The sequence below is a fragment of the Lampetra planeri genome, chromosome 33 (assembly GCF_965212315.1).
Source record: "Lampetra planeri chromosome 33, kcLamPlan1.2.h2, whole genome shotgun sequence".
Lineage (NCBI taxonomy): Eukaryota > Metazoa > Chordata > Hyperoartia > Petromyzontiformes > Petromyzontidae > Lampetra > Lampetra planeri.
In genome coordinates, this window is record NC_136139.1 from 9029561 (window position 1) to 9161921 (window position 132361).

The 132361-nt window shown below is 52.9% G+C and overlaps 2 protein-coding genes across 2 annotated transcripts; both read left to right on the forward strand.

Moving 5' to 3' along the window:
- The first annotated feature begins 59153 nt into the window (after positions 1–59153).
- On the forward strand, positions 59154–94182 carry LOC144729760 (cysteine-rich protein 2-like). The gene is made up of 8 exons (XM_078610229.1): positions 59154–59354; positions 66380–66474; positions 70217–70274; positions 73889–74047; positions 78870–78941; positions 84020–84114; positions 92901–92958; positions 94071–94182. The coding sequence occupies exons 1-8, from the start codon at positions 59315–59317 to the stop codon at positions 94136–94138; spliced, it is 645 nt and encodes a 214-aa protein (XP_078466355.1). The 5' UTR covers positions 59154–59314; the 3' UTR covers positions 94139–94182.
- A 14910-nt stretch (positions 94183–109092) lies between these two features.
- Positions 109093–120943, forward strand: CRIP1 (cysteine rich protein 1). Its single transcript, XM_078610230.1, has 5 exons — positions 109093–110146; positions 116220–116314; positions 117761–117818; positions 118539–118639; positions 120818–120943. Exons 1-4 carry the CDS (start codon positions 110107–110109, stop codon positions 118577–118579), a joined length of 234 nt encoding a protein of 77 aa, XP_078466356.1. The 5' UTR covers positions 109093–110106; the 3' UTR covers positions 118580–118639; positions 120818–120943.
- Positions 120944–132361: the final 11418 nt, after the last annotated feature.

Here is a 132361-nt window from a genome sequence, read left to right on the forward strand (position 1 = left end):
CACTCTTTGTCGAAACCAGTCGTTGTCTGTAAGATCAGAAGTTCAGCAGTATTGATGGAAGCAGGCCTGACTCTGCGATGAGGCGCTGAATGTTGAAACTGGTCCAGAGTTTTGCTCGTCTTGAAGTAATGCTGTTGAAATGATGCACTTCTGGAAGGCCGTGCGGCTGATGGGTTGTAAAATAAATACTTACCGTTTATTTTTTTTATGTGGAGAGACAGAGATGTGAAGGACACAATGATTATCTTTTCTGTTACCTATCTTCTCCACAATGACGCAAATGCTTACTTTGAGTCAGTGTTCGTCGCACATTTTCGGAGGGGGCCACTTTCGCTGACAAGACATCACCAGTGTCAGGGCTGTCACACATTTGAAACCATTGGGTTTGGCAGCATGATGGGGCGGTGTTGTCACTCGTTGTGTATTGTCGGGGGCCCCGCGTCAGGGGCTGAGGTCGCAATGAGAGTACCCGATACCCGTACCCTACCCGATACCCGGCTACCCGTACCTGGCCGGGTACGGGTACCCATTTGCGACTATGGTGCGGCCGGGTACGGGTACGGGTAAGGAATCAAAACCCGTTTGCGACCTCTGGTCAGGGGCCGCACTAAAGGCCACCAGGGGTCACCAGTGGCCCGCGGACCTTGCAATGAAGAACGCCGCTTTGAATTAAGTCCTCTTGTAATAATTGTTTTTTTACCATTTTATCTGGCAACAAAACTGACACCTTTTTTTACAAGGAGTCATGTTTGCATTGACCACAATACCTGCAGTCGGAATGCAAACAAAAAACATAACTCTGATCATGTATGCACTGTCATTTGAAGTTGATTGGTCCACACCCGAGACAGCTTTCCTTAGAGCCTAGTCTCACATGGTGTTGGACCAGATGACGCCAAAAGGCGCACAACTCAAAGACAATGCACCATCAGAGTATGAGAGCTCGGGGTAAGCATTTACACCATTGGAACCTTATTTGCCAGTAGCAAAATATGATAATTGTTTTTTTACTCTTTTATCTGGCAACAAAACTGACACATTTTTTACAAGGAGTCATGTTTGCATTGACCACAATACTGCAGTCGGAATGCAAACAACATAACTCTGATAATGTATGCACTGTCCTTGAAATTTCAAAACAGGTGTCAGTTTTGTTGCCAGATAAAAGGGTAAAAAACCAATTATAATATTTTGCTACTGGCAAATGAGGTTCCAATGGTGTAAATCCTCTTGTAATATTTATACATGGGGAGGCCCTCATCCAGCAGTGGATTGACAAGGGCTGCTGCTAGTGATGACGAAATTGAATATTTGTTCACAATCAGCTTCGCGCCTTTAATAGTGTCCGAAAAGCCTCACTGAGACTCAAGATTAGTTTTAGGGAGGGTACTGCTACACGGGAATGTTTCGTCAATTCCATGATAACGGGAAATCGGAATTTCGCGGGAAGCAACCGGAGTTCTCAAAGACAACTTCAGCGCGCAGACGGGGCTGGCGACACTCAAAGCCGATCCGCACAGATGGGCGCAATAATCCGTTGCTGTTCTGCCATCTCCTGGCCACCGAGCGGGACAAGCCGACAATTATCCTCCAACAGGTCCCACACGGCAAGTACTCCAGACTGATTGGGGGGCTCTTCCTAAACCGTGACATACTCCAGACCGAGTGGGGGGCTCCTCCTAAACCGTGACATACTCCAGAATAAATCGGGGGCTCCTTCTAACCTGTGACATACTCCAGACCGAGTGGGGGGCTCCTCCTAACCCGTGACATAATCCAGACCGAGTGGGGGGCTCCTACTAACCCGTGACATACTCCAGACCGAGTGGGGGGCTCCTACTAACCCGTGACATACTCCAGACCGAGTGGGGGGCTCCTACTAGCCCGTGACATACTCCAGACCGAGTGGGGGGCTCCTACTAACCCGTGACATACTCCAGACCGAGTGGGGGGGCTCCTTCTAAACCGTGACATACTCCAGACTGAGTGGGGGGCTACCTCCTAACCCATGACATACTCCAGACTGATTGGGGGGCTCCTCCTAACCCGTGACATACTCCAGACTGAGTGGGGGGCTCCTTCTAAACCGTGACATACTCCAGACTGAGTGGGGGGCTATCTCCTAACCCATGACATACTCCAGACTGATTGGGGGGCTCCTCCTAAACCGTGACATACTCCAGACTGAGTGGGGGGCTCCTTCTAAACCGTGACATACTCCAGACTGAGTGGGGAGCTACCTCTTAACCCGTGACATACTCCAGACCGAGTGGGGGGGCTACCTCCTAACCCGTGACATACTCCAGACCGAGTGGGGGGCTCCTTCTAACCCGTGACATACTCCAGACCGAGTGGGGGGCTCCTCCTAACCCGTGACATACTCCAGATCGAGTGGGGGGCTCCTTCTAACCCGTGACATACTCCAGACCGAGTGGGGGGCTACCTCCTAACCCGTGACATACTCCAGACCGAGTGGGGGGCTCCTTCTAACCCGTGACATACTCCAGACCGAGTGGGGGGCTACCTCCTAACCCGTGACATACTCCAGACCGAGTGGGGGGCTCCTTCTAACCCGTGACATACTCCAGACCGAGTGGGGGGCTCCTCCTAACCCGTGACATACTCCAGATCGAGTGGGGGGCTCCTTCTAACCCGTGACATACTCCAGACCGAGTGGGGGGCTACCTCCTAACCCGTGACATACTCCAGACCGAGTGGGGGGCTCTTTCTAACCCGTGACATACTCCAGACCGAATGGGGGGCTCCTCATAAGCCGTGACATACTCCAGACCGAGTGGGGGGCTCCTCCTAACCCGTGACATACCACAGACCGAGTGGGGGGCTCCACCTAACCCGTGACATACTCCAGACCGAGTGGGGGGCTCCTACTAACCCGTGACATACTCCAGACCAAGTGGGGGGCTCCTTCTAACCCGTGACATACTCCAGACTAAATGGGGGGCTCCTCCTAACCCGTGACATACTCCAGACTGAGTGGGGGGCTACCTCCTAACCCGTGACATCGCACCGCTGATGATTCGTGTGCGACGACCCCGAAGTCGACATTGATTCCCTCGCCCCTCCACTCCTTCCCGTCCCTACCCGACCCCTTTCGTGATCCCTCTATCGTCGCGCTCACTCATTCCTCAACCCTTCCACGCCCCGTGCCTTCTAAATCGTTCGATTGTGTCACCGTTGTTTTGTTCTTATTCAAACTACGTCGAGGGCGGTGAGCGAAGGGGCCTTATTACACTGGTCAACAACAAAAAAAACATTTTTTCTGGCCTGGACTTTTGTAGCTGTTTTAGACTAATTTCAGGGTGCTGATTCCAAATCTGATCGCAGATTTGCTCTATCACATAATTTTTATGCTATCGGCATACCCCATTTTCATTGATTTTCCCCGAAATTAACTCTGTCACTTATGATTGTAAGTTGTTGCGAGTCAGTGACTGTTTTTATGTTAAAATATGGTGCTGTATTTTTAAGATAGTGTGTTTATAATATCATTTTATGTAGATATCCACATTTATTTAATATTTTTCTTCTGCAGTTTTTATTGAAAATGCAATATTTGATATCTCAAAAACCTGATGTGATAGACAAAAACTGATGCCAGATTTGGAATCAGCACCCCAAAATGACCTTAAACCGGTTGGAATAGCTTATGCCAGAAAAAAGTGTGTTGACCAGTGTTATATATAATAAAATATCAAGTGAGATTCGATGCTGAGCTCCCCCATCTCCTGCCCCTCGCGTCTCAACTCTGCAGGAGCTCTTGGCCACACCTCAGAGGTCGCAAACGGGTTTTGATTCCTTACCCGTACCCGTACCCGGCCGCACCAGGGTCGCAAACGGGTACCCGTACCCGGCCGTACACGTACCCTACCCGTACCGGCCGGGTACGGGTAGGGTACGGGTATCGGGTACCTGATTGCGACCTATGGGATGAAGCCATGTTGCAGGCGTGGGTGGGTTGATTCTAGGAACTTGAATTGTGAGAAGAGACAAGACGTTGGGAAATGAGTGACAAACAGTTACTCACCAGTGACTCACGGTCTACCCGTACCCGGCCGCACCAGGGTCGCAAACGGGTAACTGAACCCGGCCGTACCCGTACCCTACCCGTACCGGCTGGGTACGGGTAGGGTACGGGTATCGGGTACCTAATTGCGACCTCTGGAATGAAGCCATGTTGCAGGCGCGGGTGGGTTGATTCTAGGAACTTGAATTGTGAGAAGAGACAAGACGTTGGGAAATGAGTGACAAACGGTGACTCACCAGTGACTCGCAGCCTACCCGTACCCGGCCGCACCAGGGTCGCAAACGGGTACCCGTACCCGGCCGTGTACGGGTAGCCGGGTATCGGGTAGGGTACGGGTATCGGGTACCCGGTTGCGACCTCTGCCGCACCTGCAGGGCATCGACCCGGCGTCCGCCACTTCCTCAGCCCCAAGCCGATGCCGAGCGAGGCCCCTCGTCACCGACTCGACGTCTGCGAAACGTCACGGTTACTCTAATTGGACAATGTTGCGGTTTACTCCCCAACACGTGACAAACCTCACGAGTTTGCTGTGTGGGAGGATGGCGGGGTTCATGACACGTTCATATATTCCACGCGATCTAACCCAAAACAAATCCTTGATTATGAACTCTCTCCACTGTGACCTCCCCCACCCCCCCCAACTACGTGCCCACATCTCTAATCAGGCTAAACTCGAGCACGTGGAGTTCGGCTTTCGCCACGAACGCTACTGTTCACATGCGATGCTGTTTTTTTGGGGGTGGGGGGGGCAGATCTCCGCGTAAGTAACGTGGCAAATCAAGTAAAAGAGTCACTTTTATTATCGCTTACACACGTGGCGTCTTTTTGGCACAAATCTGCCACCCGAAGCGCCATCGTCACATTTAAAGCTCAACATAAAAATTACAAAAATTCTAAACAATGAGACAATATTTATATACTTTTCACAGATGTTTAAAATAGAACAATAAATAAAAGCACGTTGTAGCCGCGAGCTAATTGCTGTATGCAATTGCAAAGCGATGTGTTGTTGTTGCGTTATGACTATCAATGTAGTGATGATGGAGTCAAGCGTGTAGTTTGTATGTTGTATGTACGTACGTATGTTGAAATGTTTTCGGCATCGTACGTAGCCAATCGTTCTAATCGGAAGTGCGGGGAAAGGACAACAAACTAAACATGAAAAGCAGTTCGAAAGAAATGAGTTTTCAATCTGGATTTAAAAGGGCATAGCTCCGGTGGCTTTCTAATATCGGAAGGAAGAGCGTTCCAGACGGCCGCGGAAGCGCATCTGAAAGCGCGCGATGCGGTGGTCTTCTTTGTTCGATGGCCAGCCGAAAGCCGTTGCGAGGATGCCCGGAGTTTGCGTGATGCTTCGGGGAGATTGTTCCAGAGGAGTGGTGCTGCAACTGAGAAAGATCTATCCAACCACGTGGTAAGTATTCTTGGTTATTTCGGTAAAGTCACGTAGAAGGGAAAAAACAATAAAATTATCACGACGTTTCGATTGCAACACAAGCAATCATCATCAGGTGTGAAAACCACAGCAAGACAATTTGAAAACCACAGCAAGAAAATTTGAAAAAAAATTCCTGCTGTGGTTTTCACACCTGATGATGAATGCTTGTGTTGCAATCGAAACGTCGTGATAATTTTATTGTTTCATTTCTTATCATTTTATTATTTCCCTTCTACGTGACTTTACCGAAAGAACCAAGAATATAAATCCCTGCAGTCACGCAATCTTTTAATCGTAATTTGACCACGTGGTAAGTGTTTGGTGGTTTGGAGGAGGAGTGTTTGGGTTGTGGAGCGACGTGATCTGTAGGTATTGCAGTCGCCTGATGAAGCTAGTTGTAATTACTGGCGAAACGTCGTACTCAGATTGTAGATGTTGTGGCTTGGCTCTCCAACACACCGGTTAGTGATGTACTAGTGACGAATTGGCCACGTTCTGTTTCCGTGACAACCCTTACTAGTTGGCTGTGTCGGGTGGTGGCGGGTTTTAACGACACATTTATATTTTTACGCGATCTAACCTAAAAAAAACCTCTCATGGATGACATTGGTCGCGAAAGCCTACGTATTAAACATTGCTTGATCTGTATGAAGTTTCTGGTGTAATGTGGATTGAGCTCGGTTGTGTATTGCTGCGCATGTTAATAGGATGCAGATTTTGAAGTCGAGTCTGTATTTGATGGGTAACCAGTGGAAGTTGTGAGATTATTATTTCTGGAGGTTGCGTCGTAAAAAAACAGCCCTCAGCCACACGACACGGCCGATTAATAAAGTTGTCACGTGAACGAAGGGTGCCAACGCAATGACTGAGTCAGCGGCAGCACCACCGGTAGTGTTGGAAAGTAAAATCTCAGACCATTTCACAAATGGGTCCGGACGTTTTTTTGGCTGATCGTCACAACCGGCATCGTCAGGCTGTTTTCATGAATTGTGAAAGGGGTCCTGCTTTAGCTTCCGCGAGATCTGACGCCACAGGGTGCATAATGACGATTTGTTCGTAAGAAAGAAAAAAAAGATGTCGTAGCTTTAAAAAGGCTGTCGATGCTTGGCTCCTTGGTAACATTTTAGCCATTCGATATTTTCTCAACTAAGGTTCGTACAGTGTAGCATTGCTATTTTTAGCGCATGACCAAATCAGTCCGCAATGCGCCCCGATCGCGTCAAATCTCGAAAGCTAAGCAGGCTTTTTGAAGCCTGGACAGTGCTTGGATGGGCGACCGCCATGCACAACAGGTTTAAGAACGAAACAGGAGGATTTCTCCACAAATCCGGCTGTCTGTCGCCTGATGATGCTAGTTGTAATTACTGGCGAAACGTCGTTAACTCGAATTGTAAATGTTGTGGGTTTACTCTCCAACACACCGGCGCGCTGAATACGTAACGGATCGAATGTTTTTGTTTACGTGACAAACCTCACTAATTGGCTGTCGGGTAGTGACGGGTTTAATGACACATTTATGTAACATAATGATATTTTATATTTCACCCAACAAACCTCGATTATAGATAATATTCCTCGCGAAAGCCCACTAGGGTGTGAAACTGATGTTGCCATCGACTGCTGTTTGCCGCGGTGCAACATTACATTGTTGAACCGTACGGTACTTCTATGACCCCCCCCAACCCCACGTCTATGCTCCATCGCCTTCACCAATCAACCCCGCACTGACCAACGTTGTGAAGTGATGGCTAAAGAGCGCCACATCCAGCAGTGGATTTCACAAAGGGGCTCTACGCTCGCATGCATCGTTGCTCGTGTTCTGCCCGCGCGCATGGCGGTTCAAGAGCTGAATGCCACAATACCAGGGTCTGAGGCTCACGACGAAGAGGGCTTTAGGGGGGAGAGTTCTTTCCATGCCTGGCCACGTGAGGCCACCAGGTGGCGACAAGGCCACGTGTGTGCCCACGTTGCATCAGCTCCTGGCAACCACCACCACCAGTCCATCTTCCCTCCATTTGACACGCGGTCACCACCCCCACGACCATCCATTCCACAAGCACTATCCAGGCTCAGAGCTGCTTAGCTTCTGTAGTTACTCAACAGAAACGTAGAGACATATTTGAAATGTTAATTCAGAATCAGAATCTTTATTTATCCGTGGAGAAATCCTATGAGCTATTAAGCTACATTTTTTTTTAACAAATGTCCACTCGCCCTTGGTCAAGTTTACACCCCCGACTCTTTGAGACCTCGGAAGCTATGCAAGGTTTTTGTTGACCCACCGCGCAAAGACGGTCACCGCAGCCTGCTCCTGCAGAGATTTATCGTGGGCAGCAGAGAGCAGGTGCAGGAAAATGAGTTGTATTGTACTTCTATGCCCCCCCCCCCTGCCAAAATTTGATCCTAGATTTGAATCTTTCGTGACTACAAGGATTCATATTCTTAGGTTTTTTCGGTAAAGTCACGTAGGTAAAACATTAAAATTAATAAAAGTAAAATAAAATAAAAATCACGACGTTTCGGAGGCAACACAAGCCTCCGTCTTCAGGTGGAACCGTCACAGCCCCTTGATACAGCTGTCGTGGCTGTGACGGTTCCACCTGAAGACGGAGGCTTGTGTTGCCTCCGAAACGTCGTGATTTTTATTTTATTTCACTTTTATTAATTTTAATGTTTAACCTACGTGACTTTACCGAAAAAACATAAGAATACAAAATTTGATCCTCGCCTTCAGCGTGTTGGACGTCACGGTTCAACTAACCGCCACGTGACCTGCAATGGTGTGAGGAGGCCCTCATCTAGCAGTGGATTGACAACATTGTGTTGTATAAAGTTCGTGCATTTTATACAAAGACAAAGCTCCCCCGTGTAGCCTTAGCAGTTTGTTGGGGCAAGTGGTGTTAGCAAGTAGCACCTATGAAGGCCGGTTCGGTACACGAGGAGGTGGGTGGCCAGCATCACGCCCGACCGACTTTGTCTCCCCAGTGGCGATGTTTTTTTTTACACACCGCAGCGTGTACTCATTTGAGGTTGAGTCAACCTAGGGGAGGCCCACTGGCGTTGGTGGCCGTGAGCGGGAATCGTTGAACTCTGGTCGTCGGGTTCGTAGCGCAGCGCGCTAACCACTGCACCACCATTCCCCACGGATGACGCGCAAACACACGCACTCTCTCGGGATGTGAATACGGTACAGTGTGTACATGAATAGCCTCGCCGTGTGATGTGTACGACATTAACTCCGCTCTCCCCATCCACTCGTGCTTCTATCGCCACTCGACATCGTGCCTGCCCCATTTTCTCAGAGCAATTAGCGGCGTTCCTTTCGCCAGCGGGCTTTGCAAAGTAAATAAACCATGGCAGGTTCGGTGTAAGAGCCTGGATCTCACGTAGTCCTCGGCAAGGTAAGGTAATTTACCCTTTTTACCGGGTAAAAGGGTAAAGGTAAAGGGTAAAGGTGTCGACATGCCAAGGGGTAAGGGTAAAGGGTAGGGTAAAGGTAGGCTCGTTGTTTTTTAAATCCTTTATATTAAGTTCGCTTGCTTGTTTACGACCGTGCAAATCTTTCGGTCGTTTTTTAACCCACTTCCCGTGATCCAATCGAGCTGACATTTTCCACACAGACTCGTTGTGCGTGACAATTAATGTTCGTGAAATTTTTTTCCCAAAATTTTACACTTTTTGGGACAAAAATATTATATTTAATTACCAATTGCTTAATGGTGCAATGCAATCATCTGACCCATAGGTGGCAGCCATATCAAGCCAGAGGACGAGGGGACTCTAGCCGCCACGCATATAAAGGATTTATAGTGAAAAACTTTGTTTTTACGGGTTAATTTTTACCTTTTACCTTACTTGCTGAAGGCTAAAAGGTAGGGTAGAGTGATTGTATTGTGGTAAGGTAAAAGGTAGGGTAAAGGTGGGCTCGTTGTTTTTACACTTTTACCTTACCTTGCCGAGGCCTAATCTCACGCACCGCTCGGACCACGCATCACCACGATCGTCAGCGCCGTGAGCCATGATCTATCCACTTCTGGATGGAGGCCTCTCCACGCCGTACCAGTCGAGGAGGTTGTCTATCTCACCAGGCTTTAAACTGTCGTCGACCAAGGCAGCGGAGCATAGTGGCAACGTAGAAGTACAGTACAACTATGGGCATATGGCTGCACTGCCCTATGCTGTCCACCACGTGGCATTTGCAATGGATACACTGGATACGGAGACGGATTGCTTTCAAAGATAGTTTATTTATCCAGGTGAGAATTCACGAGTCAAGGATGCCCAGTAAACGTGGATCAGCGTTGGGTCAACGTCAGTCCAACAGCTACAACCACGTGGCAACCTTGCCACGTGTGCCGCGGTAATTGTCCCGTTTACAAAAGTGACTTGGGTCACGGGAAAATGACAAGAAGCAATGAGGTCAAAACAAGTGCCGCCGAAGCAAGCGAAACGCGCGGCTGCAGACGCGCGCACCTCGCATTCGTGTAATGTGCACTGATGCCTACTTTATTCGAGGGCGATATTGGCAAATAAAATAAAGGTTTATTGATTGAGACAATCCCCGAAACGCCTTCACATCCCCACCCTCCGCCCACCTCCTCTCGTCTCGTGGGCTTCGATGAGGTGCCATACCCTGGCTCGCCAGCAGACGGCAGTAGAGCAAGTGGACTCATCTCGCTTCTGCTTTCATCTGTACGATGTAGGGGGGGGGGGATAGAGCGTTTCCCCCTCACGCAAGGCGTGGGTTTTCTCAGTATTCTCCGGTTTCCCCCCGCACCTCCGATTAACACATTCCTGCGGAGGGAGCTGGTAGGAACTTTGGGTTGCTCGGTCAATGGCCAGGGTCAACGGCGGCGTGGTGTGTTCCGCAAATATGGCCGACTGTGAGGGAGGGCACAAGCCGGCGTGAGTAGGTTAAACGTGAGTTTTATAAGGGCACCACGGGGTGACCAGCCCCTCCCCACCCAGCACCACACTCCCCACCCAGCCCCTCCCCACCCTCCCCACCCAGCCCCTCCCCACCCTCCCCTCTCCACCCAGCGCCACCCCTCCCATTTCTGGATGCACGACGGACGGACGGACACAATAATCCCCTGTGGGCTGGTGGAACCAGGTGGTTCCTACCAGTATCACGGTTGGCTACGTATGGTGCGAAAGAAGTTCAACAGACGTAAATCGGCTGAAAACATCTTCAAATAAAATTCCAATGTCGCAGGACCCTCCTGACAACGAATCATTGGACTTCGTGTGACCTTCATGGCGCAATGAGTCATTATTACAGTGAGATATGTTTTCATTTTTCTGCTTGTTTAGTTTGTTACGAATGTTCAGTGCCCACCACTGCAGAAGCCACGTGGCTCTGGGAATGAACTTTGACTTACATCCTCTCTTCCCCACGCGTCCCAAGACGTGGTCTGTCTCTGGGATTCCTCACCCCCCACCCCACCCCGATCTTGAGCCGTCGCCCTCATCCAAACACGGATGAAATGGAAATAAAATATTGACTAAAAATAAAAGAACATACAGACGAGGGGAAAAAAAATAACTCGACCTTGGAAAATGGAAGTAAATCATGAGAATGTTTGGTCCAAAAACGGCTGCGTTTCCGAACGATTCCGCGTGGACCAACCACACTGCGATACAACAAGAGGATGTCCATGACAAATGACGCCTCATTCCTACATCTGTCGCTGCACATACATAATAAATAATAGACATTTGTTTGTATAAATAAATGAATGATATTCTTGTTACACAACCCATCGACGGCATGGCCTTCTGGGAGTGCATGGGCAGGCCGTTTCAAATGAATCCTCGCCCGCTACGTCACGTGAGACGTGTATTAGTAATCATCAGGCGCGAGCCGCTTGGCGAGATTGTAAACACCCTAAATTCTCCGTGACAAAATAAAACGCGCAAACCACACACCTCAGAAAAGTACGTTTCACACTTCCCGTCAGTCGCCCGGTCCTCTGGGAGTGGAAATTCTCATCAGCGTCGGTTCAATACAAGTGGAATGACAATAGAGCCTGCACGCGGTGTGAGTGGACTAGTGGCCACGGGAGGTAATGACGGTTGAGTCAGCCTGCAGTGCGAATGCACTAGTGCCCATGGGTGTAATGACAGGGGAGTCAGTTGTGAGTGCGAAGTGACTGGTGGCCACGGGAGGTAATGACAGGGGAGTCAGTTGTGAGTGTGAAGGGACTGGTGGCCACGGAAGGTAATGACAGGGGAGTCAGTTGTGAGTGCGAAGGGACTGGTGGCCACGGGAGGTAATGACAGGGGAGTCAGCTGTGAGTGCGAAGGGACTGGTGGCTACGAGAATGTTCGAGAAGGGGCGTGGTCAGGTGACGGAAGAGGCAGGTGGAGTCTGCCGGTGGAGCGAGCTTCCAGAGTCAGCGAGAATGATCGACAAGGGGGGCGTGGCCTCGGTCGGTATGAAAGGGAGATGCGTGGGAGACTCGGGGCTGTTGCAGTGGGGGTCTCCGCCTGACGTCAAGGGAACGTGTCTTCAATAAAAGTGCCATCTCAAGAGAAGTGTGTCAAGTTGTCATTACACAAGCAACACTGCACCGGTTTCGACATTCAGTGTCCAGTTAACATCACCGCCACTCAATGTTGCTGTTGCTGCTGCTGTTGATGCCGCTGATGAGACACTGAAAGGCAAAACGCGGTCCAGAGAGTGCTTGTCAAAGATGCACTCCCCAGGAGGCCGTGGGTTGTGTAAAACGTACCTTTAGTATTTATTTATGGAGAGAAACAAATATAGGAAGGAGGTGTATTGTCTGCTCATTTATTTTGTGATAGAGAATGATGTTTATAAACGTTCAAATACAAAGTGGTTACACGCGGCACGCGCCTGATGCTTGCTACACAAGTGTCAAGTGACTTCGGGGAAGCGAATTAATTTGAAACAGCCATGCCTCACGGTAGACAAAGATATCCCGTGTAGCCGACATGGACCGCCGGGGCAAGTATTGTTAGCGAGCACCTATTCCCACATACATAGACAGATTGAAATACAAACATCCCCCATATCACCTCTTAACAGACTGTCGTGGAAAGTGCTGTGAGCGAGCCCCTAAGAAGATGGGCACAGCACACGAGTGGGTGGTCCGCCAACACCACGCCCGGCCGCCTTTATCTCCCCATTGTTGATATTTACACATCCCAGTAGATACTAATTTAAGGCTCGGTCGACCTAGGGGAGGTCAAGTATCGGTTGAGATATTCGTAAACCGATGTTGGCCTTGAGGGTTGAATCGAATTTTGGCTTGATGGGTCCATAGCGCAGTGCGCTAACCACTGCGCCACCGCTCCCCAGACGCCACTGTCGGGCACCCCCACAGAAACACGGAGCTTGCAGCTTTCCCCGTGTTTCCCCCCCCCCACTCTTCCCACGCAAACAAACGACCCCACGCCTCGCACTCTTCGTCGAGCACGCCAGCGTAGATCCACACGATTTCAACCAAGCCCACCAACATCACCCCCGCTAATTGCTCAATTTGAATAGCATCAAATATATCCCATTAATAACGATATGTTAAAAAAACTAAATACCACAGTTGGTGTAATAACGCTCGTGGCTTGCCGGGAAGTTGGAGTTTGGGTTGGGGTGCCTGGGTAACAAATTAAAACCAAAAACTCATGATCAATATTTGACCTGGTTAATCATTTAAAAGTTTGTCTCCCCCACCATCCCCTGTGAGGTCAAGGGCCGCGAAGTCATTGCTACCCCCCACCCTCTCCATAGCCCACCCACCTCCCCTATCAATGAATTATTAATTGACCCGGCCACCCTTGCCGGCGTGGGATTCCGATGTTGTGCCACGGTCGCTTGGATCGGCTGTGTGAATGTCATACCCCCCCCCCACCCCCCAATACAACCGATGAGACCCAGGGAAGTTGCAACCATTGACTTTGCGAACTTGCGGTGTTGTCCGCGACCGGGGGGAGTCGAATCCGTGTCGCCGCTGGGGATTGCGAGCGGCATCGGAGTGAGTTAACCGCTGCGCCTCGACTCCCCCCCGCATTGACAACTCAAATGATGAGTACATTTCGCATTCGTGCCGGACTTACAGTGCAATGCTACCGCGAAGGAATGAACCGCTGTGTGTAGCAGACGGGTATAGTCTGTAGTAGTTTAGGAGTAAGTATGTATGTTGAACTTCTTTCGCACCGTACGTTAGCCAACCCTGCTAATCGGAGGTGTGGCGGATGGAGGAGGGTGGAGGCAACAACCGACCGAAAGACACACACCAAAACAAACTTGAGTTTCATTGATTTTTCGATTTAAAGCTTTCGTGACTGCATGGATTCATATTCTTGGTTCTTTCGGTAAAGTCACGTAGAAGGGATTTAATAAAATAATAAAACAATAAAACTCTCACGACGTTTCGATCGCAACACAAGCAATCGTCATCAGGCGTGAAAACCACGGGAATAAATGTTTTGTTGTTGATTTGTTTACACGGATGATTGTCCCGTGTAGCCAAGTCGCCCCGGGGCTCTCTTGCACGGGAGATCCGTGGTGCTACCCGAGCCCAACAGCAGCAGCGACACAACAAAGCAGAGGTGTGGACTCGAGTCATGTGACTTGGACTCGAGTCAGACTCGAGTCATGAATTTGATGACTTGCGACTCGACTTGGACTTGCATAACAATGACTTTGTCCCACCTCTGCAACAAAGACACGGACATCGACATGGCAGAGGACGAGTAGACCAGGCTCCTCCTTAAACAAACTTCTCGCAACTTAACAAGCGGGGCGTCGAAACGGTCGCGCACGGAACGCACGCGAACGAAAAAAAGAAGCAACTAAAATCCCGTTGCGAACATAATAATGTTGAGAGCAAAATGCGCTGGAAAAAAAGTTGGCCGCACTTTCAAGTAAACTCCGCGTCCTGGTCTAACAGAGACATTGTCGCGTTGAGCGCCGTGCGGTTTTAATAGGTGCTCGCTAATAGCACTTGCCCCGCCTCCCCTCCCACAGTCTATAACGGCGACACGGGGGACCTTTGTCTTTGTGTGTGGTTTAACGGGAGGTCGGTACGGCGTGGTGTGCGGTGTGTGCGTAAGCGATTTGGTTATCCCACGAATGCGACCCCCCCACCTCCATGTCCCCCCCCCTCTAGCTCCCTCCTCCCCCTCTCACGCTACCCACACCCCCCACCCCCCTATCTCCAATATCCCCACCCATACCCCCCGCCGCCGCCACCCTACGCCGGCTGAAAGGGGCTTATTCATGGACATGCTTTGGGGAAATGAAGTTGATCCGCATACAGAGGGGGTATGAGGGGGCGGGGGGGGGGTATGAGGGGGCGGGGGGGGTATGAGGGGGAGGGGTGTAGAGGGAGGCGGGGGGCGGGGCGAGAGATAGGGGGGGCACTCGCCGGGCGCCGCTCAATCCGGTCGAATCTTCTACTGGAGTTTAGATGATTATGAAGATCGTGAAGATCGTGATGATGATGATGATGAACGCGATGATGATGATAATTGTGATGATCATCTTGGTGATAGTGATCGTGATCACTACGATGATCGTCATAATGATGATATTGATGACAATGATCGTGGTGGTGATGATGATCGTCATGATCGTGATGATGATGATGATGATAATGATATTAATGCGTTTGTCGTGACGATTGTGCTGTATATCTCTCACACGTGTTCCCGGGTTGTATCGCGTGTTGTTCGGCACGATGTCCGACGTTCAGAGCTGAAGAAGCTCCTAGCACGTGGGGCGAAACGTCGGACACATTGGGCCGGGGGGGGGTGGATTCCGCCGCACCTAATTCATCATGGAATGAATGACTTCACTCTCCGAGCCAACCTTCTTCTCTCGCGGTTTGCAGGGCCGTGTTGATCATAGAAACCGAGTCATTTTATTGCGTGGAATAAAATAACGAATAGAATGTGGGGGGAAAAATAATTAATCAAAGTAACTTTTCCACACGCACACACATATATACAAACATACAAAAGCAGGCATTGTGTCACGGCCTGTCTTAATTATTTATTTTTTGTATGTGTGTGTGTGTTTGTGTTCACGGATATTTTTAGAGTCGGTATATAAAACGTTACACCCGATCCAGAATCTCGCTCCACTCTCCTCCTCCGCTCGGGCTGGCCTCTCCCATACACCCCACGCGCCTTCCTGTGGAGGGCTTCCGTGGTGACAGCCGTGTCCGTGGATGGACCGACGCAGGTTCCATCGCGGGCTGGTGGTTGTCGGCTGCCTGTAATCGCGCACTGCGGAGGAGTTGTTGGGTCACCACAGCGCGGATGATTTTGAGAAACTTCCTTCCCGTATGGGCGTCGGGGAGGTGCCTTACCCTGGCTCGCCAGGAGTAAGGTGGACTAATCTCCATCTGTGTCCATCTGTACGGGGATAGGGTGTTGCCCCCTCGCGCAAGGCGTGGGTTTCGTGCGGGTGCTCCGGTTTCCTCCCCACGTGAATAATAATAATCATACTAAACACAACTTATCATCAATTAGCTGAAAACATCTTAAAATAAAATCCAATGCAACTGCAAAAATGGTCCTACGGCTCAGTGTGGCTATACGCTTGGAACTAATGTGTTGTGAGCGAAGACCAAGTAAGGCCGGAACGGTGCATGAGAGGGGGCTGCATGTGGCCCGGACCACGCACAGCCGCCTTTGTCTTTCTAGTGCTGATGGTTACACACCGCAGCAAGCACGCGGTTGAGGCTGAGTCGACCTCGGGCAGGCCCAAGACCGGTTCAGAGTCGCCCTAGTAGACACCTATATCATGGTATCATTACTACCAGTGAGTTCTGAGCCTCACTGAGTCTCAGAACTCTTTTGCAGGAGGGTCCTGCCAAGTTTTAGAGGTAGGGAGGGATTATGCTGCACGCTGCGTGTAACCCCGATTGAGTAAATTACGGGCAACTGTTCAGCATTGGGATGTTGTGGCCAATACCAGGAACGTTGTGCGTGTTGTATTACCTAAGGCAGGGGTGGGGAACCTTTTTATGCCAAGGGCCATTTGGATATTTATAACATCATTCGCGGGCCATAAAAAAATTATCATACTTAAAAATTAGCCCGTTAGATTTGGTAAAACATTTAATTAACTCACCCCTAATGTGATGGGCTGGAACTGCTTCTCTTTGCTGAGGCGTGTGTGATGTTAGCTGGTATTGATGATGTTGTTGCTACTCGCAACTGCTTTTCCAGGTTTGCTCCTAGATTTATTGAATTTCGAGTCCCGCCTGCGGTTGCCTTGGCAGGGCCACACCAAATGATTTCGTGGGCCTCACGCGGCCCGCGGGCCGGATGTTCCCCACCCCTGCTCTATAGGAAGGCACCGTAAAAAAAAAACGAGAAAACCCGTGCAGCACAGAGGGAATACGTACAAACTCCACACATAGATGCGCCTGAGACCCCGGGTTCGAACCCAGGCTCTTCCTCGCTGCGAAGGTAACGAGCGTCATCACCACGCTGCCACCCGTTGTGAGGGTATCACAATCGGAATCTGGATGTATACTCGGAGAAATCCGATGAGCCTTTTCACAGATGTCCAGCTATAGCTGCTTCATTCCTCGCACTGTTGAACACCGCGCGGGGGCGAACCCCCGATTAACCCCCCTCCCCCCTACCCCGATTAAACCCTCAATGGCCCCCTTTGTGCGTCATACAAAGTCCAGGGCTCACGCTCGCCGCGCGAACCGGCCCAGGTAAATGCTTGACGAGAAGGCTGGAGGCACCCGCGCCTTCAGCCCGAGTCCGTGCAAGTGTCCAACGCTCCCCTCCTGACCGATGAATACAAATGAGTCGTCACGTTCATCTTCTTGGTTCTTTCGGTAAAGTCGCGTAGAATGGAAATAATAAAATAATAAAAATAAAACATAATTAAATTATTCTCACGACGTTTCGGCCACAACGCAAGCAGCCGTCCTCAGGTGAAGAACAGGTCTGTCGATAAGACAGAGTCTGAATGACACGTCCTAGGCTTGGAGTGTCTATTTTTAAGCTGGGAGGGAGGAGGAAGAGCGCCTTGACAAAATAATTCGCATATCAAGAGGAAAACATGACTTTAAAACCCCCCGCAAAACCTCCTACGCATTTCACAAGTAGTACTAGTCGCGAAAGCTTTAAATTGAAATTTAGTCGTCACGTTTTTAGGTTTTTTTTGGCAGTCCACCACCGGTCCCTCCCGTGAAGGTTGTCGCTGCCTTGGCTGGGAAGCCGTGGTGTGGGACGTCATCCCACGGTCGACAGTATTTTATTTTGTTTGGTTAACTTTTGTTTGCTGTTCTTTTTGGTTTGTTGCGATTGCTTAATTTGTTTTTATTCATTTTGTTTTTCATTTGCTCGGTGGTAGGGTTTTTCATTTGCTCGGTATGTGTGTTTGTGTGTGTGTGTTGGGGTTCTTTCACGCCGTGCATAGCCAAACACGTGTATGGGATTTGGTCCTTATATGTAATTAATATACAGCGTTGTGGGATGCTGTTGGCGTGAATGACGCTATATGAAATGAAGGTATTGTTATTATATCCAGAGGAGAGGCTCGCCGAGTCGCAAGGCTCGTTTTCAAGAGGGTCCTGCCACATTAGCCGATTAGGCTTTTTTTATAAACAACGTGCAATTGATGTCTTTGTGTGTGTTGGTTTAATTCTCAAATATGTTGTGTGACTCGGTGCACCATGGGCCTATGAGTAGAGATAAATGCCCAGCCCTGCAATTGCTTTGTTCACGCCCCTGCTGGCAGAAGGGCCTCCACTAGAGGGAGCTCTAGAGAGTCCTGCTCGGGGGGTATTTGGCCTACTCTTCCTCGCTGGGAGAGGTGGTCATTATCTACACGTCACTCCATGGCACAGTCTTGCTGTGTCCATTATATAACTGACACGTGTATTGACTACCCTTTTTCGATTTAAAGCTTTCGTGACTGCAGGGATTCATCTTATTGGTTCTTTCGGGAAAGTCACGTAGAATGGAAATAATAAAATAATAAAAATAAAACATTATAAAATAATTCTCACGACGTTTCGGCCACAACGCAAGCAGCCGTCCTCAGGTGAAGAACAGGTCTGTCGAGAAGACAGAGTCTGAATGAGACACCCCAGGCTTGGAGCGTTGTGGCCGAAACGTCGTGAGAATTATTTTATTATGTTTTATTTTTATTATTTTATTATTTCCATTCTACGTGACTTTACCGAAAGTACCAAGAAGATGACTACCCTTTATTTGATCCAAGACAGTCTCAAGGCTCGTTCTCAGAAGGGTCCTGCCACATTGGGGTTGATGGCCAATCCGGGCGTCTGCCGCCCAGCCGCGATTAGTCCCGCTTCTTAAGCGGAGTCGGCTGATGGTCTGGTGCCCCCGGTCACCAGTGACTCAGCGAGTGCGTAACGAAACACGGACAGAAACACGACTTGTTCAATGTGGGGGGTTTTTCACTGAAATTTGGCTTAACTCCAACTCCGAAAGTGAGACGAATCTCTGAGTGGCTGCCACACGAACCAGCGTCTCGATCAGCAGCAAGCAGACGCCTTAGACACACGAGCACCGCTGGTGTGTCTGTGTGTGAAAAGATGGAACTCTCTGGGGAGTGGTGGCGAAGCAGTTAAACGCACTGCTCTACGAACCCGGCGACCCGAGGTCGAATTCCGTTCACGGCTACCAACACCATTGATGATTTTTTTAACCGGTGCTGGGCCTCCCCTAAGTGGACTCAAATGAGTACCTGGTGCGGTGTGTAAACGTCGCTACAATGGAGACAAAGGCGGCCAGGCGTGGTGCTGGCCACCCACCCCCTCGTGTGCCACAGTGCCGGCCTTCATAGGTGCTCGCTAACAGCACTTGCTCCCAACAGTTTGTTAAGGTCGAACGGGGGATCTTTGTCCTTGCGGTAACTCTCAGGACTAAGGATTCTCCCCACGTGCTTCTGTAATATCTTCTCCGGCGATGCGAGGGTTTCCAGTGGACGCGTGCTATCGCACGACACGATGCGTCCAGCACAATTGGACTACATCGACAAATGTTCTTTAAAAACGAATACACGCCCAATGCTCAGTCGAGCATTGGGCCGGCGCTTATTTCAATGGGCGATGGAAATTCCACATTAGCATGGCGAGGCTTTTATAAATTTTCATAGAGCAACGGCTCCGAGATGTGGGAGGGTGGTGGGGTGGGGTGGTTGGCAGAGCCGCTGACTTTAATTTTTTTAAATTCGCAAAAATTACCGCAGCTGCGCATGGGTGGCGGCAGCAGTTTTAAGAAGCGACAGCTGCTTCAAACTGCTGCTGCTGCTCCTGTTGCTGCTGCTGATGCTATTGCTGCTACTCATGCTACTCCTCCTGCCGCTGCTGCTACTCCTGCCGCTGCTGCTACTCCTGCTGCTACTCTTCCTGCTGCTGCTCCTGCTGCTGCTACTCCTGCTGCTGCTCCTGCTGCTGCTACTCCTGCTACTCCTGCTGCTGCTACTCCTGCTGCTGCTACTCCTGCTACTCCTGCTGCTCCTGTTGCTGCTCCTGCTGCTGCTACTCCTGCTGCTGCTGCTACTGCTGCTGCTACTCCTGCTACTCCTGCTGCTGCTACTCCTGCTGCTGCTACTCCTGCTACTCCTGCTACTCCTGCTGCTGCTGCTCCTGCTGCTGCTACTCCTGCTGCTGCTGCTACTGCTGCTGCTACTCCTGCTGCTGCTGCTACTCCTGCTACTCCTGTTGCTGTTCCTGTTGCTGCTACTCCTGCTGCTGCTACTGCTGCTGATGTCCCTGCTGCCGGCCGGTGCCGTCACCGGCGCGTGGACACGGGGTCCTTGAGCTCGCATCGCAGTTCGCGGCAGAGCTGAGGGCCCCCCCCTCCCCCCACCGCGTGGTGAATTCGCGACGTTCGCACGTGTTGCGTACAGGTTATGTTTACATTGTGTATGTGTTGTGTGTGTGTGTGTGGTGTGCATGTGTTGCGTACAGGTTATGTTTACATTGTGTATGTGTTGTGTGTGTGTGTGTGGTGTGCATGTGTTGCGTACAGGTTATGTTTACATTGTGTATGTGTTGTGTGTGTGTGTGTGGTGTGTGTGTGGTGTGCATGTGTTGCGTACAGGTTATGTTTACATTGTGTATGTGTTGTGTGTGTGTGTGTGGTGTGCATGTGTTGCGTACAGGTTATGCTTACATTGTGTATGTGTTGTGTGTGTGTGTGTGGTGTGCATGTGTTGCGTACAGGTTATGTATACATTGTGTATGTGTTGTGTGTGTGTGTGGTGTGCATGTGTTGCGTACAGGTTATGTTTACATTGTGTATGTGTTGTGTGTGTGTGTGTGGTGTGCATGTGTTGCGTACAGGTTATGTTTACATTGTGTATGTGTTGTGTGTGTGTGTGTGGTGTGCATGTGTTGCGTACAGGTTATGTATACATTGTGTATGTGTTGTGTGTGTGGTGTGCATGTGTTGCGTACAGGTTATGTTTACATTGTGTATGTGTTGTGTGTGTGTGTGTGGTGTGCATGTGTTGCGTACAGGTTATGTTTACATTGTGTATGTGTTGTGTGTCTGTTGTGTATATGTTGTGAAGATGTTGAGCGCACGTGTGCATGTGTTTATATTTGGGGAGCGGTGGCGCGGCGGTTACAAACCTGGCGAGCACGAGCTGCATTTTTCGGCTCACAGCCAGCATCGGTGACGGTTATCTGAACCGGTCCTGGGCTTCCCCTAGGTCGACTCAGCCTTAAATGAGTACCTGTTACAGTGTGGAAAACATCAGAATTGGGGAGCCAATGCTCGCTAGAAGCATTTGTCCCAACAGTCTGTTCAAGGTTATAGAGGGGATCTTTGTCGTTGTTACGTGTGAAACGTAGACCCCTTTAAAGGAGCATCTGCGCCGTTGTGAAATAGTCAGGCTGACCTGCTTACCATGCAGCCTGGGTCTAACCAGGCCGGATTGTATGGATCTTTGTAAGATCAGAACACGGTCCCATCGGTGAGCTCCTCCGGCAGTCGAGGCTGCGTTGGCTGGCTCATGTAGCCCGCATGCAGAAGCAGCTTCTGTTTGGGCGGGGTGGATGGGGCACATCTTAGAGATGGGGTACAGGAGGATGCGGTGCTGAATGGATTTGTCGGTGACCGGTACCAACGGTCTCAAGATCGTCCTCTGCGGAGGAGACTCGTGAAGGACGCTCCTACTGGTCAGCTGGAAGCAGTCGTTCTCCAACAACAGCAACTCACCACCACTACACGTGGGAGCCCAGCTTAATCAGAGTGTGGGCGACTGAACTCACGGATCTTAACCCAGCAATCTCAGGGGTGCCCGCTCAGTGTCTCTGACCTCTGAACCATCCGGCCATCTCGCTCCATCGCCGAATTGATTTTCCCAATTCCACCTCTCAGGCTCTGCCACAAAGTGTCTGCAGTGTGGTGTGTGGTGAGACCACGCCGTATCATCCATACAATTCGTGAAGAAGACGAGCAGAGTTTCCCAGCCAGACCCCCCCCCCCCATGATTTCTTTCCGGCAAGAGACCGCATGAACCACAGAGCACTTTGCATTAAACTTCCACATTCCTGGAAGGCTCAACGGAGGACACGCGGTCAGCCTCGCAGCCCCTCCCTCCGTATACCCCGCCCGCTACACATGTAGCCCCGCCCACCACTTCAGGTAGCCCCGCCCACCACCCAGGTAGCCCCGCCCACCACCCAGGTAGCCCCGCCCACCACTCTAGGTAGCCCCGCCCACCACTCCAGGTAGCCCCGCCCACCACTCCAGGTAGCCCCGCCCTCTACCTGGGTAGCCCCGCCCTCTATCTGGGTAGCCCCGCCCTCTACCTGGGTAGCCCCGCCCACCACCCAGGTAGCCCCGCCCTCTACCTGGGTAGCCCCGCCCACCACCCAGGTAGCCCCGCCCACTACCATGATAACCCCGCCCACAAGGACTGTTGGAAGGTCACGTGTGTGTGTGTTTTACGAGCCAGGCGTGGTGGCTGTGCACGCATGTGACCGGCGACGCTTTCGAGGCGAGGATTGGCGGTTCACGCAGAGATTTATGACATTACAAAGGGCCCCATGGCCAGGAGATGGCAGGGCAGCGAGCTGGAGCGCCTGCTCAGCTGTCTCCAACTATTCTTCCAGCACGAAGCAACGTGCTGCTTCTTTAAATGAGATTCAACGATTTAAAAAAAATAAACTTTTACCAGGTAAGGCCAACTGAGCTATCAGAAGCGACCTGGTCACAAATCATAGCTCAACGAAGTGGATCATCACGTACAAAATGTATAGCAGCCAAATACTCTGAACGCACGCTCCTAAATGTGCAAACTCCAAATATACAGCAGCAGGCGTCAGGGTCGGGATCGAACCCACGACCTCCTGTATACCAGGCGAGGTAGTTGACATCTCGCCACTAATTAACAAGACATTGGTCAAACATCTCCATGCACCAGGACCCACTTGAAAAGGAGTCTTACGTGTTACAAGAGGATGTGGGCCTGAGTGGACTTGCCGATGACTGGTAGCAGCGGTGTCAAGATTGGCCTCTGCGGAGGAGGCTCGTAAAGGACGCTGCTGGGCAGTTGGAGGCAGTCGTCCTCCAGCAACAACGGAGGGCGGAGGAGCGACGCTCACAACAACGAGCAGAGCGCTGTTAGAAAGCAGCAAGTTTGGCACAGTCGGGAACACAGGTAGAGGAACTGCCGGTCATCTCAGTCAGTCAACCCATGGCCCGCACCTGGGTCTGTCCTGAGACCTCCTGCCCAGCGAGCTTTCGACACTTCACGTGGCCTCAAAGTGGACCCAGCCTGGCACAGTCGCAGTGGTGAATGTATGCGTGTGTGTGTTTTACTTTGTTTTGTGTGCAGACACAACAAAATCCCCGCTGACGGCCAAAATTGGTGAGGAATATCTGAACCGGTCTTGCGTCTCTCCTAGGTCGACTCAGCCTTACATGCATACCCGGTGCAGTGTGTAAACATCATCACTGGACAGACAAAGGCAGCCGGGCGTGGCGTTAGCCACCCACTCTCTCGTGCACTGTGCCGGCCTCAATAGGTGCTCGCTAAAAGCACTTGCCCCAACGGTCCGTTAAGCTTACACGGGTGACCTTTGTCTTTGTTTGCGTGCGCAGCCGAACGCTCAAGCTAGTAAGTCACCGCATGGAAGTGGCGCATTGATGCGGATGCGGACAGCCGCTGGGTCTGTGTGCTTTGATTTAAGAGCCCTCTTTTGCAGAAGCCAAACCTCGCATTCAACGTTCAACTCTCTCACTCTTTCACTCTCTCTATACTGCCTAATATGGGCCTTGAGCCGTTGGCTCAAACATGCGCTTAGCGGTACCGCGTAGGGTGGCAAAGGCTAGTAAGGCTTCCTTTAAAGAATGTAATCTCTAGATCTCACGCATGTGTGATAGCATTGGTAGCGTGGTAGCTTTTGTATGATAATAAATATCATTAAATAAGGAAATAATATGGGTTGGAAAAACGACGAACTGTAATGTGAAACACCCACCACCCTTGGTGGACACTGCCCGCGGTGGACACTGCTCGTGGTGGACACTGCCCGCGGTGGACACTGCTCGTGGTGGACACTGCTCATGGTGGACACTGCTCGTGGTGGACACTGCTCATGGTGGACACCGCCCTTGGTGGACACTGCCCATGGTGGACACTGCTCATGGTGGACACTGCACGTGGTGGACACTGCTCGTGGTGGACACTGCTCGTGGTGGACACCGCCCTTGGTGGACACTGCCCATGGTGGACACTGCTCATGGTGGACACTGCACGTGGTGGACACTGCTCGTGGTGGACACTGCTCGTGGTGGACACTGCTCATGGTGAACACTGCTCATGGTGGACACTGCTCGTGGTGGACACTACCCATGGTGGACACTGCTCATGGTGGACACTGCTCATGGTGGACACTGCTCGTGGTGGACACTGCTCATGGTGGACACTGCTCATGGTGGACACTACCCATGGTGGACACTGCTCATGGTGGACACTGCTCATGGTGGACACTACCCATGGTGGACACTGCTCATGGTGGACACTGCTCATGGTGGACACTGCTCATGGTGGACACTACCCATGGTGGACACTGCTCGTGGTGGACATTGCTCATGGTGGACACTACCCATGGTGGACACTGCCCACGGTGGACTCTTAGTAACATTCTCCACCGCATGTGGTACCGACGCAGAGCTTGTGTCGAACCAACGCGGCTGCAAGGATGCGCCGACACGCACGTGGCCGCGTTTGCCGAGGGGGCCGTGCACAAAACACTTCGCAGCGCTCCACCGTATCAGCCCTCGGCGCCGTTGTGCCCGACGCTTCCCGCTATTGTGCGGAGCGCTCGCCTCGCTGATTGATTTCGTTTCGGGATTATTTTGGGGTTTTATTCTTCTTCTTCTGTTGCACGCGCGCACGCGGCGCTTGGGAGGAGAGAGAGAGAGAGAAAAAGCAGTCAACAAAAATTAGCAAAGTCTCGACCTTGGCACAGAAACGCGGACGGGAAACGGCGACAAACAGAATGAGAGGAAGGAAACAGGGAGGGAGGGGGTGGGGGTCACGTCCTGGGCTCGCAGGGGGCCCAGGCGACCTCCCCGATGGGTCCAGAGACCCCTAAGGTCAAGTCTCACGGGGACAAGAGATGCCCAGAAGTCAAACCTGACGGTGCTCCCAGATAACCCCCCACCACACTCCGTCCCCTAAAAACTAAACAGACAAGACAAACGAGACGGACAACACAAACGAAACGGACAATACAAACGAGACAGGCAATGTAAATTTGACTAACAATACAAACGAGACAGACAAATATTAACGAGACGGAACAACATATTCATGGGTCGTTCGGTAAAGTCACGTAGATAGGTTCAAAGAAAATAACAAAAAAAGAACAAAAACTACGACGTTTCGATCGCAACACAAGTAATCGTCCTGATGTTATTTTTTTTGTTATTTTCTTTGAACCGATCTACGTGACTTTACCGAAAGACACAAGAAAATGAATTCCTGCAGTCACGAAAGCTTGAAGTCGAGACGGAACAAGTTCAGACAATACATTTTTTTGTGACTCGAATCGTTGCCGCGTATATCGACATCGCGCGGCTGATTGATGGGCATCCGTGGTGGAGCCGTGAATCACCAACCCCGACGCCTCTACAACAGCGGCGTGGCGACACCGGCGAGTCGTGTTGGCTGCTCGCAGTGTGAGCGGGGAAGAGGCGGGGTGGGTGGGTGGGTGGTTGGGGTGGAGGCGGGGGCGGACTTGGTATTTAGCGGACAGCTGAGCGATGTCAAACGCGCCGAGTCAGGTGCCGAGGGTTCCATAAACACTCCGCGCGTCGCGAAGCTCTCACGGGGTGCGGTCTCGTGGAGTGAAGGAGTCCGTGGCCTCGGCTCACGCGTCTCGATTCACACATCTCTCTTGCCTCCCTCCCGCCCTTGCTCCCCCCACTCTCTCTCTCTCTGTGTGTGTGTGCGTGCGTGGGACGCCATGTGGCGGAGATGACAGCCGGCCCCCGACCGGGTGTGACCCCGTCTCCCTCTGAGTGGTTCCACCGATGAAGCTGATTGTAATTATCAGCTGAACGTCGTACTACTCAAATTTTTAAAATGATGTTCATTCTCTCTACAGCACACCGGTGGGCTAAAGAAGTGAATGATTTCGTCCTTTGAAAAACGTGACACATTTTTTACTGTTTGGCCGTGTCGGGTGGTGGAGGGTTACGACACATTTATAAATAACGCGATCTGACCCAAAAAACTATATTATGAATAATATTGGTCACGAAAGCCTACGTGTTAAATTGGTTCCACCAAGACGCCGGAGAAATGTAATCTCCCCTCTCTGCTCGGTGGCAGGGCTGCGTAGTCATTCACAGCCCCCCCCCCTCGCCTTCATTTACCTAATCCGCGCACCTCATCCTCCACTTTCTCCTCACTCCTCTTCTTCAGCTCTCATCTCCTCTTCCTCGTCCCTGCTCCCCACTACTCTCCCTCCTCCAGCCGCTCCATCTCCCCTCCCTACTCCTCCTCCCTCCTCTTCCTCCTCCTCCCTCCTCTTTATCTTTACCCCCCCCCTCTTCCTGCTCTCCCTGTTTCTACCTCTTCATATATCCCCTCCTCTCCCTCCTCTTTCTTATCTCCCCCCCCCCTCTTCCTCCTGCTCCCTGATCTGCCCCCTCCTCTCCCTCCTGCTGCCCCCCCCCTCCTCCTCGTAGATCCACCACGATGATGAATATTCTAGATTGAAGGTTTCGTGACTGCAAAAAACCCTTTGGTTTTTTCGGTAAAGTCACGTAGGTAATTTTTTAAAAGAAATTAAATCACGACGTTTCGGGCGCAACACAAGCGTGGGGACCACTTAGCGAAAGCATACCGCTTAAGCGGTTGGTCCCCTACGCTTGTGTTGCGCCCGAAACGTCCGTGATTTAATTTTTTTAAATTTCACCTACGTGACTTTACCGAAAAAACCAAAGGTAGAGTACGACTTCATAGATATTAATGTGGTCGAGATTACGAGGTGGGATCGCGGGGGGGGCCTGGAGGTGGCGAGAGGCAGGGGGCAGACTCAGGCAGAGCAGGAGGAAGAGGGGGGGGGGGAGATCATGTATAGGGAGAGGCGGGGGGGTAGCTGCGAGGATGGTGTTGCGGGTTATGCAGAGAGAGAGTGTGTGTGAGTGTGTAAACACGGGGAGAGCTCCGAGGGCTGGGGTGAAGCATGTGTCCTTCGTAAGGCGGTCTTATCGTTATGCCGCGTTTTGGAACTGATTGGACCCCGCGCAAGGGACGTCCTCATTTGTGGCATTGTTCCCAGCAGTGCTGTGTAGACCAAAGGCCGTCAAAAGGCGAAGCAGTACAAGGACGATGCCACCACCACACCATTAATAGCTCTGACTCGGCAGATGTAACTTTTTAGCACCAGCACGTCTGGTTACGCAGACATGCTGCCATATACCGTAATTGGTTTCCAATTGAATATATGTAACACGATTTGTGTTCCTGGGTAGTAAGTGTTATTTTTTCTAATTGCGTATGCCTCAACGTATAGAAAATGGCTATTATTATTCCCCAAAAACTTTGCTTTTGTGACCAAGACTTTACGTGATGGAATGACACAAATGCACACCGCGTTTTCTCATTGAAAATAGGTACAATTCAAAATATCACTGTCGTGATCACAAAAGCAAAGTTTGTGGGGAATAACAATTTTTTCTGTACTTTCATTAGGAAATAACCCTTACTACCCAGGACCAAACAATGAATATGTTTTTGTTGCACATTCGACTTGAGCGTATTGAACTTCTGTCGCACCGTACGCAGCCACAATCGTGGCTAATCGGAGGTTTGACGATCTGAAACGTCAGTCATCTACGACAGAAATGGGCAAAGCCTCGTTCACAAGCTTGACTCGGCCGATAAAGTCCCAGAGTTACGTGGGGGTGGGTAGAAGGGTGTGGTGCAGGGTGGAGAGTAACCCAGGGGAGTTGAGGGGCGGCGGTAATTGTGGGTCACCGCGGTGGTGGCTACGAGATGTTAACTACCTCGCCTGGTATACGGGAGGTCGTGGGTTCGGTCCCGACCCTGACGACGCCTGCTGCATGTTTGGAGTTGGCGGTGTCTCTCTCCCTGCGGTCGCGAGGATTTTTCCCTCCGATTCCCCCACCCCCCCCACGTTGAGAATCATCGTGGGCCGAGATGATTTTGACCGCTGTAAATTTCCACGCGAATGAGTCACTTCGTTGCGCTGTCATTTGTGATAGCAGAGCTCAGTGGGCTTTACCTGGCGAAATCAATACAAATAGTAACAACGAAAAGTTGCAGGTAGAGGATCTGAAGGGCGAAGAGGCGTGAGTCGGAGCCGGGGATCGGTGGCGGCAGGAAGGGAGCGATGAACATTTGGAGGAGGCTGTGGGAAAGGAAGTGCCCTGGGCAGGTGCTAAGGGGAGGCGGGATGTGTTAGGGAGGAGGTGCAGGGGGCAGGTGCGAGGGGGAGAGGTGGGGGGAGTAAGGGAGGGGGAGGGGGGAATAAGGGGGGGAGCAAGTGGGGAGTAAGGGGGGGGAATTCAAATGCTCGTCGGGGTCACGTGTCCCTTCTCCCGGAATGCCGCTGCTCGAGGCAGTGACCAGCGACGCGGGGGGGGGGGGGCGCATTCCGCCCCCCCTTCCCCTATCCTGAGACCCCCGTCATCAGTAACCGAAAGGGGGACCAGACTAACCGCTGCCCCCCCCCCCGCTACTCCCATCCCATCCGCTCGCCCCTCCTCCCTCCGCCTTCTCCTCTCCGTCCCACCGCGCCAGCTCCCGATGAGAGTGGCTTCTTTGTCCGGGCGGGGCGGGGAGGGAAAGGGGTTGGGGGAGAAAAAAAATCGCCAAAATGTGGCCCCCCGTTTTCGCCGATGACGCAAACCCAAAACAATGACATCCACAGTTTAGGCCGCACGCCTAATGACGTTCAAAACCGCCCGCCCTGCTGCTGCTGCTGCCGCAGATGTTTCACGGTCGACGCGGGGAGAGAGCGCGTGGCCGCGCGTCACATACACAGGGGTTGGTGGGTTGGGAGATGAGCGGTGGCACAACGGTTAGCGCGCTGCGATGATGCGAACCCCTCTGCCTACCCCCCTCCACCCCCCCCTTCCCCCCGTTGTGGTTTGATCCCAAGCCGTGGCTAACATGGGAGCACGCGTGTGCGCGCGTGAACGTGAGAGTCGGCGATTTCAAGGAGCGGTGGTGCAGCGGTTAGCGCGCTGCCGTTGCAAAAACCCGCCGGCAACTGTCAATGATTCTCGGTCGCGGCTAACTTTCAGCTCCCGGCCACACCACATCCAGTATACCTCTCGATATGGCTGTTACCAACGGTCACGTATCTACGAAGTAATCCGGTGTACCGACGACCCGGCACATACTCAGTGATACATTAAGCCCCGATCTTATCATTGTGTGTATACACACATACATACACACGTGTGTGTGTGTATGTTCGACTTGGCCTCAAATGAGTACCTGGTGCGGTGTGTAAACATCGCCAATAGGGAGACAAAGGCGGCCGGGCGTGCTGCTGGCCACCCACCCCCTCGTGTACCGTTCCGGCCTTCATATGTGTTCGCTGACAGCACTTGCCCTAGCAGTCTGTTACGGGCTATACGGGGATCTTTGTCTTTGTTTCTGCCTTGCCTATGTATGTAACCATGAGCTCACGCTTGTGCGTTATCTCCCCGCGTGAGTTGTCACTCGTGACCCGCGTAGACCCTGATAAAGACTGAATGTGCCACTCAAGTGCCATTAGTTGCCACGTGCAGAGCGGGTATGCAGGCCCTCTGTCACACGAAATACCCCCCCCCCCCCGTGTAGCCTCAACAGACTGTTGGAGTCAAGTGCTGTTTGCGAGTAGCACCTACGAAGGCCGCCACGGCACACGATGGGGTGGGTGGCCATCATCACGCCCGTCCGCCCATTGTCTTCCCATTGCTGCCGCATTACGCGCCAGACATTCATTCCACGTGGCCGGGTTCCACGTGGGGGAGGAGGCCCAGCGCCGTCCACTGACGTTGGCCGTGGCCGGCAATCCAACGTCGACGACGAAGCTCAAGTTGACGGCGAACGGGAGAGCGACGATTGCGTTGATCGCAACTCCAACTCCACAATGCATCGCCCGGGGCGGGGGGGGGGCGGGGGGGAGGGAAGGGGGTGACCTGGTCACGGCAGCGATAGGGGAGAAGCAGCTGTAGTGGTGGTGGTGGTAGTGGTAGAGGTGGTGTTGGAGGTAGTGGTGGTGGTTGTGGTTGTGGTGGTGGTTGTGGTTGTGGTAGTGGTGGTGGTTGTGGTAGTGGTGGTGGTTGTGGTAGTGGTGGTGGTAGTGGTGGTGTTGGTGGTAGTAGTGGTGGTTGTGGTAGTGGTGGTGAAAGCGGGGAGCGGTTAGCGCGCTGCGCTACGAACCCCGGTGACCCGAGTTTCCATTCCCGCTCAAGACCAACGCTAGTGACGATTGTCTGAACCGGTTATGGGCCTCCCCTAGGTTGACTCAGCCTCGAATGAGTACCTGGTGCGAAGTGAAAACATCGCTAACTCGGGAGACAAAGGCAGCCGGGCGTGATGCTGGCCACCCACCCCATCGAGTGTCGTGTCGGTCTTCATAGGTGCTCGCCAACAGCACTTCTCCCAGTTTCTATTAAAGCTATACAGGACATCTTTATGTTTGGTCATGGTATTGGTGGTTATGGTGGTGGTGGTGGTGGTGTTGGTGATGCTAACGTCAACAGAGGCAACCAAGACTGAATTCCCACGAAGAGGTTATTCACTGTCATCATGGATTGAGTCGATTCCCCGACTTTTACTTTAACCTCTGACCCCACACTTGTAAGGTCACGTGCTCTAACCACGCGGCGTCTCAGTGACAGCGGTGGCAACTCTTCGACATCTCATCGTCAACATCGACCATGCTCGAGCCTCTGCTGGATGAAGGCGACCCCTCCATCTCTCGCGATCCTGTGACGTAACAAAGACAAAGACCCCCCGTATAGCCTCAACAGGATGTTGGGGTCAAGTGCTGTGAGTGAGCACATATGAAGACCGGCACGGTACACGAGGGGGTGGGTGGCCAGCACCACGCTGACCACCCACCCCCTGACCGTCTTTGTTTCCCCAGTGGCGATGTTTACACATCGCGCCAGGTACTCATTTGAGGCTGAGTCGATCTAGGGGAGGCCCAGGACGAGTTCAGACAACCGTCACCGGTGTTGGTGACCGTGAGCGAGAATCGAACTGGAGTCGCCGGGTTCCTAACGCACCACGCTGACCGTCGCATCACCGCTCCCCACAACGCGACCTGCACGTGGATCTGATGTCTTTGCTCCATCTCCCCATTGAGACGTCCTCTCAGACGCAGTCCGTTGCTGGAATGCCGCTCCGTTATGCCTCCTGACCATCGGCCGTCGACCCTTCCAGCCGTGGCGAGGCCTGCCCCAGCTCCAACTTCCTTTTGTCAAAAAATCGGAACGATGCCATCAAATCTCCATTTGTAAATCAGTTTAAGCTTCTCCTAAATCACTCGACTTCTGTGTGTTGCCACCACAACTCTCTGTCCTCTCATCTGTATATTTATTTCTGTCTCTAAATCAGTTCAAGCCTCTGGTCAATCACGTGATTTCTGTGGTGCCATCCCCCCTCCCCTCTCCCTGCCCCCGCCCCGCCCCCTATGAAAACAGACGCTCCTCCGTACGGCATCGACCCCCTCGCGTCGCCTCTTACTCTTGCCTCTCCTCCTCCTCTCTCCTCTGACCCTTTGTTCCCTTTCCTCGGTTCATTTTCCATCATTTTCCTGTGATTTTCCATTCTTTCTTTCTTTCTGTCTTCCATTCCCTTTTTTTTTATTGGCCCATGCATCCATTACTTCGTGACTTTAATCCCCTTCCCGTGCCGTGCCACCGGTAAAAAAAAAAAGTTGCAAGTGTTCTCTAATCCACGCGTGCCTCTCTCTCTCTCCCCGTCTGTCAGTGTAAATGCCACCGTCTCGGACGCGACTGATTTGGATGTAGAGGTTGCAGCGTCGCGCCGGGTCGCTTCGTGACACGCGCCGTCACCTCCACTCGAGCGAGCGATAAGTCACGCGGGGCCAGCTCCTCGACTCGCTCGCGGGCCCCGTGGCCCACGGCGGAAATGGGTACAACATTTGTGTGCGTGTGTGTGTGTGCGTGTGTGTGTGTGCGTGTGTGTGTGCGTATGTGTGTGTGCGTGTGCGTATGTGTGTGTGCGTGTGTGTGCGTGTGTGTGTGTGTGCGTGTGTGTGTGTGCGTGTGTGTGTGTGCGTATGTGTGTGTGCGTGTGTGCGTGTGGGGAGCGGTAGTGTAGCGGTTAGCGCGCTGCGCTACGAACCTGCCTATCCGGGTTCGATTTCTACTCACGGCCAACACCCAATGACGATTATCTGAACCAGTCCTGGGCCTCCCCTAGGTTGACTCAGCCTCAAACGAGTACTTGGTGCGATGTGTAAACATCGCCACTGGGGAGACAAAGGCGGTCGGCTGTGGTGTTGGCCACCCACCCCCTCGTGTGCCGTGCCGGCCTTTATGGGTGCTCGATAACGGCACTTGCCCCTACCGTCTGTTAAGGTTATACGGGGGATCTTTGCAGTTGTGTGTGTGCGCCCTTTATTTTGCGTTCTTCGTGAGCACACAGACTAAGCAGCCCGCTGGTGACTGCGAGCCACAATCGCCACAGCCTAAACTAGGCACAATGATAATTCACGTTGATGAGATGGAACTCATCGATGGATCTCAGTGTGCCTTGCACGAAGTGAGAAAATCTAAATACTACCGAGCCCACTGGTCACACATGGGGAGTGTAGGCCAGGCGACGCAGCTGATTAAAGATCTATGCGACAAATCACGAACGCAAAAGCGATGTAGCTCCACCAAATGATCGCCCGAGTGTGGGTGGACCCGGCTATGGGGGGCAGCAGCGGTTGCTTTCACGAATTATTCTGATTCTTTTTTTTTTACGTTTGGCCATGTAGGAAAAGCCTCACTTGAGTCTCTTTCACGATATTTGTCAAGAGGGTCCCTGCCACGTTTCTCGTAGTAAGGTGGGGGGGGGGGGGGATGTTGACGTTACGTGTGTGTGTATGTGTGTGTATGTGTGTATGTGTGTGTATGTGTGTATGTGTGTGTATGTGTGTGTGTGATGTATATTCTTAGGTTTTTTCGGTAAAGTCACGTAGGTAAAACATTAAAATTAATGAAAGTAAAATAAAATAAAAATCACGACGTTTCGGAGGCAACACAAGTCTCCGTCATCAGGTGGGACCGTCACAGCCAGATTTGCTGCATCAAGTGAGGCAATGATTCAAGATGTCATCCCTTAAAAGCAAGTTGAGGGGGGAGGAGAGCTCATCAGAATGTGGTAGCCAATGAATGGAACGAAGGGGGGCGGGGCTCAAAGACGGCACGACGTGCCACGTAGAACGCATCGGGAGGGGGAGAGGGGGCGATGCCAAACAAATGCACGACGTGGTACACGAGAGTCGGCGGCGTGGACGTGGTTGTGCGCAAGCAACTACTGCTGCACACGCCAACGCATTGGACAGAGAGGAGGAGGGGAGGCCAAAAGAGAGTGTGGGGTGCAAGTGTACGTGGACATGTGTGTGTACAAGCACCTGTTGATACACATGATAGAAAAGAACGAAAATGCCCATGTTTATACCAGTGCTGGCTGAACAATGAAGAGAGTACTGTTAAACACTGGGGATGTTAACACTCGGTAAAGTAAAGTAAAATAGTGCCTGTCAGAAAAGATGGTCCAAAAATGTGTAATTAAGTCTTTTTTGCGTGGTTGATAACATCTTTCCAATGATTACTAAGTTTGTACCCATCATCACGGTTGAAATTATGTCTGTGTTTGTATATTTGTATGGCTTCGTGTACAAACCTTTGATGGTAGCCAGGAGGTTTGCAGAGAACCTTGGTCTCGGAAAAGACAATTTCATGAGAGCCCACCGAGTTGTAGCAATGATCGGCAACGGCCGAAAAATCAGTTCTGCCGTGTTTCAGATCTGACTTGTGCTCGCGGACACGATCAGAAACATGACGTTTCGTTTCTCCAATGTAGCAATTACCACAAATGCAACTCAATTTGTAGACTCCAGGATACTGTAAGTCAGGAACGACATCCTTCACAGATGGAATCAGATCACGGATTTTATGCACCGTACTGAATCGGACTTGGATCTTATGTTTGTTTCGAATTTTGGAGATCTTTTTGGTCACGCCTGCTATGTATGGTAACGTGATAGTTTTGGTCGGAGTTTCATGTGGCTGTTTCTGTGTGGTGGGAGGAACAGCTTGGCGGATAGTGCGGTCAGAGTATCCGTTCATCCTGAGGGCCCGATGTACATGTCTTAATTCACCGGTCAGGTGGTGTTGGTCAGAAATGCCATGGGCTCTGAGGTATAGCGTTTTAATGAGATAATTCTTTTGAGATGGGTGGTGGTGGGAATCCGGTTTCAAGTAGGAATCTGTGTGGGTGGCTTTCCTGTAGACAGAATGTCCCTCTTAAGAGGAGGCCTGACGGATCCTTGGGACATTCTCTCTACAGGAAAGCCACCCATGAACGGATACTCTGACCGCACTATCCGCCAAGCTGTTTCTCCCACCACACAGAAACAGCCACATGAAACTCCGACCAAAACTATCACGTTGTGTATGTGTGGGGTGTGTGGTGTGTGTGTGTGTGGTGTATGTGTGTATGTATATGTGTGTATGGTGTATATGTGTGTATGTGTGTTTGTGTGTGTATGTGTGTATGTGGTGTGTGTGGTCTGTGTGGTGTGTGTCTGTGTGTGTGTGTGATCCCAATTGAGTGCCTTCTTCGGCGTTTAGTTTTATGGGCCAGGGACAGACATTGGTACCACCTAAGGCAGCCCACTTTAATTATACGGCCAATACGAGTCTATCGATTGAAAAGAAAAACCCACTCACTCCAAATGGCAATCACTTGTCTCACTGTTATTGGCCACATTAAGACACCGTAAACCACTCAAGCTTTGCCACCCCACGTGGTACCGGCACCTCGACATATCCCCATCTGGGCTGCGGCACCAAACGAGGCTCGCCACCGCGAATCGCGCATTTCAGGCCGAGTCGGCCTAGAGGAGGTCCAGTCCAGGGCCAACTTCCTAAGCTCGGTGCTTGGACAAATTGCAGAGTGAATGGGGCAGTGTGAATGGGGCGGGGTGGATGGGGGGGGTGGATGGGGGGGGGGTGGATGGGGGGGGTGGATGGGTGGAGTGAATGGGGGGGGGTGGATGGGGGGGGGGGTGAATGGGGCGGGGTGGATGGGGCGGAGTGAATGGGGGGGGTGGATGGGGGGGGGGTGGATGGGGGGTGGATGGGGCAGGGTGGATGGTGTGGGGGTGGATGGGGGGGTGGATGGGGGGGTGGATGGGGTGGGGGGTGGATGGGGGGGGTGGATGGGGGGGTGGATGGGGCGGGGTGGATGGGGGGGGTGGATGGGGGGGTGGATGGGGGGGGGGTGGATGGGGGGGGTGGATGGGGGGGAGTGGATGGGGGGGGGGGGGGTGGATGGGGGGGGGTGAATGGGGCGGGGTGGATGGGGCGGAGTGAATGGGGGGGGTGGATGGGGGGGTGGATGGGGGGGGGTGGATGGGGGGGGGTGGATGGGGGGGAGTGAATGGGGGGGGGTGGATGGGGGGGGGGGTGAATGGGGCGGGGTGGATGGGGCGGAGTGAATGGGGGGGGGTGGATGGGGGGGGACGATGGGGGGGGAGTGGATGGGGGGGGGATGGGGGGGCAGAGTGACCGTTGCCGATTGCTGGGAAATTCTAAGTGAGTTGAGTCCCAGTTGCCCCGGGGCCGCTATTTCTGCCCCGGACTAAATCAGGCGCCCCCCCCCCCTCTCTCCCCCCCCCCCTCACCCCCCCCCCCCCCCCCGGGGTCCCCGCAGCTGCTCTCCTCGCCCCGCGGATCACCCGTTCGGGGAGTCGAACCCGGCTGCCGCATCGCCAGCGGGTCTGGCGCATCGCCAGCGGGTCTGGCGCCGCCGCCTTCGCCCGCGCGCCTCTGACACGGCCGGGCGATGCGCGCGGAACGCGCGGAACGGCGGCAGGGAAAAGTTCCTTTATTTATTAATTTAGAAAGTCGAAATGCGCTAAATAGTTGTCGCCTGATCGGAAACGGGAGCTAAAATTAATGCGCTTAGGAGGTGACGGGGGGGTGGCGGGGGGATGGGAGCCACGCGCTCTCACAGTCCGTGCGACGTTTTGTACGAGGATACCCTTGAATATCGCGGGGGTTCATGTGTCTTTGAGAGTTCCGCGAAATCCAAGGGTCTCCTGTACGTGCGTCTTTCCCGACCGCTGTCCAAAATAAAAAATGCCATCTCGATATGCCATGACATTACCCTGGATGTAGGGCATTAGATATAATGACAATTGTTGTTGTTGTTGTTAGTATATTCTGATTCTGTTCAACCACATGCGTATAAACCGTCACTTTTGCATTGTTATTGTATTACTGGACATCAACGCTGACGATTCACCCAACGTATTCTGCTGAACAGGAGCCAGCACGCTTCGTTAGTTGATGTCGCGACAGGGCGGACGCTGGTCGTCTCAACAACAAACAAATCCGCCTCGAGTTGCAGGCGACAAAAGTCGCTCGCAACAGCAGCGACGCCGCGGTCGCGTCAACAGCACCGCGTCAACAAAACGTGACCTCGAACAAAAGACGCCGTGCGTGATTTCAGATTTTTGAGAGAATCAGTTCCAGGAGTGGTTTTTTTTTCTTTCGTTTTAACAAGAGATGAAAAATGTTGGGTTTTTTTCTGTGTAATTGCCTAATACGGAAACGCAAACGAATTCCCTTAAGGATGGAACGCGGGCAGACTGCGCTGGTCACTTTACCGGCAGCTGTCTGTCAACATCGCACGTGGTCTATGCATTCAGAGCAACGCTGGACATACACCCCGTTTGGTAGCTGTACAATATTGCAACGATCATTGTTATTTTTTACCCTTTTATCTGGCAACAAAACTGACACTTTTTTTTACAAGGAGTCATGTTTGCATAGACCACAATACCTGCAGTCATAATGCAAACAAAAAACATAACTCTGATAATGTATGCACTGCGCCTTTTGGCGTCATCTGGTCCAACACCATGTGAGACTAGGCTCTAAGGAAAGCTGTCTCGGGTGTGGACCAATCAACTTCAAGGACAGTGCATACATTATCGGAGTTATGTGTTTTGTTTGCATTATGACTGCAGGTATTGTGGTCTATGCAAACATGACTCCTTGTAAAAAAAGGTGTCAGTTTTGTTGCCAGGTAGAAGGGTAAAAAAACAATTATCATATTTTTTACCGGCAAATGAGGTTCCAATGGAATATTGCAATGTTGACGTCTACGTCTTTGTTTTGTCGCATGCTGCTGCTGCTGTGATAACGCAGCACTCACGGATCTCCCGTGTAAAACAGCCCCGGGGCGACTGGCTAAACGGGACCATCATCCCGTGTGTAACAAATCTACTCCGCTTATTAACGCACAACGCTGACGAGTGTTCTGCGGGCGACGGAACGAATCTGTGGTGGATGGAGTGGGAGGCGGGGAGAGTGGGAGGGTGGGGGAGTTTGCTAATGTCTAATCCAGATGAAGTTGAGAAGTTGAGGTAAGGACGAGTTAAGGAGTGAGAGAGAGGTTTATGTGGAATGATGTCATCGTCATCGCCATGGTCATCATTAACACAACCACCAGCATCACGATAACCACGATCATCATCACCATCATAATAACCAATAAAACAAATACTGAGATGTATTGCTGTCGGGATGAATGTACGCACTCACCTACCCAGTCTCTCTTCATCGTCATCTCCCACTCCCACGCTCTCTCTCTCACCTTTGTGTGTGTGTCTCTCTCCCTGCTTCTCTTCCTCCCTCTCCCCTCCCTCACCTTTCTACTCCCCCCCTCTCCCTTCTCACGCGACCTTCTCTCATCGCTCATTACGTCTCTCTCCTCCTACTTCCCACCTCTCCCCCCTGCCTCTCACCTTAGCTCTCTCCATAACTCGCTCTCCCCCCACCTCCGTCCCTGCCTCTCCACCTTCCCCTACCGATCTCCCCTCTCTCTCTCCCCCTGATCTCTCTTTCCCTCCAGCGCTGTCGGTGATGTGCACGTCTTCTTCGAACGCTGGGGAGCCGGAAAAGCCCCTCTCTGTACCAGCGTGGACGGCACCCTCGTGGTGTTCACCTTCTGAAGCGCTCGCTCGTCACCGTGGCGTGTGCGATGACCACCACCACGTGACTTTTCCTTCGTGTTGTGCGCGGTGTTTTTAGCGCCACAGCGCGTGGATTTGTAGCGTTTATTTTCATTTGTTTGCTGGTGACTTTGTGTATTTGTATCGGAATCGCCTCCAGTGCTGTTGCTGCTGGCGGCAATAAAAGCTGTTTAAAAGTCAAGTCTCTTGTTTCTCACCCCACATCTCTGCCTCTCTCCCCCCCTCTCTCCCCGTGTGAGCAGGAAACGCAATCACGTTTCGCGAAACGGATCCAGACCCTGCGCTCTGCGTTCGCGTGCGGCGCGTTTTATTCAACCGCGAATATAACTCACTCCGTGTCACCCCCCCCAACACCACCACCTCACCCTTCCCCGTGTGCCCACCCCCAACGCACAGACAAAGATCCCCCGTGTAGCCTTAACGTAATTTTGGGGCAAGTGTTGTTTGCGAGACGCGCCCGTGAAGGATGGCACGGCACGCGAGGGGGTGGGTGGCCACCACCACCAGCACCACGCCCGGCCTCCTGTCTCCCGAGCGGCGATATTTGGTACACACCGCACCAGGTACTCATTTGAGGATGAGTATACCTCGGGGGGCGGGGGCCCAGTATGGGTACTTCCGACTCGAAGCAAGTTGCCTGGCCTGAGTAGAATAGTCAGTAGGTCATCACACCCTCTAGAGGGGGGAGGGGGGGGGGGGCTCTCTGGAGCTCCCTCTACTGGAGGCCCTTCCGCCAGCAGGGGCGTGAGCGAGACGTTGCAGGGCCTGCTCCTTCACCCGTCACCATTTGTCGTGTAGCGGTTAGCGCTACGCTGCGCTACGAACCAGGCGACACGGGTTCGATTCCCGCTCACGGCCAACACCAGTGACGATTATCTGAACCGGTCCTGGGCGTCCCCTAGGTCGACTCGGCCTCAAATGAGTACCTGGTGTGATGTGTAGACAAAGGCGGCCGGGCGTGGTGTTGGCCACCAACCCCTTCGTGTCCGGTGCCGGCCTTTATAGGTGCTCGCTAACAGCACTTGCCCCTACAGTCTGTTAAGGCTATAGGGGGGATCTGTGTCTTTGTATGTATAGGTGTGTGTCTATGTGGATGTATGTGGATGTGGATGTATGTGGATATAGATGTGGATGGATGTGTGTATGTGTGTGTATGTGTGTGTATGTGTATGTGTGTATGTGTGTGTATGTGTGTGTATATATGTGCGTGTATGTATGTGTGTTTGTGTATGTGTGTGTATGTGTGTATGTGTGTGTATGAGTGTATGTATGTGTATGTATGTGTGTGTATGTGTGTGTATGTATGTGCGTGTATGTGTGTGTATGTGTATGTATGTGCGTGTGTGTATGTGTGTATGTATGTGTGTGTATGTGTCTGTATGTATGTGTGTGTATGTGTGTATGTGTGTGTATGTGTGTGTGTATGTGTGTGTATGTATGTGTGTGTATGTGTGTATGTGTGTGTATGTGTGTGTATGTATGTGTGTGTATGTGTGTGTATGTGTGTATGTGTGTGTATGTGTGTATGTGTGTGTATGTGTGTGTATGTGTATGTGTGTATGTGTGTGTATGTGTGTGTATGTATGTGCGTGTATGTATGTGTGTTTGTGTATGTGTGTGTATGTGTGTGTATGTGTGTGTATGAGTGTATGTATGTGTATGTATGTGTGTGTATGTCTGTGTATGAGTGTGTGCATGTGTATGTGTGTATGTGTGTGTATGTGTGTATGTATGTGTATGTATGTGTATGTATGTGTGTATGTATGTGTGTATGTATGTGTGTGTATGTGTGTGTATGTATGTGCGTGTATGTGTGTGTATGTGTATGTATGTGCGTGTGTGTATGTGTGTATGTATGTGTGTGTATGTGATCTGACCTCTGACCATCGACTAGTCATCTGTAAGATGCGCCTGCCATTCTTCCACTCCGGTGGTGGGTGTACACCCAGGACCCCATTCCAACCAAAAGTGGCCTGGTCTCAGCTAGCTGATGAAAGTTGCAAGCGAGAATTTCATCATTGCTTGCAGCTGGGGTTGGCATCGTCCCCCACTCCACCTGATGTCGAGGGTAAATGGGCGAGGTTTAAGACTGTGACTCATGCAGCTGCAATGGCTGCTTTGGGTACGCGGTCCAGACCTCCCCAGAAACCCTGGCTGACGGAGGAGGTGTTCAGGTTAATTGAGAAAAAGCGACAGGCCCACTCTCATCGCCTACAGCATCCCACGTCAGAGAATGAGGAGGTTTTCCGCAGCCTTCGCTCGGAGGTTCGGAGAGCCGTAAGGCGCTGTAAGGATGGGTGGTGGTCGCGGGTTGCTGAGGAGATGGAGTCTGCCTCAGTGGCCCGCGATCACAAATCACTATTTAACTCCATCAAAAAAGTAACCTGCAGCGCCACACCTATTACCATCATTAGAGGAAAAAACGGTGATCCAATCTCCGACCCCCAGGAACAGGTTTGCAGATTTGCTGAGCATTTCTGTGAGGTCCTGGGGGAGGGAAAATCTCTCAGCCAGGAAAACATCATGGCACAAAGTGGGGATAACCCTGCTGAGGCTGCGGTGCCTCAAATATTGGAAGAGGTCACCCCCTGTGAGTGGCTGGCTGAGGTACCAGCAGTTGAGGAAGTACTGAGGGCGATCCGGAGTCTGAGACCAGGGAAGGCACCGGGCAGAGATGATCTCCCAAGCGAAATGCTGAGGGAGGGTGGCGTTTGTGCACAGACTGCCCTATATGACATCATAACAACAGTCTGGACCACTGGACGGGTTCCGCAGGACTGGAAGGATGCCCTGGTGGTCCCCCTCTTTAAGAAGGGGGACCGTACCGACTGTAACAACTACAGGGGCATCTCACTCCTCAGTGTGCCGGGAAAGGTCCTGGCAAGGATTATTCAACATCGCCTTGCTAGGCACGCTGAGGAGAGGCTTGCGGAGCCCCAATGCGGTTTCAGGAAAGGGCGGTCCTGCACAGATGCCATATTTTCTGTCCGTCTGCTACAGCAGAGGTGTAGGGAATTCCAAAAAGACCTACATCTCTGCTTTATTGACCTGGTCAAGGCCTATGATACCATCAGTAGGACTGGGCTCTGGGTTGTTCTTCGTGCTTTCGGAGTCCCTGACCCTCTGTTCACGATCATTAAGGACCTTCATGATAGTGAGCAGGCCCGGGTAAAACTACGTGGCCGGGAGTCGGAGCCTTTCCCTGTACACCTTGGGGTGCGACAGGGATGTCCTCTGGCTCCCACATTATTTAACATCTATTTCGACTGCGTAGTTCGTGAAGCCTTCAATAGCTGTACCGGGGGAATTACCATTTGGTACAGATATAATGGGAGGCTGATCGACGCCCGGGTGCGATCAAGGGATGGCTCCCTATTGGTCAACCACGTAATGTATGCCGATGATTTGGTAATAGCTGCTCATTCAGAAGAGGAGTTGGAGACGCTGCTGCTGAGACTGGAGCATGCCACTAAGAGGTGGGGCCTTACCATCAGCCCCACCAAAACTAAGCACCTGCCTGGGTATTTTGTAACATCGGGCACTCCGCCCCCACAACTCCCAATCGGTGATGGGGCAGTTGTGGAGAGAGTGGAGAGTTTCCCATACCTGGGCAGTGTGCTTATGACCGGCTCCAGTTTATCAGCAGAGGTCTCACTCCGAATCAGTCGAGCGGCAATATCTTTTCATCGGTTGCGTAACGCTGTGTGGAAGCTACCTGGTCTGTCGCTCCGCACGAAGCTTCAGGTCTTCTCGGCCACGGTCATTCCCTCCCTTCTCTACGCTTGCGAAACGTGGACCCCCCTAGTGGAACATCTTCGCCGGTTGGAAACATTTAGGCTGGCCTGCCTACGATCCATCCTGGGTTTAACCAGGCTGGATTGTGTGAGGAGCTCACAAGTCCTTGAAAGATCTGGGCAAAGTCCCATCAGAGAGCTCCTCCGGCAGGCAAGGCTGCGTTGGCTGGGTCATGTAGCCCGCATGCCCAGCCACCGCATGCCTAAACAGCTTTTGTTCGGCCGGATCGAGGGGGCTAAACGGGCGCGGCACGGGCTAGAGAAGAGATGGAGTGATGTGGTACAGGAGGACGTGGAGCTGAGTGGACTTGCCGATGACTGGTACCAGCGGTGTCAAGATCGGCCTCAGTGGAGGAGGCTCGTGAAGGACGCTACTGGGCAGTTGGAGGCAGTCGCCCTCCAACAACAACGGAGGGCGGAGGAGCGACGCTCACAACAACGAGCGGAGCGCCGGGTGGCTAAAGCACAGCAAGTTGGCACAGCAGGGGGCACAGGTGGTGCATCAGCCAGTCATCTCGGTCATCTTGGTCAGTCGACCCGTGGCACCTACTGGGTCTGCCCCGTGACCTCCTGCCAGCGGGCGTTCGACACTTCACGTGGCCTCAAGGTGCACATGGCCTGGCACAAGCGTCGTGGTGACGTCACCGCCACTTAGTGGCGAATGGCGGTTGTTGTTGTTGTATGTGTGTGTATGTGTGTGTATGTGTGTATGTGTATGTATGTGCGTGTATGTGTGTGTATGTGTGTGTATGTGTGTGTATGTGTGTGTGTGTATGTGTGTGTGTATGTTTGTGTGTGTGTATGTATGTGCGTGCATGTATGTGCGTGTATGTATGTGTGTGTATGTGTGTGTATGTGTGTGTATGTATGTGTGTGTATGTGTGTGTATGTTGTTGTGTACTAGCCTTCTTCCAAAATTGATATTTTTTTTATATTATCTTTTTACTTGTTATATAATGAATGAAAACACACCAAAGCGCAGCAAACTGCAAAACACCAGGGGTTGTTAAGTAATGAACTGGAGGGAGCAAAGATACCCAAAAAGGCCAAGGAATTAAATTATTAAATAAGTGGGTCAGCTCAAGGCTGTGTGCACAGGGGAGGGAGCTGATTTAAACAACCCTGCACGTCTGAACGTGAGGGGGCCTTTGACCTGAAATTAAGAATAACACTCCCAGAGCAGAAGGTTGGGTGGCCACAGTGAGACGAATAAGAGTGTGGTATATCTCTCAAGGATGCAGACTCAGCAACAACAAGGCTGCGGGGGTCACCAGAAGTTCGCGTTCGCCTAGTTAAGACAAAAAGCTCAATTATTCTGTATTGCTATTAAAGTAACGTTAAAGTCGGAATTTAACAACAGGGTAGGCTAAAGTTATTGATATTCACACCCACTCCAATTAAACCAGGCCACAAGTTACGCCTACTGAACCATCATCATCATTAAGTCAATATGAAATGTTATTTCCATACTTTAATACTTTTTATACAACTCGACCCGAAGCATATGACAATCAGAACCTTCCTAAGTCAAAATTGAATCGCACCCAGACAGGAGCGAATAGTCGATATAAGGTTGAAGAGGGAAGGAAATTAAGAGCACGGCGAACTGCAAACGTAAGCAAAAAGCCGGGAACGACACCAACCCAGCGACCCACCAGCCCAGCAACAGCGAGTCGGGCTTCGACAGGCCATAAAAGTAGAAATAATAACTCCCGGGGTCAGGGGACATCAGAAGAAGCAGGCAGACAAAAACCAGAACTGACTCCAAGGTTCAACCGCCCTCACCTACAAGGAGTGACGGAAATTAATGAGGCCTTGAGTTAACGGCGTCAGCTGGACAGCAACAACAACGGCGAGCAGAGACAGGGTGAGGCAAAGACTGCGGGGCTATGAAATGCAACTTCATGTCAGTAAAGCCCTGATAAACAAGTTAAGTTAAAGACATCACAATACATAATATCGTACATAACATCAATGTTAACGCTATTCACCGTAAACTATATTCCGCTTATATAACCATGCAGACACCAAGGAATACGAATTCCTAGGATCAAGAAACTTACCCCTTAACCTAAGATATCGGAAATAAATTAATAATAATAAGCAGATGCATGAAAAGACAAAAGTACAACTTATGAAAAGCCAGGATAACGGGATGAATCACCACCAGGTCGAATATAAAATACATAATAAAAGAGCGATGTTAAACCCAGGGTCGGAGAGAAAGGGAGATCCCGGCCATCTTTGTATCCCCGCAGCGCGGGATAGGAGTGTGTATGTGCTCGGGGAAACACCTCCACTTGAGTCAAGCACCACGATGGGAAACGACAGACCTTAGGTTACATACAGAATCATAACTGTGAAATGGTAAGGGACAAATGTTAAAACTTTTCAACCATTTCTTTGTGCGTCAGTGAGGGTCGGAGGGAGTGTTGCCCTCCCTCCAGGTGGTGCAACACGGACAAAGATGCCTATGAGACGATTTGTAACGTCTGTGTTTTGGTTCATGAAGAAGGCCAAACAAGAGATAATATCGCACCCAGACGGAGAGACGACCTCGAGGCAATTTGTAACACCTGATTGATTGCTCGTGGATTTTATGGAGGGAGTATGACAACGGAATATACCGTGGGTGATGCACACAAGGACATACGGACGTACGGACACACACATGGACACACCTACCTACGGACAGATCCTGACACAGTAAATCGAAATAAACCCCGCCTTGTGGGCAGGGTCCAAAGGGATTTTTCGGCATAAAAGAAAGGACCCTGAGCATTGGAAATCAGTTCGACCGGGAGGGTCGACTCAGGAGTTCGACCGGGAGGGTCGACTCAGGAGCTCGACCAGGAGGGTCGACTCAGGAGCGAGCTGCGACCAGCGGGTCGGCTCGACTCTTCAGCTCGTCTGGGACTCAGCCGAGTTCGATCGGCTCACCGGAGCCGGCTCTCGGGGCTCGACTCAAGCGGCTCCCCATCTCCTCTGCAGGCGGGCAAGACCCGCTTGACAGCTCAACTCGGCCTGCGTGGGTCAACCTCTGCTGAGTCGGAGGTCTCTGCTGCCGCCAGAGTGGTGACGATCGCGGTTTGGCGACGAGGCTTCGTGCTCACCCTTGGTCGACGACCCAACACTGCACGCTGTGAGCGAGCTGTGGGCGCCACCTACCGACCGGGGTCCGAACGGCGACAGCGTATCAACGGGCACCACGGTGACAGGGGAGCGACTGATACGTATGAAGCGCACCGCCCCCTCACCACACGACCACCAGGCGTCTGTTTGACATAAAGAACCGACTCCGAACACTGACTATTCAAGACAACTCTTACCACTCAAACACACTCGAACCCATAAGCCATCCGTGGCTGTGAAGGCATCACAACGAGACCGAGTGATGGCCATCCGTCGTTTATAAGAGTATTCGTAATTTTTATCTTTAATATTTAGTGGGCTGTACTCTTAATCGCATAAATTCCCAACAGATCCATCAATACGAATTGATTCTTGGCACCTCCTTCCACCGAGCCACGCTCACGTGGGGAGTGGTGGCCCACCAGATCCTTATCAGGTGATCTGGTCCCCAATTAGTAAACTTGGTACAAGATAACGATCTTCGGGAAAGGAGCACCGTCGCAGGCCCTTACTCCGAGCCATTCTGTTGTCAGATAACCTGCCGATGTATCTGTTGAGATTGGTGCCTTTAAGAATAATAACTGTTTTTGATTGTGTTTTTTTATCGCCGTATAATCTTTCAAGAATCTTTCAGTCATAATCGCCGCACGTACTCGCATCCTCTACAGAATATTCAACTGTCCCGTGACCCAAGGTGCTAACAACGTGATAAGGGTTGCGTATGATCAATAAGGAGTACGGTACTGCGTGAACAATATTGAGTAATCATTCATTAACGTTAAGGTTTTTCTTAGCATAGTATTTGCATGTTTTAACGACTCTCTCTCACTAACAACCATCGCGTTATGCGGGATCCATGTGCCGTTGTCAAAGTGAAATCAGACAATCGTTGATGATACTGTATTGATGCCGTGTTAACGTTCCGGGAATGAGAGTTCGCATACTATATCATAGTTGAGGTTGAATTAGTAATAAATTGATTAATACAGAAGTGGTTGTGTGATTCTTTCCTGAAATCTATGCATAAGATCTGCTTCTGCGTTGAGATCTGAACTTGGTGCCCTTAATAAACACACTAATACATACTCAGTAAATGTTAAAGCGATAACGGGGTGAACCGGGGACCTAAAATAAGCGAGAATGAGACGAACCTAGACAACGATGCCGAGTTAATCTAAGTTAATCTTGCATACTTACACCACACCTGCATAACTGCATACGATTAATTGCCTTATTCCGATCGATAACCCACCCTCGTCACCGAGGCGGGGTCTGGTTATCATAACGACTTGCATTATCATAATTACACCCACTCGCATAATTACTACGATTACCTCTCGAATTGGCATAATTAAATGTGCATAATTACATAAATTAACATATTTCCGGATAATTACACATTTGGCCAAATTTCATTTGATTATTATTATTTTCACTGAATATTCATAACCCACATATACAACATAATAATTTCACCCACGCACGCATACAACATAACAAATTTTGATACCCAACATATACAACAATGTGTGTGTGTATGTATGTGTATGTATGTGTGTGTATGTGTGTGTATGTATGTGTGTGTATGTGTGTGTGTATGTTTGTGTATGTGTGTGTATGTGTGTGTAGGTATGTGTGTGTATGTATGTGTGTGTATGCATGTGTGTGTATGTATGTATGTGTGTGTATGTGTGTGTATGTATGTGTGTGTATGTGTGTGTATGTGTGTATGTGTATATGTGTGTATGTGTATATGTGTATATGTATGTGCGTGTATGTATGTGTGTGTATGAATGTGTGTGTATGTGTGTGTATGTGTGTATGTGTGTATGTATGTGTGTGTATGTGTGTGTATGTGTGTATGTGTGTGTATGTGTATGTATGTGCGTGTATGTGTATGTATGTGTGTGTATGTGTGTGTATGTGTATGTATGTGTATGTGCGTGTATGTATGTGTGTGTATGTGTGTGTCCTGTTGACATTCTTTCGCACCGTTACGCAGCCAACCGCGCTCATCGGAGGCGATTTCTTCCCTTCCCGCTCCTCCCCCCGTGCCCGAGTGACTGCCTCTCTCTTTGCAACCTCTGGGGTTTTGCCGAGGGGTCGGGGTCGGGGGGTAGCGGTTGGGTTAAGCGACGTTTCGGACAATGAACCTTCTTCAAAGCACGTGATCTCTTTTTCTTCTCCCTTGTACGGCCGCGCTCGTGACGATTGTTGCGTGTTGCAGTTCTTGCCTAATAAAGTAGCGAATTGTTCAGTCAGCGGGAGGCACGCGTGGACAAATTGCACGATCCCCCGGGAGGGAGGGAGCGAACCCCGGTATGCCCTGGTCTGCCCTGGGCCCGCGATTCGATTTTGTTCAGATCGTCACCGACGCTCATTGCTTCCGTTCGTGTTCCCGTAAGCGAACGCTGCCACGAGGCTTGTTTCACCACCCCCACCCCCCATCCCGCAAAGAGAAATTACAACAACATCACCAACATCACCAACGTCACCAACGTCACCAACATCACCAACGTCACCAACGTCACCAACGTCACCAACATCACCAACGTCACCAACGTCACCAACATCACCAACATCACCAACATCACCAACGTCACCAACGTCACCAACGTCACCAACATCACCAACATCACCAACGTCACCAACGTCACCAACATCACCAACATCACCAACATCACCAACATCACCATCATCACCAACATCACCAACATCACCAACGTCACCAACGTCACCAACATCACCAACATCACCAACATCACCAACGTCACCAACGTCACCAACATCACCAACATCACCAACGTCACCAACGTCACCAACGTCACCAACGTCACCAACATCACCAACATCACCAACATCACCAACATCACCATCATCACCAACATCACCAACATCACCAACATCACCAACGTCACCAACGTCACCAACATCACCAACATCACCAACATCACCAACGTCACCAACGTCACCAACGTCACCAACATCACCAACGTCACCAACGTCACCAACATCACCAACATCACCATCATCACCAACATCACCAACATCACCAACATCACCAACATCACCAACATCACCAACATCACCAACATCACCAACGTCACCAACGTCACCAACATCACCAACATCACCAACATCACCAACGTCACCAACGTCACCAACGTCACCAACATCACCAACGTCACCAACGTCACCAACGTCACCAACATCACCAACATCACCAACGTCACCAACGTCACCAACATCACCAACATCACCAACATCACCAACATCACCATCATCACCAACATCACCAACATCACCAACATCACCAACGTCACCAACGTCACCAACATCACCAACATCACCAACATCACCAACGTCACCAACGTCACCAACGTCACCAACATCACCAACATCACCAACGTCACCAACGTCACCAACATCACCAACATCACCATCATCACCAACATCACCAACATCACCAACATCACCAACATCACCATCATCACCAACATCACCAACATCACCAACATCACCAACGTCACCAACGTCACCAACATCACCAACATCACCAACATCACCAACGTCACCAACGTCACCAACATCACCAACATCACCAACGTCACCAACATCACCAACATCACCATCATCACCAACATCACCATCATCACCAACATCACCAACATCACTAACATCACCAACAACAAAACGTGCCGTCAACCTATTATGTCTGGGCACGCCGAGGGTCTAATTGGGCATTACAACCAAACATGATAATACTAATATTATACTAATAACATACACACACTGGTGGGCTAGGAGCCAGGCTCTATAGTGATAGGGGCTGGGTGGGCTAGGAGCCAGACTAGTTAGTGATAGGGGCTGGTGGGCTAGGAGCCAGACTAGTTAGTGGTAGGGGCTGGTGGGCTAGGAGACTAGTTAGTGATAGGGGCTGGGTGGGCTAGGAGCCAGACTAGTTAGTGATAGGGGCTGGTGGGCTAGGAGACAGACTAGTTAGTGATAGGGGCTGGGTGGGCTAGGAGCCAGACTAGTTAGTGATAGGGGCTGGTGGGCTAGGAGCCAGACTAGTTAGTGGTAGGGGCAGGTGGGCTAGGAGACTAGTTAGTGATAGGGGCTGGGTGGGCTAGGAGCCAGACTAGTTAGTGATAGGGGCTGGTGGGCTAGGAGCCAGACTAGTTAGTGATAGGGGCTGGTGGGCTAGGAGCCAGACTAGTTAGTGGTAGGGGCTGGTGGGCTAGGAGCCAGACTAGTTAGTGATAGGGGCTGGTGGGCTAGGAGCCAGACTAGTTAGTGGTAGGGGCTGGTGGGCTAGGTGCCAGGCTAGTTAGTGGTAGGGGCTGGTGGGCTGGGAGCCAGACTAGTTAGTGATAGGGGCTGGTGGGCTAGGAGCCAGACTAGTTAGTGGTAGGGGCTGGTGGGCTAGGAGCCAGACTAGTTAGTGATAGGGGCTGGTGGGCTAGGAGACAGACTAGTTAGTCCACTCACCATCCACTCACCCATCACTCACCCTCCACTCACTCTCCACTCACTCTCACCATCCACTCACCCACCACTCACCCACCACTCACCCTCCACTCACTCTCCACTCACTCTCACCATCCACTCACCCACCACTCACCCACCAGTCACCCTCCACTCACTCTCCACTCACTCTCACCATCCACTCACCCACCACTCACCCACCACTCACCCTCCACTCACCCTCCACTCACTCTCACCCTCCACTCACCCTCCACTCACCCTCCACTCACCCTCCACTCACTCTCACCATCCACTCACCCTCCACTCACCCTCCACTCACCCTCACCCTCCATTCACACTCACCCTCCACTCACCCTCCACTCACTCTCACCCTCCACTCACCCTCCACTCACCCTCCACTCACTCTCACCCTCCACTCACCCTCCACTCACCCTCCACTCACCCTCACCCTCCACTCACCCTCCACTCACCCTCCACTCACCCTCCACTCACTCTCACCCTCCACTCACCCTCCACTCACCCTCCACTCACTCTCACCCTCCACTCACCCTCCACTCACCCTCACCCTCCACTCACCCTCCACTCACCCTCCACTCACCCTCCACTCACTCTCACCCTCCACTCACCCTCCACTCACCCTCCACTCACTCTCACCCTCCACTCACCCTCCACTCACCCTCCACTCAATCACAGCGGGGCAGACTGTGCCAGGAGGAGGAGCATGTGGGTGGGCGAGGAACGAGAGAGGAGGAAGAGGGAGGTGGATGATGAGGTGGATGATGAGGTAGAGGAGGAGGGAGGAGGACGATGTATGAGGAGGGGGGAGTAGGAGGAGGGAGGAGGGCCGGATTCCGCTGTGATTTCTTTCGGCAGATCCTGACGTAATCCCCACGCGCACGCCGCGTTTTACCTTCAAATGGACATTGTCTTCACCAGCGCGTGTTGCGGCATTTTCTTAACCCCCCTGCCCACGTTACAGCTCCCCCACCTCCACCACCACCACCACCACCACAGGCGAAGCCAAAGCCAGAGCGCATATCATGGACGTAGCGGCGCGCTGAACTGTTTATAATAACCGTGATGTGCCCTGGCAGCGTGTACTTGGGTTGGGATGTGAAGTTATTTGCAGTTTCTCTGAACGGGTTACTTGTGAACCCATTGGCTGCTTGCGCGTGGCCCAAATAACCTTCTCGAATCGGCCCGATTTGGGAAGCTAAGCAGGGCCGAGGCTGGACCGTGCCCCGATGGGTTAAACACCAGACGCAAACAGGTCCAGGTTTATGTTTATGTATAATTTGTTTTGCCACGTGGGAGCTCAAAGGTGACGAGGATACATCTCGGACGCAACAGTGACCTGGGTTGCCCATGGACCGCGTGGATTCTTGTTGAGCAGAGCGGGAAATAATACATCCACGGTTGTATTGTACTCCTATGCTGCCGCGCCTATGCCCCCACCGATAAACAAACTAACGACCGGCTATTCTATTGTGGCAACAGAGCTGCGTTCGGAGCGGCCTTTAAACGAGAGACAAACACGTAACGCCGGCATAGGCACAGTGGCTAGACGGGTGTGTGGGTGTGTGCAGGTCTGTAGGCAGGCAAGGTGGGCAAGCAGAGAGGCACACAAACACTTTGCGAATGTAAACAAAGAACCCTTGTGCATGTACAACCCTGGAAACACGTGGAAATTAGTCCACCTGCTGTAACGCCTTCTCCTAAATTATTCGTATTTTAGTTACAATTATTATTATTTTGCCACACTGAGTGATAGGAGGGTCCTGCTACTACATTGGTTTATTTTATTTTAATATATTTTCAGCCAATTAATCATGAGTTGTGTTTATTATTATGATTATTATACACGTGGGGAGGAAACCGGAGCACACGGAGAAAACCCCACGACTCGCGCGAGGGGGCAACACTCGATCCCCGTACAGATGGACACAGATGGCGATTCGTCCTCTTGCTGTACCGCCTCCTCGCCGCAGCCACGGGAAGGGAGTTTCACCACAACATCTGTGCGGCGGTGATCCACCAACCTTCACTGGATCACAGGCAGCTGCCACGTGCAGCCGCGTAGCCACCATCTGGGTGCCCTCGCATTGATCTATCGGGTCACCGTGGTCAATCCACTGCTGGATGAGGGCCTCCCCACACACGACGCGCTGTCCATCGTGGGCCGGTGTTTGAGCGTATTTCACGGCGCGGCGCGGGAAGCAATGACGTGAGCCATGGCCGCGGATCGAACTGCCGCACCCACTGACAAGGGAGGCAGTTTAGTTATCGGTAATCACGAGTTAGATATTTGTAATCACGAGTTAGTTATTGGTAATCACAAGTTAGTTATCGGTAATCACAAGTGAGTTAGTTATTGGTAATCACAAGTTAGTTATCGATAATCACAAGTTAGTTATCGATAATCACAAGGGCGAGCGGGTGGGCAGGCGTGTGATTAATAACGGTCACACGCCGCCTGTTCGGGTAGAGCAGAGGTGGACGTGGGGAGGTGGATGCGGGGAGGTGGGCACGGGGAGGTGGACACGGGGAGGTGGACACGGAGGTGGACGCGGGGAGGTGGACGCAAGGAGGTGGACACGGGGAGGTGGACACGGGGAGGTGGACGCGGTGAGGTGGGCACGGGGAGGTGGACACGGGGAGGTGGACACGGGGAGGTGGACGCGAGGAGGTGGACGCGGGGAGGTGGACGCGTGGAGGTGGACGCGAGGAGGTGGACGCGGGGAGGTGGACGCGGGGAGGTGGACACGGGGAGGTGGACGCGAGATGGTGGACGTGGGGAGGTGGACACGGGGAGGGTGACGCGGGGAGGTGGACGTGGGGAGGTGGACACGGGGAGGTGAACGCGGGGAGGGAGAGGTGGGCACGACCCCGCGCTGCCGCAGTTGCACGCGCGTTGCTTGGCCCTGGATCGAGTTACGGGAGCACGTGTGAATAATTAACCACTCTCTCTCTCTATTGTCTCTCCTCCCTCTCCCAACAACTCTCTCCTCTAGCCCCCCCCCCATCCTCTCTCTATACATTCCCATACATCTCCCCCTCTCTCATCTCGCTCCATTTGCCTGCACGCACCACCAAATATCTCCACCCCGCCTCACTCCCCCCCCCCCCGTGTGTCTTCTCCCTTAACCCAGCCTCTCACCCGTATCTCTCCCAAATCTCCTCTTGCATTTCTCTCGCACTGCTCTCCCCTCTCTTCTCACTCTCATAACTCTCCCATCTCTCTCCTCTCTCTCTCCTTTTGTTTGCTGGTGACTGTGTATTTCATATTGAAATCGCCTCCAGTGCTTTTTCTGCTGGCGGCAATAAAAGTTGTTTAAAAAGTCTCTCCCTGCCCTATCTCTCCCTTCCCTTCTCTTCTATCGCTCCTACCTATCCCACCTCTCTATACTTTACTCGTCTCTGTCTCTCTCCTTAACTCTGTTAGGGGAATCACGCTTCGTATCCCCCCCCCCATCTGTTTTTCGAGTTGTGACCAGCGTCGTGTCACGATATTGAGAGTTCGTGTCATTCGGAACGCTCTCGCAGGGCTATCTGTGCATCAACGCCGTGCGCTAAAAACGGCCCGCGGAAGGAGACATCGCAAAACTACTCCTGAGATCCCATCGACTCACACGCTGTTACAAATAAGAAGAGAAAATAATCTTCGTCGCATTGTAGACAAACGAACAAACTAAATTATAGACACGTTACGTGAGAGGCATTGCGATGATTAATACGCATCGCAGATCTGGACTCGGAAATAGCTGATTATTATATTCTGAAGGGGGCCACCTTTGCCAAAAATTATTCATAAGAAAAGCTCTCTCGCCTTCCCTTGGCCGTGTTCCCGAGCCACAACCTGCGCCAACGCGCCCCCGGGATTATCGCGCGCGGACCAGAGATTTGCAACAGCGACCATCGTACGGATCGACTCGTCTCCGTCACGAAAACGTGGGATTTCCACCGCGAGCAAGTGACGCAAATAAAAATAAAATCAAGAGTTGTTGTGCTGCACTGCGATCCCGACGTCTATGCTCCCCATCAAACCGGAGTGGTGAAGGATTATTTCTGACCAGCAACGCACGTGTCGTGTTCATCGACGCCCCGGACACCGTTGCCAACGGAATGTTCCATCGTCTCAGGAGATCATCCGGATTAAATATTTTAATGACTTAAATCAATTAAATGTCAGCACAAGTTTCCTCTCGCTTTGAGCGAAATCGCAGACAGTACGCACACCTTACACACGTGGTCACAATTCCGACAGCAAAAAGCCACACAACGAGTGAATTCAAACCGCATATAGCGAATTTTTGGGGAAGAAATATGTTCGCCTGCACGCACGCGAAATCGCACAAACCGAATCCGCGTAGAGGGAGGGAAACGCGTGCAATGTTTGAGCGAAGCGAATCAGCTGACGGGGGGGGCGGCCGGGACTGTCTGAAAGCCGAGACACGTTCAAACATTCCAACTGATATTTATTGTTTTACATTTTACGTTCTGTTATTCTTATTCTAGTTTGGGGGCAGGGGTGGGGGGGGGAGATGGGGGCGGGGGGTCGAGCGGTGGCGCAATGGTTAGCAAACTGCACTTACCAACCCGGCGACCTGAATTATCATCTCGGCGTCGGGGAACATCAGCGGCAAGTGAATTCTGCAACCGTTCCTGCGTGACGCCCCTCCCCTAAAAAAAATCGCACCAAGTTGTGGGGAATTCAACAGGAAGTGTCCTTTGGATATACTCTCCACCGCCACGAGAACGTGGAATTTCCACCAGTGGCTCAGGGCTGTCAGTAGAGGGTGAGAACTCGATGGGGAGACCGGCTGGTTCCAAGCCGACCACTTTCTTTATTTTGGAACTTCTATTGTAGTTGTTGTTGTTATTGTTGTTGTTGTTTGCTGTTGAAACGTTGCTGACCCGCCCACACTGGACATCTGTGAGACGAAAATAGAGCTTCATTGCTCTTCGGATTTCCTCCGGATTCTGATTCTGAGCACGTGGCACTGAGTGACCGGGGTTCGGTTCGCGGGGGGGGGTGGGGGGGGGCAGCGTCGGCGTTTGGGATTTGGGATCAAACAGCTCCGGGAGGTCTCAGGGGATGGGGGGGGGGGCTCAAGGGTGGGGGGGGGGTTCTCGGGATTGTGATCTCCGTGTAATTTGCGGTTGATGAGAACCCGCCACAAGCAAATTGCCCCGCATGGAAATTGTATCCCCAACATCTCACCGTCCCCCTCCCTCCCCACCACCAACCAACCCCCTCTATAGCTTCCTCCCTTTGCACGGACGTTTGGAGCCAACGGGGCCACGGTTTTGTTGTTGGCCACGGTGGCGAGATGTTAACTACCTCGCCCGGTATACGGGAAAGAGGTCGTAGGTTCGATCGCGAACCTGACGCCTGCTGTATATTTGAAGTTTGTATTTTCTCTCTCTCCCCGTGGCCGCGTGGATTTTTGTCCGGGTCCTCCGGAGAATAAACATGCGGTTTAGAGTTTTTGGCTGCTATAAATGTCCATCTTCTTGGTTCTTTCGGTAAAGTCACGTAGAAGGGAAGTAATAAAATAAAAATAAAACATAATAACACTAAACACAAACATAATAAAATAATTCTCACAACGTTTCGGCCACAACGCAAGCAGCCATCCTCAGGTGAAAAATGAAACACCACCATCTTCACCTGAGGACGGCTGCTTGCGTTGTGGCGGAAACGTCGTGAGAATTATTTTATGTTTATTTTTATTATTTTATTACTTCTCTTCTACGTGACTTTACCGAAAGAACCAAGAAGATGAATCCCTGCAGTCACGAAAGCTTTAAATCTAAATTTATAAATGTCCACGCGATGCGCCACTGCGTTGGGCTCTAATTTTCGGCCAGATCCTTCTGATAAACAATTATATCGCTCAGTGGGCCTTACTTGGAAAAATAAAAAATAAATTGTTTTAATAGTTTAGAGAGTTAGCCAGCTTATAATTAGGTGCACGAGGCTATCGATCGGTCTTCGTTCCCTTTGACACACACACACGCGCACGCTCGTGCACACAAGACATCAACCAAAGATCCCCCATATAGGCCTAACAGAATGTTGGGTCAAGTGCTGTTAGCGAGCACCTATGAAGGCCGGCACAGCAGACAATGGGGTGGGTGGCCCGCCCGCCTTTGTCTCCCTAAGTGACGATGTTCACATATCGCACCAGGTACTCGTTGAAGACTGAGTCGACCTAGAGGAGGTCCAGGACCGATTCAGATAATTGTCACTGGTGGCCGTGAGTGGGAATCGAACTCGGGCCGCCGGGTCCAAAAGCTCAACGTTTGAAACCGGCGACCCACATTCGCTCGCGCGCGCGCACATAAATACATGCGCACATGCCACGTGCATGCATGTATGTACACAAAGACCCACGGACTGTTTTAAATGGCCAATGGGTACGGGCTGTTAGCGAGCACCTATTATTGAGTCAGCCACGGCGCACGTAGGGGTGGTGTGGCGAGAACCACGCCCGGCTGTCTTTGTCTCTCTCTCTCTCGAGCGTTCATGTGAATCATACTCAGAATCTTTATTTAGACAGCAGGCGGAATCCGATGAACTGTCCAGAATGGGCGGGTCAGCAAGTTACAACAACAAACAATACAACAACAACAAATGTTTCTTTATGCATCGCGAGAGGTGCTCATTTAAGTCTGAGTCGACCTAGGCGAACGTCGAGAACCGGTTCTTGATATCACTTTGATATTAGAAACCTGCTGTGTCCCACTACCGAGCGGTGGCTCAGTGGTTCGCGCACTGCACTACAAACCCAGTGGGACAGCAGTTCGATTCCCGGCCACGGCGGAAAGTCATATCTGGCGCGCTGTGTGCAAACACCATCGCTGGGGAAGACAAAGGCGGATGGGGAGGGGGGGCTAGATGATCTTGATAGGCGCTCGCAAACAGTACAGTACTTGCGCCAACAGTTCATATAGCTCAAAGGTCGGGAAACCAAAAGCAACGAGGCATTTTTTTTCGAATTCTGTAAAAAAAAAAACTCAAAATTTCAAGAGCCGCAATTCGCGTGATGAATACGAGACGGTGGTGGTCCTTGATACATATCGCCACGACGCGGTCCTTAAAGAGCCGCATGAGACTCATGAGCCGCAGGTTTTCGACGCCTGGTCGTGCTCAATGCGTGGGAATCTCTGTCTTTGACATTCGCTTGCCAACGCATAGACCCGTAACCAAGAAGAACACCCAACCACCACCACCGTTTTGCATCCAGCAGTAGATAGGCCATGGGCAGTGATGACGTTGGAGCACGTGGTCGATGTCTAATTGCGCGAGCGTTCACGCTGCGCTTCTATAATCCTGTAGTGATAATCATTTAAATAAAGCGATATTAAATGTCAACTATAAAAACTGTGGAGATTGCAGCAGCAACTGTTGTATGGATTGACTCGTCTCCGTCACAACAACGTGGAATTTCCACCGCTAGTTCGTGCAGCAATATCAATTGTTCAAAATAGAGGTATGTTTTTTTCGTTCAATTATTGTACTACACTACGATCCGACATCTATGTTCCTTCTCTTCACCAACCGGGACTAACCAGCGTACATCTTTACAACGTACATCACGTGTTCATCGTTAGGTATTATCCGGGTAAAATATTTTCACGAATAAAGCCAATCATTAAAAGTACAGGGGTGGCCTCGCTTTATGCGGTAGTAGATGCGCCCCAAAACAAGGGCCGCACAAAGCGAAACCGCACGAGGAGATAGCTGCTTGCCGAGTAGCGCACACAGCACACACAGTACACACATACAGTACACACACAGTACACACAGTACACATATACAGTATACATATATAGTTCACACAGTACACACATACAGTACACACAGTACACACATACAGTACACACAGACGGCACACACAGACAGTGCACGCAAACACAGGACGCACACAATGTTGTCCCACGTTTGACCGCATAGTCGCATATAGAGTGAATTCAAACCGCAGATAGCGAATTTTGGGTAGAAATAGGTTAGCTGCATGAACGCGAAATCGCACAAACCAAACTCTCACAAAGCGAGGGAAAAGAGCGAGGGGTGATCGAATCAGCCACATCCAGGTAACGCGCTGTGCACGGACATATACAGCGTTGGAAATTACTTGTGGTTTAACATTGACATGCGGAATATTCGCGTTACTTAATCCCGATAAGGATGGTGATGATGGGAGTGATGATGATGGTAGTGATGATAGTGATGATGATGGTAGTAATGATGATAGTGATGATGGTAGTGATGGTGATGATGATGATAACAATGATGAAGAAAGAATGATGATGGGAGTAATGATGAAACTCGCGATGATTATGGTATTGATTATGACAGTGATGAAGATCGTGATGATGATGGCGGTGATGATGATGGTGGTGGTGATGATGGTAGTGATGATGATAGTGATGATGGTAGTGATGGTGATGATAACAATGATGAAGAAAGTATGATAATGGGAGTGATTATGAAGCTCGCGATGATTATGATTATAGTATTGATTATGACAGTGATGAAGGTCGTGATGATGATGGTGGTGATGATGATGGTGGTGATGATGGTAGTGATGATTATAGTGATGATGGTAGTGATGGTGATGATGATAACAATGATGAAGAAAGTATGATAATGGGAGTGATTATGAAGCTCGCGATGATTATGATTATGGTATTGATTATGACAGTGATGAAGGTCGTGATGATGATGGTGGTGATGATGATGGTGGTGGTGACGGTCACGTGTGCGCATCGCTGGGCACATGGGCGAACACGTGCCGCCTTGTCTGCGAGAAATTGGGACAACTCGGAGCAGACAGCGGTGGCGTGGGGAGGGAGGCAGGAGGGGAGTGGTGGCAGGCGATGGGGAGGGAGGAGATGGGGAGGGAGGGGGGAATGATGAGAGAAAGAGAGGGCAGTGGGGTAAGGGATAGAAGGAAATGGGAGAGAGAGAGGGGATTCTTCTGGGGCAATGAAAGGAAATTAGAGAGGGAGGGAGGGAGTAATGGGAGGGATGGATTGGATGGAGGGATGAGAGGGCAGGGGAGGGACGGTTGGAGGGACAGATGGATCTGAAGAGGGGAAATAACAGAGAGGGGGGAGAGGAGTGGAGGGAGGGGGGGCTAGGGACGGGGGCTGGAGGGTGGAATAATCGGCCATGGACTGGAGGCACGGGGTGGGGCTGGTGGGGCGCTGCCGCGGGGATGGAGCACGGGGAGAGGGGAGGGAGGCGCGGGCTCTTCTGGAGGCGGGGCTGGGCGACTGTTGGTGAGTGGGGTGGGGGAGAGTGGGGGGGGCGGTGGAGGGGTGGGGGATGGAGGGGGGGCGGTGGAGGGGTGGGGGATGGAGGGGTGGGGGATGGAGGGGGGGCGGTGGAGGAGTGGGGGATGGAGGGGTGGGGGATGGAGGGGGAGCGCCACTGCGCAGCTGCGCAGTCGCCCCGTTTCAAAGGGGCCCCGCCCGCTCCCGTAGCCCCAGTCTGACGGGGCGGGGGGATGTGAGTAGACCCCCATCGCCAGAAAAGCCCCCTCCGCTCATCCTCCCCTCTCTGCCACCGCCACCGCCCTCGCTCGCCGCTCGATTCCAAGCGACGGCTGGAGCCGACTCAGCCCACCCGCGTGCCACCGAGACCGAAACATCACCGACAATGTCCAAGTGCCCGAAATGCGAGAAGACGGTGTATTTCGGTATGTAAAACCCGCTACGTCGCTCTCTGTCTCTCACTCTCTCTCTCTGCGTGTGTGTGTGCGTTCGTGAATTCATTCATTCGCACACCCAGCCTCTCATTCGTTATATTCATTCACTCACTCGGTCGCTGTATTCGCCGCGCGCTCAGTCGTACATTCAATTCATTTGCCAATCGACCGATCTCGCTCGTCCGTTCGCTCATCCGCGCGCGCGCCTCATCCGGCTGTCCATTCATTCGCTCCACCGTCAATGTCCGACCCGTCTACGCAATCACGGATTGGATCGCTTACTCGTGCATCCGTTCTCTCCCACGACCAATTCGCTCATTCATTCGCATCCGACGGCCGCCTCTCAGTCGCTCATCCGCCTGCGCGTGTGACTCATTCATTCGGTCTTTCATTCGGTCTTTCATTCGGTCCGCGCGTGTCTGCAAGTGAGCGCAGCGACGTTGGTCAATTTTAGTTTTGTGTTGACGTGACGCGTCTCTGTATGTAGCGGGGAGCGGTCGTTAGTCATTCATGCTGGAGGAATACGAGTTAGCTATAAAGATTTTTTTCACACATGTCCAGTAGGTCCTGGGCCTCCCCTGGGTTGACTCAGCCTCAAATGAGTACTCTACCTGGTGCGATGTGTAAACGTCACCACCGGAGGGACAAAGGCGGCCGCGCGTGGTGCTGGCCAGCACTTACCACAGTAGTCTGTTAAGGATAAAACGGGGATTGTTTGTCTTTGTGCACAATTCACACACTCGTACACACCGTTTTCAGTTTATTTTCAGTTTTCCGTTTATTAGGTATAGCCCTGTGAGCCATTCGGCTCTTGAATCGGGTGCAACCGCAACAAACAAAAACATAAACAAGAAAACATCTTAAAGTGACTATTCGTCCGTGCATACGCACGTGTGTACACAGTGACAAATATCTACCCTCCCCCCCCCATAGCCTTAACAGACTTTTGGGGCAAGTGCTGTTTGTACACACAGACACACACACAACACGTTGCCGTCAGATTCCCTGGAACAAACCGCGTGTTTGTTATCGTCGAAGGTGGAGTGGTGGCGCTTCGCGCGCGTCACCACGAACCCGGCTACCTCGATGATGATGATGATGCGCGCGTCACGGCCAAAATCAGTGTCGAGCGATCTGTGACACCGGTATTCTGAACTTGCGACAAATAAAGCACCTCGTGTCAACAACAGCAGTGGGGAGACAAAGGCGGCCGGGCGTGGTGCCTTGCGACGCCACTGGCTCGTTCTCCGCGCCGGCATTCAAAGGGTACTCGATAACGGCACTTGCCCCCAATTGCCGGTGTGGGCTAGACGGGGCCCCTTTGTCTTTGTCACGTTGCGATGCAGAATTGGCCGATGCGTCGGAGGCGTAACCATGCACATAATCGATTTATTGTCGATTATTAAGCACCGTGGTGCATTAATCGAATTGCGAATTGCCATCCTAATTTTATCACATGATATGCATGGATGCAAATCGCATGCTCGTGTTACATTTAGAAAAGGCGAGTGATCTGAGATGCACAAACTAGAATGTGAAAGACAACAAAAACAACAACAAAAACTACAACAAAAACAATCAACAAAAACAATCAACAACAACAACAACAACAAAAACTACAACAAAATCAACAACAAATATCGCAAACGAGCAATGGAACGCGTGCGGGAAAGGTCCCTTCCACGTGGAGATGGAGCAACGCAGTCAGATCGTGTTGGTGTCATTCCGTGCCCGGGTGGATGATTGATTTCCATCGCAGGAGCGTTAATGGTATCGACGGCATATGATGGGCAGGAGAGCATTCATCCAGCAGTGGATGGACCACGGCTTCAGGACGAAATAATGCGATACGGGCGAGATTGGTTAAACTAAAAAAAAACGCACGAATTGATAATTGAATGAATTAATCGAATAGCCACAAATGTATCTTATCGCCGTGTTTGAGAAGTCCTAACCCTTTACTATATATGGCCATGGGGAATGTGTGGGTCTCTCTCTCTGTGTGTGTGTGCGTGCGTTCACGGATGACGTAATTGTTTTTACGCATTAAAATCTGGACGAGTGGCCCCGCCGTTGGGGTGCTTGTAACGGTTCAGCAGCCACATCGGGGCGTTGCTTCGGCCATACTTCACCACGCTGGTCAATGCAGGTTGCTGAAGCGGTGGATGCGGCGTAGGGGAGGGGGGGGGAGGTGCGTCGGCTGTGATAGGGGTGATCGATATCGGTTCCAGACATCACTCGCCATTCATGTTGGCCGTGACCGCGAATCGAACTCGCCGGGTAGTTCGTATCTCACGTTATGATCATCGTCGTAATTTTTCAGCCGTGATCCATCCACTGCTGGATGATACCCCCCCCCCCCACCCCCGTGTTGTTTGTATTGCGTAATGCTGCATGGCTTTATTTGAGCCAGCTCGTCCCCGCGGGGCCACGCGTTCGTGTGGGCGCGGTTGTATGCGGCGCCCAATGTGAACACAGCAACCACCCAAACAATCACGGCCAATCAAGCTACGAGCACGAGCAATACCCCTATCCCTAACCACGTGACGTGCGATGTGTTCACTACGCGCATCGCCGCTTTTGAAATGACTGATAATTTTTTGTTTATTTTTTACCAAATTCGAAAAAAAGTCTCTTCTCGTTATTTTGGTTTCCGACCTCCGTACGAGCCTCGAGCTCCATCCCACCGACTCTAACCAACTCGTCAACCAAGCCGCTCGAATTACCCCAAAATAAATAAGCCATTGGTCCCACAAGTTCACGCCCTGGCCCGAATCAACAGTCACGAGTACTCGCCTCTAGCCCTCGCCATAACCCCCCGGCCAGGGTGACGAGTTAGGACGTAGCGACAACTGTGATCATCGCCTTACTTGACCCGGACCGCGCAGCGCGCACTGCGTCTCGACACCTTCCACCACGCCCCCCTCCCCCCTCGAGGGCCGTTCGCGGTTCTCTTTGCGGAGCTGAGAGCGCACCGCCCGATCTCCAGTGGCGGCAGTCACCCCCCCACCCACCTCCTCCAGCAGCGAGGGGGTTGTTGACAGCGCACGGAGATCGAGATGCCCGTGCGTTCATCAAGGGGTTAATCCAAACAACAACAACAACCTAAAAGAACAACAACAACAACCTGAAAATTAAGTAATACTAAATTTGGCTGTAAATATGAAAAAAAAGTAACAGCCACAGTAATACAACAAGCCACTGTAGTATTCCTTTGGGCGTTTACCGTTTGCATTCTGTGCCTGTACCCCAACCCCTCCTACCCTGCCTCCTTCCTCCACCCCCCCAAATTCTCCGGAAACCTACAGTGGGACGTGAGCTCATTAGTTTCGTAATTACAACGCCGTTGTGCGACTTCTGTGCGCTTTGAGCTCAGCGAGCCACACAGCGAGCTTCCAATTTGTGTCAGTTTCGTTCGGGTCACTTCTCGTTATTAAAAAAATATCCCAATTTGATTGTGCGGACACGAATATATTTATACACACGTGGGCACCTCAACCTCTTCCCAGGACGTTACGGGCAACGTGGAAGAGTAGGCCAAAGGTGCCCCCCGGACAGCGAGGCTCTTTTTTAAAGTTCGCTCTAGCGGAGGCCGCTTGCGCCAGCAGCAACGTGAGCCGGCAAGGCTGCGCTTTTAATCTCGACCGTGCATATGAACGGAGCAGGACGCCTCCTGAAAGTACATTGAGACCGACTTCAGAAGGGTTCCGTGCGTAAATGCTTCGAAATTCGCCATCAGCCACGACCGTTCGATCCACTGCTGGATGAAGGCTGCCCTCCCCCACGCCGTCGCCGTCTCTCGTCCGGCAACACTGCACACGAGCCCACTGCGTCGCTCCATCTCCGCGGCGGACGAAAAATGTGCTTTCATGCGCGTTCCCTCCTTTGTGGCTGCCACTCCATCCTTAGTCTCGACCCCGCCCGGCAATCACCACCATCATCATCATCATCTCTTTACGCCATGACGTGTCCTGCCAGAGCCCAACCACCTTTCCAAACAGTCAATTCCAGATGTCCCCAACTTGCGCGCAATCTCCACCATCATCATCGTCGTCTTCTTCTTCTCTGCGATGGTCAATGTTTTCTTCCTCCATGTTGCGGCGGAGTGATAACCTTGGTCTGAAGTCACATTAAAGATGCAGGTTATTTAGTGATGCTGCTGCGTTGGCAATGATTCACAAGTATAAATAACAAGAAACTCACATTCATCAATAGGACTGTGATCTTAAAATAAGCATGTGTATAATAGGCAACGTGTCGTGCAGTGTCCATTCTTCATACCACACGCCTATCAATTACTTTAAGGCAGTGTTATTGTACGTATGTTGAACTTCTTTCGCACCCTACGTACCCAACTGTGCTCATCGAAGGTGCAGGTTAAGGACAACCAACCTAAACGGGTTGTATTTTATAGACATGCCAATTTTCCACAATTAAGTTCAGTTTGTATCAATACCACTCCAACCTCTCCGTGTCCACCTCTCCACTCGTTCGTGGTGCATTTGCCTTGGAGCAGTATTATGAGTCAAACTAAAATCATCTGAAATGCGCTCTGGGTCTCGGCGTACAGCAACGTCGCTGTGGTCCGTCAACCTATCGGCTCTGCAGACCAATCACAGTCCGACGCACGACGCTCGAGCACGAAAACCCTGTGCCCGGCGTCAGCATTCTGGGCCTCGTCAGCGGAGTGAGCCTTTGAATTCGTCCTTTGGATCTGAGTCCGCCTCCCCCCAAATCAAGTGCCCGAGGGAATTCAGGGAATTCCCGCAGGGATAGTCACAGGGCATTGTTCGTCTACAGAATGGGCCGGTGGTGGTAGTGGTGGTGGTGGCGGGGGGTGGGGGTGGTGGGAGAGACACTCGCATGAATTTGAGAAGCTCACACGGGGAAGTCCTCAGTGGGAGCGCCGGGGAACAATGCGACGAGTGTTTGTGGGTGGTGGCTGTGGGAGCCCGGGAGTAAGCGGTTCGGGGGGGGGGACATGGGGGATATGGATCGGTGGTGGTGGGGTGGGGAGGGGGGGCTGTGTTTTTGGGGGAGTTCATTCATGCACGACGCTTTGTTTTGTGTGCGGCGACAGGGTTCAGCGCGAGCAATGTGCAACGTCAGGTTTACGAATTCAAGTGCGGCAAATAAATAATGGAACGCAAATCGCGCAAGAGGAACGAAGCCGCACCAAGCGAGTGGAGCGCTCCGAGTTGGGTTACCCCGGACATCTTCTTGGTTCTTTCGGTAAAGTCACGTGGAAGGGAAATAATAAAATAATACAAATACAACATAATAAAATAATTCTCACGACGTTTCGGCCACAACGCAAGCAGCCGTTGTGGCCGAACGTCGTGAGAATTATTTTATGATGTTTTATTTTTATTATTTTATTACTTCTCTTGTACGTGACTTTACCGAAAGAACCAAGAAGATGAATCCCTGCAGTCACGAAAGCTTTAAATCGAAATTTACCCCGGACACTTTGCCCGCAGCAACCCTCCGCTGCCCGGCGTGGGTGAAGTATGGCCACACGAACAACCCCCCCCTGCCCCCCAACCCGATCGACACGGCGTGTGGGAGGCCTTCATCCAGCAGTGGATTGATCATGGCTGCTGCTGTGCTGCTGCTGCTGCTGATAATAATGATGATGATGGTTACTCTAATTTCCTCCCGCACGTACCAACTCTGAACGTAAGACATTTGGGCCAAACATCTCAATGTGATGCGCAAGACCCCCCACCCCTAGGCGAGGCTTCTACCACAAACACCCCCCCCTCGCCCCCCCAAAAACGCCAAGTGACCAAGAACAAACAGCACTGTTAAAGTTGCACCACAGCAGCAGCGGGTTGGGGTTTATGCGCCGTCCGTCGTGTCGCGAACTGAGCACGGGTTGCCGACGAACTTCGGGAGAAGCGACGATGGGAGGGGAATTCCATCGTGGGGAAGAAGAGGCGTGACCGTGCTAAACTTTGTTTTAAATCCTTTATATTAAGTTCACTTGCTTGCTTGCTTGCGCGCTTACGACCGTGCAAATCTTTCGGTCGTTTTTTAACCCACTTCCCGTGATCCAATCGAGCTGACATTTTGCACAGACTCGTTGTGCGTGACAATTTATATTCGTGAAAATGTTTTTCCAAAATTTTACACTTTTTAGGAAAAAATAAATTTCATATTTAATTTAAAATACCAATGTGATAAAAATGAAACTCTTATTTAAGAAACACAGAAATGAATAATAAAATAAAACCAATGCACGCATATAAAGGATTTATAGTGAAAAATTTTGTTTTTACGGGTTAATTTTTTATTTTACCAGGTAAGGCCCACTGAGCTCTATGGCTCTTTGTTTGAGAAGCGACCTTGCCACCGCAAATGAAAGCTCAACGAAGTGACGGCTAATTATCATTGCGGGGGAATTTATAGCAGCCAACGACTCGAAACGCACGCTGATCCTAAACATGGACGGACAACTCGGAAGACCCGGAGAAAAATCCACACGGCCACGGGGAAAACACGCAAACTCTAAATATACAGCAGGCGTCAGGGTCGGGATCGAACCCACAACCTCATTCATAAGACGCGAGCGAGTTAACATCTCGCTGCCGTGGCGTGCTGGGCGTGTGATGACCAACCATCCTCTCGTTGCGCCGTGCCGGCCTTCATAAATGCTCGCAAACAGCACTTAACAGGCTGTTGGGGTGGGGGGTGGGTGATGCTTTGTCTATTTCTTTGGTGGTTGAACGCAGCGTGGATGAGACGCGAAACGGTTCAGGCTGCTTGACCCGAGTCTCATCGCGACCCACCTGGTCACCTTCTCTCCCAGTGAGATAGAAATCCACGCGTGGGCATGGTTGTTCTTCCTTGTACAGAATGGTGGGGGGGGGGGTGCAACTTGGATTGAAAAACATCTGTCCCATCTGTGTAATTGTAAGATTCTAATCATCCACCTCCCCACGACTCCTCCCCCTCTTTATCCCCCCCCCTCGCCCCCCCCCATATTTGCCCCCCTCCCCCACCGCCCCCCACAGCCGAGAAGGTGACGTCACTGGGCAAAGATTGGCACAAGTTTTGTCTCAAATGCGAGCGCTGCAGCAAGACGCTGAGCGCCGGCAGCCACGCCGAGGTGAGACCTCCTCCCACAGCCCCCCCCACCCACTCCTCTAGCCACGTGCCACACAAAGACAAAGATCCCCTGCATAGCCTCAACAGACTGTTGGGGCAAGTGCTGCTTGTGAGCACCTGTGAAGGCTGACCGGCACGGCAGGGCACGGGACGCGACGGGGTGGGTGGGCCAGAACCACGCCCGGCCGCCTTTGTCTCCCCAGTGACGATGTTTATTTTTTCCACAAACGACACCGGCTACTCGTTTAGGGCCGAGTCGACCCAGGGGAGGCCCGTGGCCGGTTCAGATATTCGCTGTCACTGTTGGGTGTGAATAGTAACATTGCAGGTTCACTCCTAAGTGACACTGACGACGCAAGGAAAACTAAACTATTTAAACTATATTTCGATTTAAAGCTGTCGTGACTGCAGGGATTCATCTTCTTGGTTCTTTCGGTAAAGTCACGTAGAAGGAAAATAATAAAATAATAAAAATAAAACATTAAAAAATAATTCTCACGACGTTTCGGCCACAACGCAAGCAGCCGTCTCCAGGTGGAGAACAGGTCTGTCGAGAAGGCAGAGTTTGAATGGCTGCTTGCGTTGTGGCCGAAACGTCGTGAGAATTATTTATGATGTTTTATTTTATTATTTTCCTTCTACGTGACTTTACCGAAAGAACCAAGAATATTTAAACTTTGTTTTAGTTGACCAGGTAAGGCGCACTGAGCTGTCTAGCTTTTTTTTAGAAGCAACCTGTCCACAAATGATATCACAACGAAGTGGCTTACCACGTGGAAATTTCTAGTAGCCAAATTTTCTTAAACGCATGTTTCTAAATGTGGAGCTAAAAAACGTGCTCACGTGAAATAATCCACGTGAGCACGGGGAGAGAGGCGCCGTGAACTCCAAATATACAAACATCGTCAGGATCGAGATCGAGCACACCACCTCCTGTATACCAGGCGAGGGAGTTAACATCTCGTCAGCGTGGCAAGGCCCCCTCCCCCACTCGCACCGCTTTCCCTGTAGCCCCCCCCCCCCATATCCGTGGTGAAATTCTGACCCCATCCACGAAACAACAACCACTTACATCTTGACTTAAAGCTTTCGTGACTGCAATGATTAATATTCTTTGGGTCTTTCGGTAAAGTCACGTTAGATAGGTTCAAAGAAAATAACACCGCTCTTCCTGATGACGAGCGCTTGTGTTGCGATCGAAACGTCGTAGTTTTTTTTATTTTCTTGTTATTTTCTTTGAACCTATCTACGCGACGTTACCGAAAGACCCAACGAATATCAACAACCCCCTTGTTACCCAAGACCACCCCCAATTTCTAGCCCTCCCCCCTCCCACCAGACCCCCACCTGTCAATCACGACTCCCATCTCCACCGCCTTTGCTTGCGTCATTCATGAACGGCAGCAGCAGCAGATGTTGCGCTGTGGCGGTTGACGATGCTAATCTATCCAGAAGCAAGGCCTTCAGATACAGCTCATTGCTCAATGGCAATTTCTAATTTCACTCTCAAGCAAAATTGACAACCGTTCCACGCCAATGTACGACTCACTGAGCATAATGACACTTCGTGGAGGAGTCAGCGGGTGGCTGTTGTCGTCCTTTGGATAGACTCGACCCCGCCATACGAATGTGGAATTTCCACCACTGGCTTTGCCGGCTGTAGGCGGGAGATGAGCACCGATGTCACGATGCTCGTTTGAGCTGCAGGACGTCACTCTGGCGTTGACTTTCTTAAAGTCCCAAGTGTGGCTCTTGAACCCCGCTTGAACGCCGGTGTCAATCCACTGCTGGATGAAGGCCTCCCCCACGTCGTGCGGGTTGTCGGCTACATCTGTCCATACTTCACCGCGCTGGGTCAAGTGCGTGTTGGCGACGGTTGATGCATCGATATGGGATGTGCTTTCCCCAACAGCGCCCCCAACATCCCCCCCCCCCACCCGTACCCCCCTTCCCCCCACCACCACCCCCCCTTCACTCAAAACGTTTAAGGCAGCGGATATGAGCGCAATGGGCGAGATTAATGCGTGCACTCAAAACACGTGGCGTGATTCCTCGTGCGGCTATTGAAAAATAAGAGCAGCCGTCTCCGCTCATCCCCGTTGCACGCGCGACAGATTGTCGGCAGATGTGTGTGTGTGTCCTTGTGTGTACCCGTGTGTGTGTGTCCTTGTGTGTGCCCCTGTGTGTGTCCTTGTGTGTGCCCGTGTGTGTGTGTCCTTGTGTGTGCCCGTGTGTGTGTGTGCCCTTGTTGTGGGGAGCGATAGTGTAGCTGTTAGCGCGCTGCACTACGAACCCAGCGACCCGAGTTCGACTCCCGCTCACGGCCAACACCAGTGGCGATTATCTGAACCGGTCCTGGGCCTCCCCTAGGTCGACTCAGCCTCAAATGAGTACCTGGTGCGGTGTGTAAACATCACCACAAACGAGACAAAGGCGGTCGGGCGTGGTGCTGGCCACCCACCTCCTCGTGTGCCCTTGCGGCCTTCATAGGTGCCTGCTAACAGCACTTGCCCCTACAGTCTGTTAAGGCTATATATGGGATCTTTATCTTTGTCTTGCCCTTGTGTGTGCGTCCTTGTGGATGTGTGCCCTTGTGGATGTGTGCATGTGTGCATGTGTGTCCGTGTGTGGCTTTGTCTTTGTTGTGGCCTTGTGTTATCCGCGTGTGTGTCCGTGTGTGTGTCCGTGTGTGTGTCCGTGTGCGTGTCCGTGTGCGTGTCCGTGTGTGTTGTCCGTGTGCGTGCGTGCGGGAAAGCGGTAGTGTAGTGGTGGGCGCACTGCGCTGCAAACCCGGCAACTCGAGTTCGATTCTCACGGCCAACACAAGTGGCGATTATCTGAACCGGTCCTGGGCCTCCCCTCGTTCGACTCAGCCTCCAATGAGTACCTTGTACGGTGGCTTGTAAACATCGCCACCCACAGAGTGGAACAACGTGGACGTCCAGAATAAACACCTCATCCTAGACCTAAACATTGCACCTCCTGCCTTTGATATTCCTCCCTTTCTCGGAGACACCGATGAAACTATATCATCGATGCCAGGCCGATGCGCACATCTCCTTCGTACGAGCCACAGTAGTACGACTGTAGTGGGCACGTGCATGCCATAGAGAGAGACACACGTAGACAAATGGAGATGCATAGACACACAGAGACTCGTACAGATACATAGAGACACACAGACACACATAGATAAGCCAGAGGAATGTGACTGTGGCCTTTAAACCCCAACTATCATCTAGTAAACCCATAGAGACATATATAGCTAGAGACACGTAAAGATGCACAGAGACACGTAGAGATACATAAAGACACATAGAGACGCAGAGATGCATTAAAGACAAATCACAGTAGTGCGCTTGTGGCCATGCAACCAAATCTATGGACCATACGGTGAACCCAGCTTCAACAGAGGAGGAGTAAGCACAGCAAAACCGCACGAAGTCTCTCTGCTGAAGCCCTCTCGTCATGGCCAGGAGCAGGCCTCGACATCGGACATTGAGTTATTGAATCACATTGCTGCTGCCGCCACACTCAGCGACAGAATAGAATATTGATTTGAAGCTTCCGTGACTGCAGGAATCCATACTTTCTGGTTTTTTCGGTAAAGTCACGTTGGTATAAGATAAAATAAATCAGACGTTTGGGCGCAACACAAGCGTCCGTCATCAGGTGGGAAAGCAGGACAGAATAGAATATTGACATTGTTGTTGTTGTGTGGTGTGGTTTGTTTGTGCGAGCAGCACGCTGGCAAGCCCTACTGCCACAAGCCGTGCTACGCCACACTCTTTGGACCCAAGGGTGAGTTCACGCGACGAAGGGCATCGCCACGCCGTGCGTGTCCTGGCGGGTTCGTTTGACCGTACTTCACCGTACGCGCGCGGTCGGTGCGGGATGGTGGTGGCACGTGGCAGCTGCCTGTGATCCAGCGCTGTGGAGGCAGCAGCAAGGGTTGGTGGATCACCACCGCAGCACTGATGTTGTGGTGAAACTTTCCTCCCCGTGGGGGTCGAGGAGGTGCCGTACCCTGGCTCGCCAGGAGAAGGCAGCACAGCAAGCGGACTAATCGCCATCTGTTGCCATCTGTATGGGGACAGAGTGTTGCACCCTAGCGCGATGCGTGGGGTTTCTCCAGGTGCTAGCCCGAACCCATTGGCCAAAACTGTTTTAAAATGAAGACCCAGTGCAGGGCCCTCCTGAAAATGAGCCCTAACGACTCAAGTTTGGCTCTCTTGGATAAACTAGATAAATATTTATTGATGCATTTTACAGCAATGGAGTTGTCTGCACTGCCCTCTGCTGACCAAAACGCAGCCTCAGCAGAAGCAGCAGCAGCAGCAGCCTATAGCACCTGTGTTATACCATAAAAACATCTCGTCTAAACGATTATTGTACCATCTTGATTTGAAGCTTTCGTGACTGCAGGAATCCAGACTCTTTGGTTCTTTCGGTAAAGTCACGTGGGTAGAAAATCAAATAAATCACGACGTTTCGGGCGCAACACAAGCGTCCATCTGATGAAGAACCATCTGATGAAGAACCAAAGAGTATTATTGTACCAAGTAAGGGCCCACTGAGCTATGTAGCTCTTCTTTCAGAAGCGACCTGGCCACAAATGATATCTCAACGAAGCGGTTTATCACGTATACATTTATAGCGACGCAAGTTAATTCTAAACGTGGAGGGAAAAACCAGAGGACCCAGAGAGAGAAAAATACACACGACCACGGAGAGAGAGAGAACATGCAAACTCCAAATATATTGCAGGCGTCAGGGTCGGGGTTGAACGCACGGCATCCTGTATACCAAGCGAGGTAGTCAACATCTCGCCACCGTGGCGCCCTACACACAAGGGCCACCCATCAAAGCACCATCCAGGCACTATCCAGGCCAAACCCCTGCTTAGCTTCCAAACCCCTACGAAACTCGGCGAGGTTTGGCTATCGGTGCACGTGATCAGATGACACTCGCAGCGCCGCACAGACAGGCTGGTCAAAGTCAGAATGTTTATTTATACCGGCGGAATTCCGTGGCCCACAAAGCTCTTTTCACATATGTCCGGTAGGGACACGGGGTCAGAACTTTATAGCAACAAAACAATAAAAAAAACACGACACGAGTGCAAAGTGTATGGGAAAGGTAAACAGTGACCCGCTTGAGATTTGAAGTTTTGGCGACTGCAAAATTACTGTAGCGTATGCTGGAGCGGTCACACATGATGACGGATGCTTGTGTTGCTTCCGAAACGTCGTGATTTAATTTAGTTGTTTTATTTTTATTTTATTTTGTTATCACCTACGTGACTTTACTGACAAAACCAAAGAGGATGTTGATCCGCCTGCTCTACTGCCACCTGGTGGCTCACGCTCAAAGCGATCGTAGTCAAGACCCACCGCTCCTCACGGCGACCAAGACCACCTCCAGAACTTGGCTCGCCACAAAGACCATCACCACCACCACCACCACATCGGCCAGAGTAGCGAGATTGCAGGCCGTCGACTCCGGCAGTCTGACTCCTTCAGCTCCGATTTCTCCGTGGTTGTTTTTGCTCCTATTTCTCTTTGCTTCTTTGTTGTACTTTTTTTTGTAACGCTTTTTTTCCTCTGTTATTTTTGTAACGTTTTTAACTCTTTTCTTATTGTAAAGTTTTTCGTAAAAAAAAATATCTTTACTTTTTGTGACTTTTATTCTCTTAACTTTTTACAAAATTTTTTCCTCTTTTCTTTTCGTAACGTGTTTTTGTCACGTTTTCTTCTCTTTACTTTTCGTGACTTTTATTCTCTTAACTATTTACAACGGTTTTTTTCTCTTTTCTTTTCGTAACGTTTTTTTGGTGTTAGGCTTTTGTCATCGCCGGCGATCCCCAGGCTCCTCTTGCAAAACGACGCTCGATCCTGGTCTCTCTTGAGCTCCCCACGTGGTTATTGACAATAAACTTGAAGAGAGAGGGGACCATCTTCCTTGGATGTCGAAGCAATGAGAGACTCACTGTGACTTGCACCATCGAGTGGCTGTCAAGTTTCAAAGATCAGCGGTTAATGAAGCCGTTAATCTCGAGCACCTGCAGTCTGTTGTATAAGACGCCTCGAGCGTCTTATACATCAGCGGTAATTGACGGTGAATTAAATAGACAAGAAAATAATCCGTCTCTAACGCGTAAAGAATTCAGCTATTGCAAGAAGAGTCTTTACCCATTCTGGCAATGACTCAGGAGATGTTCATATGTTCAAACCGTCAATAGACAACACATTTTTCAAGGAGTCAAGTTTCTCTCTCTCTGCAAACAAAGCATGCTCTACTATTTGGTTGTTTCGGTGAAGTCACGTAGAAATAAAATAAATAATAGAATCCACGACGTTTCGATTGCAACACAAGCAACCGTCATCAGGTGTGAAAGAATGCAAGCTCGGAGAGAGACACATACAGAGAGAGAGATAAAACACAGACACGGAGAGAGACAAACACACAGAGAGAGACACACATGCAGAGAGAGACACACAGAGAGAGAGACACACGCAAAGAGAGAGATACACACACAAAGAGAGAGATAGACACACACACAGAGAGAGACAAACACACAGAGAGAGACACACACAGCGAGAGAGACAAGCACACAGAGAGAGGCACACATGGGGGAGAGACACACAGAGATACACAGAGAAACACAGAGAGACAAACACACAGAGAGACACACACATGGGAGGGAAACACACAGAGAGAGACACACAGAGAAACAACGCCTCTGAGGTGAGGCATTGTATAGAGAGGGGGGGGGGCAGTGAAATAAGCAAGTCAATTCGTCCTCCGTTGAAGGGGCTCAGACCACAGTGGGGGTCACTGTGTTGGTCCATAGCCAAGGTGACATAGCTATACTCCCACGACCGTGCCTCGTGTTTTTAATGTATCTCTATGGGTCTCTATGTGTCTCTACGAGTCTCTCTACGGGTCTCTATGTATCTGTATGCATCTCTACATATCTCTATGGGTCTCTGTGGGTCTCTATGTCTTTCTACGGATCTCTATGTATCTGTGTGCATCTCTACATATATCTATGGGTCTCTATGTGTCTCTACGAGTCTCTCTACGGGTCTCTATGTATCTGTATGCATCTCTACATATCTATATGGGTCTCTATGTGTCTCTACGGGTTTCTATGTATCTGTATGCATCTCTACATATCTCTATAGGTCTCTGTGGGTCTCGATGTCTCTACGGGTCTCTATGTATCTGTATGCATCTCTACATATCTCTATGTGTCTCTATGTGTCTCTACGGGTCTCTATGTATCTGTATGCATCTCTACATATCTCTACGGGTCTCTATGTAGTATCCCTCTGCGTCTCGACGCGTCTCCATGCGTCTCTGTGCGTCTCTGTGTGTCTCTGTGCGTCTCTGTGGGTCTCTGTCGCTCGCAGGCGTCAACATCGGCGGCGCGGGCTCCTACATCTACGAGCCGCCGGCGGCGGCGGCCGCCACGGCAGACGGGGGCCCCGGTTCGACCCCGGCTCCTGACCCGCCGGCCGCGACCTCGGCCGCCAAGGGGGCCGCAGCCCCCTGCAAGACGGCGAGCAAAGGTGAGGGGCGGGGGGGGGAGGGGGGCACTGGGGGGGGGGGGGGTACAACAGCCCTGTAGTGGGGGGAGGGGTAGCATTGGCAGGGGAGGGGGCTGAGCCCCCCCCCCCCACCCTCTGACTCACCCCACCCCAATGGCAGCTGTGGTACCAGCTGTGTTTCACGCGTTGTGATGATGGCAAAATAAAGTTAAAGACAAAGGTCCCCCCGATAGCCTCAGCAGACTGTCGGGACAAGTGCTGTTAATGAGCACCTATGCAGGCCTGAATGGCACGTTAAGCATGAAGGTGTTGGTGTGGGCAACACCACACCGGGCCGCCTTTGTCTCTCCGGTGCTGATATTTAACACAGCGCACCAGGTAATCATTCAAGACTGAGTCGACCAAGGCGAGATCCACAACAGGTTCGGATATTTCGCCACCGTTATTGCTTTTTTTAAACGGGAATCGCTCGGTCCGTTAGCACACTTGCAGCGCTAACCACGACACCGCCAGACGTTGTACTGTATTCCTTCTATGCTCCCCACCTTCACGAGCCCGCAGTGATAATCGCGGTGAAGTATGGTCAAGAATAGCCACCCATTCAGGACATGGACGTGGGGAGGATGTCGTCATCCAGTCGTGGATTGACAAGAGGGCCTCACATCAACAAGGATGGAGTTCACGGTCCAAGTCAAAGTGATTACCTGCCGCAATTAGCACTGAGCCATTGGTGCTCACCCTCCCGTGTCTACAGTGGTGGCAATTCCATATTCCTATGGCAGGCGGGTGAGTCTATAAATGAGTCAGCCAGTGTTGTATCGACATTAATCAGCTGTAGAGCCAGCACGTAGGGCCGCAGGGTCACACAGCCACAGTTGAACCCTCCCCCCTCCCCACAAAGCAGTACCTATTTTAACCACCGCGCAGGGATGATGGGGCCGAGTCGACCAACCAAAATCCAGGATTTAAAAAATAATCGCAACCCTTTCCGATTCCGTCAGCGAGCCGTTCGCCGTGTAAACCCAAACACTGAACAAGAATCCAACAACATCAACAACAACATCAACAACAACAACAAAGAACCCAGACGAAACACGACGGCGTTATCACGACGTCGTTAATCTCCGCCGCAGAGAGGGGGGGGGGCTACGGGCGATGGGGGGCAACGCACCTCGCCGCGTGTTCCCGTGGCGACTCGTGCGCCGCGTTGATTGAATCGCGGCGCGCCAGACCACAGGGGAGTGATTCTGGCTAAAGTGAACGGGAGTTGGTTGGGAGGGGTGAGGGGGGGGGCGGTTGAAGAGTTTGGGGGGGGGGGGTTAAAGAGTGGGGGGGGGGGCGGTTGAACAGTTTGGGGGGGGGCGGTTAGAGAGTGGGGGGGGGTGAAAAGTGGTGGGGGGAGCGGTTGAAGAGTGGGGGGGGGGGGGGTGAAGAGTGGGGAGGGGGGCGATTGAAAAGGGGGGGGGGCGTTGAAAGGTGGAGGGGGGGGGCGGTGGAGGGGGGGGCGGTTGAACAGTTTGGGGGGGGAGCGGTTAGAGAGTGGGGGGTGGGTGGTAAAAAGTGGTGAGGGGAGCGGTTGAAGAGTGGGGGGGGGGGGGTGAAGAGTGGGGAGGGTAGCGGTTGAAGAGTGGGGGGGGGGGGGTGAAGAGTGGGGAGGGGGGCGGTTGAAAAGGGGGGGGGGGCGTTGAAAGGTGGAGGGGGGGGCGGTGGAGGGGGGGGCGGTTGAACAGTTTGGGGGGGAGCGGTTAGAGAGTGGGGGGTGGGTGGTAAAAAGTGGTGAGGGGAGCGGTTGAAGAGTGGGGGGGGGGGGTGAAGAGTGGGGAAGGTAGCGGTTGAAAAGGGGGGGGGGCGTTGAAGGGTGGAGGGGGGGGGGCGGTGGAGGGGGGGCGGTGGAGGGGGGGGGGCGGTGGAGCGGGGGGGTGAAGAGAGCGGGTGGAGCTGGCTTCCTATCGGCACAGTGGCGTAAATGATCTGAGTGAAAACAAAACGCTCTCTAATCAAGTCCGCGTACGAGCAGCGTGACGTGCGCTGGCAGCAAGGGAGCGTTTGATGTAATGGTCCGGATGCACTCAACGGTTGAAAGGATATTTGGACAGATTCCCACCCTGGAAGGAATCTGGGTTATTATAACGATTACTATAACGATGATGGTGGTTGTAGCAATGATCATCATCAGACGTGGTCAATCCACTGCTGGATGAAGGCCTCTCCAAACCATCACCATCATCACTACACATACCACCTCAAAGACAAAGATCCCCCGTGTAGCCTTAACAGACTGTAGGGGCAAGTGCTGTTAGCGAGCACCTATGAAGGCCGGCACGGCACAAAAGGAGGTGGGTGGCCAGCACCATGCCCGGCCGCCTTTGTCTCCCTAGTGGCGATGTTTACACACTGCACCAGGTATTCATTCGGTGAGGCCCAGGACCGGTTCAGATAATCGTCATTGGTGTTGGTGGTTGTCAGCGGCATCGAACTCGGATCGCCGGGTTCGTAGCGTAGCGCGCTAACCACTACACCACCGCTCCACCACCACCACCACCACCGCAGCAGCAGCACACGCAGAGGGACGGCGTGCTAATCAGGGCTCTGTTGTCTCAAGTTCGTTCACCCCTCTCTCATAGTAAAGGGACTCCCTCCCCCAACCCCCAAACCTGCCCCCCGCCACCCCACCCCAGTCTTCGGTGCTTGGCGCAGAATGCAAGTGCCGCGCTGCCACCACGGAAAGCTAACACGATACACAACAAAGGCGATGATCCCCCGTGTAGCCTCCGCAGGCTTTTGAGCCAAGTGCTGTTTGAAAACATGTGTGAAGGCTGGAGCGGTGCACGAGTGGTGGGGGGTGGTGTGGCCAGCACCAAGCACGGCTGCCTTTGTCTCCCCAGAGGCGATGCTTTTTTTTATCTCACACACAAACGGCGCCAGCGACTCGGTTACGGCCGAGTCGACCTAGGGGAGGCACCAGGACCGGTTCAGATAATTGCCACTGACTTGTGCCATGAGCGGGAATCGAACTCGGGTCGCTGGGTTAGCAGCGCAGCGCGCTAACCACCACTGCGCCACCGCTCATAGACACACGCACACACATTCACAGACAAAGATCCCCCGTATAGCCTGGACAGACTGTTGGGGCAAGTGCTGTTAGCGAGTAGCACCTACGAAGGACGGCACGGCACACGAGGGGTGGGTGGCCAGCACCACGCCCGGCCGCCTTTGTCTCCCCAGTGGCGATGTTACATACTGCACCAGGTACTCATTCGAGGCTGAGTCGACCTAGGGGAGGCCCAGGACCTGTTTAAGCAATCGTCACCGATGTTGGCCGTGAGCGCGATTCGAACCCGGGTCACCAGGTTCGTAGCGCAGCGCGCTAACCAGTGCACGACCGCTCCCCACTACTGCAACCATCACCATGGTTGGCACGCACACACTTTCACACGCCCACGCACGCAAACAGGCGGGCGAGTGACGTACGCGCACGCAGAGAGGATTCCCAAAGCCGCCGTTCTCTCGACGCCCATCTCCGCTCCTCTCCCTGCGACCCACGCGCCCTGCCAGCTGCAGCTGCGCGGGGACACTTGCCAGGCTTTTAGTGGACCACATCACGGTCTCCGAAAGCCCCTAATGGGGTCGGTCAATTCGCGCCTTCCGGTCGTGCCTAGGGACTGATGAAGATGATGGTGGTGGTTATGATGGATGTTGATGATGATGGTCATGACTATGATGGCGATGATGATGATGATGGATGGTGATGATGATGGTAATGACAATGATAGTTATGATGATTATGGTGTTGATGGTGATGATGGCGATGATGGTGATGACAGTGATGATGAGTATACGCGTTGGCATGCGGGACCTCGCAGGTTGCATTGCCAAAGCCACTGGGTGGCTCAAAGGGCAGAGCGATCAGCTGGCACCGCCGTAATCCTGGGTTCGAATCCAGGTTTCAGCCGCCCATGATTGAACCGGGCTCTCAAAGTGAAGCGGGCTGACGGGGTCAGCCTGGTCATCAGCGACTCGCATAGCGACTCACATAGCGGCTCGCAGACTCACATTCACCGTGAGCCGCGATGAATTTGGACTCGCAAGTGTTGTGAGATTTCATGGAGGGTCACTGCCCGCTCATCAATAATGAAAAAAACTCATCTAACGAAGAAAAAGTTGTTTTGCACTGAATTTGGCTAAATTCCAGAACTGGGGATTAAGACACACGGGCTTAATTGTCACGTGACGAACATTTTCCCGTTGTGGCGGGGCGGTCCCGTGCACTGCGACGAGCAGAGGTCACTCGAAGGCATCTCAGAGGTCACTCAAAGGAATCGCAGACGCAGCCTCTGCGGTATCTGCCTCCGCGGGCCGCTGTATGACGAAGCGTTAACGCGCGCCGACGCACACGCGCCCTCAAATCGATCGTTCGCGTGAGTGTGCCGATGTGGCATTTTTAGACTAACGGAGGGAATCAACAAGAATCGCACAGACCGGGCAGAGAAAACGCGAGAGCCGCCACAAATCGAGACGGTAGATAAAAACGACAGTCGGGAGTGGCCACCCTGAATCTCGTGAGTGGGCCAATCCCTCCCACAATGCCCAGCCCATTACTAAATCACCGCCGTGATCCAATGAATACACGAGCGACCGAATGAATGAACGAATCGATGGAGCGTTGCGCTCCTTTGTCGGATGCATTGCTGCCGCGACTGCTGAGTCTGACAGTAGGGTCATGACCCCCCCCGTGTGTCTATCTCCCCCCCCCTGCCCCCCCCTCCCGTGTGCTCTATCTCCCCCCCCCACCTCCCCCCTGCCCCCCTCCCCCCCGCTGCCCCCCACCGCTCTCTTCTTGCAGTGAGCACCAGCATGACCTCGTTTGCGGGGGAGGTGTCACTCTGCCCACGCTGCGGAAAGAAAGTTTACTTCGGTGAGAGACAAACAACAACAACACGAAACAAAACAACAACAAACAAACAACGAACAACAACAAACAACAACGAACAACAAACAAACACATTTTGATTGAAAACGTTCGTAACTGCAGGAATTCATATTCTTTGGTTCTTTCGGTAAAGTCACGTAGATAGAAAACAACAAAATAAAAAAATGTAAGAATATTTAACAAACAAACAACAACAACAAACAACAACAACAGCGACTTTCACGTCCGCGCGCATCGCCCGCTCCCCTCACGGAGTTGGCACTCCGCTTGTGGTCAAACTCCACGGTGGCTTGAGGGTTGACCAGAGGTTGCAACCAGGTACCCGATACCCTTACCCTACCCGATACCCGGCTACCCGTACCCGGTCGGGTACGGTTACCGGTACCCGTTTGCGACCCTGGTGCGGCCGGGTACGGGTACGGGTAGGCCGTGAGTCACTGGTGAGTCACCGTTGGCCACTCATTTCCCAACGTCTTGTCTCTTCTCACAATTCAAGTTCCTAGAATCAACCCACCTGCGCCTGCAACATGGCTTCATCCCAGAGGTCGCAATCAGGTACCCGATACCCGTACCCTACCCGTACCCGGCCGGGTACGGGTAGGGTACGGGTACGGCCGGGTATGGTTACGGGTACCCGTTTGCGACCCTGGTGCGGCCGGCTACGGGTACGGGTAAGGAATCAAAACCCGTTTGCGACCTCTGGGGTTGACCCACTTCCCGGTGATCGAACTGAACTTCAGCTCGCCACGGTGTGGAGTGGGGGGGGGGATGTCCCCCTTCAGTAGCTACCTTCAGTAGCTACCTTCCCACCTTCCGAAGCGCCGTGAGAATCATTCAAAGTCTACGGGGGCACTGCGCACTTCACTGGAGCACTTCGTATCTGCACGCCCCAGTCCCGACTCCCATCGCAGCATCTCACTTTGTTTCCACACTTTTCCTGCGGCGCAGCTGTTGTTGTTGTTTTTTTGTTGTTGCTGCTCCCGATTTTTTTCGGCTTCATTGTTGTTGTTGTCCATTGATTTGCTTTCATCAATATGGGCGCCACGGTGGTGAGATGTCTCCGTAGTCAACCACATGTATTAACATTTCCAGCCATTTCGGTCAAATCCACTGCTGGATGAAGGCATCTTCCTCCACGCCGTGTCAATCACGGAACGCTATGAACTCTGCTTACCGGGTGCGACTCCTGGCCCCGCCGTGGCGAGATGTTAACTACCTCGCCTGGTATACAGGAGGTCGTGGGTCCGATCCCGACCCTGACGCCTGATGTATATTCTGGAGTTTGCGTGTCCCGCTCTCTCTCCCCGTGATCGCGTGGATTTTTCTCCGGGTCCTCGGGGTTTCCCCCCCCCCCCCTCCACATTGAGAATGAACATCACGCCGCGTTCAGAGTATTTTGGCTGTTGGTGCTGCTGTAAATTTCCGCGTGATAAGCCACTTTGCTGAGCTGTCATTTGTGATCGCCAGGTCACTTCTGAAAACAGCAATGTAGCTCAGTGGCGCCTTATCTGGTAAAAGAAAAATGAGTTTCTATTTATTTATTTGGTGACCCAGGTCTTGAAATCTCAGCTGGGTCAATGAAAATCACCGAGCGCCCCACCCTGGTGATTGTTGCCGAATCAGCGCCACCAACTCCACCCACTCCCTGTGTTGCACGTATCCACTGCTGGGTGAGGGCCTCCTCCCCACGTCGAGCGGCCCGTGGGGGTTATTTGACCGCGCGTTGGTCATTGCGGTAGGGCGCTGAAGGCGGTGAACATAGAAGTACAATACAACGACCCTGTGCATTTTTATTAGCTACGGCTACTGCTCTGCGGCCCACCACAGCAGCAGCAGCAGCAGCAGCTGATGCCACCCAATTAATTGGACACCTGTGAAACCACTGGACATGTGTAAAGAAAAAGGAGGGCTTCATAGCTCATCTGATTCCTCCAGTATATAAATATATAAATCTTCTGATTTTGATTGGTCGCCCAACGAAGCACAATCCAAGCCAGAGCCTTCTTTTCTCGCGAGGCCTAATGAGATTGGACGCATTGCGGGAGATTGGACCGTCGTCGTCAGGAGAGAAATAAATAAAGCGCTCGACCACAAGCGTCAGCGCAGTTCAATAACTCATCTCGCAATTCACTCCCCCCCAATGCCCCAGCACCCCCAGCATCTCCCGCGGTGGCCCCCCTCCCTTACCGCGTGGCGTCTGTGCGGTCCAGAGACCATTCAATTGGGCAGAGAGGTCCCATTACACGGCGGAGCGCGCGGGCGCATTGGATGTGACTGCGCAATGCGGAGAGAGACGTCGATTGCGCTTAGGGCGTGACGCAGCAACAAACAATAGCAGCAAGAGCAACAACAGCAGCAGCAGCAGCAACAACAACAACGCAGCAACAACAACAGTAACACAGCGGCAAACAAAGCAGCAGCAACAGCAACAACACAGCAGCAGCTACAGCAAGGACAACAACAGCAGCAGAAACAGAAAAACAACAACAACAACAACAGCAACACAACAACAACAGCAGCAACAGCAGCAACAACAGCAACAAAAGCAACAACAATACAAAAAACAGCAATGCAACAACAGCAACAATATCACAGCAGCACACACAAAACCAAAACAATAAGAGCAGCAACAACAGCAACAAAGTAAAAACAGCAGCAACAACAACTACAGACTGCTCCCACCAGCGGTGGTGCGGTGTGGTTGGCATTGGCCCAGGGGCAGTTGCATCGCCTGCACTCTCTAAACATTATTCTACCCGAGCCGACGGGAAAATTATTATTCATTGTTGCGCAATATTCACGATTTTTACGTGATCACGTAGAGACCCATATACTCGTATTTAAACCCATAGACTCATATAGAGACCCATAGACTCGTAGTGAAACCCATAGACTCACATAGAGACCCATAGATTCGTAGTAAAACTCATAGACTCGCATAGAGACCCATAGATTCGTAGTGAAACTCATAGACTCGCATAGAGACCCATAGATTCGTAGTGAAACTCATAGACTGGCATAGAGACCCATAGATTCGTAGTGAAACTCATAGACTCGCTAAGAGACCCATAGATTCGTAGTGAAACTCACAGACTCGCATAGAGACCCATAGATTCGTAGTGAAACTCACGGACTCGCATAGAGACCCATAGATTCGTAGTGAAACTCATAGACTCGCATAGAGACCCATAGACTCGAAATGAAACCCATAGACTCGCAAAGAGACCCATAGACTCGTAGTGAAACTCACGGACTCGCATAGAGACCCATAGATTCGTAGTGAAACTCATAGACTCGCATAGAGACCCATAGACTCGTAGTGAAACTCATAGACTTGCAAAGAGACCCATAGGCTCACACATGGACCCACTGACTTGTATTGGAACCCATGAAACTCACATAGGCGCACATGAGCTGTGCTCAAACTGAGTTCCTCAAGTTTAGCGAGTTGATGGGCTGGGCCCAGTCACCGGTGACTTCATGATGAAGATTCGGAGACCCGCGCAGAGGGCCACGCGCTCACTTGGATCGTCCGCGGTAAAGCTGAGCACACATCATCACCGCAACGACCTCAACGAGCCATTCTCTGAGTGTCACCCTATGGACACTACGCCCCTTCAGTTGGCGGTCCGCGATCCTGGCGTCTTTGCGCTTATGGCCGTGGGAAAAATACAAAAATGTGCCGCCTCTGTGTGGAATCTGTCACGGCACGCAACCGGCGAACAAACAGAGAACGAGCGGAGAACATTCACAAGTTTGGAGGCGTCGTGTTGACGGGTTAAGACATGCAAAGAGGGGTTTTGGCGCGTCACGGCCACAGGCGGGCAAGGGGAGCCGCGAAGACCCACGGTCGAGAATGGTGACGGAATGGCAGCCGAAGGGTGGGAACGGCTCCCGAGAGGAAGGACGGCCACGGCGGAGATGGGAGCAGGAGATGGGAGCAGCGGTCTTGTTGTTTCTCTGCCCTGGGTTGCCCCTGGGTCGCCTCTGGGTTGCCCCTGGGTTTGCCCCTGGGCCTCGTTGTAGTTGATGCTGCGCTGTGACTCCCAAATATCCTACACATGGGCCCCCTCGGCTACTCCACATGGGAGCCCCTTGGTGACCCCGCACGGGCACCCTTTTCCCCTTCATCCTCCTCCCACCATCCTATTCCCCGACCGCTTTCACCCACTTCCTCCCCATGACTGGAAATCCCCAGGAACGCAGATTGTGAATTTGTTCGTGAACTCCCCGTTCCTGGTCTCCCATCGTGGCGACGCGTCACCACTCGTAGCGGTTAGCGCGATGCTGCACTACGGACCCGGCGATCCGAGTTCGATTCCCGCTCATGGCCAACACTAGGGCCCCCTCCCCTAGGTCGACTCAGCCTCAAATGAGTACTTGGTGTGTAAACATCGGGCATGGTGCTGGCCACCCACCCGAACGTGTGCCATGCTGGCCTTCATAGGTGCTAGCGAACAGCACTTGCCCCACTAGTCTGGTAAAGCTATATGGTGGATCTTTGTTTTTGTCACCGCGTGTGTCATCAACTGTTAGCAAATGGACTGACGTGGTTCTCCTCTACCCCGTGCCCCCACCCCCTCACCATCACAACCACCAACATTACCTTGACCACCACCAACCACCACTATCGCCACCACTGACTGACATCGACATCACCACGAACTACCACCAATCATGCTCATCACTACCACCACCACCCACATCACCACCTCCAATCATCATCATCATCACCACCACCACCACCTGATATCGTCATCACCATTCTCCACCACCACTACAACCACCACAAATTTCACCGAAACACCACTTACATCATCGTAATTTTCTTTTCACCATAACCACTTTTAACACCACCAACTCTACTCCGAACACCACCCCCATCATCATCATCATCCATTCACCACAACCACAATCACCTTTTAATACCACCAACAACCACAACTATCGCCACTTGCACCACCATCCACTCCCAACTCCTAACGCCACCTCCATCATCATCATCCATCCACCACCATGCCCCCCCCCTCCCCCTCCTCTGCCCCCCCCCCCTCCCTCCACAGCGGAGAAGGTCACGTCTCTGGGTCACGACTGGCACCGCCCGTGCCTGCGCTGCGAGCGATGCAGCAAAACCCTCGCTTCGGGAGGTCACGCCGAGGTCAGTGCCCTGGCCAGACATTATCGGTCAAAGGTCAAAAAGGTCATCACGGGCCCCGTGTCTGTTGGTGACACGGATCGGCTACCTCCCTTCCCCCTGCTAGATTGCGTCGGATCGCCGGACCCCCATCATGTAAAATAAAACCACTGCCACCTCGTCTCTCATCGATTTACGAGGTGGCCGGGTGGTGGCTCCACTGAGATCTTGGGTTCGGATCCGGGAGATAACCGGCCAACTACAGTGACCTCAGCCTGGTCACTGCTAAGTCCCATGCAATCGCACAGATCTCCTCAACTCAGGGAGACCCATAGACTCGCACAGAGACCCATAGACTCACGCAAAGACCCATATAATCACATATATACTCATAGACGCACACAGAGACCCATTTGACTTACACAGAAACCCATAGACTTATATGAAGACCCATAGACCGACACAGTCCCATAGACTCACACGGAGACCCATATAATCACATAAAGACTCATAGAATCGCATAGAGGCTCATAGACTCACACATAAAGACTCATAGACTCCCACATAGACGCATATCATCACATAAAGACTCATAGAATCGCATAGAGGCTCATAGACTCACACAGAGACCCATAGACTCACACAGAGACCCATAGACTCACACATAGACGCATAGACTCAAAGAAACTGAGTGACGATTAAGCAGTGAGTCGGTTGTCTCTGGTCAGTCATCAATGTCTGCACACACACCCCGCATATTGAATGTTTTTCACTTCATTTACTTAAACCCTGATTCCAAGAATTACACAAACATCAATGTGTATCTATGTTGAACTTGTTTCGCTCCGTACGGAGCCAACCGTGCGAATCGGAGGTGCGGCGTCGAGGTGAAGATTTCTCCGTGAAGGAAGTGTTTGCACAAAGCATGTCACTCGAGGAGATCTCTGCAGTAGTTCCATGACATCTCCTTCCACGGGCCGTTCTCAAACACAGGGTCGACGGCACCGCTGAGCGAGAGTTCCGACTGGATTCGCTTGGAATTGGATTGGGTGAAAATACCCCGAGGTCACATCGACAAAGAGGCATGCGGCGCGATTCAACATGTTTCTGGCTATCGCCGCCAATCGGTTCAAGAATCGATGCATTGCGACGCGCCTCGAGTGGTTGTGGGGGTCACGCGAACCCGTTGCATGCGACGTTCGCAGAGCAAATCGACATCAACGTGCCATCGTTGCACACCGAGGCTTCTCAGCGTTACCAAAAAGCGGATGAACCGTCTCTGTTCATGACAGGGAACACACACCTTGCCTATGAACATCTGGCAGTTCACCAGCATTGTTGGTTCAAACGAGCCAGACTCTACCGATGAGACACTGAATGTCGAAACCGTGCCGGAGCGTTGCTTGCGCTGAATCGACGCGGCTGAAATAATGTGCTCTCAGAAGAACGATTTAGCTATTTTTATTCAGCGTAGAGCACTTTTTCAGAAGCGACCTGGCCACTAACGATAGCTCAAATAAGTGGCTTTTCGCATGGAAAGTTTTAGCGGCAGCCAGATACTCGAAACGCGCGTTGATTCTGAATGTGGAGGGACACATGGGATAGAACATGCAAATTCCAAATATACAGCAGCAGGCTTCAGGGTCGGGATCGAACCCACGACCTCCTGTACACCAGGCGAGGTAGTCAACATCTCCTAGCCACCGTGATGATGATGAGAGAGAGAAAAACGCAAATTCCAAATATGCAGGCTTCAGGGTCGGGATCGAACCCACGACCTCCTGTATACCAGGCGAGGTAGTCAACATCTCCTAGCCACCGTGATGATGATGAGAGAGAGAAAAACGCAAATTCCAAATATGCAGGCGTCAGGGTCGGGATCGAACCCACGGCCTCCTATATACCAGGCGAGGTAGTCAACATCTCCTAGCCACCGTGGCACGAAGGCAGGCAGTTGGGCCGACGATGGGTTGTGTAAGATTGATTTTTTATATTCATTCGGAGAGACGGTTATATGAAGGGGATCCATTGTCTCGCTCGTCTCGCCTGCTATTTATATTCTCACCATGACGACGCTCCTCACGCCGGCTGCGAGTTGCTCGTCGTCAGCGAAGGCGCTTGCATTCCCACCGGCCACAAACGCCGCGGCGCGAGCCTCCAGGCGGACGCAGCGGTCGTTGAGCGACGGCCGTGATCGCGAGCTCAGCGACGGCTGCAGAGTGCCACGGTGTCTCGTCTTCCGTGGGAGGCTCAGCGGACGACGACGACGACGAGGATGACGAGGAGCTGCATCCTGCGCCGGGGGTAGACTGCACGTGACGTTGGAAATCGCCGCGGGCGTTGACCCTTCCGCGATCGTACGAGTTGGAATTGAGCTTCGTCAACAGCAGCGGCAGAAGCTCGCGTTGGGAATGTGCCCGTAACGTCGGATGTGTCTCAGCGTGCAGAGATATTGAGGAGGAGGGGGAGCGGAGGGGAGGGGCGGGGCTGAGCATGGAAAGGAGGGTGATGAAGTGACTCGTTCACTCACTTTTCACCCTATGTGTCCTGACTTCTGGGCCACCCTGTGTGAGGTTGAATAACTGCAGCCAGACGGACACTCATTCATGATTCAATGCGGACCTCTCTTGGTCAAAGGATACCGCCTCTGTGGGCAACGGAGAACAGTCGGCACGCCACTTACAAACAAACAAACTCAAGTTTATCTTCTTGGTTCTTTCTCGTAGAATGAAAATAATAAAAGTATTCATTCAGACTCTGTCTCCTCGACAGACCTGTTCTTCACCCGAGGACGGCTGCTTGCGTTGTGGCCGAAACGTCGTGAGAATGATTTTATTATGTTTTATTTTTATAATTGTATTATTTCCATTCTACGTGACTTTACCGAAAGAACTAAGGAGATGAATCCCTGCAGTCACGAAAGCTTTAAATCGAAATTTAAACTCAAGTTTAGATTGTAACTCGTCCGCCTGCAGGAGCTATTATCTATCCACTGCTGCATGAGCGCCTCCCAGGAGCCGGAGCCGCCTCTCGCAATGTTCCGCAATGCGGTTGTCGATCTGTCCGGATCGTGCACACGCCGAGATCGCTGCGTGGTTGTCGGTCACGGGGGTTGCCTGACCATACTTCACCAGGCTGGTCAACGCGGCACGGTTCGGATATCATCAGCTGCCACTGATGCGAGCCGTGGTCAGCCCACCGGGATCGTCAGCGATCACGTGTGCAGTGTTATCAATTTTATTTTGCAATGGATATCCTATGGCGAGACGTGTTCCTGTCATGTGAATGCGGCTCAGCTAAGCACGCTGTTTGGATGGGTGACCACCACCACCACGCACAAACAGGTTGCCATAGGTGAATGCAGGGCAACGTTGCTTGCAGCAAAAATCCATTGTTGTACCGTACTTCTATGCCCTCACGTTTATGGCCCCCATCCCTCGCTCACCAACACGTGGCGAAATAGGGTCAATATTGCAGCATGCATGTGTTTGTGCCTGTGTACGGGATGTGGGGAGCGGTAATGTAGCGGTTAGCGCTACAAACCTGGCGACCCGGGTTCGATTCCCGCTTCACGGCCAACATCAGTGACGATTATCTGAACCGGTTCTGGGCCTCCCCTAGGTCGACTCAGCCTCAAATGAGTACCTGGTGCGATGTGTAAACATCGCCACTGGGGAGACAAAGGCGGCCAGGCGTGGGGTTAGCCACCCACCCCCTCGTGTACCGTGCCGGCCTTCATAGGTGCTCGCTATCGGCACTTGCCTCTACAGTGTTACGGCTATACGGGGGATCTTTGCCTTTGTACGAAATGTGGAGTGTTCACCATGAGCCGTGACGCGACTGCATTCGTCACGGCATTCATTGATTGCATTCGTGAGTGGCACGTTGCTCAACCCACGGAGATCGCTGCGCAAGGATGGGGCGTCACCTAGCGGTCGCGCGCGCTCTCAGGGACTCGGAGAAGATTGGACTCAACGAAGATAATTAGTGTTTTTATTGGACCAGGTAAGGCCCACTGGGCCTCTTTCAAAAGCGACCTGGCCACAAGTGATAGCTCAACGAAGTGGCTTATCGCGTGGCAATGTATTGCAGCCAAATACTCCAAACGCATGTTTTTAAATCAAGTTCAAGTTCATTTATTAGGTATAGCCCTGTGAGCCATTCGGCTCTTGAATCGGGTGCAACCGCAACAAACAAAAAACAAAAACATGAACAAAAAACATCTTAAAGTGAATATGTGACTGAGTGCAAACAGAAAATCCAAGAAAAGACAGCAAAATATTGCAGAAAAAAACACCGTACACCAACGCTGTGTGCAAAAATTCCAGTGGGATGCAAGTCAAACAACAACAACAACAAACACAAGACAACTTAGATTAATGCCATCAGTCTAACTCTGTACTACAACAAACAAACACGGCTAAACCAATACACTTTTCGAAATCACCAAAATGTGGAGCGGGGAGGGGGGGGAAATCGGAGGACCCGGAGAAAAATCCACACGACCACGGGGAGAGAGACACGCAAATCCGAAATATACAGCAGGCGTCAGGGTCGGGATCGGGATCGGGATCGAACCCACGACCTCCTGTGTACGAGGCGAGGCAGTTAGCATCTCGCCCCTCGATTGCCAATGAGTTTGATTGTCAAGCGAGGATCGGTGGATCGCACGCACACGTTGGGGAAATTCCTCTACCGTGCAAGTCGAGGGAGGTGCCTTACCCTGGCTCGCCAGGAGAAGGCGGTACAGCAAAACAAGGTGGACTCCACCCGTGTCTCGTTTGTTGCCCTTCGCCCGCACCTCCGATTATCACGGTTGTTTGCGTACGGTGCGAAAGAAATTCAACATACATACGTTCCGTCTGTACCTGATAGAGTGTTTCCCCCTCGCGCACACGTGGGTTTTCTCCTCCGGGTGTTCCGATTTCCTCCCGACGATAAACGCTCGTCAATTGGCTGATCACACCTTAATATGTAGAGGCTCGCAGAGCTTGGAGAATCGTTGGTAGCGACGGCTCCTCGCCACCGCGTGGCTGCTGCCTCCCCGCTCGTCTGTGGCTACCTCCTCGCGCCTCTGAGTCGCGTCCCCTCCTGCTAAAGAGCGTGGAGCCATCCTCGTTTGTGTGGCGTTGACGTTCATGATATTATTATTTATTAGATTTTTTTTTTCTCTCTCAAATTCAAAGCAATTTCATGTTCGAATGAGCATCGACCCCGTGCTCATTTCCTGTTTACATCCCTGAGCCAGATGTGTAAATTCCACATTGCTATGGCGGAGGCGAGTCTGCTGTTCATAAGGCATACACCGTTGAATTTCCCACAATAAATTTATACTAATTCTATCTACCCTGAACGGATGATGGGCTGAGTCAACAACCCCCAACCAGGATTTGAACTCGCAAGCTTCCTCTTGCGAGCTGCTTCCTCTACATTTGAGCCACCCGGCCTCATTACACTATCATCATCATCATCATCAATGAGTAATAATTTACCGCCCCTTTGACAATCCACTGCTGGATGAAGGCTGTCCACGCTTTGTCAGCAGTGGGGGTTGTTTCACCATACTTCACCAGCCTGGTCGGTGCGGCTTTGAGAAATACAACGATGCACCCACCTCGCGTGATTAGACAAACTATCTCCTTTATATTGTCTCGTTTGTATTGTCTGCCTCGTTTGTATTGTCTCGTTTGTATTGTCTCGTTTGTATTGTCTCGTTTGTATTGTCTCGTTTGTATTGTCTCGTTTGTATTGTCTCGTTTGTATTGTCTCGTTTGTATTGTCTATCTCGTTTGTATTGTCTCGTTTGTATTGTCTGCCTCGTTTGTTCCGTGTCACGTGTTCCATCTCGCACTACCTCATTCGTCTCCATCAGCGAAGAGGTAACATTTGCGTACAGTCCACCACACATTCTGACGCATACGGCTTGACGCGTGCGTCCTGAGCAGAAGCATCTATCCCGCACAAATTCATCCCTGGCCTTGATGAATGTCTCAAGTTTCACGCCCCCCCCCCCACCAAGCCATCCACCCGGTGGCGCTATTACCAACGAGGACTCAGAAGCGATATTTAGCCTGCAAAGCGATTCTATGAGCGCGGGACAAATCTGACCCGTCGGATACAATGTCTGCCCAACGCAGTGGCTGAGCGTGCCAAAGGCGAGTAGTCGCAGTGCTCGCCATGCAAGGCCCCCTCGTACCCGATCAGTGCGGCCAAGACGCGCGGTGACGGACAATCGCCGTCTGCGCCGCTACGGTATTCCTCAATGTGGCCGCGTGGCCCTTGGGGTGAAATGAAGTCGTGGCGATCGCGCGGCAGATCCACACGGCCGTCGGGCATAGGCAGGGAACCCCGTTGCGGGTGGGCACCAGCTGGTCGGTGGGTGCAGGTGTAGGGTGCGGCAGCGTTGCGTGAGAACGTGCCGCTTTGTCTAGGCCAACAACAACAACAATAACAATGACAAAAACATCCCGTGGAACAAATCCTGCGGCAGGCGCGTGCGTGCGTGCGTTCATTATTTAGAACCGCGTCACAATCGACCAAGTGGGCAATTGACGCGCAGTGACATTTCTGCAGGGTTCGAACACGCAACGGGGTTTCCGCGATTAGTAACCGGTGCCAGTTAGCAACTTACTCCATTAAAAGCCTCGCTGAGTCTCAAGACTGTTGTTGTTGCTGCTGCTGCTGCTGCGTTGGGCGTTTGGGGATGTTTGGCTTCGTGAGAGAGGACACCACGGAGCCCAAGACCCAACGCAGAGAGAATTGATGTTCGGTCGAACTTCTGCCACCCATGTAATTGGAAGCGGGAGAAATTGCTCGGCTCATTCAATTATTAAAGGAGCTCGTTTTTCTTGACCACAGTGTGCTAGGAGATGTTAGCTACCTCGCCTGGTATACAGGAGGTCGTGGGTTTGATCCCGACCCCGACGCCTGCTGTATATTTGGAGTTTGCGTCTCTCTCTCTCTGTCAGTGGTCACGTGGATTTTTCTCCGGGTCCTTCAGTTTTTTTCCCTTCCACATTTAGCATGCGTTTCGAGTATTTGGCTGTTATACATTTTTCAAGTGCTAAGTCACTTCGTCCAGCTTTCATTTGTGACCAGGTCGCCTCTGAAAAACAGCTCAATGGGCCTTACTTGGTAATTATAAAAAAAAAACTAGCTTTTAGTCAGTTTAATTTACATCCTGAGAGTGAATGTATTGTAATGTCTAAATTGCTGGCCTTCTCGTCAGCGAAGCAGGCTAGAGCCTCGGAACGGTGGCAACAAGACACGGCTGCTCGAGGCAGCGTGGTCAGTGTAGAGGGCAGCGTAGTAAAATCTATAATTGTCCATTATTGATTTCCACCACCACCTTCAACCGACCCACACTGACCGGCGTGGTGAACTATGAGAGCTCTGACCCCACCCACGTGGTGTTGGAAGAAGAGGCCCTCGACCAGCAGCGGATTTCAATAATAATTTATATGTCTGACTGTGTCGGGTGGCGAAGGGTCTTCACGACACAACTTCGACTCGATCATACACATGGTCTGACCCCCCCCCAACTCTCCCTCCTCCAATAAATACATAATTAATCATATGTCCTTCAATGACAACGATCAGAAATAGGGATGTCATAGGGCTGCGTGGAGTGGGCAGCAGATGACAGCGGAGCGGAGGAGTAAGGGGGGGGGGATTGGGGTGCGGGGGGGCGCTGTGGTGGGGGGGCTCAGAGAAGATATGGGGGAGGAGGAGGGGGGGTCACATTTCACACGACTCGGATATCACTGACCACTAAGCGTGGCGACCCAGCAAAAGCCACCACCACCACCATCATCATCGCCACCGTCGTCATCGTCCGAGCGCGGTCACGGGAGAAGTGTTTGCCCGGCGTTCCTGACAATCGCCCCGACCGTTGACACAGACACGCGAGACGCGCCCGGCACCAGGACAGGTGCGCTCCAGACGACACAATAACGCCGAGGCAAATAACGCGAGCGATTAGCCCCCTGGGCCCTGGCTATGTGTGGAAGCCCCCCCCTGGGAAATTAGCGCGCATTGTAGTTTCGTCCTCCCCCTCCACCCGGTAGCGGTCGTGTCGGGCACGTCCTTTGGAGATCGTTCCTCCGCATTCACGAGTCACGCGGCGAACATCTGCTCGCTAAATCGTCCCCCTAATCGCCGACCAAGTCAATGGGAGTGTCACGCGCGGCAACAAAGGGCAGCGCGAGCTGTTGTTGTTGTAAACACAACCATCGTCCTTGCCCTCCACTGCGTCCAGGTGTGGTCGGTGACATCACCTGTCCTGGGGTGTTCTAATTACCCCCCCACCATAACCCCCCCCCCCGTAACCCCGCCCCCCGTAACCCCGCCCCGCCACAGGTGTGGAGGTCACCTCGCGCAATTACAGCCAAGGTGGTGGTGGTGCTGGTGGTGGTGGTGTTGGTGGTGGTGGTGGTGGTGTTGGCGGTGGTGGTGTTGGTGGTGGTGCTGGTGGTGGTGGTGGTGTTGGTGGTGGTGGTGCTGGTGGTGGTGGTGTTGGTGGTGGTGCTGGCGTTCCGTGTTCCCGCGGTGCGGCTGTGTCGGGCAGGGCCCACACTCACCAACAGCGTCCCGTCCCACGCTACAACCGGCGCACGACGCGTATAATACAGAGCTCAGGGGGCCTTACGCGGTTAAATAAATGAAACTGATTATTTTTATGTTACATTTACCACCCACGATGACATCAACGGTATGAGACGTTGAACCCCGATAAAGAGAGGCTCACAGAGTTGATTTTCTGACGCGTAACATCTCCACTTCTCCCCTCTCACCCTCCCCGTTCCCCGCAGCACGACGGGAAGCCTTACTGCCACGTGCCGTGCTACGGCCTCCTCTTCGGCCCCAAAGGTTCGTCGCCTCGCACGGCACCGTCCGTCCACTCGCGCGGTCAAAAGTGCCAACGTTACGCGCCCGCAGCGGGGCACTCGTTTGAGGCCGAGTCGAAATAGAGGAGGCCCAGAACCGGTTCAGACATTGTTGCATCGCCGTGCTGTTGGCTGTGAGCGAGTGTCGAACTCGGGTCGCTAACCACTACGCTACCGCTCCCCACAAGCAGTTGTACTCCACGGGGCGCCGCGGTGGCTGGGAGATGTTAACTACCTCGCCTGGTATACAGGAGGTCGTGGGTTCGTTCACGACCCTGATGCCTGCTGCTGTATATTTGGAGTTTGCGTCTCTCTCTCTGTCATCATCATCACGGTGGCTGAGAGATGTTAACTACCTCGCCAGGTATACAGGAGGTCGTGGGTTCGTTCCCGACCCTGATGCCTGCTGCTGCTGTATATTTGGAGTTTGCGTGTCTCTCTCTGTCATCATCATCACGGTGGCTGAGAGATGTTAACTACCTCGCCAGGTATACAGGAGGTCGTGGGTTCGTTCCCGACCCTGATGCCTGCTGCTGCTGTATATTTGGAGTTTGCGTGTCTCTCTCTGTCATCATCATCACGGTGGCTGAGAGATGTTAACTACCTCGCCAGGTATACAGGAGGTCGTGGGTTCGTTCCCGACCCTGATGCCTGCTGCTGCTGTATATTTGGAGTTTGCGGTGTCTGTCTCCCAGTGGTCGCGTGGATTTGTCTCCGGGTCCTCCGGTGTTTCCATCCACGTGTAGAATCGACAAGAGTTCAGAGTATTTGGCTGCTAAACATCGCCACGTGATGATGATCCACTTCGTTGAGCTATCATTTGTGGCCATGTCGCTTCTGAAAAAGAGCTACATAGCTCATTGGGGCCTCACCTGGTGAAATAAAATAAAGAGTGTTTTTGATGCGTCGTCGCACACGTCAAAGACACGCACATACACCTGTGGTGGCTGTGCGTGTCTGCCTGTGAGTGGGAGCGGTTATTGTAATAGGTGCTCGCTGACAGCACTTGCCCCCCCGCTCAGTCTGTTGAAGGCTACACGGGGGATCTTTGTCTGTGTGCGTGTACAACCCCCCCCCCCCCCCCACCCCACACAGGAGTGAACACGGGAGTCGTGGGCTGCTACATCTACGAGAACGAGAACGGCACTGCCGCGGAGAACTGAGAGCCAAGCCAACTCCAGACCACCCCCCCCCACCACCCCCGATCCCTTACCCCCCCCCCCACCATCCCCCCCACCATCCCCCCCACCATCCCCCCCACCATCTCCCCCACCCCCCCCCACCGACCAACCCCCCCCACCCACCAACCCCCCCCCGCCCCCGGCGCCGTCTCCCCCCCCCCCCCCCCGCTCGCCCCCGCCACTTCCATCACAATCACCTGCAGTGGAACATTCACCTTGGAGGGACCCCCCCACGCCCCAAACCCCTCCAGCCCAGATGTGCGTTCTCGAGGTTGCGCCACGTGTTGTACGGCACGATGTCCTGCGACGTTTCGTACCACCACCACCTGCTGGGGAATTGGCGTCTGCGTGTCGCACGGTAGGAACTGATCATCTGTTACCGAGACCTGGTGCTGGCATTTGCGTCGCAATTTTTGTTCCGGTAGTGTGGTGGTGGTGGTGATGATGACAGACCTCACGCTGACTTGAGACATATGTCCGGGTTTGGTCTAAGGTGGACAGGGTGGCAACAGCCAACGCTGGGAGCTTCTTCAGTTGAGTACACGTAGAAGCTCTCTGCGCGAAACGTCGGACATCGTGCCCAGACCACACGCGGCCCGAGCATCGGAGAGCTGTACAGCAGCATGCGCTTATCTCCTGCTGCGTGGATGGACAGCCAGCAACCGCCCACGCAGTTCGAATGCAGGCACCAGGCTCGCACCACGGCCTACATAGAAACACCACTCACCCGCTCCAATCATTCGGAGGCAGCGGTTCAGTTCTTCACCAGGTTGTGTGAGCGCGTGCTGTGAGTCTGTGCAGAGGGAGCGGTAGGGTAGCGGTGAGCCGCGCTGCGCTATGAACCCCGCGAACCCGAGTTCGATTCCCGCTCACGGCCAACACCGGTGAGGATTAACTGAATCAGGTCCTGGATCTCACCTAGGTCGACTCAGCCTCAAATGAGTACCGGGTGCGATGTCTGATAAGCATCGCCACTGGGGAGACAAAGGCGGCCGGGCGTGGTGCTGGCCACCCACCCCATCGCGTCCCGTGCCCTGCAGTGCCGGCCAGTCTTCACAGGCTCTCACGAGCAGCACTTGCCCCAACAGTCTATTGAGGCTATATTGGGGATCTTTATCTTTATCTATGTGTGTCTACGGTTATGCATGTACGTCTGTGAATCTCCACGTGAGTCTACATCTCTGAGCGTGGACCACGTGGACACACCACTCACTCGCCTCGATCATTCACCGGGAAACGTTTCAGATAGTCACAAAGAGGCCCCTCCTGAAGATGAGTCTGTTCAAGTCGCTGTTATATTAGTGTTCTATCCAATGGCGTCACTCTAGATCCCAGTCTAGCGACTGGTGGCCGCTACATTCACGTTTGCAAAATAATGGATTATTGATTCGGTTAAATTCAGAACAAAATCGATTCAGTTAATCGACCACTAAACTTAGACCGACAGGCAGACTCAACTGCAGGAGTCCACCCTTAATAATAGATACAACAAGTCCGATGGGTAGACGAATAGAAACACTGACTCTCGCCATAGGAACGTGGAATTCCCACCACTGTATCGGGCCAGCGAATAGTCGATGATCATACTATAACGACAAACATTTCAGCAACAAAACAACAATAACAACCCGCTTCGTGTTTTTTTTGTGAGAAAATGTTCAGTCGTCACAGCCCACGTATTTCATCAAATCCGCTGCCGGGAGACTTTTTTCCTTCATAGAGGTGGGAAAAGTTCGAGCGGAAATTAGTTTTTTTATTCCGTCAGCCTCTGCTGCCCGTTTCTCTCTCCAAGATCTGCGGCTCCACCCCATAGACATCATCGCCATCATGGGAACTCCCTTGCCAGTATGAAAATATAAGAATAGGTTTTACCCTTTCTGGCTATCATGATCTAGCTGCTCAAGCCGAGCTATCAATGTCCTGAGAGTGGCATTGTCGTTGTGCTGTTCGCCTTGTGGCGTCCTCGGGTCTGACACTGTTTGAAACTCGGCTCTAAAGAAATCTGTCTCTGGTGTGGACCAATCAGTTCCAAAGACAATTCATCATATACTATCAGAGCATTATATTATTGGTTCTTTCGGTAAAGTCACGTAGAAGGGAAATAATAAAATAATATTCATATTATATTATTGTTTTATATTTATATCATTTTATTATTTCCCTTCTACGTGACTTTACCGAAAGAACCAAGAATATGAATCCCTGCAGTCACGAAAGCTTTAAATCAAAATTTATCAGAGAATTGTTTTTGTTTGCATGTTCACCACAAGTATGTGTGTTTAATGCGGACATGATTCCTTGCAAAAGGTTCCAGTTTGGTGTTTTAACATCTTAACACAACTGTTGTATTGCTAGAAAGGGGAAAACATTCTTACATCGTCGCCACGTTGTTAAAGCGACCACACCTCCCTTGCATCCGTGTGCCACATCTTCCCGGATCTCGGAAGATTGCTACGCAAGGCTGTGACTATTTGTTTGCTGCTGCTGCCGGTGCTGTGTTGGCAGTGGTGCACAAGCACAATTAACAACAACAACAACACTCAACGCATTCATCAATAACACTGGGGCCTTAATAGGGAAATAAGTAACATTAAAAATATCTTTAAAAAAAACACGCTTTAATGAAATGTACCGTACTAGTAATGGCAGAACTCCACGACTCCAGGAAGTGGCCCCGAGGCTTGCCGCATAACGTCAGGGGACCGTGGTGATTTACAGGCAACGTCAGTTGAGCATGGACAATGAGACCCAAGCCGAAACATAACATATAAAAATGAATGTTTAAAATACTTTTTTATATAGAATATAGTATTGTCATCATTATCGCATCAGTATACCAAGTTTGCAGTCGATACCACATTGGGAAGTGGGTTAAAATTGAGTTGCGAGATTTGAGGATACGACAACAACAACAGAGTGAGTTAAATAAAAGCGTGTAAAAATTTATTAAAAGCGACTGGGGCAATTCAAAACACGTGCTGTCAATAAGTACCATTGCCTCTAGCATCATGCGTGTGCTATGAAGAAGAGTCGTTGCCCGAAACGTCAACTATTATACATGTTTTTTTTTCCTTTTAAGGCCACACGCAGTGTAATTGACGCATGTGTCGGGAACGTCTTGGTCTAGGTATGCTTGAGACGCGTTGGTTCTTGGGTGGGTGAGTGGCCGCCACAAGACCTTGTCACGTGTCGCAGGGTGCGGCCGAGTTTGTAGACCGCGGCCTACGCAGCGTGAGCGGGGGGGGGGGGACGTGGGAGGGGGTCTCCTGGGTTCCTCCCGCACGAAGTCAAACTCTCAATGAATGGATTTGGTCAAATATCTCAGCATGCCAGGGCCCCCTATCTTCGAACAAATCTTGAGGCTTTCGCGGGTAAAACAAATTAAGGGCATTACTGTAGTACTACTATTATTATTATAATAACAATTATATTTCCTCTTTAAGCCCCAGGGCGTGGGGTGACATTTGACAAGTGCGGGCTATTTTGAAAGAAAAAAAAAGGACAAAAAAGTGGACCTCTCCCCAAACTCCGCTGACGTTTAGAGCGCTCGCCGGAGTCTGGTTGAGCAAGTGTTTTGTAGAGGACATTCAACGCAAAAAAAAGTTAGCCCGTAAAAACAAAGTTTTTCACTATAAATCCTTTATATGCGTGTTCAATGGGCCACAACCCAGCCCACATTGGTCTTTGAAACGGGCGGCTAGAGTCCTCTCGTCCTCTGGCTTGAGATGGCTGCCACTTATGGGTCAGATGATTGCCTGCCACCATTAAGCAATTGGTAATTAAATATAAAAAAAAATACCTAAAAAGTGTTAAATTTTGTTAAAAAAAATTTCACGAAAAGAAATTGTCACGCACAACGAGTCTGTGTGCAAAATGTCAGCTCGATTGGATCACGGGAAGTGGGTTTAAAAAAACGACCGAAAGATTTGCACGGTCGTAAGCGCGCAAGCAAGCAAGCAAGTGAACTTAATATAAAGAATTTAATAACACGAAGCCAACACGGCGCTGGGCACCTGATTACAGCCATTCACGGTACTGCCACCTCACCACTGTGGCCCACAGACACACACACAACAACAGCAGCATGATGTATGTGGATTATCCTACGAATTACCCCAACCGTTAATGGGTGTCCATTGTAATTTCTATGTACACATTAACCCCTCTCCCCCACGCCTCTGGCCTTCGCACCTGCTTGGCTCAGCAGTAACGACATCACATTTATCCCTCTATTTAAGACGGCAACAGGAGGGTTTCTCCACAACTCTGGCAGTCGCCTGATGATGCTCGTTGTAAATACTGGCGAAACGTCGTGCTCGAATTGTTAACGCTGTGGGTTTGCTCTCCAACGCACCGGTGTGCTGAACTAGTAACGAATTGGCCACGTTCTGTTGGCGTGACAAACCTTGACTAATTGACTGTGTCGAGTGATGGCGGGTTTAACGGCGCATTTATATTTACGCGCTCGAACCCACACGCCTCACCTATGGACAACATCAACAACAGAAGCAGCGACGTCACCACGACAGCGCTTGTGCCAGACTAGGTGCACATTTGAGGCTCGGAGGCCGTCACGTGAAGTGTCGAAGGCTCGCCGCTGGGCAGGAGGTCACGGGGCAGGCAACGTCCCAGGGGCTGCATCGTCACCCTCAGTCACTCCCCCAGTGGTGCCAACTGGTGGCTGAGTCGGCCCGACGGGTGTAGCCCTGCGCCACCAACCCGGCGAGCCGAGTTCGATTCCCCGATGTGACGATGGGAAATCTGACCCGAGATGACCGGCAAATGCATCGCCCACACCTGTACTACCCATTCACACAACAGACAAAGATCCCCCGTATAGCCTTTAAGAGACTCGTGGGACAGGTGCTGTTAGCGAGCACCTATGAAGGCAGGCACGGCACACGAGGGGATGGATGGTCAGCACCACGCCCGGCCGCCTTTGTCTCCCGAGTCGGCGATGTTTACACATCGCACCGGGTACTCGTTTGAGGCTGAGTCGACCTGGCGGAGGCACAGGACCGGTTCGGGTAATCGTCACCGGTGTCGTTGGTAGTGAGGGGGAATCGAACTCGGGTCGCAGGGTTCGTAGTGCAGCGCGCTAAGCGCTGCGCCACCGCTCTCCACGCACTCGTTCGCACGCGCGCACGGACAGCTCACAGCCACACACCGACCCCTGGGAAGCACATGAGCCTCTTGTAAAAAGAGAAAGTCCAGAGGCAGAATTAGGCTTTGGTATAAATACATTTTATTATTGCCAGTACGCATGATGAATTGTGTAAATAAGTACGGCTACACCGCGGGCATGTTCAGGCGAAAGACAAAAGAGATGGGAAGTCGCTCACAGCGCTTGCCAAGACAACGTCCGTTGCTTTTGTCAACTCGGGGACGCACTCACCCGCATGCAAAAAGATACTTGCAGATACCTACAAAAGACAAAGGTACCCCGTGTGGCTTTCTAAAATGTTGGGGCAAGTGCCGCCAGCGATCGCAATACGTGCACACGCGTGCCTAGCACGCGTCTCTCCCACCACTCTCCTCTTCATGAAGATGGAATGACGATACTTTGGCCATAGGCAGCCCATGCAAATAAGACAAAGATCTCAGTATAGACATAACAGACTGTTGGGGCAAGTGCTCCTTCACACACACGCACACACATACACATACACACGTGCATATGCAGAGACGCGCATACACTCTGAACAAATCCAGTCGCATAACCTGAAATGTTTCCATTCGCTATCGCTAAGGGACAAACTGAAGATTTAGCCAGACGGCGTAAAAATGAACAATCACAAACCCAGATGCGCCGCAAAGATCTCCCCCCGTATAGGCATGAAGGAAGCTGGGGTAAGTGCTGTTAGCCAGCAGCACTTATGAAGGCCGGTACGGCGCAGGAGGGCGTGGGGGAGCTAGTACCACGCCCGGCCGCCTTTGTCTCCCTAGCGGCGATGTTTACACATCGCACCAGGTACTCATTTGAGGCTGAGTCAACCTAGGGGATGCCCAGCACCGGTTCAGATAATCGTCACTGGGTGTTTGCCGTGAGCGGGAATCGAACCCGGGTCGCCAGGTTCGTAGTGCAGCGCGCTAACCGCTACACTACCGCTCACACAGATCCGCACACACACCCGCACACACGCTCACACAGATCCGCACACACACCCGCACACAACCTCGCGTCACCCCCGGGGTGTCCTTGCGCGCAGGGTCAACACACGCGGGCGCATTCGGGGTCTCGAAGTGGCCGAGCCGGGCAGGGCGAGCCAAACTCCACGACTCAAGTCGTGCCAAGGCGACCGCACCCACGGTCGCCCGCGTTCAACGACTGGACACGATTTGGCGCGGCCGACAATTTAACCAAGACTCGACCACAAATTAACGCCGCCCACTCAAGGTCTCTCGGTGTGTGTGTGTGTGTGGAGCCGTTGGCGCGGTGTGTTTAGAGAGGACTGCTGTGAACCCCGTGCTCGGCTCATTTCGATTCCAGGCCACGGCTAACGTCATTCGGGCGAGCGATGTCTGAACTGGTCCTGAGATTTTCCCTCCCTTCCCCTTCCTCCACCCCCCACTGACATCTTCACCATCATGGTCAATCAACTCACATGACCGACACGGCATGGGGTGGAGGCGGTGGTTATTCATCCAGCAGTGGAATGACAAAGACACGTGGATTATGATTATGATTGTTTTTATATGGAGAGGTTTATGTATCTCATTCCGATGAGATCACTTTATTTGGTAGATTGAGATGGATCGTGCCATCGCCTTCATTCATTCATCAGTGAATAGATGATGACGATGACGATGATGATGCTTTCAACCAGCAGTGGATAGAAACGCTGGTCCTGGCTGGAGATTCCCGTGGCTGGACCCTGTCCACCTACACCAATATAATTGACACAACGACTGGTGGTGAGATCGCCATCTCGCAGTGCAAGACGCCCGCGCACGAAACGCCGCGAACAGACATCGAAAGAAGGCGCAAACGTTATTTAAAAGTATTTATTCGGACAATAGTTGCCTGGAGCAGTTGCACCGCCTGCACACTCGACATCACATCGCCGCCCGACTCCGCATCACCCCCTCTATGCATTCTACACACTGCGCCCGGACAGCTGTGCACTCCTGTCAATGTTGTTGTCGTGATCTGTGCAGTTGCTATACTTTCCCCCCAAAAACGCGCTACCCATCGATAAATCTGCACCGGCTTGCGTATTGTGTACTCGTACTACTACTACACACGGTGTGCGGTGACACACGTTACAGAATCGTATACCCACCCACCAACCCTCCCGCGCGTGTGTCGTGTCATTTACACCCGAGTATAAAACTACTATCTCCTGTACCTGTTTGTGTGTGTGTGTCATGTTTGTCGCGATGTACCTTGAGACCGTTCGAACGATCAGTGATGATTGCCAAGGACACAGTGTAACAGGGGTCTGATCTGGTGGTGGTGGTGATGATAATGATTATAGTGGCCAATATTTAGACCGGTAATGGGCCCCGCCTAGGTCGACTCAGCTTTAAATGAGTAAATGGTAGAGTGTGTAAACATAAGCACTGGGGGGACAAAGGTGGCCGGGCGTGGTGCTGGCCACCCACCCCCCTCGTGCCCCGCACCTACCTGCACAGGTGTTCGCTAACAGCACCTGTTCCATGAGTGCGTTAAAGGCTCTACGGGGGCATCTTTGTATTTTGTGTGAGTGGGTAGCAAAGGTGTAGTCGTACAGTTGTGGGTGAAAGTGTTGGCCACACCAACTTCTTCGTGTGCCGTTATCGACCTTTGTGGGTGCTCGCTAACAGCACTTGCCCCTAACAGTGTAGGGTAGGCTACACGGGCGATCCCTGTCGTTGATGATGATGGTGATGGTGGCCATATAAGGACGGGTCCACTGTGTAAGACGATGGCGGGGGGGTGGTGAGACTTTAACATCAGACCTTGGATTGAGGCCCCCTGTCGGCTGTGTGCAACTGCTCCCGGTATCTGCGAGAGGGGAGAGATGCAGGCAAGGACGGTGCCGCTCGAGTCAAGTGCACCTAGCCTGGCACAGCACTACGGTGACGTCACCGCCACTGTCTGGCGAATGACGGCTGTTGATGAGCCGCCTCTGAATGGGGCCCGTCTTAGGAAAGAGGGGGGGCGCTCTTCATTAGTGGGGGGGGCATTCGTTTTTTTTTAATAGGCACTCGAACGAAGCATTGTCTGAGACTCACAACGCTTTTGTTAAATGAAAAGTTGGAGCGAGGGCGAGAGAGAGGTGAGGGTGGGGGGGGCAGCTTCTTGTCTACGGACATTTGTGGAGAGGATGGGGGGGGGGCTGTGTGAGCTGTCACGCGCGCTCAGCCACCAATGGCACGAAGTGGTCAATGGAAAAAATCATCAGCATCACCATCATCATCGCCATCGGCATCACCATCATCGCCATCGGCATCACCATCATCATCGCCATCATCATCACCATCAGCATCACCACCATCATCACCATCATCATCGCCATCAGCATCACCATCATCACCACCATCGCCATCACCATCATCATCGCCATCATCATCATCACCATTAGCATCACCATCAGCATCACCATCATCATCACCATCATCATCGCCATCAGCATCGCCATCATCATCATCGCCATCATCAACATCCCCACCATCATCACCATCATCCTCACCATCATCATCACCATCATCATCACCATCATCCTCACCATCATCATCACCATCATCATCGCCATCGGCATCACCGCAAGCTCCGGTTGGTGTCACGCGCGCGCGCCGGGCGTGGTGATGTCCACTGAGTCACGCCACGGTTGGCGCCATGGCGACACAAACACAACAATTAGAAACCGCCAGTCGCCACTTACCAGCGGTGCTTGTGCCAGGCTGGGTGAAAACTTTGATACAGAGGTCCCCCGTATAGCCTGAACACACTGTTGGGGGAAAGTGCTGTTTGCGAGCACCTATGAACACCGGCACGGCACACGAGGGGGTGGGTGGCCAGCACCACCTTTGTCTCCCGAGTGGCGATGTTTTACGACACACCGCACCAGGTACTCATTTTGTCGGCTGAGTCAACCTAGGGGAGGCCCAGAACCGGTTCAGATCATTCGTCACTGGTGGTTGGCCGTAAGCGGGAATCGAACTCGGGGCGCCGGGTTTTGTAGCGCAACGCCCTCTCCACACACAACAACAGCAACAAGCGCCATTCGCCACTAAGTGGCGGTGACGTCACCACGACGCTTGTGCCAGGTTATGTGCACGTTGAGGCCACGTGAAGTGTCGAACGCCCGCTGGGCAGGAGGTCACGGGGCAGACCCAGGTGCCACGGGTCGACTGACTGAGATGATTGAGATGACTGGCTGATGCACCACCTGTGCCCCCTACTGTGCCAACTTGCTGTGCTTTAGCCACCCGGCGCTCCGTTCGTTGTTGTGAGCGTCGCTCCTCCGCCCTCCGTTGTTGTTGGAGGGCAACTGCCTTCAACTGACTGCCCAGTAGCAGCGTCCTTCACGAGCCTCCTCCACTGAGGCCGATCTTGACACCCCTGGTACCAGTCATCGGCAAGTCCACTCAGTTCCACGTCCTCATGTACCACATCTCCACACACTGACACCCACACACGCGCGCACAGACACTTACACACTCAAATACAAACACGTCACACGCATACACGCACCCCCGCCTGTTCCAGCCGGACTACATGACACACAACGCAGTCGGGACCAGAACCACGCCTCGGTTACGCCGGAATTCACGACCCCTGCGTCAGGCACACACTTAAGGCTGAGTCCACCTTGGGGAGACCCAGGGCCGATCCAGTATACTCAGGTAGCCGGTTTTGCAGCGCAATGCGCTGCTAACCACTGGACCACCGCTCCCCACGATCAATCAGCGTGCGATGTAAATGGATCACACCTGCGGTCAAATATGTAGGTCGCATGTGATGGGGTAAAGAAAGAGTGGTTACTCCGATCACGAAACAGACTTCTGACCAGCCAGAGGTCAGGTTGAGTAGATGACAATAGCAATGTTGTGTCGTCACTCCCTCCCTCCCTCCCTCCACCCGACAGAGCCGCAAACTAAAGTGAAGTTGTCAAGCCAAATGTCTCGTCGCTTCAGCACTCGGTACGTTGGAGAGTAACCCCACGCGCGCCGAACAATCACCGCCGTACGACGTGCCGCTGGTAACTGCATGCGCCACCATCGGTGAAGGTGGTGGTCAGAATTCAACTCGCGCAGTGACGCAACAATTCAAGGCGAACATATTTCGAGAGCTTCCCCTTCCACCAACAGTGGCGTGGACAGGCTATTGCGGGGGCTACGCCTTTATCTTCATTTACGTGAACGGTTCAAACAGACGTCACAACAGACTTCACAACAAAGCATCACTCGCTCCACGGTCAGGCCTTACAGCGACCTTTGGATGGCCATCGGACAAAGACGGCGGCGGCCACCGCCACGCGCTCCTTCAGATGCGCTTCTGCGGCCGTCTGGAACGCTCCTCGTTCCCATATTCGTCAGTCACTGGGAGCTGTGACACTTTTAAATAATCTCGGGGGGGATAGCACGTGACGGATAGGGAACGTGTCGTGCGCTAGATGAGACCCCCCCATGTGTTGAGCCGAGAGCCTCTGTGGCAAGCGAGACCGGGCGTGGCTGCATGGTTCTTGACGACGCCGATCAAACACGCGCCTTTCTTGTATCCGGTACCGCATTACGTTATTTTATTTTGCCCATAACACATTCAAAGGCAAAAGACAAAGATCCCCCGTATAGCCTCTGGCGGGCTGTTGGGGAAAGTGAATTTAGCGAGCAGCGCATATGGAGGCTGCTACGGAACACGATGGGGTGGGTGTCCAACACCACGCCCGACTGCCTTTGTCTCCCCAGTGGCGATGTGTTTTTTCTAACCGCACCAGGAACTCATTTGAGGCTGAGTCGACCTAGGGGATCGTCACTGGTGTTGGCCGTGAGCGGGAATCGAACTCGGGTCGCCGGGTTCGTATCGCAGCGCGCTCAAGCCAACAGCACCGCTCCCCATTCACACGCACAAAGACAAAGATCCCCTGCATAGCCTTTGACTGTTGGGACAAGTGCTGTTGGCGAGCACCCATGAAGGCATGCACGGCACAGGAGGCGGTGGTTGGACAACACCACGCTCAGCCGCCTTTGTCTCTCCAACGCTGATGTTTTATATGCACCGCACCAGGTACAAAGACAAAGATCCCCCGTGTAGCCTTAACAGACTGTAGGGGCAAGTGTTGTTAGCGAGCACTTATGAAGGCCAGAACGGTACACGAGGGGATGGGTGGCCAGCACCACGCCCGACCGCCTTTGTCTCCCCAGTGGCGATGTTTACGCATCGCACCAGGTACTCATATGAGGCTGAGTCGACCTTGAGGAGGCCCAGGACCGGTTCAAACAAACGTCACTGGCGTTGGCCGTGAGCAGGAATCGAACCCGGGTGGCGGGGTTCATAGCGCAGCGCGCTAATCGCTACACCACCGCTCCCTACTACACACACCCCCACACGCACACACACCCACACGCACACACACACGTACACGCACACGCACACACACACGCGCCCTACTGTGAAAGTCAACAACGTTGACAATTACATCGCAATGACTTCAACCAGAACAACCGGCCAACCACCGCACTGCCCTCACCACACCTACCACTACCCACACACGAGCACCCGCTGACCGGTTATACGACCCTTCTGAACTCGGATGTCATTAATCATATCAACCCTGCAGGGGTACGATACGTGAGTGATGAGTGCGTGTGACACTGTGTTGGGGTTAGGCCTTCGTAGGTGCTAGCTAACAGCACTTGCCCCTCGTAGTCTGTAGGCTATACGGGGGATCTTTGTCTTTGGGTCAGTTGGGGGTGAGTGTGTGCGGGACGGTGCTTAGCGCGCTGCGTTACAAATCCGGCGACCCGAGTTCGCTTCCTGATCACGGCCAACACCACTGACGATTATCTGAATCGATCCTGGGCCTCTCCTAGGTCGACTCAGCCTCAAACGTGTACCTGGTGCGGTGTGTAAACATCGTAGCTCGGCAGATAAAGGCGGTCGGTCGTGATGCTGGCCACCCATCCCCTCGTGTGCCGTGCCTGCCTACATTGATGCTCGCTAACAGCACCTGTCCCACGAGTCTCTTAAAGGCTATACGGGGGATCTTTGTCTTTTGTGTGAATGGGTAGTACAGGTGTGGGTGATGCATCTGCCGGTCATCTCGGGTCAGATTTCCCATCGTCACATCGGGGAATCGAACTCGGCTCGCCGGGTTGGTGGCGCAGGGCTACACCCGTCGGGCCGACTCAGCCACCAGTTGGCACCACTGGGGGAGTGACTGAGGGTGACAACGCAGACCCCTGGTAGCACCTGCCCCAAGCGTTTGTCTAGGCTGGTCGTTGGGGAGTGGTGGCGCAGTGGTTAGTGCACCGCGCTATGAACACGTGCGCAGGGTGTGGGAGGGCACGTGATCGAGGCGGGCACAGGCAGTGGCACCCAGAGGCCGGGGACCAAGGGCAAGGGGTGGTGGTTATTGTGGTGGTGGTGATTGTGGTGGTGGTGGTTATGGTGGTGGTTATGGTGGTGGTGATGAGAGGGCCTTCAAGGTCAAGCCACCTTCGCAACAAGAGGGAGACCACAATCCAGATGGAGACCGCGGCAGCGGCGATTCGACTGATTTAAGAGTCGGGTCTTGACTCTACAAACCCGCTACGGGACATAGGGCAGAAGGAAGGAAGCGACGGCGGTGAGTGTGGTGGGGGGGGGGGGTGTCAGGAGGGAGTGGAGGAGGCAACCTCAACAGTCTTGCCCGCGACGACCTCTTAAAAGTGTGACGTTGACCCTTCGATAATCAATGACAGCTTCAAAACAAACGATAAAGGGAGAACGTGCGTCATGAAAAACCAGAGATCGTGTCGGGCCAGGAGAGAGGGGACGACGAGAGAAAGAGAGAGATAAAGCGAGATAGAGACATATATGGAGAGAGAGAAAGATAGACAGAGAAAAAGATAGAGAAAGGTAGAGAGATAGGGAGGGAGGAGTGGCTGTTGATGGCTGGGGCTGCTGCATCTGCCAGCCAAAGTCCTCTCCCGACGGTGGCGAGAGAAACGTCTCGTAACGCGTGCCACACGCCCGCGCCTTTTAACCCCGAGGTCGAAAGCTCCGTTCGGGTTCGGCTGCACTGCGCTCTGAACCCGCCCAAACCTGAGTTGGATTCCCCCGGTCGTGGTGAGGGTGCAGCATGGTGACGCCAGGCAGCTGATACAGCTGCCCCTGTATCGACAGGCGATCTCCCTGTATATCTATCTATCTATCTCTCTCGTCTTCTCTCTCCTAACTCTCCTAACCTCAGTTAGATTCCCGTCACAGTAGAGGTGGTGCATGGTGACTCAGGTGCGGGTCTCCCCAGGAGGTCGTGGGTTCGATATTATCTCGGGGAGGGCCCAACGGTGGTGAGATGTTAACTACCTCGCCTGGTGTGCGGTAGGTCAGCGACTCTACACACACCAGCTATCGGCAGCAGAAGCTATCGTGGATCATGTGGGTGCAGACATTCAAAATAGGATGAGGCTGAGTGCTTGGAATTTCGCGGAAGGACAGAGCACTCAACCTCGACGTTCGACGAAAAGCTGACAGCGAAGGAATATATACGCAGTAGGTTGTCATGGATAGGGTGCGTGTGTAGGATGCATGATAAACCCTGGGTGTCCGGTGGTATTTCGTGGGTTTGATCCAGACCCTGACGCCTGTTTTAATTTTTTTTCACCGGGTCCTCCGGTGTTTCCCTCCACATTTAGAAACACGCGTTTGGAGTTTTTGCCTGCTATACATGATAAGCCACTTTCATTGGGCTGTCATTTGTAATAACCAGGTTGCAGCTCAGTGGGCCTCACCTGGTAAAATTTAAATAGTTTAGTTCAGTTTCATCTCCCCCACCCTCTATCTCTCTCCTGGTTAAGCAACTTAAACTTGGAACCATCTGGAAACGCGGCAACTGGAAGCGCATCGTCGCCACCCTCCATTTAAACGAAACCCGCTCCGACCAGCGTGGTGAAGTATGGCTCCGAACAAGCAACACTCGTGGGCCGACAAAGCGTGGGGAAGCCTTCATCCAGCAGTGGGTTGTCACGGGCCACTGCACACTAAACATGCAAGCAGTGCAATGCAAACACGACTTGAATACATTGATTGAGAGTGATATTTGTTGAAGGTGGCGCTGAAACAGTTTTGTTAGCACTCTGCGCTACGAATGCCGTGAACCGAGTTCTAAACTAAACTCAAAAACTATTTTTTATTTTACCCGGTAAGGCCCCAATGAGCTATGGAGCACTTTTTTCAGAAGCGACCTGGCCGCAAATGATAGCTCAACGAAGTGGCTTATCGCGTGCAAATGTATAGCAGCCAAATACTCGAAACGCACGCCGATTCTAAATGTGGCCAGCTTCGGGTACTACATGTGTAGCTACTACACATGTAGTACCCTAAGCTGGCCACATTTAGAATAAGCTACTACACGTGTAGTAGCTACACGTGTAGTAGCTACGGTCCCCGCACTTTCAAGGGCCCCGCGCTAAACGCTTTCAAGCTATCAATTTCGTTTCAGTGATTCTGCACTTGCTCTATCACTACAGTACTATACCGCCTTCAAGTTTTATGAACGACTGGGTGTTTGAGGTTAGCGATTTGTAGTATAATCTGGCTGTATAGTAAATGAAAAAATACAATTACTCGACTATGCAAGTAAAAAACTTGTGTTTTAATATTTACGTGTTTTTATGTATTTAGGGCCCCTTTATAACAACATATACCACAGGCCCCCACACTAGCTTGATCCGGCGCTGCTGGGGGGGGGGGGTAGGGAGCAATGTTGACGGGGGGGGGGGGGGTGCAGTGAGTCGCGCCGAGACCACGAACGCCCCGACACTCGTCAACGCGGTTTTTAGGCACGGGGGCGACTGCGTTGAGTGTCGCCGATTGTGTGAACACGCAATGCGCACCGCGTAGCGATCAGCGCGCCGCGCTACGAACCCGTCGCCCCTACATCCCGCTCACGGCATACCAACACCGGCGTGACACTCTGTCTGAACCGATGCTGGGACTCCTCGAGGTCGACTCGGCCTCGAATGAGTACGGTGCGACAGCAAAGTCGGCATGCGTGCTGTGAGTACATTTGGTGCGTTATGATCAACATCCGTACCGGCTGAGACAAAAAGGTGATTCTAGCCACGCGAATTCCTCGTGCGCCACGCTGACTTTCCGGCGTTCTCGTTCAACAGCACTTCACCCAACAGCACTTCACCCAACAGCGTACATGGAAGCTATGCGGAGGAGTATTTAATAATTTATTTATAGGGGGGGGGACGGGTGGCGGTTGTGGGGTGTGGGAGACTAAAAGAGGAACGAGGTGGTCAATAGCTCAGCTCTTTACAGTCAGGAGTCGGAGAAGATGGAGAAGGCCTTGTGAGTTTGGGTTTGAACAGGGATCGGACTTTCAATCGTGCGCATGGAACAGATTGGCGAACGCGTGAGTAGCGAGCACCGTGATTAAGTGACGCGCACGCCGCGAGAGACTCCGTCGAGTTGGGAAACATTTTGAGTTCGTACAAAATCCCCCCCCTCCTCCTCCATACGCCCACGTTCGCTACCACTCCCTCGTCGTGAAAAAAAAAGAAAAAACTTGCCCCACCCACCGCTTACACCCCGCTCCACGACATCATCGCCACAACCCAGTCCAGTCCGAACCCATCCACACCACCACCACCACAACCCCACCCCACCCGCCTAAATAAACCCGCACGCCGAGGGCCGACTTCACTCACTCACTCTCCTCCAACGGCGGCGGCAGCAGCGAGCAAAGCAGAGCGAGAGAGGAGGCGGAGATCCGAGACCACGAAGAGACGCCACCCCGATTTCATCCGCAACCATGCCCAAGTGTCCCAAGTGCACCAAGGAGGTGTATTTCGGTGAGGGTCGCGTCTGTGAGTGTGTGAGTGTGGCGTGTGTGTGTATAGGTACTCGCTAACAACACTTGCCCCTACAGTCTGTTAAGGCTATATGGGGGATCTTTGTCTTTGGTGTGCGTGTGGGGAGCGGTGGCGTAGCGGTTAGCGCGCTGCGCTACGAACCCGGCGACCAGGATTCGATTCCCGCTCACGGCCAATACCAGTGACGATTATCTGAATCGGTTCTGAGCCTCCCCTAGGTCGATTCAGCCTCAAATGAGTACCTGGTGCGGTGCGTAAAAACATCGCCACTAGGGAGACAAAGGCGGCCGGGCGTGGTGCTGGCCACCCACCCCCTCGTGTGTCGTTCCGGCCTTCATAGGTGCTCGCTCACAGCACTTGCCCCTATAGTCTAGGGCTTTACGGGGGATCTTTGTCTTTGTTTGTGTGGGGGAAGTTGACACAGTAGGGGGCACAGCTGGTGCATCTGCCAGTCATCTCAGTCAGTCAACCCTTATGGCACACCTGGGTCTGTCCCGTGACATCCTTCGTCATCGAGCCTTCGACGAGTTCACGTGGCCTCAAAGTGCACCTGGCCTGGCACGGACGCCGCGGTGACGTCGCCGCCACTGAGGAGCGAGTGTCGGGTGTCGGCATTGTATTGGTATTGGCGACGAGAGCGAGGTTGAGAGAGTGTGTGCGTGTGGGTGCCAAGCGGGCAGCTGTTAACACGCTGTGCGTCGCGTGTCAGCCGTCACGTTGACGCCTCGCTTGCCATCGCGCGCCCTGGGGGGCCCGCCCGAGAGGTCGTGAACGTGGCCGCGGCATTCGTGAGACGCAGGTGTGGACAACATTGGTGGTGATGATACGGCCAGAGTTTAGGGGCGGCGGTGTGATCGGGCGGGTGGCGGTCACGTGACGACTTCTCACCAACACGCTGGTCAGTGCTGAGCTGGTGGGAGCACGGCAGTGCAGTACAACGATCGCTCGTGCTGCACTTGACTGTCTCCTGTCCACCACCTGACACTGACATGAGCCGATAGCATCTGTTATGTGAAGTACCGGTAAGTACGCTGGACACCCAGGTTGAGGCACACGTATCTTTATTACAAGTTGTCGGTACAGGACAGCACTAGAGGGGGTAGCGGCCCCCTCACCCGGATAACTGGGGATACACCCTAGCTAATCCTGACCTACTCCCAAGTCCTCCACTAACGGGCTAGGGGAGGCTAACTGGCCCGACACTGGTGAATCGGGCTACGGTCTCCGGAGTCCCAGGGTACTGACCCTGGTTCACGGAACCACGCCTCTGGCTTGATCCTCCGCAGCCCTGACAAGGGCGGCGTCGAGGGGAGTCCAGGGCTTCTAACTAGGAGATCTTCCTTCTTCCTCCTTCGTTCCCAGACTGAGCCACGAGCTCTCTCTGTCCTCCCCTTTTATACCCCCCGTCAGGATCACAACCCCCCAGGCTGCCTGATGCGGACGTCGCTGCGGGCACCCCCCCCGTGTACTCCCGGAGCTCCGCCCACTGTGTTTATTCCCCGTTGGATCCCATGCACCTACAGCCCTCCCGTAACAACCCTACATCACTCCCCCCATTACAGCTCGCAGCCGTCCCGGCTGCAACAATTCCAATAAAGGAACATTTACCCCTCAACCCCGTGTGTGCCTCATTTTTTTTCAACAAAATGCAAATTGAACAACAACAACAAGAACGACAAGAAGAACAAGCACACCCCCGAAGGGAATGTCCGACGCACCCCCCCCCCCGTATAAATACGAAATCCGTAAAAGCGCGTATATACAACTAGCCAGGAACTCCCCCAGCACACACAGCACACCCACGACACACAACGCACCCACAACACACACAATGTGGCAGGAGCGCACCACCGACGCAGCATACAGTAACCATGACACGTGAAATAAAAAAAAAATTTCTTCTTTTTGTATATTATAAGAGTCTGCGCATCTTAGCGCGCGTCCTTGCCGCAGGCCCGTCACACGGGGCAACCCCGGACGGCGGACCATCCGGTGGCGGCTGTCCCTTTCGAGATGAGGTCGCGATTGAAGTGGCGCGACCGTCGGCATCACCCGTGTGGGTTGTAGGGCATGAGCCCGTCATTCCCGGTGCACCGGATCATGTTGCTGGAGCTTGGGAGGAGGAGGCCCGGCGTCCCGTCGAGGCGTCGTCCCGCGCTGTCGAGGCGAGCGGCACCCCAAGGCGACGTGGCCCCGAACGCCGCAGTTGAAACACCGCGGACCCCCCGGTGGAGACGATGGACGGTCGAACCGGCTTGAGCCGTCCCGGCCCGCCCGTGCTCCTTGCGCCTGTTGCCGTCGGTGGTCGACGGCGTAGAGCTCCTCCGTCTGAAGGGTGGCTGCAGCCACCGCACGCCCGGCCGATGCCCTGCTGGCTTTCCGCCGCAGGGACAGAAGGTTGGCGTGAAGGAGGCGCGCCGCCTGAAGAGAGGTCATCTCGGCGTCCTCCTGTGCGACGACAGCGATGTCCAGGTCGTCTGCCAGGAGGAGGATCTTCTCCGTGACCATCGCGTCCACGCCGTCGTCGTCCATACGGGGAAAAGCCGTTTTGGCCAGCGCCAGGAGGCTCGTCCTGTATACCAGGGGCGACTCTTTTTCACCCCGCTTGCGGTCGTAGAACTGCTGTCTGCATTCTGCAGATGGTCCATAGACCCCAGCCAGCAGTTGTAGCGCCCTCGGCAGAGTAGAACGCTTCTCTCTTGGCGCCGATGTGAGGGCGGCGAGCGCGTCGGCGTCGAGGAGCGCCGGCAGCGCGCAGAGGGCTTCGTCGTCCGACCACCTAGCCATTTCTTGGTGGGCGATGAAGCGACGCTGGAAGCCGCCCCAGTCGCCCTCCGCGCCAACAAATTCCTTCAGCGGAGGTAGGCGTTGTTGCAGCGCAGCGTTCGCCTTGGAAGTCTGCAGGCTGCTATCCCCAGGACTCGGCTGTGCGTCGGCGCGAATGGCAGATGGAATCGCCTGTCGCAGCCGTGATGACGTTCCCGCCGCTGGCGATGATGCGGCTGTCCCAGCGAGAGCGGTGTCGGACCCAAGGTTTAGCCCGGCCACGCCCTCTGCAGCTGCCGTGGTGATGGCGGGAAATTCAAAGTTGGAGTCTTCCGAAATGGCGGGAAGGCGCTCCGGTCGTCGACTCCCCTCGCCCCGTGGTGGACCACCAGCCCCCAGCCGCGTGATGTTTTCCAGCGTGGCGGCAGCGGCATACAGCAGCTCCGCCAGCCTCTCGTGAGCCAGCCGTAGCGCGTCTGGCTGCGGCCCCTCTTCATGCCGATGCCCCGGCAGGAACGCGTCAGGCCCCGGCTGTACCATGTCTTGGTGAGCCGTCTCGGGCTCAACGATTTCAGCAGTGTCCTCGTCCGGCACTCTGGCTCGAGCTGTCTGACGTGTATCCATGTTCGTAATACTTCTGACCCCAGATGAAGTACCGGTAAGTACGCTGGACACCCAGGTTGAGGCACACGTATCTTTATTACAAGTTGTCGGTACAGGACAGCACTAGAGGGGGTAGCGGCCCCCTCACCCGGATAACTGGGGATACACCCTAGCTAATCCTGACCTACTCCCAAGTCCTCCACTAACGGGCTAGGGGAGGCTAACTGGCCCGACACTGGTGAATCGGGCTACGGTCTCCGGAGTCCCAGGGTACTGACCCTGGTTCACGGAACCACGCCTCTGGCTTGATCCTCCGCAGCCCTGACAAGGGCGGCGTCGAGGGGAGTCCAGGGCTTCTAACTAGGAGATCTTCCTTCTTCCTCCTTCGTTCCCAGACTGAGCCACGAGCTCTCTCTGTCCTCCCCTTTTATACCCCCCGTCAGGATCACAACCCCCCAGGCTGCCTGATGCGGACGTCGCTGCGGGCACCCCCCCCGTGTACTCCCGGAGCTCCGCCCACTGTGTTTATTCCCCGTTGGATCCCATGCACCTACAGCCCTCCCGTAACAACCCTACATATGCACGGTGGGCCACACCTGCGCATGCCGTAAGCTGACTCCCGCCACTGGGAAAGCTTGGGTGGGTGGTGGTGGTGGATGGTGACCCATCCAACTATGATATATCAAGGTTTTTTCGGTAAAGTCACGTAGAAAGTAAAATAAAATAAAAACAAAAATCACGACGTTTCGGAGGCAACACAAGTCTCCGTCATCAGGTGGGATCAGGTGGGACCGTCACAGCCAGATTAGCTGCTAATCTGGCTGTGACGGTCCCACCTGATGACGGAGACTTGTGTTGCCTCCGAAACGTCGTGATTTTTGTTTTTATTTTATTTTACTTTCTACGTGACTTTACCGAAAAAACCTAAGAAGATGATTCCTTGCAGTCACGAAAGCTTCAAATCTAGATGTATCAAGGTTCAACCCTGCTTAGCGTTGGAGATCGGACGAGATGGGGCGCATTCCGGGTAAAATGTTCTTAGGCGGTAGGTGACAGGGGTCGCGTCAAAGGTCAGATTTGTACGGTGGGGGGGGAGGGAGTGGTGGGGGTGAATGGGATAAGGAAACGCGTAAACTATGACAATGTAGGCGTCGGTTCGATCCCGACCTTGACGCCTGCTGCTCTATATTTGAAGTTTGCGTGTCTCTCTCCCCGTGATCGCGTGGATTTTTTTTCGGGGTCCTCCGGTTTTCCCTCCACATTTAGAATCGGCATGCGTATTCGGCCGCTCTACTTTTTTCCACGACGATAAGCAACTTCGTTTTTTGCGGCCAGGTCGCTTCTAAAAAAAAGAGCTATACAGCCCAGTGGGCCTTACCTGGTAAAATAAAAATAGTAAAAAAAAACACGCACACAGCTGATTCCGCCTCTGCCACGCTTCGAAACGTCGTGATATTTTTATTTATTATTTTTCTATCTACGTGGCTTTACCGAAAGACCCATAGAATAAACACCGTGGCGTGAGCTGCTTCTGCTGCTACTGCTGCAACTGGACGACGACTTTCCACACGAGCCTGGGTCACGGGCGACCTTCGCCGAACAAACTAACGAGCCCACCCACCCCCCTAGATATTAGACAACGCAATACGCGGCAGCGGCAATGTAGAGGTGCCTTCACTGCTCACCCATGCCACACTCCCTCCCTCCATCCCTCCCTCCAGCTGGGAGGGAGTGTTGCTTTAACACCCGCATCAGGGTAAGCGTGGCCTTCCCGTGCCCGTGTAATAAGGCACCTTTCCCGGGCCTTCTCGGCGCACTATCCCCGTTTCTTCCTCGATGTTCGTGCCGCTGATCCAGTGCGGGCGGCGCGGTATGTTCGTATGCATGTTGAACTTCTTTCGCACCGCGCTCATCGGAAGTAAGTCCTCCACCTAAGCCGGTTCCACCTACTGCACACTTCCTAGGAACTGGACCTCACGTATGTTGTTGGAGCAGCCTGTACTGCACTGACCATTGGTTTTCCAGCCACGCCGATAACAATAGTGGCGAGTGATGGTTCGTTCGTCTTTGCCAAAGTCCCCGGCCATCCCCGTAGTCATCTAGCTACGCCCTTCCTTCACCAAGCTGCACTGACCAGCGTGGTGAAGTATGGTCAAACAACACTCCCCTATGACCGTCACGGAGTGTGAGAGGGAGACCTTTATCCAGCAGTGAATTAACAAAGGGGGTGATTGGTAAGTGAGTAGTTAGTGACGATGTAATGGAGTGATTTATACATCCCTTCTGTTGATGGGTTCTGCTGTGATCCCGGCTCTGTGACTGCAGGGTGCGTGAGTGAGTGGCTGTGGTCGGACTGTATTATTATCAGCAGAATGCATCTGACTACGGAAACGCTTTTTTTGCATTAAAAAAAACCGGTATTAACAAAAGCCTGATTTTAATCAGTGAACGCGAGCTACTACGAGTTAGGTACAATTCCACGTAAAAAAAAGAAAATTAAGATATCAATATATCCGTACAAAGACAGCGTTTCTCGGCAATTGCCCTGGAAAAAAGAGGGTGGGGGGGGGTAATTATCCCGAAACGTGAGACTCGTGAGGTTCCGCTTGGTAAACAAGTTCTGTATGCGTAAATAAAATATGTATTTACCTCCCCTCCCACCCCCCCCCCACTCTCCTCCTAGCCGAAAGGGTCACCTCGCTGGGTAAAGACTGGCACCGCCCCTGCCTCACCTGCACCAAGTGCAAGAAGACGCTGACCCCTGGCTCCCACGCCGAGGTGAGACGCGGACCGGAGTACGCGGAATGGAGTGAGCGATTAAGCGGTGTTCGGACAGACTGTCGAAGGACTGGAGTGTACGGACTGGAGTAGACGGACTGGAGTGTACGGACTGGAGTGTACTGACTGAAGTATACGGACTTGAGTGTACGGACTGGAGTACACGGACTGGAGTACACGGACTGGAGGGTACGGACTGGAGTATTAGGACTGGAGTGTATGAACTGGAGTGTATGGACTGGAGTGCACGGACTGGAGTGCACGGACTGGATTACACGGACTGGAGAATTCGGAATGGAGTGCACGGGCTGGAGTGTAGGGACTGGAGTACACGGACTAGAGTGTACGGACTGGAGTTTTCGGACTGGAGTGAACGGACTGGAGATTGCAGATCGCAGAGTGCTGTAGGGTGGCACCCTGACGCGGGTAGACGTCCTGGAGTAATGTACGGGTAGTCCTCGACTTACGAACGGGATCAGCTCCTGCACCCCGTTCGTAAGTGGAGCGGTTCGTAAGTCGGAACACAATAATGTGCTGCATTCAAATGCACAAAGAAACAGTGTTTTAGCAAAAAAGTGAAAAATTGTTAAACCCATCAATAAAAAGAACGATTGCACATTTTCGGGTGATACTGTAATACGTAGAGTAAGTAAAACATAAAGTACCATAAATAGAGAAAAAAATCCGTTTTATTTTGACTTATCTTAAGTCCCGATGCTGGCTTGCTTATTGCACAAAAATAAAGACCAAGATCCCCCGTATAGCCTTAACAGACTGTTGGGGCAAGTGCTGTTGGCGAGCACACGAGGGGGTGCGTGGCCAGCACCACGCCCGACCGCCTTTGTCTCCCTAGTGGTGGTGGTTACACACCGAACCAGGTACTTATTTGAGGCTGAGTCGACCTAGAGGAAGAGGCCCAGGACTCCACAATTGCACAAGCGGGAATCGAACTCAGGTCACCCGGTTCCTGGCGCAGCGCGCTAACCATTGCACTACTGCTCCCCACAAACACACACACGCGCGCGCATGCACACCCACACGTGCACACTCAATCACTTTCAGACACATACATGTGCGTGCGTGCGCACGTACACACACACACACCACACAAACACTCACTCCCAGCGCGAGGCTGCCTCATCACATGTCATTGAGGATCGATCCTCTGAACAAAATAGTTCAGCGGTTCAGTTTGCAAGTATTAGTTTTGCATTTCAAGTCGATCTTAGAAAAAAAAATGGAACCTGGTTCGTAAGTGCGGACGTATGTAAGTCGGTTTCCGTAAGTCGAGGAATGTATGTATATGAAAAGATTGTCCATACTGGATAGTACGGACTGGACTCTACGAACTGGACTGTACGGGCTGGAGCCAGAAGTGCTCTGGATGAGCGCTACTAACCGCGCGACCCTTGCCACGTGCGTCTTCGTGCGTTTCTGAATCATCAGCACGAGGGGCAGCCGTACTGCCACAAGCCATGCTACGCGGCGACGTTCGGCCCCAAAGGTAATCACGCAACAAGTCCCCTGCTGGGCCTCCCAACGCCGCGTCTTGTTTGTGGGACTTGTTTGACCATACTTGTGATACTTTTAGGTTGTTTCGGTAAAGTCACGTAGGTAAAAAAAGTAAAATTCTAATTTATAAAAGTAAAATTAAAATCACGACGTTTCGAGGGCAACGCAAATTTCCGTCTTCAGGTGGAACCGTCACAGCACGATTGCCGTATCAAGCGTTTCTCAGAGCACGCCGTGGGCCTCCCCCTAGGTCTACCCGGCCATAAATTAGATCGTAGTGCCGGACCACATCACAGCGTCGTGCGCCGACATGACTTGTCCCCAACTGAGAAGGAGCGACTGCCACAAACAGCGCAATGAGTCTGCCCTCAATTCCAAGAAGGCCCATTGCCCCAACATGTTTATTTCAAGGCAGCGTTGAGGTGTTTTTGTTTTCGTGTTGTTAATTGCGCTTGTTTGCCAACAGCAGCAGCATCACAATTTGTTTTCTCACTTTGGAAGCCATGCTTGTACAGTTCTCTCCATGATTTCGTGTTTATTATTTTTAACCGAACCCCATTACCACCCCCACCATTATCACATCTCCCTTTGCGGGTGAGATCATGACAGTCGTTGCTGTTGTTGTTGTATCCGTCACCAGTCTCGGCAAGGCACGGCGGTGACAGGTGGCGTTACGCTCTCGTCACGTGCTCTATCCGCTGTCCCCATCCAGGTTTCGGTCACGGTGGCACGGAGAGCCACACGTACAACTAGTGGGCGTGTCCATCGTCCACAACGCCACCCCCCCCTCCTCCACCGTCACCGCGCTACTTGGTACGGTCCAAAGCTGCACTTCACCCACACACAACATAATCACACATTACCAATCCACTGCCCCCCCCCCCGCCCATCATCACCACGCTACTTGGTACAGTCCAAAGTTACACCTAATCTTGCACTTCTAATCAGACATTACCAATCGACTGCCCCCCCCCCCCATCATCACCACGCTACTTGGTACGGTCCAAAGTTACACCTAATCTTGCACTTCTAATCAGACATTACCAATCCACTGCCCCCCCCCCCCCCCAATCATCATCACCACGCTACTTGGTACAGTCCAAAGTTACACCTAATCTTGCACTTCTAATCAGACATTACCAATCCACTGCCCCCCCCCCCGCCCATCATCACCACGCTACTTGGTACAGTCCAAAGTTACACCTAATCTTGCACTTCTGATCAGACATTACCAATCGACTGCCCCCCCCCCCCATCATCACCACGCTACTTGGTACGGTCCAAAGTTACACCTAATCTTGCACTTCTAATCAGACATTACCAATCCACTGCCCCCCCCCCCCCCCCAATCATCATCACCACGCTACTTGGTACAGTCCAAAGTTACACCTAATCTTGCACTTCTAATCAGACATTACCAATCCACTGCCCCCCCCCCCCAATCATCATCACCACGCTACTTGGTACAGTCCAAAGTTACACTTAACCTTGCACTTCATGCACGTGCATTATTATAATCCGACATGATCAATCCAATGCTTCCCCCCCTCCTGTCCCACCATCACCGCGCTACTTTGTACAGTCTAAAGCTACACTTTGCCGAGCACTTCACGCATGCACATCATCGTAATCAGACATGACCAATACACTGCTGGATGAAGGCCTCTCCAAGTATCCTGCCATGGCACAATCCACCCAACACCTCCACACGAACTAATGTCATCGTTGTATCTCTTCCGTGGTGGAGGTTCTCTCTCTCTGTGTGACGCGTTCCATCTCCTCGGCAGCCACTTCATCTTCTTGATCACCGTCTTTCATCCCTTCCAGGGATGCGTCCTGCCAAAGCCGACTTACTTTTCTGAATGATCGATCCACTGCTGGATGAAGCCTCCCCTCTCTCGACTTTATAATAATTAATGAATTACCAACCCGACCAGCAACAACACCACCTCTAGCACCACCATCATCATCCTCAACATAAGTCATCATCGACCCCGCCCACCACCGTCAACACCTTCAACATCACCACCACCATCATCGACAAAAATGTATAACCATTAACAACACCGCCACCATCATCATCCTCAATATAATAATTAACCACGCCACCATCACCACCACACGGACCACCACCATAATCCTCAACATTACAATCATTAACCCCACCATCACCACGCCCAACACCACCACCACCACCACCGCAATAATCATCTCTAACCAGCGCTATTGCCGCACACCACACACTGAAGCTGTAAAAAAGCAAAAACGCAATCACAGCAACGAACAGTGTCCCCCCCCCACGACCGCCCCTCCCACGCCCCCCTAGTAAAGATGCCGCGCCCTGCAGACCGCTTCAATCAGCTTCGGTCAAACAACCCGTGCGGGCCGATCCAGCTGCTGCTGCCTGGGGGTCGTTTCAGGACTGCGCAGGCCATGTCCCTCCATCACTCTCTCTCTCTCTCTCTTCCTCGTGTGGTTCTGTTATTGGTGTATAAACAAACCGCACAAGTAAATATGTATCGGGCTCGCATGAAGCGATTCTGGTGAAGCGCCAGATGTTTTTTTTATCGTAAAGGACCATCGCTCGGTTAGTTATGGGTCACACTCCGACCCCAAAGCCGTGTCAAACGCACAGCGCAAATGCCGTCGTTATCATCTCGCCGCGTCGTCCCTTAGCCTCTCGTCATATTCGATCAGGAATGCGTTTTCGAACCCGAGGTTGCGAATTCATGCCACATACTGTAGCTCTCTCCGTCCCATCCGTCTGTAACGACGGGGGGGGGGGGGGGGGTGCACGTGAACTCTGCTCAGGATGAGTCGATGCGATTGAAGCTCCGTTTAGGGTTGTGGTGCGGTTCGGGACGTACTCTTATCGAGAAGCAGACACACTCACCCAAGTGTTTCCCCTCGATAGAAGTGCTCGTACACACTGCACTTGCCCAGATGGTCCGAGGCTAAGCGGAGGGAACCTTTGCCTCTTTCTCTCCACAGGATGAGAGGAACGGAGAGTGACACCACGCCGCCTTCATCACGTCCTGCTTACACTCAAGAATTGTGTTTTTTAATCCCATTGCATTTGTTACCGATCACAATGAAATAATAAAACCGTAAACGAAACCTCGTGTGTGCGTCGTCTCATCGCTTGTCCCGACGCATTGACAGAACCACAAACTCACACGGTCAGTAATTGCCCAGCACAATGACAATCGCCATCAAGTTCAAGTTCATTTATTAGGTATAGCCCTGTGAGCCATTCGGCTCTTGAATCGGGTGCAACCGCAACAAACAAAAAACAAAACACATGAAAAAAAACCATCTTAAAGTGAATATGTGACTAAGTGCAAACGGAAAATCCAAGAAAAAACAGCAAAATATTGCAGAAAAAACACCGTACACCAACGCTGTGTGCAAAAATCCCAATCCACTGCTCAATGAATGCCCTACCCACCCAGACCTCCGCCACCCCTGCGTTACGTGTGCATGTTGAACTTATTTCGCATCTCGTGTTCCTGCGATGTCACAATCCACCCAGCGCCTGTCTGCCTGTGGGTAAGGGAGTTCCAGACAACCGAGACAGAGGAGGTGGAGGAGAGGATTGAGATACCTCCAGCTAAGTGAACGATGACTGGCAGATAAGCAAGTTATTTTTTGTCGAGGTCTCCTCCATTCTCAACTAGATTTTATTTTGGTATTTTACCAGGTAAGGGCCACTGAGCGATGTAGCTATTTCTCAGAAGCGACCTGGTCGCAAATGATAGCTCAACGAAGTGGCTTATCACGTGGACACTTACAGCAGTCACATACACGAAACGCACGTTTCTGAACGTGGAGGGAAAAGACGCGGGGAGAAAAATCCACGCGACCACGGGGAGAAATTACAAACTTCAAATATACAGGCGTCAGGGGGCCTGGATCAAACCCACGAAGTACCACCTGACATCCAGGGTCTATCATGCATCCTACACACGCACCATATCCATGACAACCTACTCAATCCTGACTGCTTATGCATGCCTTCGCTGTCAGTTTTTTGTCGAACGTCGAGGTTGAGTGCTCTGTCCTTCCTCTTTAGACGCATTTTTAAAAAACACACCTTTTGTCAATCTACTGCTGGATTAAGGCCTCACCTAGCCTTCTCCCCAACCCCGCCTCGAATTCACCATCACTATCAGCGCCATGTGCGCTCAGTGGCAATCAGAGCTCGGATCGCGACACGCGGGGCCACGTGTCAGCCAACGTGGCCCCACGCAGCAACGAGCTCCAATTTTGTATTTTGGCTAATTTTATTATTTAAAAGAAAACATTCTCATCGAACCAAAATACAAAGTCGCAAGCGACGCCTCCTTCTTCATGTTTTGGTCATTTGTGCAAATAATAAAATAGAGTATGTACAACTTATTGGTTCTTTCGGTAAAGTCACGTAGAAGGGAAATAATAAAATAATAAAAATAAAACATAATAATATAATATTTTATTATGAAGATGAATCCCTGCAGTCACGAAAGCTTTAAATCGAAGAGTATGAACAAGTGATTGTTTTACACATCCCATCAGACGTACGCGCCTGCTGTGTGAGTGTACAGTTCATCAGCAGCAGAACCGACGCTGCTGAACTGTCACGTGTTCACGGGTTAAGGTCCCTCTCTGTTTAGATATGAGCTCTCGTCTGACGCAAACCCGCCCTGGTTGAAAAACAAAATAAACAATCAAAAATAATCTTGTTCTGATCTTGCAGCTCTGCCGCTTATCTGTGTACTTGTCCGTATGGGCCTCCGGTTTATTCAAAGCGTGATATTTGGTCGAGAGATTCTGAGCCAATTAAGCAAAGACAGTAACAGCCCACACAAAAAAGCATTACGGCGTCTCAGCCATAAAACGCCATGTGCATCTGCATTCATTTTGTGTGTAAAGCTGCCAGCGCGTGGTGCAGCGAAACGTCGAACTTTCATTTATTCCGTGTGCCCAATGTCACCGTACCTACGAAGCTGGACAAGACTAAGCGCAGCGTGCGAACCACAACAACACCAACCCACCCACCCACTCGCCTACCCGGGCACGCACCTACTACTCACAAACCCACACACACACCAACCCACCCCACCCTCTCACCCACCAGCCCCACGCTCCCACTCACCAACCCACCCCACCCTCTCACCCACCCAACCCACGCACCCACTCACCTACCCACCCCACCCTCTCACCCACCAACCCCACTCACCAACCCACCCCACCCTCTTACCCACCCAACCCACGCACCCACTCACCTACCCACCCCACCCTCTCACCCACCAACCCCACTCACCAACCCACCCCACCCTCTTACCCACCCAACCCACGCACCCACTCACCTACCCACCCCACCCTCTCACCCACCAAACTCACTCACCAACCCACCCCACCCTCTCACCCACCCAACCCACGCACCCACTCACCTACCCACCCCACCCTCTCACCCACCAAACCCACTCACCAACCCACCCCACCCTCTCACCCACCCAACCCACGCACCCACTCACCTACCCACCCCACCCTCTCACCCACCACACCCACTCACCAACCCACCCCACCCTCTCACCCACCCAACCCACGCTCCCACTCACCTACCCACCCCACCCTCTCACCCACCCACCCACCCAACCCACTCACCAACCCACCCCACCCTCTCACCCACTCAACCCACGCTCCCACTCACCTACCCACCCCACCCTCTCACCCACCCAACCCACGCACCCACTCACCAACCCACCCCACCCTCTCACCCACCAAACCCACTCACCAACCCACCCCACCCTCTCACCCACCCAACCCACGCACCCACTCACCTACCCACCCCACCCTCTCACCCGCCAACCCCACTCACCAACCCACCCCACCCTCTCACCCACCCAACCCACGCACCCACTCACCTACCCACCCCACCCTCTCACCCACCAAACTCACTCACCAACCCACCCCACCCTCTCACCCACCCAACCCACGCACCCACTCACCTACCCACCCCACCCTCTCACCCACCAAACCCACTCACCAACCTACCCCACCCTCTCACCCACCCAACCCACGCACCCACTCACCTACCCACCCCACCCTCTCACCCACCACACCCACTCACCAACCCACCCCACCCTCTCACCCACCCAACCCACGCTCCCTCTCACCTACCCACCCCACCCTCTCACCCACCCACCCAACCCACTCACCAACCCACCCCACCCTCTCACCCACCCAACCCACGCTCCCACTCACCTACCCACCCCACCCTCTCACCCACCCAACCCACGCACCCACTCACCAACCCACCCCACCCTCTCACCCACCAAACCCACTCACCAACCCACCCCACCCTCTCACCCACCCAACCCACGCACCCACTCACCTACCCACCCCACCCTCTCACCCACCAACCCCACTAACCAACCCAACCCACCCTCTCACCCACCCAACCCACGCACCCACTCACCTACCCACCCCACCCTCTCACCCACCAAACTCACTCACCAACCCACCCCACCCTCTCACCCACCCAACCCACGCACCCACTCACCTACCCACCCCACCCTCTCACCCACCAAACCCACTCACCAACCCACCCCACCCTCTCACCCACCCAACCCACGCACCCACTCACCTACCCACCCCACCCTCTCACCCACCAACCCCACGCACCCACTCACCTACCCACCCCACCCTCTCACCCACCAAACCCACTCACCAACCCACCCCACCCTCTCACCCACCCAACCCACGCACCCACTCACCTACCCACCCCACCCTCTCACCCACCCAACCCACGCACCAACCCACCCCACCCTCTCACCCACCCAACCCACGCACCCACTCACCTACCCACCCCACCCTCTCACCGACCCAACCCACGCACCCACTCACCAACCCACCCCACCCTCTCACCCACCAACCCCACGCACCCACTCACCTACCCACCCCACCCTCTCACCAACCCACCCAACCCTCTCACCCACCCAACCCACGCACCCACTCACCAACCCACCCCACCCTCTCACCCACCAAACCCACGCACCAACCCACCCCACCCTCTCACCCACCCAACCTACGCACCCACTCACCTACCCACCCCACCCTCTCACCCACCAAAACCACGCACCCACTCACCAACCCACCCCACCCTCTCACCCACCAACCCCACGCACCCACTCACCTACCCACCCCACCCTCTCACCAACCCACCCCACCCTCTCACCCACCCAACCCACGCACCCACTCACCTACCCACCCCACCCTCTCACCAACCCACCCCAAGCACCCACTCACCTACCCATCCCACCCTCTCACCCACCCAACCCACGCACCCACTCACCTACCCACCCCACCCTCTCACCAACCCACCTCACCCTCTCACCCACCAAACCCACGCACCCACTCACCTACCCACCCCACCCTCTCACCAACCCACCCCACCCTCTCACCCACCAAACCCACGCACCCACTCACCTACCCACCCCACCCTCTCACCAACCCACCCCACCCTCTCACCCACCAAACCCACGCACCCACTCACCAACCCACCCCACCCTCTCACCAACCCACCCCACCCTCTCACCCACCCACCCCACCCTCTCACCCACCCAACCCACGCACCCACTCACCTACCCCCCCCACCCTCTCACCCACCAACCCCACGCACCCACTCACCATCCCACCCCACCCTCTCACCCACCCAACCCACGCACCCACTCACCAACCCACCCCACCCTCTCACCCACCCAAACCACGCACCCACTCACCAACCCACCCCACCCTCTCACCCACCAAACCCACTCACCAACCCACCCCACCCTCTCACCCACCCAACCCACGCACCCACTCACCAACCCACCCCACCCTCTCACCAACCCACCCCACCCTCTCACCCACCCAACCCATGCACCCACTCACCTACCCACCCCACCCTCTCACCAACCCACCCCACGCACCCACTCACCTACCCACCCCACCCTCTCACCCACCCAACCCACGCACCCACTCACCTACCCACCCCACCCACTCACCAACCCACCCCACCCTCTCACCCACCAACCCCACGCCCCAACTCACCTACCCACCCCACCCTCTCACCCACCAAACCCACTCACCAACCCACCCCACCCTCTCACCCACCCAACCCACGCACCCACTCACCTACCCACCCCACCCTCTCACCCACCAAACCCACTCACCAACCCACCTCACCCTCTCACCCACCCAACCCACGCACCCACTCACCAACCCACCCCACCCTCTCACCCACCAACCCCACGCCCCAACTCACCTACCCACCCCACCCTCTCACCCACCAAACCCTCTCACCAACCCACCCCACCCTCTCACCCACCAAACCCACTCACCAACCCACCCCACCCTCTCACCCACCCAACCCACGCACCCACTCACCTACCCACCCCACCCTCTCACCCACCAAACCCACTCACCAACCCACCCCACCCTCTCACCCACCCAACCCACGCACCCACTCACCAACCCAACCCACCCTCTCACCCACCAACCCCACGCCCCAACTCACCTACCCACCCCACCCTCTCACCCACCAACCCCACGCCCCAACTCACCTACCCACCCCACCCTCTCACCCACTAACCCCACGCCCCAACTCACCTACCCACCCCACCCTCTCACCCACCAACCCCACGCCCCAACTCACCTACCCACCCCACCCTCTCACCAACCCACCCCACGCCCCAACTCACCTACCCACCCACCCTGGGAGTAATGAGTAAACGGACGCGGTGTTATCACGCGAGTGCCAGGGTGCAGCAGCGAGAGGAATGAGCGATGAGATAAAGCGTGGAGGCAGAGCTCTCGCCGTGTTGACAGAGGCGGGAGATGCGAGGAGAGACGGCATTGCGAGTGGCTGCGAACAGCAGACAAGATTTATGCTGGTAGGACCTTCCTGGTTACACCAGCCCACAGGGGATTATTGTGTCCGTCCGTCCGTCGTGCATCCAAAAATGGGAGGGGTGGGGCTGGGTGGAGAGGGGAGGGTGGAGAGGGGCTGGGTGGGGAGGGTGGGGAGGGGCTGGGTGGGGAGGGGAGGATTGGGGAGGGGCTTGGTGGGGAGGGTGGGGCTGGGAGGGGGGTGGGAGGGGTGGGGCTGGGTGGGGAGGGGCTGGTCACCCCGTGGTGCCCTCATAAAACTCAACGTTTAACCTACTCACGCCGGCTTGTGCTCGCCCTCACAGTCGGCTATATTTGCGGAATACACCACGCCGCCGTTGACCCTGGCCATTGACCGAGCAACCCAACGTTCCTACCAGCTCCCTCCGCAGGAATGTGTTACGCAGGGGGTCCTGTTCTCATCGGTGACCCGGAAGAAGGGCCAATGCCCGAAACGTCACCTAATATATATCTTACTACAGTGTTATTTTACTAATGTCTAGAGTGACGTACCGTCTGTAGGGTGTAGGGATAGTGTTGGGCTTACAATTAAGAGCTGACGTTCGAGATCGAGTTAGAGGGTATGGGCTGGGAGCTATGATATGGGGTACGGCTCATCCTATGAGCAGGTTGGATAGTTAGGGTTGAGTGTGGTGCTCGTGTCGGGCTGACTAGTCTGCTGTGCCCCGTAACAATCTACTCTGGGCTCTCGGCAAGCATGTGTAGTGGTGGTGTTGACGTGCGCCGACTGTGACAGTGATGGATCACGGGGCGGCGCGGGGTGCGGGGTTGGGCACGCGTTGTGGGCGTGGTGTGGACGCGCGCGCCGGGAGTGACAGATGACGGGGCGGCGCGGCGTGGGTGGTGAGGCACGCTGAGATGTGGGAAAACAGGATCGTAGCCAGCGCCCAGTGATTGGTCGAATAAGATGGGTGCTCGCAGCGACGTCCGCAGGTGGGGTATAAAGGGGGACGCGCGAGAGCACTCGGGGAGAAGTTACCCAGTTGAAGACCAGAAGACGGAGCTGAAGACCTAGTGCCCCGAGACCCCTAGTCCCGCCGTCCTTGTAGGGACCGGGGCCCTGTGTGGCTCGGAGGCGAGACTGTGGGACCCAGGGTCCGACGCCCACGTGGGTCGGGCTGGGGACCCACAGTCAAGACGGACACCCCGGCAGGGAGTGTCCCGAGTAGCTCAGGGGCGTTAGTCGCCGAGTAGCTAAGTGGGTGTTGGTCACCCGAGTAGCTCAGTGGGCGTTAGTCGCCGAGTAGCTAAGTGGGTGTTGGTCACCCGAGTAGCTCAGTGGGCGTTAGTCGCCAGGGTAGCTAAGTGGGTGTTTGTCACCCAAGATACTAAGTGGGTGTTTGTCACCCGAGATACTAAGTGGGTGTTTGTCACCCGAGATACAAAGTAGGTGTTAGTCACCTGTGAACGAGTTTGGTAAAATAAAGAGTGTGTTACCCGTGAAGTCGTCTCCCGCCGAGTTACTACATTACAACTGGCGTCAGAAGTAAACCTGTCTTCAAGAAGTATGGACACGAGGAAGACTACCCGTACCCACGAGCGAGGTCGGGACGACGACGGCGTACCGGGGACACCAACCTCGGGAGGAGAGGACGAGGAGTTGCCGCCGATGCAACACTTCGCGGTGATGGCCGACGCTCCGCTTGTCTCCGACACCAGCCTCCAAGACGCGCACTCCCGGTTGGCGGAGTTGCTACTCGCCGCCGCCGCTGTCTTGGCGGACATCTCCGTTCCGGCGAGCGGAAAAACGGCTGCGGGGTTGGTGGAGAAAGCGACGTTGGAGGGATCCCGCCAAAAGGCGCTTCGCGCCAAAAGTCTGGAAGTTGCCGCCGTTTTTGAGGGGCCGCCATCGATTGGCGGGAAACACGGACACCACGTGGCCGGAGACCTCCGCTCAGCGCAGCCCACGTCATCAGCGCGCGCCGGAGCTCTCCATTTTGCGCCTGACAACCGGGCCGACATTTTACACAACTACAGCGGAGCGCGGGAAAATCTCTCCGACGTCGACGACGATCGGGTCCTCCAGCAAAGATTGCCCGCGCTGTCGGCGTTCAAGGCGGATGGGGGCGACTGGGGAGCCTTCCAACGAAGGTTCCTCGCTCATCAGGAGATGTCGGGGTGGTCCGACACCACTGCCCTGCGTGCGTTGCCAGCGATGCTCGACGACGACGCGCTTGCAGCCTTCACATCTGCTGCAAGGTCGTCCCGCTCTACGCTCCAGGCCGCACTACACCTGATGGCGAAGGTGTTCGGACCGCCCTCCACGTGTCGCCACCAGTTCTACGATCGGCGGAAGGTGGCTGGAGAAACGACGCTCGCCTATCGCACGGCACTGCTCACCTTGGCGGACGCAGCTTTTCCCCGCATGGATAAGGAGGGGAAGGACGCCATGGTGACGGAGCAGCTGCTGGCGTTGGCCCACGAGTTGGGGGTCCCCATCAATGTGGCGGACGAAATGGATATCTGCTCCCTTCGTGACGCCTTGGTGCAGGCTCCCCCCTTGTGTTACCCCGATTTCACACAACCGTTTTTGCTTGACACAGATGCCAGCAACACGGGTATCGGGGGGGTGCTCTCACAGGTGGTCGGGGGGGTTGAACGGGTGGTCGCCTACGGTAGTAGAGTTCTTTCTCCCGCCGAACAACGCTATTGCGTAACTCGTCGTGAATTGTTAGCGATTGTGTATTTTACACAGCAATTCAGGCCGTATCTTTACGGCCGTCATTTTACGGTCCGTACGGACCATGCGGCTCTACAATACGCTATGCGCGTGGCACAGCCATCGGGCCAATTGTCCCGATGGTTGGAGGTCCTTCAGGACTACCAATTCACGACGATTTACCGCAAGGGATTGCGACACTCAAATGCGAACGCCTTGTCGCGGTTGCCACCGTGCACGGACTGCACATGTTTGTTGGGATCGGCGCGGTGCAAACCCCCGGTCGCCGGCACCCCGGGAGTTGCGCTCGCCGCCACTGACACCCCGGGAGTCGACGCCCCCACGGGAAGGGATTCGCTGTTGTCGTTGCCCCTCATTGAGTGGGGCCGTCTCCAAATGTCCGACAGCTCCCTACTTACGCTACATCGAAAAGTTGGCGCTCCCGAGGTAGGGGATGCGCGGGTCGGTTCCTGGGTGTGCAGACAGGGCCTTTTGATGAAGTGGGACAACATGTCCCGGCGTCACGTGCTCGTTGTGCCTGTTGCTATGCGGGGTAGGGTCGTTCTGGCAGCTCATGAACGGCTCATGCATCTGGGTTTTCACAAAACGCTCGCCCTAATCCAGCGAGACTATTATTGGCCGGGGATGGGTAACGACGTGGCGAATATTCTTAAGGGATGCGTAGGGTGCGCCAAAAGGAAACCGCCACCATTGGCAGCTAATCCACCGCTGCAATCCATTCAAGTTTCGCGCATAAACGAATTGGTTGCGTTGGACATCTTGGGGCCCTTTCCTGCTACACCAAGGGGAAATAGGTTCCTGCTGGTTGGCGTAGAATACTTCACCCGATGGCCCATGGCATGGCCACTCGCCAACCAGTCGGCTGCAGCGGTGGCGGACGCCTTCGTCCAGGGTTATGTTTTGGACAAGGGCGCCCCCGAACGCTTGCTGACGGATCAAGGAAAGAATTTTTCGAGCGTTTTGTTGCGCGAGGTGTGCGACCTGTTGGGTACAAAGAAAGTGCGTACTTCCCCCTACCACCCGCAGACTGACGGGATGGTTGAGCGTCTGAACAGGACGATTACGTCTATGTTGTGCCAACAGGTCTGCGACGATCAGGTTGATTGGGACTTACAGGTGCCGCGGGTACTCGCGGCCTATCGAATGGCCCCTCATGCGGCGACGGGGTTTTCCCCATTTTTTCTTATGTATGGGCGGGAGGCCGATCCGGCCATGGACGTCCAACTGGGGATTTCCCAGCCACGTGCAAAATCAAAATTGGCAGACCACATCAAATTTAATATCGCCAAATTGACTGAAGCGCGGGAGGCGGCGAGGTTGAATTCGCGGTCGCGGCAAATTGCGAACGAGAGATTGCATGGGCGGAGGGTGCATACGCATGATTGGAAACCAGGCGATAAGGCCTGGCTGCATTGTCCACATGCACTGTTGGCTACGTCCTCCAAGTTGTTGAGACCTTGGAGGGGACCGGTGGAAATTGTGCGGGTTGCACGACCCCAGAGTATACAGATTAAATGGGAAAAACGCCGTTGGTACGTGCACCCCTCCCGACTGAAGCCCTATGCGGCACCGTGTGACCCCGTTCTGTGCCGTAACGACCGGGCGTGTGATGTGACCGTCGAATCGGGGAGGGAGGTGTCACAGGCTGATCCTCACGTGTCTCCACCTGACCCACCCCCAGGTGCCTCGGGCTTGACGGCTGCTGACCGTCGGGAGCCTGAACCCCGCGGCACGCACGGGTCCTCGATGCCTGGCCGATGTCTTCCTGAACCGCCGGCACCACCGGACGTTCAACCGCGTCTGGTGCCGTACGACGGACCGGCAAGGCGGACTCGGGCTAGGGCACAACAATTTTCATGAAGACGTTTTTTCTCAACACCGAGCTCGCCCGGTGTTCCCCTCTGCCGGGGTAATGTCCCGTTGTAGGGACGCTCGGAAAGAATGGGACGCTGCACGAGTCGAGAGAGAAAAAAAAAAAAATTTACATTTATTTTTCTTTCTGCATACACATTGCTATTGTCACTCGCCGGTTTGTATATATTGTTCTATTGTCGCGGTGGCATTGGTTGATGGTTGCGGATGGTAGTGTTCGCGTCGTGTTGTGTTGTTACGTTAGTTGTTGTTCTTGTTGTTGTGTTGCGTTACGGGGCACACAGGGGGGTTTGTATATTTTTATAGCAGCCGGGTCGGCTGCGAGCTATGTGGTAGGGGGTGATGTAGTGGTGGTGTTGACGTGCGCCGACTGTGACAGTGATGGATCACGGGGCGGCGCGGGGTGCGGGGTTGGGCACGCGTTGTGGGCGTGGTGTGGACGCGCGCGCCGGGAGTGACAGATGACGGGGCGGCGCGGCGTGGGTGGTGAGGCACGCTGAGATGTGGGAAAACAGGATCGTAGCCAGCGCCCAGTGATTGGTCGAATAAGATGGGTGCTCGCAGCGACGTCCGCAGGTGGGGTATAAAGGGGGACGCGCGAGAGCACTCGGGGAGAAGTTACCCAGTTGAAGACCAGAAGACGGAGCTGAAGACCTAGTGCCCCGAGACCCCTAGTCCCGCCGTCCTTGTAGGGACCGGGGCCCTGTGTGGCTCGGAGGCGAGACTGTGGGACCCAGGGTCCGACGCCCACGTGGGTCGGGCTGGGGACCCACAGTCAAGACGGACACCCCGGCAGGGAGTGTCCCGAGTAGCTCAGGGGCGTTAGTCGCCGAGTAGCTAAGTGGGTGTTGGTCACCCGAGTAGCTCAGTGGGCGTTAGTCGCCGAGTAGCTAAGTGTGTGTTGGTCACCCGAGTAGCTCAGTGGGCGTTAGTCGCCGAGTAGCTAAGTGGGTGTTGGTCACCCGAGTAGCTCAGTGGGCGTTAGTCGCCAGGGTAGCTAAGTGGGTGTTTGTCACCCAAGATACTAAGTGGGTGTTTGTCACCCGAGATAC

Bases quoted from the DNA above. Each gene is read 5' to 3' on its own strand.
- LOC144729760 (XM_078610229.1), top strand. From the start codon at position 59,315: ATGTCCAAGTGCCCGAAATGCGAGAAGACGGTGTATTTCG. The intron at 59,355-66,379 runs GTATGTAAAACC...CGCCCCCCACAG, and splicing joins CGAGAAGACGGTGTATTTCG to CCGAGAAGGTGACGTCACTG. The intron at 84,115-92,900 runs GTCAGTGCCCTG...CGTTCCCCGCAG, and splicing joins CTTCGGGAGGTCACGCCGAG to CACGACGGGAAGCCTTACTG.
- CRIP1 (XM_078610230.1), top strand. From the start codon at position 110,107: ATGCCCAAGTGTCCCAAGTGCACCAAGGAGGTGTATTTCG. The intron at 110,147-116,219 runs GTGAGGGTCGCG...CTCTCCTCCTAG, and splicing joins CACCAAGGAGGTGTATTTCG to CCGAAAGGGTCACCTCGCTG. The intron at 116,315-117,760 runs GTGAGACGCGGA...CTGAATCATCAG, and splicing joins CCCCTGGCTCCCACGCCGAG to CACGAGGGGCAGCCGTACTG.